Source organism: Eretmochelys imbricata, chromosome 2 (assembly GCF_965152235.1).
Source record: "Eretmochelys imbricata isolate rEreImb1 chromosome 2, rEreImb1.hap1, whole genome shotgun sequence".
Classification (NCBI taxonomy): Eukaryota; Metazoa; Chordata; order Testudines; family Cheloniidae; genus Eretmochelys; species Eretmochelys imbricata.
Window position 1 is genome coordinate 55,438,595 of NC_135573.1, and position 144,179 is coordinate 55,582,773.

Sequence of the window (144,179 nt, forward strand, 5' to 3'; positions counted from 1 at the left end):
AGTGGACATGGAAAACAATTGAATACCATCCTCTTTATAACAGCTCAGAACATATTTGAAGGCTGTTATCAGGTCCCCTCTCAGTCTTCCTTTCTGGAGACTAAATATGCCCAGTTTTTTTAACCTTTCCTCACAGGCCAGGTTTTCAAAACTTTTTATCATTTTTGTTCCTGTCCTCGGGCCTATCTCCAATGTATACACATCTCTCCTAGTTCTGGTGCTCAGAATTAGACACAGAACTCCAGCTGAGGCCTCACCAGGGCGGAGTGGAGCAGGACAATTATCTCCTGTGTCTTACATACAACACTCTTGATAATACACCCCTGAATATTACCTTTTTTTCACCACTGCATCATATAATTGACTCATACTCAATTTGTGATCCACCAAAAACCCCAGGTCCTTTTCAGCTGTATTACCACCTAACCAGTTAGTTCCCATTTTGTAGTTGTGCATTTGATTTTTCCTTCCTAAGTGCAGTATTTTGCACTTGTCTTTATCGAACTTCATGATGTTTGGTAAACAAGAGAAGTATGAGACTGGAAATCAATGAACCAAGATTTGTGTGTTGAAAATTAGGCCTAATTCGTTGTAAAAATAAAGAGGAGATGGGCTATTCCACCTATCGCTCCGCTTTGGGGTCCTCAAGAAGAGGATGTAGAGCAGAGATTCTCAAACTGGTCTGCAGACCACCAGTGGTCTGCAAGGTCCATTCAGGTGGTCCGTGGATAGTTCCCTCTAAGGTGCATGGCTGGGCGGTCGCACATGACAGAATGAAGGGCCACCCACCTAATTAGTGCAGTCGCACAGGGGGTAGGTGGGAGGGGCAGTGGGATGAGAAGACGGGGTGTGGGGAATTTGGGACTTGCAGAGCTGTGGTGGCCAGAGAAAGAGGTGACTTTCCCCAGCTCCAGGGTTGTGGCTGTTGGGGAGAGATGGCCCTCCTTCCCAGCCTCACTCTGTGGCTGCTGTGATGGTGAAGAGACCCTCTTCCTTCCCAGCCCTAGCTCAGGGGCTGCTGCAGTGGGAGAAGACTATTCTCAGTCATAGCAGATGACAGGACAAGGAGTAATGGTCTCAAGCTGCAGTGTGGGAGATTTAGGTTGGATATTAGGAAAAACTTTTTCACTAGGAGGGTGGTGAAACACCGGAATGCGTTACCTAGGGAGGTGGTGGAATCCCCTTCCTTAGAAGTTTTTAAGGTCAGGCTTGACAAAGCGCTGGCTGGGATTATTTAGTTGGGATTGGTCCTGCTCTGGGCAGGGGGATGGACTAGATGACCTCCAGAGGTCCCTTCCAACTCTGATATTCTATGATTCTAAAAGAGAGCACATCCATCGCATTAGAAAGGTAAGACTACTGATATTAAAATATGAGTTGTGTGCTTTTATTTGTAGAACAAAAAATAGTTAATTATTATTACTTTTTTATATATAGCGTTTTTATCCAAAGTGCTTCACAATAGTTAGCTAACGGTACAAACAACATTTGGAAAGATCATTAAGTCGTCCACCGAGACCCTCAGCAATCTTCAAGCGGTCTGTGAAGAAAAAAAGTTTGAGAACCACTACTCAAGAGGGTAAAAATTATCAGACAGAGGGAAACATAAAAGCTGGCTGACTGAAAGATGAAAGAAAGAGAAGAAGCAGGCTTCACCATCATGGCTACCATCCTCACCATCTTTTCGTAACCCAGGATCCAGCCTGCCACCACTGTGCCTTCATCATCCTGATCCTGAGATATGTCTTGACCAGACTGGGTCAGACAGAGGGACCCTGATGACACTGCCATCTTCATTGGCTCCAGCTGAATCCCGAACACCCACCTGGGGTGTGAGACTTTGTCCCCCTCTTCATGTGTCCTTTTCCTTCTCTACCCTATTTCTTTTCTTTCCTATCTCTTCTCTTTTTTCCTTCTGTCTAATAAGAGTCTGGGTTAGCTTACCAAGACTGCACATTTTGCAACTTTTCTTTGAGCCTGTGACCAGAAAGAGGAAGCAAAAAGCAATGCCTTGAATAGCCCAATGTTTGCCAGGACTTGGGTTGCCTGATAAGTCTATGTCCTGTGCCTTAGATTTTCTAGCAGTGAGGTTGCAAGTGAGAGTCAACACCAGAGAGACGCTGCATTTTCTGTATTTGCTGTTCTTTTCTTTCTCTTTTTGTGTGTCTTTGTCTTGTTTCACGGTCTAGGAAACGGGATCAGACTTTAACAACAGTGAAAACAATCATTCCAGCCCATCTCAACTGACTTCTTTTGTCTCCCCCAAAAGACAGCTATTATGATCTTTAATACCATCTAAGAGACTGTCAGTTCAGGCAGTTTCTTTCCAAAAACTCTCTCCAGCTAAAGGGAAAGGGAACAAGGGATGTGGTTAAAATGAAACCCTTATTTAACACTTTACATTTCAAGTGTTTTTACTGTCTTTCCTTATTTTTCTGTATCTTTAATAAAAGGTTAAAAAGAATGTTTATGGTGTGTTTGCCATGGTATTAACAGGATGAGGTCACTGTATACCAAACCCTGAAGTTTGTTTAAATATATGTAGGAAAGTTTCAGGGTCATGTTAACACCTTTGATTCTTTTGGTCCATTTATTCCTTTAAATTAATATAACAGAACCCTACAGGAGCCTGACTGAAAGGCCATTAAAGTCAATGGGATGCTTTTTATTGATGTAACCCAACCCATGTCTGCTTGGGGTGTCACTCTGTCCCCCTCTAGTGGTGGTCAGAATGCTAGTGATCGATGAGCTTGCTACAGCTTTGGCTAAGAGAGATGTGTCTTTTAGTTCATGCAGCAGTGACTCATGCATCCCCGGTTTGATCCTGGCTGCCGGAATCTGTCAGCATTACAAGTGGGGGTTCATCTGGGATATCAACTGGGAAGTCTCTGAATCTCAGGATGTGCCTCCTCAGCTAGAGGAAGTATGTAACCCACGCCTGCTTGGTATGGTGCTCTGTTCCCCTCTAGTGGTGGCTAGACCAGGTAGAGATTGATAAGCCTGCTACAGCCTTAGCTAAGAGAGAAGTGTGTCTTTTAGCTCGTGCAGTAGTGGCTCACGCATTAAGCTCCAGGGATCCCAGGTTTGATCCTGGCTGTGGATGACCAGGGTCTGTTAGCATTACATTAACTTCAGTGGAGTTTGGATCAGGCCTTACTGTAGTGTTTCCAGCTACACAAAAAGGGAGAACATCTCTCTTGTCCAAATTACCCCCTCCTTGCATCCAATTCAGCATTGCAAGTAAAGGGCACAGAGATTCCTAAACTGGAATCATCAATTGCAGACAAAGGTTGCTCAAAAGGCCTAAAAAATCTTCAACATCAACATCAGTCAACACCCACCCACCTTATAAAGAGACAAACAGTTGAACATTTGGCCCAAGGCAGAACAGATGCTGATAATATGATAAAATACATTGCAAGGAATCTTAAGGGGAAAAAAGAAAGAAAGAAAAAAATCTACTTCTAAACATTCAAGTATTACCAAGTTTCAACTAAATTAAACTGTTTAAATAATTTGAAATCTACAGAATTACAAAGGCCATGATTCAGGAAACTATCCCAATCCAAGAACACTAGTTACTTACATGCTTAATATTAAGCACAGACTTAAAGTTAAGCCTGGGTTTAAGTGATTTCCTCAGTAGGGACTGAGCTAAGTGTGTGTTTGAATGATTTTCTGGGTCAGGATCAAAAACTGAAAACTGTTGCTATATAATACTAAAACAATGCTACAGAATGGCAAGTAATGTGTTGCTATCGTACATTTTCCATATGATTTTAATATAGTGAAGATGCAGATTTGTAACTTTTTTGTACTTATTTATATGACAATATAAAATTACATCAGTCTTTTCATGCAATTATGTAAATGGCCAAAAAGTTACCACAGAGCGTATTTGACATACACATAGTTTATATATCTGTTTATTGAGCATTGATAATTATGATGATTGATGGTTATTTCCAGCAACCATTTTTATCTTGAATGCTCGACATACAAACATGACATCACAGTTCAGACATATAGATTTCATTTTAATATAATTTAAGGTTTAACAAAGCGAATCATTTTTGATTTTTGCATAATTAAGTTTACAAAAATAATGTTACATTTATAAAATAAATCAGCATATCCCAATAAATTACAGTAGTGTTTTCCTTATTTGAAAAAAATGCAATGTACTGTATAAAACAGATAACATCCTTTAGCAAGATATCATACTACAGTATATGATTTTATCCAGTACATTCTGGCAGTTTGTGAGAACATTCGGTTGTACATTCTCTGTCTAAAATACAGTGTAAGAACCAAATACAATAAGCTGTGCTCTGCGTCAGTTATAGAGGCATTCATGAAGCGTACCTGGGAAAATTACAGAATGAACCCAAACAGGGTGAGACCTCAGTCATGAAGTATTTGGTGCATTCAAGTCAGTAGGCCCGAACCTGGTCCCACTGAAGTCAATGGAGCTCTGCCATGGACTTCAGTAGGAGTAGGAATAGGTATAGTCACTTAAATGGGAGTTGCATGTGCTCTGCACCTAAAAGCTACATTGTAGTTTCAAAAAAGACTCAGTTCCATACAGAGGTGCTGACTTCGTGATTTCCCCAGGAGTGCTGGACCCCCACTCCACCCCAGATCCTGCCCCTGCTCCTCCTCCTCCTGCATGCTGCTGAACAGTTGATCACTGGCAGGCAGGAGGCACTGAGGGGGAAAAGGTAGGAGCTGATCTGCGGGGCTGTTGGTGGGTGCTGAGCACCCACTATTTTTTTCTGTGGGTGCTCCAGCCCTGGAGCACCCATGGAATCGGCGCCTATGGTCCAATTTGCATACAAGGGATACAACGCTGCTTCCACTGAAATTAATTGCAAACCTCCCCTAGGCATCAAAGAGAGTATGATCAAGATCATCAAAAAGTGAATCATACATATCATAAAGGAGATGAGAAAGGAGACATTATTGCTCCACAGAGTAATGCAATATATGCTTATTCATAAAAAATACAAAATGACCAATAAAAAGGAAAACACTTTTTAAAAAGCAAAAGACGAACATTAAGAGCTATTGTATGCAGATTTAACTACAAATACAACTATTGCAGAATACCCTAAAGGAACACACACACTGCTCGGTGTTATGTGAATTCTCATTAAAGCATTCTGAGTTTACAAGTCAGCACTCAAACTTTTTCTAATTGTTTTACATGGTTTTGTGGCTTTATGTTTGCAAAAAAGGACAAAAAGTTCTTACAGTTGTGTGTATACCACTTTAAGAGTCAGGGAGTTAGCTGCCTGTGATGATTGTAGGAACTTATGATGTTATAATAAACCAAGGTATTTGGGCCAGGTCACATCTCTTTGCTGAATCTCTGACTCCAATGTGTTATTTCATTAAAATAACCCAAGAGACCACATTATTTGGCACTTTTTAACAGCTTTTGGGGAGAAAGTCTCCATTAAAGGAAAAATCATTCCTCTTATGAACAACCAGACTGTGCGAAGTAGAAATTTTCTTGTGATGTCAATAATTCATGAATGAAAGCATAGCATGAAAACCTCTCTCTGAGTCAGTAAATAGATCATCATAACAAATTCCAACTGTGAGCAAACACAGTGTGTGTGCATGATCAAAGTCATTCCCTATACCCATGTTTTCATTTTTAACACACAGCTGCATGTTGCGGGTTCTCTCATTTTACCGTATTCACATAAACTGATAGGTAAACATGACAGCTATCATTCTACACGCTTAACTCTTCTGGTATAGTCATACTTCAAGATCATGGTATCCCCACATTAGGATTCATTTTAATGAAACAGACCCTCCTATCCATTATGTATTTTCACTCTAAATGTAATACGTCTGTTTTATTTAACAACCTCCTCTTTTATTATTTATGAACTCTTGGCTTGTGTTAATCCATGTCTTAAGTTCACCATTCATAGCTAAACAAGCACAATTACTTCCAAGTGACATTTCAATGAAGAAATTACTTACAGATCTAAAATAAACAATATTAAGATGACAACTACAAATGGGAAATAAAAATGAACCTGTTCAATTCAATGATCCAAAGGCATTACCAAAATATACATATGCTGTAAGACTACCAGTATCCCCAAGTGTACGACAAATTCATCATTCATAATAGTGTACCTTGCTTTCTGAGTTTTGAAACAGAAGAATTATAAGAACAGCCCCCTGTACTTCCTTGAGTCAAGGAGTGGCCTTATTTGCTATCCTGAGGTTTCCACCATCCAGGTGTCCTAACAATTTATACAGTGCATGTAAAAGAAAAGAAAACAAAAATAAAAATAAAAAAAATTATCACAATGGTTTTTGTTTTAAAATTGATTGCTGTGTTATGACTGTAGCCTGGTTTGTAGACATTTTGTAGTCTTGTCCAGAGCCTTGCGGAGGGGAAGGTAATGGAGTTTCTGGAGTTGCTGAAAAAGAATTAAGGGGAAACTATGTATTATTATGTTCTTGACCAATCTAAATACATATTGATGATATACATACTACTGTATCCTAAAAAAGTAGCTGCGTTAGCAGCTAAAGGTAAATATTAATTTTTAAATATCAGAAGCCCTGTGTATTGTTCACTTTTAAAAACCCACATTTGTAACCAATGGTAATATCAAAACAGTGTCATGTGTTTTCAATTCATGTCAAACCAGAATGTATTGTTTAGGAGGTTGTTTCTGTGTGTGGTGTTTTTATTTATTTAGTTATTTATTTATTTTAAGTGCATGACTATTTAAATCTCAGAAATTACGATGAAAGAAGTATACACTAACTTTGATAGGTCACCATTTTAATGAATTTGCCAATTAACTAAACATAACAGTCAGATGTTATGATAGAAAGGTAATGTGCAATTGCTTACAGATCTGTTCTGTATGTACAGGAGCAGACATTGAACTTATGAGAATAGTTTGGCCAGTTAATGGATCCTGAGCTAAATGAGGATGTACTGGATGATGAAGATGACTGGCATCATTAGACGTACCTGCAAAAATTACAAGAGCACATATCAATTCAAATGAACATGTTGCTACTAGCAATTTACACAGCAATAATTACATTCCCTTAGAGCAAATATTTTGATTGGCAATTTGAATAATTGCCTTTTGCATATTCATTAAACAATTTAACGAGACTTCAACCATAATAAGTATGACATTTGTTTTCACTGCTCGGGTTGCATTAACAATGGATTTCATCCTTACAATATCTATAAAGGTTCCCCTGTCTGTCTCTTTGGGGAATTCTATGTCCAGGTACTCAGCTATGGCTGTGGACCATACAGTACACATTGGAGGTGGGGGGACAGGACAGTAGCCATGTTATCATGACTTTAACACTCCCCCCAAATTGGCACTGTCCCCTGGTAAGGGGGGGAGGAGAACATTTTTTTCCAAAGTGCTTATCAAGTTGATACGGTGGAAAATCACAGAAAAAGAATGACACTTACCCCCTAGTAACATTTCCTGAAGCAAACTGTCAATTTTAACCATTCCAAACAGTTTGACCAACTGTATTTGCTCAATCATTTGCCAAGTGATGCTCTGAAGCGTAGGCAATAGAAGCAGAAGTTCTCCAAACCTCCCCCTGGAGTCATACTGACGGTCATTAATGTAATCCTCTAAACTGATTTGGACTTGGAACCGCATGTTCTTAATCTTTAATGGGTCACTCAATCCCTTTGCATCTTGAAAAAATGAAAAAATACTTCAAGTCAAAGCATATTCTTTCAGTGAAAAATTCTTTGTTCAAATATGTAGACTGTTAATGAATGCTACATCACAAAAGGTGAATTTCAGTGTATTCATACAGTAAATCTGAAAGACTTTTTGGAAAATGTACCTGGATCAAAAAACACAATTGCTTTCAAGCAAGCATACTCATTGTCATCTATTTGAATTTCCTGGAATGGTCGGACTAGCTCATCTAGAATCCGGTTTGCCACTCGGCTGATCTCGACTTCAGAACTGTTGCGATGGATGATATAATCGTTACCTTGAGGAGAAAAAAAACAGAATATGGACTGATGTTACACAAAGGTTTAAATTTACAGATCCAGGTGAACCAAACCATTTTTAATTTTGCATAATCAGATTTTTGCATGTTGAATTTTTCATACAGTAACATTCCCTCCTGCAAAACTAAGTTTCTTTACAAGGAAAGCATATGTGCAAAACAAAGTTCTGATCCTGAAAGTACTTAGGCATATAAGTATTCCCATATGCATAGTTACTGATTAGTATGGCTGCAGGTTCAAGGCCTTTTGTGTGCACAAACTGGGGAGTTATCCAATTAGCCATCTAACTATATAGTTTGGGCCCACAAGTCCATTTTGACACATTAGATTTGGCATGGGCAATTAATCTTAGGAAAAGTCAGTGTTCTGTTTTAGAGGCTAGAAAGAGGCCACTTTGAAAATGTGGTCCTCATAGTTATTTAAATTGAGTGTAAAAAATATAAGTCCCCACTTCTAATTTATTTGGTTTAGAATTCTAAACCTGTCTAAGAGAAAGAGAGGAACAAAATGTAACTTCCTAACAGACTGCTACTATTTATGGTAGCATAATCTTATGTACTTTATTATATATATATGTACTACCATAAACCCTGGGAATCCTACTCATGGACCATGACGCCAATGTGCAAAGCACTATATAAACACAGGACAAAGATATAGTCTCTGCCCTGAAGAATTTACAATTTTCAACTGGCTCAGTCACTACAGATGCTATTGAGCTTATTCTAGTAAGAAAAAGTTAATAGGTGAAATCATTGCCCCACTGAAGTTAATAGGAATAAATGGTTGAATAGAAACAAAATAAGATGTAGCTTTAGAACGATGAAGTAATGTAATAGCAGATGCTTGTGTTATATTATATGGGGTAGTATGCAGTACACATTGATTTAAAGGAATAACAGATCCATTTTGTTGGCTAAAATATTTTAGGTATTCATATAATTTACACAAAATTAATATTTCTTTCCATCATTTTACCCAAGCAGGGAATTCTTTGGAGGCTTGCCAGGCAGAATATTTGGAGTAAGTAGGGGGATTATGTTTATAAAGAAAATTTATAAGGTATTAAATGGGGTCAACTCCCCAACAAGTGCCATATTCTGGCTAGATTGTCAGAATCATCAGTAGAGGGAAAGTATATCTTCCTTCAGAGAAGGTTGATGGAGGTACTCTTTACTGGGAAGCCAGTGCTTCGGCTACATCTAGTAGTGGCAAAACCCAGAAACTTCCCATCCAAGAAACAACTTCTTCCATGGCTTCCACTTCTGATACATCTTGCCTGACAAGTCCTCAACTCACCAGCTGACGAGAAGCAGAGAAAGCCTCCTCTAAACAAGAGAGAGAAGGGGAAGCTCTCCATCTGCTTTTAGCAGAGACAGAGGAGCTGCCTACACCGGCAATCTACCTTACTTTAACTTCTGGCCAAAAGTTATTTGTATATTAAAATGACCTGTGAGAATAATATACAAGGGTAAGAATTTTGTCATGACAAAAGATGATGATAATTTCCCACTAGGTCAATGAATCATCAGCTATACAGAATTCTTCCTCAGAGAGCTAGAGTAGCTGGTCCTAAATTGGTCCTTTCTGTGGGATATACTTACCTTTGTCATGCTAACCACCACTTTCATTTACACCAGTTCTGCTCATTACATAAGTGTCCCAAGAATACAGCAAATACTTATATCTTTAGTAATTTAATGGGTATGATGAGTCAGTTTTACACTTCACTAGGCAGTTTATTCCAGTAAAATTGCACTCAGGAAAAAAATTGGACCAGAAACAGGAAAGAGCCTCTAATGTGAGTAGCATCTCTAGAGCAAGCGCTCTCCATTCCCTGGATGCTAGGGTTGGTACAATAACATTCAGAATGAATCATATTGGACCACAGATAGCCAGAGCCCAAGTGTGAGCATAGCAGGCCGTGGAAAGTCCCCTAAACATGATGGCACAAAGTTGATAAAGAAAGGCTGATGGACTGCCACTAGACTTTACACACTTTATACCCCTGGCTTGCATTAGGTGCTTCTGTCCAGGGACACCGAGACAGTTCCTTGCAAGAAGGCAAAAGTACCGGCACAGATGGAACCCGCTGGTGGGTTGTGACATGAGTCAATGTTGCCACACAGCGTACCAAAGTATGTAGATCCATTTGGCAAGGACTTCCTATGTGGGTTTAGGTTTATGGTGTCAGTAGAACTGGAGCCATTTTAATTTGCAAGGGACTGTACATCTGCTTTTGCTGAAACCTGGCACGTGACAATAAGGTAGGCATACCATAAGTACAGTGTTAGGTATACCATTAGTGCAGTGTTTAAAAAGACAGTGGAGTGCATTGCACTCATTGTGCTGTGGCAATTGTCCCAGTTAAATGAGGGCACTGTTTATCAGGATGCTGATTATATGGTTGTTAGTGAACTATAACATGGCAATTATTAATTAAAACAAAATAAATGTTTACCTAAAAGTAAAATGTCCTTATACGCCATGGACCGTTTTGCTGCTCCAAGCAAGAGGTGTTCCCCAGCATGCGCTCTTAGCAGGGCAACCTTAAAAAGAGGAACCCCCATAAACTAACAACATGAATTATAACATCAACATAAATATGTGATTATCTGTAGGGGACAAAATGAATCAACGGCAACAGGCATCAGAGTGCTGTTGCTTGCAATTACACCAGTCAGACTACTACAAGTAATTTTTAAGGTACATGGTTCCATTTTATAATAATATCTTACTATTTCAATGTAGTTGAGTTAAACTATGTCACCTTCACGGTTATCACTTAGCAATATGAACAAACTGAATTTTGAACATAATATGATTTCACAAATAGTTTATCATTGAATATATTTATGTGCACTTCATAGTTTCCAATTCCTTTTACATAAAGTTTGTTCTTGGATTTTAAGTCAACATGGAAGGAACCAGTGGCAGGAAGGCTATCATAACTTATTATCATGAATTTTGCAATATCCAGAACAGTATTTTGTTCAGCCTGATCCAGTAAAACACAAAGATATTTGAGATGTCTCTTTCCCCCACAAAGCCAGCCTTCTGGACATTGTTGATTTTTTTTTGGCTTAGAACAAATTTTCCTAGTGCCATACCAGGCCCACCTATTAGCTTTCAGAAGACAGTATTTTACTGAGTAATTCAACCAATTTTTTTAAAAATACCTCTCTTCTAATAAGTGAAATAAAAGAAAAAATACCATGCACAAAATTGAAAATAAAAATAACAGAGAAGTACTCCATTTTGCTGTCAAACAGGCAGTTTCACTATGAAATACAGACAATGATATCCTTGCAAAATATATAGAACAAGGTCTCTTTATGATAGTCAATAAAGAAGAAACCTGATTCATACCAGGAAAGCAGTTAAACAATTTACTCACTAGTTTATCATTTTACATTTTTTATTTACATTCCATTGTTTATAATGCCCTCTTAGAAGCTTGGCAATGAAATCTATTTTCTTGGGGCTTTTGTTTGTTTCCATTGTGCAAACATGAATTTTTCTCTTGTGATTTTTATGCTGGGATTTTCAAAGCCAGCTAAGAGAACTGAGCAACCAAATTAGAAAGCTTTCAGAATCTCAGCCTTAACAGAGCTAACACATTTTTTTGTTTACCTTGTTGTTCATAAACCAGGTTGACTCTGAGGTCAGGAAGAAAGTGTACAAAACGAGGAAGCTTATTTGATAAGTAAATGCTAGTTGCCAATTAGCAAGAGGTTATCATACAAAAGTAGTAGCCATTACTTTTAACTTCTCAGTAACAAAGCCTCGGGTTTTCCTTGGAGTTTGAGGAGTATTTCTCACTTTATGTTCTAAGTACTGTAGGTCAAATTTTCAGCATAAAATTATTGGCTGGTGACCCTCTAAAGTGCACTTATATTCAGAAAAGTGTAAAGTTGGTATGTTCTTAATCAGCAGGTCTGTTCTTTTTCCTGTTCCATCATATCAGCTTAAGTGATGAAAGCAAGTTTTATTGCATCTTACATCTGTGGCCCCTACAGTACCAACACAACTAAAGACCGATTTGATTCCATTCTTCCTTCAATATCGTCAACGGAATTGTTTGCTACATTTGTGCAAACCCAGTGTAAGCACAGGTATCACGGAAGCAATAATTTGAAAGGGCATGCTTTGGCCTGAAACAGCTTTACTACTGGAAAGATGCAGGAGGAGGAAGGTCCCCAGCTTCACTCGCAGATACAAGGCTGGGTTTGCAGTGCTGAGAGAACCCTTCATGTCTTTTTACTACAAACAGAGAATGTTTGACACTGAGGAGACAGTACAGAGGAATTCCACAATGACATTTTTATAGGGTCACTTTCAGAGTAGAACTACAATTTAAAAGACCAAAATCAGGACCCTCTGAGCAGCGAGTTAACCTCCCAATCAGTTGCTTGGTGACAGTAATGTCCAGAGGCATGCACAAGGTGGGGGGGCTTGGGCCAGAGAGAGAGCTCCTCTGGCTCTGAGGCCATGGCAGGAGCTGACAGCTCCTCCAGCCCTGGAGCCATGGTCGGGAGAGAGAGCTCCTCCAGCCCCAGGGCCATGTTGAAATGGTGAGTGTACTGCTGTTTATATCTATGCGTATGATATATGTGCATGTGTTGATATTAATCTGTATAATATATGTGTGTTTAACATGCCCCTCCAAGAGCGGTCACATTTAAATTCCTACCTACTCCCCTGGTAATGTCTATTACAACATGAAGACCTGGCATTTGAATTAGCTTTAGACATCTCACTCAAAGCTAACAGATATCTGGCATGGCACCAAGGTGATGATATTTTGTCCCTAAAGAGAACTCAAGCACCGTTTACATGTCAATTTAGAATAAAATTTACATAAGCACATTATAAATGAAATTTTGGATCTTTTATTATATTATATTCAACAGCAAATTATTTTCTATGGTTTGGGATCAATATAGGTTTGATTTCTTCTCAAGACTGTCATACTTATATTTCTTGCAAGGATAAGAAAACTGGTTCAAATTAAATAACAAGCCACCTCAGTCTTCACAAACAGTTGCAAGTGAACATGAACCAAATGTTCTGAAAGGTTCAAAGGAGTCTGGATGTTTTTTTTAACCGTTATTATTAATTTTGGCATGCCTTTAAAGTTTCTGGTTCCAACAGAACATGAAAGTTGCAAAACATTGTTTCTGAAATTTCCAGTTTGTGAATCTTTACTCTTTTTTTCAACAGCTGAAACACACTTCAACCTCTACTATCTCTTTGTGTGATGTCTCAAGATCTGCTTCAAAGCTGAGATCTAGCATACAGGGCAGACAATGAATTGTTGCACAATATTTCTACATGACTGTAAAAGGAGGAGAATAATCATTATTCTCCAGTTCATTTGCTTTGTACCTGATCGTCCAATGGTAGTTCACAGAAGGCTGGAATATATTTAGCCCACTCTACAAGGACCAAGAGCTGTTGCTTCATAGATTCACAGACATCGCTAATACTGGCAAGTTTCTTTACATTTATGTCAGTACTAGCACCAGGACTGGAGACAGGGATCTAGCCATGTTAAGCAAAAACAAAAAACAAAACAAAAAAAATACAGCCTGTTAGTATTCCATATTTGTTACTGTTTCCACCGGCGAGGAGTATATTTAACCAAAACACATGGAAGTAAGCATGCACATTAGTGCCGAACTCCCCGACAATATATAGATGACCAATATGCATGTAAATGATAATGTTTGTCCCTCATTGTTACTAGTATGGTGTACTTTACCATGATAGTGGGATTTTTATTATTATATTTTTACAAGATCTTCTCATTTCAAGAGATGACTATTATTTGTAACATTTTTAATTTTAATTTTTTTTTGCCTTTAAAATGGATGACATTTACCTCACTTTAGAAAGAAAGGAATGGGAAGGGAATGTAATAAAGTTCTAGGCACACAAAGATAAGAGGGAAATATGTATTTTCAGTGAAAAGATAAGTATCATTAACTCTAGAAGATGAAACAGGATTTTTAAATGCCTAAAGCAGAAAGATATGTAACGATGAGAACCAGTATGGATAGAAGCTGGGGATGTTTCAGAAAATGTACTAATAGGAGTGTATATAAGACCACCTACAGTGCACAGTGTTCTGTGAAACAGAGAGAGAGGAATCTTTCTGGGCCTGGTGCTAGAAAGCTTTTGTATGATTGCTGAGCCAAATTCTTAATGACTTTCTAAGGAAAGGAACAATACTAAACTTGCCATTAAGCAATACAGGCAAGATGACTAAAGACAAAAGTAAGGCTGAACTAGGAAAAATATCTCACTTAGACCTATGGCATCCATCACGCTAGAAAAACCCGCACAAGAACTAGGCAACTGAGTTTCAAAACACAGAGTCTCCCGCTACTCTCCCCCTTTGGAAATTGGGGACAGTGTGGTTTCACTACCAAGGAGGGAGTAAAGGAATTGGGTCTCTAACACTGCAACTACCAAACCCCATCATGAAATCCCACTATGTTGCAGAGCTCACAAGATTTTTATTTGTTAATGTCAGTAAACTTTGATTTCACCACACACACAAAAAATATTTCCATTGATAATAAGTAAAATTTACAGATAGACAAAGTAAGAAAAAAGCTGCTTGAGAACTTACTGTATTAGGGTTTGATTTAAGGATATTTACTTTGAATATTTTGACATGTGGTGTTGACAATTTGTGTTTTAACAGTTATAAAGCTTTAACTTTTTGAATATCAGTAGACACTGAGATTCAATAATTATTGGTGGAACCCTCCCTGCCCCCCAATATCTGACTCCTCCAAAATTTCCTGCAACTGTAAATCAATAAAAATGGAAAGAATGGTGAAAGATAAACATCAATATTCTATTGCATTTTTTTTAAATGAATTCTGTCAAGCCTATAGATAACCAGCTGCATATCAGCTCCCTGTCCAATGCTGTAGCTAAGGGGGTGAATACAATTCTTGGGGGAATATTCTGGGGAATATCAATTAGGAGTAGAACGGTAACCTCTGCATATGGCCTTAGTGAGACCATTGCTGGAATACTGAGTCTAGTTTTGGTGTCCTAACTTCAAAAAGAATGTTGAAAAATTGGAAAGGGTTCAGAAAAGAGCCACAAGAAGGTTGCAAACTCTGGAAAACATACTTTATAGTGAGAGATTTAAGAAGCTCGATCTATTTAGTTTGTCCAAGAGAAGGTTAAGAAGTGTTTTGATAATGGTCTCCAAACAGGTAAATGGGGAAGAGACTTCCAGCAGAAGATGGCTCTTTAATCTAGCAGGAAAAGGCATTAGCAAGACCCAATGGTTGGATGCTGAAGCTAGACTAGAAATTCAGACTAGAAATAAACTGCAGATTTTTAAGTGAGGATAATTAATAGTCAAAATAATTTATTTAGGGACATAGTACATAGTACATTCTCCATCACTCTACATCTTTAAATCAAGACTGGATGTCTGTCTAAATGATATGCTATAGCTCAAAGAGAAGTTATGGGCTTGCTGCAGAAATTATTGGGTCAAGTTCTGAGACCTGTGTTATGCTGGAAGTCAGATCAGATGATCACAATGGTTACTTATGGCCTTAAAGTATATGAATCTTTGCGCTCCCAGAGGTTTTACAGCTCCTGGCTATGCTACCATGACCTTCCCTCTCTCCATTGTCCACTGTCCCACCCTCCCTCTCTTTTAGCATACAGCATGGAAGGGTAAGTAGGGAAAATCATGCTGACAGGGTGAGAATTATCTTGTGGTACTGTGTCCCTGATAGTTAGAGGGAAGGCAGATGCTACTGAGTCTCACTCCTACCTGGCCCTTCCACAATGGTGTAGCTTTAACCCTGCAGATTTGGGGCAGAGGAGCTCTTACAGGATTGGGGCAAAGGAGACCATGCTCTTCTCTGCTCCTCCTGGAATCATTTATTGTATAAATAATGGAATCACTAAAGTTAAAAGGAGAAGGATTAAAACATCTTTGTCCCTTCCTCATTGCTTCTTACATGTGAAAACTCTCCCTGAACCGACCTGTTATCCTACTCTCTTCTCCTTCAAATCTCTCTCTGAAGCCCATATTAAATTTGCCACATGTTTGACTGAGGGTCACATGATGCTATCTGGCACTTTATTTTCACACCTTATGTGTTTCACTTTTTAGCTCTTTGGGGCAGGACTGTGTCTTCAGATGTGCTTAGCACACTATGGAGCTGATTCTTCTTGGGACCTCTAGATGCTATGGAAATTTGGACCCAAACTTTCCAAAGTGAAGGGTATTTGGATTTAGGGCTTTTATTTAGGACATTATGGAGAAAGGAGAAGCCACGAGGTATGGGTTAGATAAAGATGAGAACTTTTCCTTGAGTTTGGGGTTGTTAACATACTTCCTTCAGGCCTGTCTGTAATTATTCATCTTAGCATCTACCAGAGAAAGAGAAGGCATTATCCTTAAATATTTATCTTTGTTTACTTGTTTGTCTGCCTATGTATTTTTAAGGTGTCCATCACTGTGGCTTCTGAGCATGAGCCCGAGGTGAAATATTAGTTTATTTGTTTGTAAACATGAGTTTGAAATATGAAATATGAATTAATTTGTACAATGGATAAACAACAAATCACCAGACCTGGCTAAAAGTTACTTAAAGCCTAACATTCTAAAAAATAATAAGGGAAATTCAAATACCTTTGAAGAGGCTTTTTCATTGACTACTAGAGTCAGATGTAGTACCAAAGTACCAGGTCGCCCATTCGTACCAGCCTAGCAATATTAAATGGCTAATTTAATTATTTTATTTAAGTAAGGAACAAAGAAGGATCCAAGAAATTTTACAGCTTATGGGTATTTCTTAGAGACAGTTCCATCATATGAAAGCTGCTGACAAAGGACAAGATTACAAAACTTTTGGGGATGTATCACTCAGTATAAAACAGTCAGCATGAAATCATGAAGTAAAGATGGCAGCAGTTGCCCTCCGAGTAAGTTATGAAGAGGTAAGGGAGTGTGAAATCAATTATTATGATTTATTTGAGTTACAGGAAAGCAGCAGATACTGTTCTACTCAACAACTGATTAGATAAAAAAGAAATCAGAAGAAAATGTAGTTCAAACCAGACAAAGAGAGTTCAAAACCAGGATGTGAATAGGTTCAGCATTTGGACCCCTTTTGTTAACCTTAATACGGTTTATAAAATCCAAACATTAAAGTTGTGATTTTCAAAGGAGCCTAACTAAGGGAGTTAGGCACCCATTGACATTTACTGGATGTCAGACATTTATCTCTGCTAAGCTCCATTGAAAATCCAGCCTCAAGGACCAGACAGATGCCACTAACTGCTTGAGAAGTACTTAATTTGAAAGTAAGGGGATCATAAAGCAATATTAAGGAAGAAAACTGGGACATATTGTACCTAACACAAGATGAATTTTCTTAAGTGACCTTCTTTACTGGCTTCGCCATCAGAAATAGATGTATGTTCTTTATTATTGAGTCTTACATTAGGAAGAAGCAGCTGGATTTCATTTTTGGAAGCAGATAGAACATTGGTATTCTCAATAATTATGCTTTATATAATGAGAAATAGGGAATATTTAACTATGAAAAAATCTAAAAGGGTGTTAAATAACTTCATGTGGATCACTGTACCTGCCGAGAAAGAGCCTCAGCTTGTGACAATGTGTTAATAGAGGGGATGTTGCTGCCATCAAATGTGCTCCTTCTTGTGCTTATCCTGTCCCGTTCATTTTGTACAGCTAGAAAAGAATAATCATGTCATTTATTTGCTTGTAGGCAGTGCGGTTGAACATAATTTCAGAGGGCTGTTATATAACTATATGAATCACAAGGTATGACATCCAAAGAGGACCTTGAAGTTTCAGCTCTGAGAGAGTCATGAGAAAGAGTGACAAGAAATCTTGTACATTTCTTATTCATATAATATTGTTTGTCACTAAAAATTATTCATTTCTAATTGTTGTTAGACACAGCATTTTTATGATCGGCTTTATTACAGTAGATTTGCATACTTTCTACTTTGAACTCAACAATACTCTGTAATTTGATTGGCTGGCCTCTCTTCCATCCTTAATTAATGAAGCCTAATGATATAGAAATCTCAGTCCTGTTGAGTTAGGTCAAGGGGTGTACAGAACAATCACTGACAGAATGTCTGAGTCACAGAAATTCTGATACCTCTGTTCATGCTTTCCTGTGAGAAACACTGAAACAAGAGTGAATAATGAACTTAATCCATTTGTAAGGTAATTTTGAGCCTGCAATATTGGGCTCCTCCTTAGGGACGTTAATTCCTGCCAGTTTATAGAACATTAACTAAGCAAAAATATTCCAAGCAGGTGGGTTGTGTCTCATGAGGCCCAGGAAAGGTGGTATAAAGGGCTTTGGATAAGGAACCTTAATGAGCACAGACAGGGCTTATTAAGTAAAAAGGCTTACTTTTTAATTCAGGAAAGAAGAGGATAAATAAAACTATCAATCAGATTTCTTAAAATCTCAATCGTATCCAAGGTTAGGCCAAGGAGAAAACAAGCATTGTGTTAATCAACATCTTTCTTTATTGCACTAGGAGTCTCATCATCTTTTAAGAGTACCAGTTTTATTTCCAATCATGTGTTTATTATTTTGAGGGGGAGGATTCTGCGTTACATTGGTTCAGTTGTAGCATGAAAGGCTTCAGTAAAATATTCTTTCGCTACACTGCACAATATCCTTTAGTTTCTATGATGAATGAACACACTTTATTCCAGAGATACACTAGCTTTTTTGCCAAGGACATTTACTGATGTGCCTCTTATTAAGTCATAATAAGAAATGTCTTGCAGTGTTAAACACTAAGTGTTATATGTTCATGTAGAGATGAAATATGATGTGTGTTTTTTTTTTAAATTGGAGAAACAAAATGCCCATTCATTTAGTAGCTCAAAAAGTAGGGTACTAAATACAAAATTAATTAAAATAATGTCAACATTACATGCGACCAGAAGAAGCAAGACACTGATGGTCAAATACTAAAGTTAAATGTTGGCATACCATCTGCTGGCTGAGCATAGAATTGCCAGTACTCCCTGCCTCGGTTTCCTTCCCCAAGATGGGTCTCCTCAGCGTCCCCACACTAGTCTGTGTTGGAGGTGTGACTTACCTCTTCACCCAAGTCACAAATAAATATAACCCCTTCAATGGTAGCAAAAGTGCGAACGAAAAAGTCCTAAACAAACCAAAATGGTTTCTCTGCCCTCCAGGGCTTCACTTCAGCCTGCCCTTTGGGCCCTCTTTTCAGCCCCTTTCTAAGGCCACGTCTACACTACCCGCCGGATTGGCGGGTAGTGATCGATCTATCGGGGATCTATTTATCGTGCCTAGTGTAGATGCGATAAATCAATCCCCGATCGCTCTGCTGTTGACTCTGGAACTCCACCAGGGCTAGAGGCGGAAGCGGAGTCAACGGGGGAGCGACGGCCGTCGATCCCGCGCCGCGAGGACGCGAAGTAAGTGATTTTAATTCGATCTAAGCTATGTCGACTTCAGCTACGCTATTCTCATAGCTGAAGTAGCGTATCTTAGATCGATCCCCCCCAGTGTAGACCAGGCCTAAGCTACTTTTGAATCTTTCCCCACTCCGCTATATAGCACTCACCAGCCCCCAAGGCTGGTTCCCCTGCAGTACCCAGTCTCCTGCAGACGCTGGGTAAGGACCTTCCACAAGAGCCTTCACACTCCCTGTGGTACTAACACCGTGATGGATCTCTCTTTGTCCTTTATAAGGCCCAGGTGTCCATTAAAGTATCACCTGGCTGTCCAGTCCTGCCCCCCCAGGCTGGGAAGCAGCAAATTAATTATAGCACAAGTATGACTGGCCCCATCTCCTCTTACAGGGGCCAGTCACAGGGTGACAGGGCCACTTACAGAATCAAAAGGAAATACCTTTGTACTGCATATGTACAGGATTCAATGGACTGGATTCACCAGTCCAATAGAGTTCTTTGCTTACTTAGGCTAAAGCATCCTTAAGCAGGATGGAGATTCCCAACAGAAAATTCACTCTCTGTAAGGGAAATCTTTAATGGTGTAGGACTGGCATAGCCTCCATCAGCTGATTTTTCCCACCTCTGGCATAATGAGGGGAAGGGGACATGTTGTAGGCAGGCTGGGGATGTGACTAAACTGATCTCTGCTCTGCTCAATCCTCCCATGATGTGCGGGACCATATACCACCAGCACACACAGTGTCATTTAGAATAGGATCCCTCCAATTCTGATTTATGCTGCAGTTGGGCAGCTCTGAATCAGCATAGCTCAGATGTAGTGGAGAACCAGGACAATATGTTTTATAGGAAAAATGGTGTAAAATTGGTAAAAAAAAGTTATGCACATTTTTTATCTATTCATTTTATAAGGTTTGAGTGTCCTTGAAATTCTGCCTTTTGCAAAATGTTGAGGGCCACAACAGATGATTCAACATTTTTCTTACAAGGATCCTGCAGTGTATTCAAATCACTATGGATTTTAATGGTCTGAATGCTAGAGGCCAAGTTCTGCACCATTATACCAGTGTAAATGCAGAGCAACTCCAGAGACTTAATGGAGTTATTTTAGATTTACAAGTCTAAATAAGAGCAGAATTTCACTATGTGACTGCAAGAAGAAAATACATTTAATCCTCTCCTACAAAAATGTTTGCCATTGGCAAAGCCAAACAACATATAAGACTACACAATAAACCATTCTTATCCTAATAAGGTACTTGCAGAAGCACACTGTAAACCCACTTCACTACAGTAAAGTTACAGAGTCGTGCTGTAAACTGGCCTTATGATGGATAAAAAAACATGCCAAAACAGGTTGTAAAACAATAAACATAAGTCTAGAAATGTGGGAACCACAAAAGGCTCCATTTTTAGCTGCTTATTTGAACATACACAGGATGCCAACCAAGCCATATACTCTTTTGTCCCCACACAATGATCCCTCCCCAACGAGGCCTGAGATAGACTCTCCCATGGCACCCCACTTTGATAGAAGGACCGTTCACCTCTCCAGCTTGGAAACTGCCCCATAGGGTCACTGTACCCCATCAGTTCCTTGATGGTCTGTAAGGGACAATCCCACACTCCCACTACATAGGAGAGTAGCCTTGAATTACTCGCTGCTGCTGCTGCCAGAACTTTATTATCTGACTGCCTCAGTAAAAGCACAGAAACTGCAGCCACCCCATCTGAGAAAAGGAGTCACAAAGAGCTTCTGTCAATCCCCTTGACCACATGGGGTAGACTCAGAGCCCATAATCAGTATCACTTAACTTGTGTGAGCAATAACAAGCAACCAACTTTGAAATGTGAAAATCTGGGCAGCAACATTTTTTGCAGTCAGTAAATTGCTTGAATTTCACCAACATTTCACAAATTTAAACAGGTCTATTTTGAGAAAAAAAAAAAAGTCTGTGTAGTGTAGCCATCTGTTGTTAGAGCATATTTGGTATCTTGGATAAACAGATATCATGAACTTTTAATGTATATAATTTTATCTCTCATTGAATAGCCGGAGTGTGTCTTTAATAACTGCAAAAAATTGTTGTCACCTTAATAACCAGAGAACTACACACACACACACCCCACACACACCTTTTTCCGATTTATGCACCTCCAAGTTTTAAATTAAATTAAAGAGTTAACAGATTGACACTGAAAATTATTACTAGAGGTAGTCACTAACCAAAACCCTGGACACAAATTTCATATCTTTATAAACGAGTAGAACCAAAACTCCAAATCTGAACATTCCTAAATTTATGGATTCCAAACTTAGGTCTGATTTCAGATTTTCACAATGTTTGAAGTGTTGGGACTTGAAGCTAGGATTCACATACTACAAAGATATATTCAAGCTGCAAACTCAATTCTGAATCTGTTAATTTGTTATAGGCACAAAATACTATAACTTCAAAACTTAACGAACTTCAAAAATTAAATGAAGTATATAATAGTAAAATCACTCTTCTTTTGTGAAGGCACTCGAGTTACCTATTCATTGAGTCATTCTAATGTGACATTCTTTTAGTTTTATACTAAGTTTTAACACTCATTCAGATTAAGTATTTATTTTTCTTTGTACGTTAAGTAATAAATCAATCTATTACCTTCTTTTTTCATTCCTGCTCGAAAACACTTTTTTAAACGACAGTATCTGCATTGATTCCTCTTGTCCTTGTCAACAATACACTGTCGGTTGAATCTATCAGATATAAGAAAGGGTAAATATATTAGAGCACTAATAAAGCACAGTCCTGATTAGCAAGCAGGACAACAATTAATGTGGCCTGTCAAAACAATGTCTCCAACTATCAGCCTTCACTGATCTTTATCTTTAATTCAGCCTTGAAAAATGTTTTCCATCTGTACATCTGGCAAGACTAACTTCTAATGGGCAAGATATCATTAGTCTTTTCATCATCACAGCTAATATTTTGTATGAATAATAGTATTTAATGTCAATATTTGGTTTAAATAAAAAAAAAACAACATAATTTATGCCAGAAGCCTTAGGACACAAGACGTTGATAAAAAGGGCTTAAACCAAATGATAGCATGAGTAGCAGAGATCTCTATAACCTGGAGAGGGGTTCTAGGCAGCCTTGTTAAGGATAAAGAAAAGAAAAGAAAAGAAAAGAAAAGAAAAGAAAAGAAAAGAAAAGAAAAGAAAGTGCCAGAGGGCAGTCAATAATAAAGATCTGGCAGCCCTTTAAAAATAACAGTGGGGAACTATGACTAAAACGGGGAGCATAAAGTCAATGAGGGGCCTGGAAGCATATATATATATATATTTTTTTTTTAAAGTCTGATGGTCCTCAGGACAGGACAAAATAATTTTGGAAAGCAATATTTGCAGAACAAGAACCAAGCTGCTGTCATTGCAAATGGACACAGAAATTTTTGGTCCCAGAATTTCAAAAGTCCAGGACTGCTGGAAGGTGAAGTTCAACTAAGTACTGTGCAGATGACCGCCCAAGTAAAGGTCAGAGGAGGTCTCCCTATTAGTCTATATACATTATGGCACACCACAAAGGAAAGGTACAGTGTGATTAGAAGAACAGTAGAACAGCACAAAGCTCCTTACAGCACAAAGCTCCGTACAGATAAGTTTCAGAGTAACAGCCGTGTTAGTCTGTATTCGCAAAAAGAAAAGGAGTACTTGTGGCACCTTAGAGACTAACCAATTTATTTGAGCATAAGCTTTCGTGAGCTACAGCTCACTTCATTGGATGCATCCGATGAAGTGAGCTGTAGCTCACGAAAGCTTATGCTCAAATAAATTGGTTAGTCTCTAAGGTGCCACAAGTACTCCTTTTCTCCTTACAGATAAGTTATCTCTTGTATGTTCTTCGGATCAGGGTTTATGGGTCTTAAGCACTTTTTAGAAACTCTCTTTCATCATAGAAAAACAAATGTTTAGTGAGAAATCTCCAAAATTTTGCTTATCAAAAACCCAGCAAAACTTTTTTTTTTTAGGAAATTCTCGATATGTTCACATACAAAAAATGGCGAGCCAGTTCCTTAGCTGGTGTAAATTAATCTAGCACTAACGACTTTAACAGATCTATCCCAATGTCATCCATCTGAGGATCTGTCCTGGTGTATTTCACCTGGTGCTGGTACCTGAAACAATCAATAGCAAAAAGTAATCATGATAAAACCTGCCTCTAGTGGAGAATCAAGGTAGGTCGTTCTAAAAGATACTATCTTAAATGTGATTATCTAGATGCTTATTAAATACTTGTAATATTTATTTGTATTGTTTTTCCTATGTTGGATCATATTAAAGAAGTTCTGTATTAAAATCACAAATAAGTTTGATTCCCCATAGTTTAAATTCCAGGGTATTACTAATTAAGAGGTCTCTTGGTTTTTGGTGCTGTTTCTTTCCCTCTCTGTGGGAAACTTGCAAGCTGTTAATTGTGTTAGTACATTCTAAGACAGAGTCTATTCTCAAAGCAATTCTTTGTAACAACAACTACTCACACAGAGAGAAAGACTCAAAACAATACTCTGTAACAACAGAAATAGCACCCAGAGACTCCCCGCGCTTTTGTTGTATTCATCTTGCTTTGTTAACAATTGTGATTAAAATAGAGATAGAGGATGTATGTAGATGGATGCTTGGTGTGGATAATAACTGAATGATCAGGGAGGTGCCAGCCTAAGAATCCAGTGTCCATCGGCTGAAGAAGGCGTCAAGTGGAAATAACCAGAGGACCCCCGAAGGGCAGACTGGAATCCACCCAACAGCCTCAAGGATGGGAGAACCAACGAACAAGAGAACATCTGGCAGCACAGAGCCATCAGGAATGTGCCATCTGCTGATTGATTCAGCAACAGCATGATGAAGCAATTCCCACAGACTGGCATAGGACGAAATTCCTATAAAAATGGACTCTAGGAAGTGAGAAATTTGGGGTCTGATTCTGCAAACCAAGTTCCAGGAGCATCAGGTGAGCATCTGACAAGGCCCTGCTCCCTCCTCATGTCCAGGCCACCAGGCCAGTGCCTTGGCATGAGCAACTCTAAGGCTGGTAACGATGATAACAACCTTGCAGAACCTCTGTGTGTGTGTGTGTGTATGAATGAATGTGTGAATAAATATGAAATTGAATGGAATGTTATAGCTATAACTAACTGCTTACTATGATCCTTTCTGTATTCACAATAAATGTGGCATTTTGCCTTTTCCCCTTTAATAAGATCCTGCTGGTTTTTATTTTATTGGTATAACACCTACACATCATTTAAATGTAACAAAGAGTTTCGTAGCAATGAGTATGACTTCCCTCATGAGAGACAGGTAAACATTAATTTTAATTTATTATGTTTGGGGGGGTGGTGTTGGGTGTAGACAATTCTTTTCAGTGATTTGTAGGAAAGTGATTTTTTTCCAATTATGTTAACAAACCAGCAATCATACGTTTTGTCCACTGTGTTGTTTATTCTGTTTGAAAAAGAAAGAAAATATCCACTGTATAAATTACATCCGAAAGTGATTTGCCACCAGCTTAATGAATTAAGTTCTTCAAGCTGAACATTTCAAATACCTGCAGGTATAAACATGACTCTTCCGTATGCTGCGTCTAAAGAAGCCCTTGCACCCATCACAACTGGAGGCGCCATAATGTTTGCCAGTTGCTCTATCGCCACATATTGCACAAAGTCCACTGACTCCATTGTCTGCAGTGTTCATGTTGAGTGGTTCTGCTGAAGAACTGTCTGATGAGGGACAAGAACAACATATGTAGTTATGGTTAAAACCTTCAACAAACACACCACCATGACTAATTTACACTCACATGGAGATTTAACTGGCCTTTTCTCTTTTAATTAGCATTTTCCGTTTAGAGATCATACAAAGACAGCATGTCTAATTACATCTGGTTGTTATTCTAATGAATCCTTTCAAACCCATCATGTCTGGTTATCAGAATATATGATGCTCATAACAAGAAATACTTTTTGTCCAAACTATTGCAGATTCAAAGATGTGGTTTGAAAGTTAAAGTGTACATGAAATACCTAACTTTCTATTTGTGTGTAACTATTTAAACATCCTTGCTAACAGAAATCATTAAGAGGGACGTTGGTACAAAACAACATTTTTCGGTCAGCTGGTAAAACATCCATAAATTAGTTCACATGACATAGCAATAGTTGGCTATTATCATTGCTTTCCTGAAAAGAATCTCAGTTATTATTGGCATAGGTATTTTTTAAAAAGTTCTGAATTAAATTTTATGAAAAAATTAGTGAAGAGGGTTGGCGTAGTGTTATTTCCCCCCCACCGTTCCCGGTGGCTTTCATCTGAAATAAAATTCTGGTGAAATCAGCTCAATTTTGTGGTTCTGGTGAAGCTTCTCTGACCAGCTCTGATTAAGATACTTGCTCAAGTTCACAGAGGAAATACATAGCAGAGCTGCAAATTGAAATCAGATCTCCTGAGTCCCCATCAGTGCATTAACCGTAAGACCATCCTTGTAGACTGATTCTTACAGTTACTTAAGATAAGCTCATAAATGAATTGCAACCAGAATAAGATTACATTTAATAAATATATGAATTAAAAGTTGCCAACTCATCATTTTCACTTAATAATTCAACCATCTGCATTACCAATGCAGTTCTCTTGCCTAACTTCCCTTTCCCTGTGTATATATGTGTGTGTGTATACCTTTAACAGATCCGTAAGAGTTATTTTAAGCAAAAATAACTAATTACCAAGGAAATCCCCTTTCTTAAACCAAATAAGTGGAGAAACCATCTAAAGCTCAAATAACGAATGTTTAAAGCCTCAGAATCACTTAAGAAGAGGAAATTTTTCTTTCATGACAAATGTTATTTTTTCTTCTTCTAGGCAGAATCAATAATTAAATCTACATTTCTGTTCACTATTCTGGCTGTAAAGAAATTGAAATCGAAGCATCAGAAATCGAAACAAAAGTTTCAAGACACACCTATACAGGCCCACTTAAGCTCTATATTGTGAGATATGCAGAATGAACACTTTTCAGTTATATGGAACAAAATACAAGTACAAATGAACTTTTCCACAAATGCTGAAATATTTGCTCTGCCTTTTAAAAAACAAACTACAGACAGCAGCAATGGGTCTACAGGTTGAGAGTAGATAAAAATAATTGTTGAGCTAGTGCTAAATATACTTTCTTTATCCTTAATGAATTTCAGTTCTAAACTTTAAAGTAATTCCTTGAAATTAAAACAAAGACTAAAATTTCCTTTATGTCTGTCATAGAATATTCAGTTATGGTAAAGTTAAATACAGCATGCTACATGTTGAGGCAATATTTTTATGAATTGAATGTCACAAAAACCCATAGCATAACAACCCATATCATAAACAATTCTAACCTAAGTTAAAATGTTACACTCATCAAATACCGAACGCCTCTCCCAGCTAAACATTAGCCTGTAGAAGTCAATGTGATTACAAACTCTCTCTGGTTCACATATATATAATTTGGAAAGACTGGATTACATTATACAAATAAAATATGAGCCAATCAATTAGAAACTAGGCAGCAAGAGCAAGGAGATCATTTTCTCCATAATCAGTAAAATTTCCCAAACCTCTGGATAATTTTGTTCTGTCATTTTAAATGTTATGTACAAAATCTACCTTCATGCCCAAACTGTCAATACTAGTTATTCATTTGTTTTACAGTAAATAAAACAACTGCTGAAAGCACTCTTTTCTTCCTTTGATTAATTGACTGATGACAGTGGAGTTCACTTACTTTCTTACACATAACTGGTATTATATTTTCTTTAACATAAAAAAGTTATTTTATTAACTTAGATTTAGTGATGAAGTGTAAAAGAGCAGATTTCTTGCCATAACCCCCCCTGCCCAAATGCTCTATTCATAAAACACTTAACTAGCACCTTACAGCATTACTCAGTTTTACTTTTTCCCGTTAACCCACAGCTTGATTTTGCATCACTGAGCAGATGAGAACTCACCATTGCCATTATACAGAATCTGCATAGTTTCAAACTCCAAAGTAGTATAAGTTGGATCTAAGACTTCACTGTAGTTTGCCATGTCCATGTCCAATACTGGTTCCGACAGCCTCATCATTGAATGGGAAAACAGTAAAAGAAAGCTACTCAAGAGTACAAATGCGGTATGATGAGATCTACTCTGTTTTGCTGGCAATCAGTGATTGATAATCCAAAGTTAACTGTAAACGGTGCCACTTATGTGCAGCGATGGGAGGAGCTGTAAAACTGCTTCTGCATGTCATATTCTGCCTATATCTTTTTTCTTTTATGGCACACCAAAGCAATTCTTGTGATAATCTTAGAATGTTCCATAGACAAGTCTTATCAGGAGTCATATTGGCTTGAATTCTGGAGGAAACTGAAAAGGTTGTCCAGCAGCTGATTCTGCTCATTTTAACAACATAGTGCCAAATGCTGCCCAGTCCCTGGATCCCTGCTACACAGTCTCTGTGAGCATGGAAGGCCTTAAACACATGCAGAACCACAGAGTAGAAAGACTTCATACTCGCATTCCCAATTGCTCTCAAAACCAATGTCCTGCACAAGTGGTAGTGAACTGGCTGCATAGAGTGCTACACCAAGCCACTATGTTAAAGGGAAGATTCCTTCTCCTCAACCCCGATGTAAAGCCACTGTATGCAGGTTTTGCAGTGAGGAAGGAGGGCAGCAGAATTTGGTCCATACACATGCTGCTCTTAAATGCTGTTTTGCAGGATTCCATACATTTATGAAGATCCCAGGAGTTAATTATGAAAACCCACTCTTTGTACAATACAGTTACATTAAAGATTTCCAGCAGAGAACTGTAAAACTAACTTGCAGGTGTTTAATTAGCTACATTCAATGACTGGTTATATACTATCTATCACAGGTTGGCCCTCTAAGGCAAGTCAAGCTCAGTGTAGCCTGTGATCAAAGAATTATCCGCTGCTGAGTGTGATGGAAACCTAATTATAATGATGACCCAGCTATGGGAAATCAGGGAGAGGACTTCTTAAACAAAATTGGGAACTCAGTCTAAGAGAGGAGACCCAGAAAAGAGGAGCAAGGGGAGTTCCCTTCTGGGAAAGGATTGGGGAAGTCAGGCTTGATGAGACCTTGAGAGAGAAGGTTAGGCTCCTATGGCAGAGGGCTCTAAAAAAGGGCCTGTAAGGAACAAGGACGGTCCCTGAGGAAAGCTGCCAGAGTCCCTAACACGGGAAGTACAATAGAACCCCAGGGATATGAACACCAGAGAGTTATGAACTAACTGGTCAACCACACACCTCATTCTGAATTGGAAGTATTCAATCAGGCAGCAGAGACCAAAAAAAAAGTGAATGCAGTACAGTGCTGTGTTAAATGTAAACTACTAAAAAAAAGGTAAAGTTTAAAAAAAAGATTTGCAAAGGTCAAGAAACTGTTTCTGTGCTTGTTTCATTTAAATTAAGATGGTTAAAAGCAGCATTTTTCTTCTGCATAATAAAGTTTCAAAGCTGTCTTAAGTCAATGTCCAGTTGTAAACTTTTGAAAGAACAACCATAATGCTTTGTTCAGAGTTACAAATATTTCAGGGTTACGAACCCATTCCCAAAGTGTTCATAACTCTAAGGTTCTACTGTAGAGGGAAAACCCTGCTGGGAAAAACCAACATAGGGGAACACTCTACAGGGACCAGAAGTGGGGACCAAGAAGCAGATAACTTCAGCGTGGCCCAAGATGGGCAGAAGAATCATTTCTTTAGATGTTTATTTGGAATTTCAGATGGACTTTTTGTTATCCTGGCAGAGGATTGAACCTTAGGTGACCTGGACAGAGGATGAAGCCATGGAAAACTCAAACACACACAGGCCAACAGGGCCATGGAAATGGCTACTTGGGGTACAAGAGGTGAAGTTTCCTGCAACAGCACTACCTGATGCCAGAGACACTACAGCAGTAAGATCTACCATTCACAGTATAATAAAAATGAAAAGCTATTTGGAGGTGGCTGTTCTTGCAAAAATAGCCATCAAACAATTCCTTTAAAAGCCCCTTTAATTACAACAACAAGTCATGCGGGGTGGGGGGAGGGGGAGGGGAGTGGCACTATATGTGAAAGAAAATGCAGAATCAAATGAAATAAAAATCTTAAATGAATCCACATGTTTCATTGAATCTCTATGGATAGTAATTCCATGCTCTAATAAGAATATAACAGTAGGGATCTATTATCGACCACCTGACCAGGACAGTGATAGTGACGATGAAATGCTAAGGGAGATTAGAGAGGCTATCAAAATAAAAAACTCAATAATAGTGGGGGATTTCAATTATCCCCATATTGACTGGATACATGTCACCTCAGGATGAAATGCAGAGACAAAATTTCTCTATACTTTAAATGACTGCTTCTTGGAGCAGCTGGTACAGGAACCCACTAGTCCTGAGTGGAGTGCAGGATCTGGTCCAAGAGGTAACTATAACAGGACCGCTTGGAAATAGTGACCATAACATAATAACATTTAACATTCCTGTGGTGGGAAGAACACCCCAACAGTCCAACACTGTGGCATTTAATTTCAGAAAGGAGAACTATGCAAAAATGAGGAGGTTAGTTAAACAGAAATTAAAAGGTACAGTGACTAGAGTGAAATCCCTGCAAGCTGCATGGACACTTTTCAAAGACACCATAATAGAGGCTCAACTTAAACGTATACCCCAAATTAAAAAACACAGTAAAAGAACTAAAAAAAGACCCACTGTGACTTAACAACCATGTAAAAGAAGCAGTGAGAGATAAAAAGGCATCTTTTAAAAAGTGGAAGTCAAATCCTAATGAGGTAAATAGAAAGGAGCATAAACACTGCCAAATTAAGTGTAAAAATGTAATAAGAAAAGCCAAAAAGGAGTTTGAAGAACAGCTAGCCAAAAACTCAAAAGGTAATAACAAAATGTTTTTAAGTACATCAGAAGCAGGAAGTCTGCTAAACAACCAGTGGGGCCCCTGGACGATCGAGATACAAAAGGAACACTTAAAGACGATAAAGTCATCGTGGAGAAACTAAATGAATTCTTTATTTCAGTCTTCACAGATGAGGATGTTAGGGAGATTCCCAAACCTGAGCCATCTTTTGTAGGTGACAAATCTGAGGAATTGTCACAGACTGAAGTGTCACTAGAGGAGGTTTTGGAATTAATTGAGAAACTTAACAGTAACAAGTCACTGGGACCAGATGGCATTCACCCAAGAGTAAGAACTCAAATGTGAAACTGTGGAACTATTAACTATGGTTTGTAACCTGTCCTTTAAATCAGCTTCTGTACCCAATGACTGGAAGATAGCTAATGTAACGCCAATATTTAAGAAGGGCTCTAGAGGTGATCCTGGCAATTACAGACCGGTAAGTCTGACGTCAATACCGGGCAAATTAGTTGAAACAACAGTAAAGAATAAAATTGTCAGACACATAGAAGAGCATAAATTGTTGCGCAAAAGTCAACAGGGTTTCTGTAATGGGAGATCATGTCTTACTAATCTATTAGAGTTCTTTGAGGGGGTCAACAAACATGTGGACAAGGGGGATCCAGTGGACAAAGTGTACTTAGATTTCCAGAAAGCCTTTGACAAAGTCCCTCACCAAAGGCTCTTATGTAAATTAAGTTGTCGTGGGATAAGAGGGAAGATCCTTTCATGGATTGAGAACAGGTTAAAAGAAAGGGAACAAAGGGTAGGAATAAATGGTAAATTTTCAGAATGGAGAGGGGTAACTAATGGTGTTCCCCAAGGGTCAATCCTAGGACCAATCCTATTCAACTTATTCATAAATGATCTGGAGAAAGGAGTAAACAGTGAGGTGGCAAAGTTTGCAGATGACACTAAACTGCTCAAGATAGTTAAGACCAAAGCAGACTGTGAAGAACTTCAAAAAGATCTCACAAAACTAAGTGATTGGGCAACAAAATGGTGAACGAAATTTAATATGGATAAATGTAAAGTAATGCACACTGGAAAAAATAACCCCAACTATACATACAATACGATGGCTAATTTAGCTACAACTAATCAGGAGAAAGATCTTGGAGTCATCATAGATAGTTCTCTAAAGATGTCCATTCAGTGTGCAGCAGCAGTCAAAAAAGCAAACGGGATGTTAGGAATCATTAAAAAAGGGATAGCGAATAAGATGGAGAATATCTTATTGCTCTTATATAAATCCATGGTACGCCCACATCTTGAATACTGCGTACAGATGTGGTCTCCTCATCTCAATAAAGATATACTGGCATTAGAAAAGGTTCAAAAAAGGGCAACTAAATGACTATGGGTTTGGAATGGGTCCCATATGAGGAGAGATTAAAGAGGCTAGGACTTTTCAGCTTGGAAAAGAGGAGACTAAGGGGGGATATGATAGAGGTATATAAAATCATGAGTGGTGTGGAGAAAGTGAATAAGGAAAAGTTATTTACTTGTTCCCATAATATAAGAACTAGGGGCCACCAAATGAAATTAACGGGTAGTAGATTTAAAACAAAAAAAAGGAAGTTCTTCTTCACTCAGCGCACAGTCAACCTGTGGAACTCCTTGCCTGAGGAGGTTTTGAAGGCGAGGACTATAACAGGGTTTAAAAGAGAACTGGACAAATTCATGGAGGTTAAGTCCATTAATGGCTATTAGCCAGGATGGGTAAGGAATGGTGTCCCTAGCCTCTGTATGTCAGAGGGTGGAGATGGATGGCAGGAGAGAGATCACTAGATTATGACCTGTTAAATTCACTCCCTCTGGGGCACCTGGCATTGGCCACTGTTGGTAGACAGGATACTGGGCTGGATGGACCTTTGGTCTGACCCAGTATAGCTATTCTTATGTTCTTAGGAGGAACCTTTCAAAACATCCTCAAAATTCATCCATCCAACCCCAAAGTCCTATGAATACATCAGAGGCACTGGTCTATTCACTCAGAGTCCTGTGTCTCCTCAGTACATCTGGGACTCCCATCGCAGGCAAAGGTATAACACAAGACAATGCCTGCAAGTTGAAACTAGACAAATTCAGATTGAAAATAAGGCATACATTTTTAACAGTCAGGACAATTAACCACTGGAACAATTTACCAAGGGTTATGGCAGATTCTCCATCAGGAGCAATTTTTAAATCAAGACTGGATATTTTTCTAAAAGATTTGCTATAGTAATTACTTTGGGAAAATTATATGGCTTGTTCTCTACAGGAGCTCAGATTAGATCAGTGGTTCCCACACTTGTTCCGCTGCTTGTGCAGGGATAGCCCCTGGAAGGCCACACCGGTTTGTTTACCTGCCGCATCTGCAGGTTTGGCCGATTGCAGCTCCCAGTGGATGTCATTCGATGCTCCAGGCCAATGGGAGCTGCTGGAAGTGGCGGCCAGTATGTCCCTCAGCCCGTGCTGCTTCTAGCAGCTCCCATTGGCCTAGAGCAGTGAACCGCAGGCACTGGGAGCCGCGATCGGCTGAACCTGCGGACGCGGCAGGTAAACAAATTGGTGCGGCCTGCCAGGGGCTTTCCCTGAACAAGCGGCGGAACAAGTTTGGGAACCAGTGGATTAGAGGATCACAATGGTCCCTTCTGGCCAAGGAATCCATGAATCCTCTTGTCTGGATCCCAGCAAGCATGGCATCACATTGCAGGGTATCCCACAGAGCAGGGTGCCTCTTGAATCCGTCTCCTAGAGATGTTTTCCTACTTATACAGATTCTCTGCATTATTTGGCAGAGGTGCACCATGCATGTCCCCTATTGTCCCACCACTTCTTCCTCTTCATCTTGTTACATGGATCCTGGAGCTTGCTGAGAGATCTGTATTTTCTTAGGAATGGGCAGGGAAAGTGAAACACCATAGTCGAAACAACTGATCCCACTATCATATTAAAAATGTATGCATAGAAACATTCCATATCAAACATCTAAACTATTAGCCTGACTCAGAAGACAGCCAGTGCAGCAGATCTTTAGAAAAAGGCACAAGAACCCCACAGTGGAAAAGTGTGAAATAATTTGCCCAAAGTGGAAAAATCTCCCCACAACCAGCAGTTAGTGGCTGGATTATGCCCTGAAGCAACTTCTCTGTTAGATGAACCATGTGTGGCTCTCTTCAGACCAGTGACCTGCCATGGATGGGACAGCACACACACACACACACACACGGCTGGTCCTTGATCCCCAGAAGCTGATGACATCTATTTTCTAGATATCCTGCTCCTCAACCCAACACCATGCTGCAATGCGTGAGTCCCCTGCACTACATAGTGTCACCAGGCCAATCCAGTTGCATTATGTAGTCTGTTGGGACCTGATCCAAAGCCTATTGAAGTCAGAGAAGCCTATTGACTTCAGTAGTCCTTGAATCAGGCCTTTTAATCACAATCAAAACAAAGCTTCATTACATCTATCCAGAAACCAGAATATTAGGCAAAGTATACAATGTGTTACCTTTTATTTAACTTCTCCACTTTCACTCAAGAATCAATATGACTTTCTGAACACCACAAACCAGAAGAGAAGACTATTATGATATCTGGGAATTCTACCAAATTCTTGGGATTGGGATCCCAGGCATTAAAATGTTTTGTGTCTAGAAACATGAAAGACCTTCTCTCCTAAGGGTCAGATTTTTAAAGGTATTTAGGTGCATATAGACACAGGTAAGTGTTTTTGAAGCACCTAGCTGTCTAACTTCCATTGAAATTTCCTATCTGAATCTCAGGTGCTTAAATACCTTTAAAAATTTGGCCCTAAGAGAACTGTTCTACATTTATGATATGGTACTTGGATTTCTGCTTTTAACCATACTTACTTTTCCAACAAAGCCCAACTTTTTAAAAAGCAGATATAGGATTTTCTTGAAAGATTTAGAGGGAAAAAATCTGTAGCTGAAATACCACATTTGTTTAGCAAAATTCTTTGAAGTGTTTTCATCATGCATTAAAATCATCTGATGTTTTCTAAGCTTTTCAATTTGAAAGTGATTTTCAATAGTTGTACATTTGCAGTGACATAATTGCAAATAATTTAATTATTCACCAAACTGGTAGAATAAACATGCTACTTTAAATAGTACATAAAGGTTTGAATGTTAACTAAAATGATTTTTCAGTTCTGATGCCTAAGCTTTTGAGAAGATTTTGAATGAAGTAATATTTCTAGAAATGGCCACTAGCTTTTTCACACAAAATTTTAAATTGCCCAAGAATCAAAAAAGGATACAACACTAAGCAAGTTTTTGGCCATAAAATAATTGTATACAGCTAGAGTACATGCTCAGAGCCCCAGGCTACAAGGACTTGGGTACTGCTTAACTTTAAAGCGTGGAGGGAAAAGAACTGATATTTTCTGTCTTATTATCTCTTTCCTAATGATTTCCAACATTCTGCTCACTTTTTTGACCACTGCTGCCATTGACTGGATGTTTTCAGAGAACTATCCACAGTGACTCCAAGATCTCTTTCTTAAGCGGTAACAGCTAATTTAGACACCACCATTTTATATGTGTAATTTGGATTATGTTTCCAATGTGCTTTACTTTGCATTGCAAACATGACATTGTCCAACATGACATCTGTTATTGAAGCCTCAGGACTGCACATCCAGCTGGTGCTTTTGCCCTCTTCAAGGAGAATTGTCAGTATTTCTCCGTACCTGAAGATCCTGCTCCTTCTATCCTCACTCTTTCTCCCACAATCCTCCTCATAGGCTGGGGCTCAGGGAACCCTTCCTGAACAGAGCGCTACAAGATGAAAGGTGTATAAAATGACCAAGCCCTGCCTTCCCCAATAGAATCTCATCCATTTTGGTTCATCAGAGTCTTCACTGACTACAGAGGAGCAGGAAGCACTTGGTGCTTTGTAGTGATGATTTAAAACCCCATTAAATAGATTCCTTTTATATAACAAAAAGTACAGCCCAAAGTAGGGCAGTTATTTTTATAATGTCCTTTTTTATGGTTTTGTTACATAAATCACAATAAATTAAGTCATATATTCATGAAATTTTACACAAACGTGGATTTAGACATTTAGTAGAGATATGACCTTTACAGTCAAGATACAATTTGGGCTAAATTATTCTCCCATCCAGGGTTCATATATTCATACATGGGATCAATGCAAGCTAGCATTAATTCTACCTTGTTTCTCGTAATTTGACTAGTTTCATCAGCTAATCTGGATGTGATCCTGGGAGCTCTGCCTGATTAAGGAGAGGAATTTATAATGAATCCTCCATTGTCATTTGCTGGAACTCAGCTGTCCACCTTGGGTTAAGTGATAAAGTGTGGGGGAAAACAGCATAGTATATATGTGGTTGAAATTATGGGGTGAGATTCCATATTCACATTGAGTAGCACCTTAGGCTTCAAAGTTACACAATGAGACTACTTAAATGTCTAAGATTAAGTATGAGCATAAGTCTTTACAGGACAGAGTCCTTAGTATGTAAGTAGCCCTACTGATTTGAAAAAAAAAAAATTAACTCCACTGGGGCTACTTGCAGAGAAAGGCACTACTCATTGTCCAAAACAATGGCAAAATCTGGCCATGATGTCATCCCAAACACTGTATCAGAACAACCAAAATTGACTCAAATTATTCATTCAGAAAGAACTTTCGGTTTTTTCTAATCCAGTCATCAAATTTTCAGCCACAGAAAATGACTAAGTTTTGTCACAGACAATTAATACAATCTAAAATTATGATTACAAAAATGTGAAAAGGTAATCACTCTGTTTTGGGCTGGATTCAAATATGGACCTGGAACCAGAGGTGCTGAGGATAGATGCATAGCTCCAGAAAGACTGCAAGCTTCAACTCACTGTCAGTCCAAGCTTAATAAAGTTTAACACCATTCAGACCCAGCCACAGTGATATTCTTTTCACATTATTAGACACCTGTATTGTTTTTCAAATTCTTTATGACCTTGCAACTTGTAGCCTGAGATGTTCTTTCACATTCTGCGCTAAGCCATGTACCCCTGACAGCAGGGAAGTACTAACCTCAGATAAGCAGAAGTTTAAAAATGGCATGACTAGTCCAGCTAAAAAATGTTGCTTTGAGAGAAGTGATTCTGTAAACCAGGGTAAGAAATGTGATTAAAAAAAACATTCTGCATAATTCTGAAGGAAGAAAAAAAGAAGTACATTTTTTTAAAAAAAATCTGAACTCATTATCAACTGACACAGGCACTAGGAAAAAACAATCCTATCTTATCTGTAGGACTATTAAGCCTCTTAATTGTCCTTCTGCCTATATTAGATTTAATCGTTCTTTCTGATCATGGTGTAAAATAGAACACAAGCTAATAAAATCAAAGTTTTTTAAAATCAAACCACAATGGACACTGAAAGCATGTCTTTAAAAGCTGCAGATGGAAAAGTGTATGCACTATTATATCCTCTTTTAGGCATATTCCAGATTGACGAAGTTAGGTCCCTAAAATAGTGTCATTTCTGGGGCTAGCTTGTGATTTATCCATTTGCCCTTAGTCAGAGGCAGTGAGACACAATCTCCCCTCCCCTGGACCCCGCTGCTATGGAGAGAGAATAAACTGCACCAGGTCTACACACAATGTATCACATCCGCCAATGCTGCAGCACACCTCTGTTGCCCGGTGTGATGGTGGTGACGGATGCTTCACTCTGCCCCTTTCCATTCACGTGTGTGAGGGGTGGGACACAGTGATTCTGCACAGCCTGCTTTCTCCCCAGTGCTGTGAGCAGCTTTATGCACGTCTTGTGCAGCCATGTCAGTGGGGCCACAAACTTGTTCTAAAAGGATATATTAATTCAGTGAAAGATGCCAGATCACAGTGCCGCTATTTATCTGCCTAACAGTTACTGTACGGAAAGCAGTGCAAATTTCCTCGCCCCACCAGTATGTTTCAACCCTGTCTTGGAGGGACAGCCCAATCAGCAGTAGGAGAGAGAAGTCCAGTGTTTTGCCAGTGCAATTACTTGCCTCTCACCTGAAAGACAACAGGATCCTAGTTAAGGACAATCAAACAGCATGGTTGGTAATGAGGACACTTCCCACTAGGAACGGGATTCAAATCACCAGCTCATTTTGCCTAGGGAAACAGCCAAGGAGATAATGTCTTTTGGCCACAACTAACCTGGGCTATATTAAGAGAGGTGACATAGCTACGCAAAAGAATAAATGGACACAAATCTGACATCAGGAATCATAACATTCAAAAACTGGCAGAAGAACACGTCAACCTCTCTGGCCACTCAGTAAAAGATTTAAAGGTGGCAATTTTGCAACAGAAAAGCTTCAAGAACAGACTCCAACGAGAAACTGCTGAGTTTGAATTAATATGCAAACTAGATACCATTAACTTGGGTTTGAATAGAGACTGGGAGTGGCTGGGTCATTACACATACTGAACCTATTTCCCTATGGTAACTATCCTCACACCTTCTTGTCAACTGTCTAAATGGGCCATCTTGATTATCACTACAAAAGTTTTTTTCTCCTGCTGATAATAGCTCATCTTAACTAATTAGCCTCTCACAGTTTGTATGGTAACTTCCAACTTATCTGTATGTAATATCTATCTATATCTGTATGTTCCATTCTATGCATCCGATGAAGTGGGCTGTAGCCCATGAAAGCTTATGCTCTAATAAATTTGTTAGTCTCTAAGGTGCCACAAGTACTCCTGTTCTTATAGCAGTAAAAGACTCTACATCCCATGACCCATCCTCCCATGGACCACTCAGCTTCCTTATTGCTGCGTGTTTTGCAATAAACGGATACAGCACAGGACCTTCCTCATGGATGTCACAGTGCCACTTTGCCAGCATTTAAGTTCCGATTACAATGTTTAGGGAGGGTGTTTCCATCAAGGTTAATCATCTTGCATGTGCCAACAAACACATTCAACAGGCATAAAAACTAACAATGTGTGAAATTCCACACCAGTAGGGCCACCTACTTAAAAGAAAAATAGGCATTTGTGCCTCATTTTAAGCCCATTTTAGAATGGAACTGTAAATATGGGGTTGTTACCACCCATTATTAACTTTACATCTGGCCTCAGGACTTGTACCCCAAACATAGTCATCACAACATGATACTGTTTTATAAATAAAATAGGGAGAAAATCAATTAGCCACTTCAGAACCCAATGAGGAGTAACAGTTCATGTTTACGACAAGGAGAGTGATACCTCTAGATACCAACATCCGCCAGCACTGAAGGCACGGGAAGGCTGCAACTCCCAATTCCCAGCCACGTTTTGTAATGGGGCCCTATATTTAGCATGTATTGAACCACGACCACGGGTGCTATTTCTGAACTTTGGTGACTGAAATCCAGATTTGTGGCTCAGGTTCATCCCTAATTATTATATAATTAATCAAAGGGAAAAAGATTAGGTGGAAAATTGTTAATTTGTACCACATATTAGGGTTGGCTGTAGTAGCACAGTGAGTTGATGCAGAATTACAACCTGTTTTGTAATTAATAATTCAAATTTCAAAATTTGACTCTTAGGTCTTAAAAGAGCTGTACATCCAAGACATTACAGTATTAAATGTATTAGATTTGTGCAAAATAATTTTTTTTCTTGTGCATGAAACTACTGTAAGGACTTCTCTTTTATGGCAGGAAAATGTCCACAGGCTTCTCTCAGTTCTGAAACATTACAGAAAATCTGCAACGTTATAATGCAAAAATAAATGTTCCAGAGCCAAACAAGGACAAGGCTGGCTTCTGAGCTGGTTAATGTTAAAGGAATTTGCAAAACAATTTGACTCATGGGATTAAATACAGAACAACTGCTCCTACTAAACTGATCAAAGGTAGTAAAAACAATGCAAACCTCTCTATATAATACCACCACTAGCTTAGTTTAGAGAGCATACAAGGATGTTGTATCTTCATTCTGAGTTTGTCCTAAAAGTTGGTGGGGGGAGGGGGAGAGTTAAAAGAAAAAAACCACCACAAATCAGAGCTAGTCACTGAATTTAATGAAATATTTTCACAGCTCACCTATTAAGCTAGGCAGTAAGATTAGCTGTAACAACCATGCCAGGTAAAACATAAGGACAAATCTTTCTGGGAAATAAATCTACGCTGAGCCTGTTTCCATTACATACATTTTTAGACACTTAGACCACCCTCATGCATTCTGCAAATGCTAGACTCTTGCAGGTGTTGAACTTACTCCTACTTTCATCAGAACTGGTGATTCATTACATAAAGCTCTATTGTATCACATGACAAAAATAAATAATTTTTAGTGCAGAATGATGAGCTTTTTCATTTTGGAGTAACTGGGAACAGACTAATGTTGCATGTTTCTGAACTAGACACCGAAATTGTCTTCACATTTCTACCTTTGGCTTAATAATAAATCAATTTTTGAGATCTTTCCACTGTAACCTCCAGAGTCACGAATAGAAATATATGGAAACCAAAGAATCTGTATTACCTGTGCTAAGTCACATTTTGTTAACCCTTTGGAGACTGCAGACATGCCCTACTGAGCACTAATTTGGCTGGCAGTCTGAAAAATGTTGCCAGCTAAATTCAGGGGATGGCAAAATATGTAGGTTCCATGAGATTTTTCAAAATTGACTATGAGATTTGGCCACACAATGCCCATTAATTTCAATTTACAATTTTCAACTGATGCCAGCTGAGGGCCTAGTCCTATGTGTAGTTGAGAGGCTGTATTAAAGGAATATGATCCAGGTTTTTATGCTCCACAGGGTTTTCCGGCCAGATCTGGGTAGATACAACATATTCTTAGTGTAAAAGTTTTATAAATTTTATATCAAACTATTGATTACCTTGTTACTGTTTGTGACTGACCTAGAGTTTTGGCAACAACAGTATATAATAGTAACATTATATATGTTACTATTATGTATATATATAATATATTGGAAAATGTTACACCTGCTAGGTAAGGTCAAGATAAACAAAGCTATCTGTTTTACCTGATTTTATTGATCACTTACACACACAAAGCAGTACATAGAATGTCTGTTAAGCAACAACTTGGAAAGTACAAGTCATGTTTTGGACTGCATGACCTTTTTTGCTGCTATCTTGCTGGGTTTTTTAAATGTATGAATCATTTGTGATTATGGACTGTTTTGGTTTTCATTATAAGGTATCCACCCAAAGTTCTATAGAAGCCAAAGCTGTGAAAATAAACCCTTTTGCTGCTGATCATTCACTGACCCATACGCTCTCCTACCTTCATCAGCCCTTCACTGAAATCAGTGGACTGTTAAGAGTGAACCAGCTACATTCTATAGTCTAGCAGTTTCCTGAACCACTCTAGAACACTTGGCATTGTAACACTGACTGCTGCTGGACAATATACTTGTGTGGGTTTTTTTAATTCCCCAGAAACTTCTTTTCCACAGTACCAAGATGTGTAGTATTATAACAATCTGTATTTAAGATGAAATGGTAGGAGTGATGTCTCTACTATCTCCATGGTAAGGAGTGGTCAGAGGCATCCCCGACTACCTACCATAGTCTTGAAGATTTTCTGGGGTGGGGGGAAGAGGGAAGGAAGGTATTATTTCTTTCCTTTATCACCCTCATGTTTCAGTGACTCTCTTCAGTCAAAAAGATTCAGTCAACTTCCACCAGAGCCTATTACAGCACACCTTGCTTTAGCAAGAGGGGAACAGTCAGAGAGGGGTGCAAAGTGCTCTCTCTTTACCAGGGCTAAGAGAAACTGCTAGTGAGGGACCGAGCTCAGCATTCAAGCCCTTTATATTACCACTTGACCACAAGGTAAGCTCCGGTGTCATACTCTCTTCAAATTTTAACCCAAATAATCACTAAGCACATTACCATTACTTCAGTATGCACAGAACACCAGATATTTCCTTTGGAAATTTATGTAAAGTATTTACTACAACATTAGCACATCCTTTTGTGTTTCACTTAGCAGCTAGATTATATACTATGAACCAAATTATCCCTTAAATGTTTATATCACCATAAAGATAGGAGTAGTTTTTCTTGAATATAATGGAAGGTGGATCCTTATTGCATTGACTACACCAGAATCTGATGAGCTCAGCAACCAGCACTCAATGAGATATTAACATTTTAAGTTTGTGACAAGAAGGGAATTTGAAGGATTGGGGGAGAGATAATTGCACGTCAGCGGTTAAGACTGAGAAACTTTTACCTGAGAATACTCATCTCCATCGCAGTAGAGGGGGAGGTACAATATTTGACAAGACAAGCTTGACAATGCCCACCCCTGGGGTCTTTCTGTGAAGGGAGGAGGGCATAGCCATCTGATGACAGCCTCCCATCCATCCCACTCACACGGTCAATACGGGGAGTGGGGAGAAGCAAGGGGAAGCAGGACAGAAGTCTTCTCCTCCTGCAGCTGCTCACAGGCCAGTGTGGTGGCGGTGACTCAGATAATTGGCTCCCTCTTCCCCTTCTCCCTATGCGTAAGGCCATCTCAGGCATGTGGCTGCCATTGCAGGCATTTCCAATAAGTTCTAATAGATTTTAGGGCTGGGTTTCCAGATGGCCAGATCACTTTTTATGGGGATCAGTAAGAAATTTTCCCCTGTGGACGAGATTGTGTGTGTGTGTGTGTGTGTTTCCTGTGTCACAAGTTCACTGAGGCCAGGTTTGTTAGGACAAAAAGGATACCAACATTTGGGAACTGAATGGTACTAAAAACAAAACAAAAAATAAACACCTGACCGGAGGAGGTAAGCATCAGGATAAACGAAGATATTATTGAGGTCACAATTTGTAGCCTGTCTCCACAGCAGCTAAGAGTGGTTTTAGGTGGTCAGCTCCTTGGGTAATCCCAAAAGGCAGCTGGCGTAGCTGCCTCTGAACTGGGAGGCAGTAGGAGGTCTTAACTCTCACATAGATTGACCACATACCCCTCGATTATATCTACATTTTTCTTTGTGCATGCTGTGAAAGGCCATTGGATTCAGCAGTGGGGCTTAACCCTGTGTATGCGTATGGGTAGATTAGACTGAATGAGCTGATCTGTCCTGTCCTGGTGGCCATCTCACCTTAAGCAGATTAATCTTGCCCTAGATCCAAATGATTTCCCCACCCTCCACCCCATTAGTGGTTAATGTTAGTAAAGCTGCACCCTGCCACTTCATTGTATCTTGTGTCTTCATTCTCATGTGTATCCTGATCAATCATAAATTTGCTAACCCCATCTATTGAGCCAGGCACAGGTAGATAATTATAGATTGGAGGGGAGGGGCACTTAGAGGAACTCAGTTATATTTCCCTGTACATATGGTAATAGACAACAGTTATGTATGCCTTGGTATCTAATATTAAAATACCTGCCCTTTAACATCTCTATTTTTATGTAATCCATGAAGTATTTTCTGTCTGGAAACAGCCAAGGAGTTTTTGTGTGATATAATTTTGCAGTGAGCCTAGGATAGATTTGCTGAGTTATAGTTAAATGACATGTGATTGGTGAGTTTGTTAATTATTTGCTTAGATCAAGTAACTTATTCTTTTCTGATACACATTGAAAAAATTAATCAGAGACTCACTCTGGAGAGTAGACTGAAAAGAGGAGAGAGTTCAAAAGCAAGATTAAGAACAACTACATCATGGTATTGATAAGCAAGATAAAAAATCCTAGTTTACGAATATCTAGGTAATTAGTAGTTTGAAAATAATCCTTCTCAGCAGGCTTTTACTCATATCAGCTCATAAACAATGTTTTATATACATGGCTAGATAATGTTTACATGCATCTTATCCACATTTACCTTGAGAAAAACAATGTAAGAATGTAATATCATAATGCGACACATTTTCCTTTTTCCCCCATAGATAAGTAAAATAACTTGCTTTTGCTCTACAAAACAACACAGATCTAAAAAGGTGAAAGCAGGGGAAGGTGATTTTATTAGCCTCTCTAGAAGCTCTCTTTCCTGTGTAATAAATTAATCATATCAAGTTGTATGAGTTCTGTAATTCATCCTTTGCAAAATGCGTTAAAATCTGTTTAAAGTAATGTTCCAAAACAAATTCAATAGAATTCTATTCAATGTTAGTAACTATATAACTCTGGGTCTTATAGAACAGTCAGCTTGAGTCACTGAGTAGTCAACTGAATCCATTAGTTCCAGTTACTATGCTTAAAATTTTTAAATTTTAACTACTGCCTGAGCTGACTCATCACATTCTTGCTTAAAGAATTTAATCTCACCACTGACCACTTAACTCCTACAAAGACCAACTGAAGTGCAGTTGTCAATAATTTCAGAGCTTGTCCTTAGCTCGATAACTTCTCTTAGTTTTTTATTATCAAGAAGATTAATAATGAGAAGTTACAGTATTACTGAGACTATAAGTTTAAGTGAAAGTACCGTAAAGGAATAGAAAATTCAAAAGTTTGTCACTTAAACAAAGGAACATGAAAGCAGGCATAATCCAAGCATAAATTTAATAAATGTTTAGGACCAGATTTTCAAAACCACCCAGTAGTTTCCATGTAAGCACCCTAAATAAGTGCCCAGATTTTCAAAAGAGCTCATTTCTCAAGTTATGCAGGTATATACAGTGGCCTGATTTTCAAAAGAGTGCAAAACCAAGCAGCTTCTGGTGCAATGAGAGCTCAGCATTTTTGAAAATCTAGCTCTTAAAATGCTGCAGTGCTCCCTAAGAAGCAAATGCACTATTACCAACCTCAAATGTTCAAAAATCATAAATCAGGCTCCCAAAATACCATGAGATCAAAACCCATTAATTTTCATAGAAAATGGACATTATTTACCCATAGCTAATAAATATGTAACAAAGTAATTTTCGTTTTTATCGGACGTGTAACCTCAGCAAATCTATATCCTCTTGAATGTTCAGAGAAATCCTATTAACTTTAATGGATGTTATGCATGCACTTAGAAAGAACAAAACCCATAATGCTCAACTTTACAATGTAAATATTTAGAAATCTCAATGTGCATTTAATTTAGCTGATCCCAATAAACAACATTAATGTTCATTTTAGTTAGTTCAAAATCAGCAAAAGTTTCTCTTTAAATGTTGGTAGGGATGTGTTAGAAATTAAGATGACTTACATCACAGATTAATAAACCACAGGCTGAGAAATCTCAGACTAAGCTGCAAGCCTGGGAACTTCACTGATGTGGAAACTGTGGTGTGAACAACGGAGCAGAGAAATTAACCAAAATCTACTCAGGGGAAACTTGTCAAAGCTTCAATGTGGCAATAAAAGGGTCGAACATAGCATTAATCACTGAGTAACTATCTGTGTTCATGCTTAAATAGCCTATGGTGAAGGCAAACAGGTCAATTCTCCCCTACATGGGACATGTCACCCTTCTGTCTGGTATGATGTTTTGGACAACAGAAAGGGACACATCCAGATGTTGACATCAATATCCCCTTGGTCATACTCCATCTAAGATACTCATGTGGCCCCCATTACCATAGTATTTGAGGACCTCACCATCTTTATTCTAATACCCATGTGTGGTAGGGAAGAATAATGATCCTTATATTAGGGATTGAGAACTAAGGCACAGAGAGATTAAGTGTCTTGCCCAAAGTCACACAAGATGTCTATGGTAGAGCATGGACTTGAAGCTTTGTCTCCTGAGTCCCAGGCTAGTGAACATCCTGCCTCAGTTTTCCTTGCGTACTTCATAACTGCTGACAATATACACTCTGCCTAAAGACACTTGCTCAAAAAAACCTGAGCTTTGGGAAGAGTTTGCCTAACAAACATGGTTCTTCAGTTCAACCAATAGTGGACACTGTGTCAAGCGATTTGTAATAAAAATCAGAGCGTAATGTCTCTCAGAATAAGTTTAATAAAAACCCAAGAGAAGCAAGGTGACGTGCATCAGTAGTTACAATAAGTGACAGGATATACACAGATTGAAATGTGAACACAGTGATGTATGTATTTAACAGGATCAGTTTTCATCTAGAAAATAAAGCTATCCTGTTAAAGGTACCTTCCACCAGTAGCAAAGGGGGGGCGGGGGGAATCACACCTAGCTAGTTTAAAGTGCCTCTGGTTGGACATTCAAAAACTGTAGCACCCTACATTTTGGCAACTTTTGAAACTGTGCTATAAAGACGTATGAGTAATCTTTGCTGTATAGAGGCCACACAGTTAAAGAGAAGGGGCTGTTGTAAGCTGTATTCTCAGTCCACTAGCTGCCTTCTTAACTATTTCTAACTACAAATTATGATTTCCTCTGAATAACAAAACCCAGCTTCAACCTGACATTTGAGCAAGTACCCATTGTAACATAACACATCAAGGGCATTTACTTCTGTGAACGCACAGGCATTTAAATACTCCAGATCTGTTTTGGGGGGATTGTAAAATATCCTACTTTGAAAAAAAAATTGTGTGTTTGAACTTCCAAAAATAAGAAAAGGGGCACAGGCAAATAACAGTCTCATCAGCAAGAACAGCAAAACTAATTTGTTTGCTTAGCAATCAGGAAGAGTTGAGTGAGTAGGCCTGAGTGCAAGAAAACTGAGATCACTGAGCCTAGTTAGGTGAAAGGAGGGTCACTACTGGGCAGGGCCGGCTCTAGGCACCAGCTAAGGAAGCAGGTGCCTGGAGTGGCAAATCTGAAAGGGGGGCGGTGCTCCGGCCGCTCATGGGGTGGCGCTCAGATTCTTGGCAGCCCTTCAGCTGCAGCTTCTTCATTTTTTCCTTCTTCAGAGGCCACTTTTTTTTTTTTCTTTGCTTCACCGCTTGGGGTGGCACAAAAGGTAGAGCCGGCCCTGCTACTGGGTGGGTTAGTTCACGCTGATGTTTTATTACAAAACCAGCATACTAGTCATTCAGATAGTCTTAGAAGCTGGAGCTAGACAGAGAGACAGAGAAAGTAGGGGAAATAGGATTTTCTTCTTTTCTTATAGGAGGGTTTTTTTGGACATCGTACGGACAATTTGGAGGGGGCACCACAATATGTGTTTTATAAACTAAGAAATACTGAAGCTATCTCCAGTCTAGATTTGGCTTATCTAATTGGTTCTGTAGTGCATCATTCAAAGGCAGGTTTTGCTCTCAGCAAGCTGTGACATGACTGCTGGTTTTGGTGATCCTTTCACCATCACAGAAAAGTAGTCTACAGAAAAAATGAAATAAAAATACACAACTTTGGTTGTTATTGAGAAGCTGACTGCAGAAAAAATAAGTTAAAAATAATCTAAGGGCAATTTCTAAATTATTCTTATGAAATATTTACATTACATTCGGCTCCAATCCGGAACAAAGCAGATCTTGGACTAGAAGTTGTAAGAAGACATGCAGATACAATCCCTACCATGTAGAGCTTAAAGTCTAATGAAGTGTTTAAAGTCTGAGAAATATTTTTGTTTGTTACTAAAGAAAGCAGTAAAGAGATTGTGGGGTGGCACTGAGGAATGCCCAGGCTCCTCCCATTTGTTGGCTTGTTGCTGAATAGAAGGAGAAAATGGCAGCCTTTAAAGTAACTGTAAAAGTCAGCAAAAACAACGAGGAGTACTTGTGGCACCTTAGAGACTAACAAATTTATTTTGAAATAAGCTTTTGTGGGCTAAAACCCCTTCATCAGATGCATGGAGTGGAAAATACAGTAGGAAGATATATATACAGAGTACATGAAAAGATGGGGGTTGCCTTATCAATTTTAACGAGACAATTCAATTAAAGTGGGCTACTATCAGCAGGAGGAAAAATCATTTTTGAAGTGGTAATCAGGGCGGCCCATTTCAAACAGTTGACAAGAAGGTGTGAGTAACAGTAGGGGGAAAAATTAGCATGGGGAAATAGTTTTTAATTTGTGTAATGACCCGTCCATTCCCAGTCTTTATTCAGGCCTAATTTAATGGTGTCCAATTTGCAAATTAATTTCAGTTCTACAGTTTCTCGTTGGAGTCTGTTTTTGAAGGTTTTTTGTTGAAGAATTGCCACTTTTAAGTCTGTAACTGAGTGTCCAGGGAGGTTAAAGTGTTCTCCGACCGGTTTTTGAATGTTATAATGCTTGACGTCTGATTTGTGTCCATTTATTCTTTTGCGTAGAGACTGTCCAGTTTGGCCAGTGTACATGGCAGAGGGGCATTGCTGGCACATGATGGCATATAATTATTTTACAAACAGGACACCATCAAATTAGGCCTGAATAAAGACTGAATATGCTCAAATAAATTTGTCAGTCTCTAAGGTGCCACAAGTACTCGTTTTTGCTGATACAGATTAACATAGCTTCCACTCTGAAACCTGTAAAAGTCAGGTTGGCATGCGGTATTATGTCACAGGGGTATAAAATAAGTTATTCATTTGACAAGGCATGTGGCGTATACATTTTCCTCAGGATCCCAAAGTCAAACTCAATCAAAAAGAAAAGATCTGAAACTGCATTTTAGTTTTTAGAGACTGAAGGTAGTATTCAAGCAGTCTCTTTTGTCGTTCCAGGCACCTATCATCACTCCTACATCTTGGATGGACCCAAAAGTTGGTGGTCACCCACCTGGAATCCACAAACCTAAGGTTTCTGTGTCCAGCTGGATCAAGCTGGCAAAAAAATAGGTGGCTAATAACATGTTGGATTTGTATTAAACAGTGCTAAAGCATGTAGAATTTTTCTGCTTAGATATGGCACTGTGGGTGTGGATGATGCATTACATATGTGTTTCTTAACTCTGTCCTAGCCTCCTATTTTGTCTCTAAAAATCATGCCACTCAAACCCACTCCGAATGGACTATGGCTCCATTGGCTATTTGTGAAACTTTCCAAGCATATGCACATAAGCTATGTAAGTTATCAGGATGGTCCTGATTTGGACAGACTGTCCTGGGTCTCAGATAGTTTTCATCTTTCACTAATCCTTCTGTGTGTGCTTCACACAGCCACTACAACTTACCCACCAACTCGCGCCTGTCAGCTGTCTCTCGCCTAATCAGCTGGAAGTGGAAGTTATGTCTACTTCCAGCTCAGCAGAGAGCTGCAAAGACTGCACCTGTAGCAGGAACTCAAGAGTAGAAATGGCTCCCAGCTCAGTGAGAGGATGTTCTTCAGACCTGTGTGCAGGCCTTGATCAGAGGAATCAGAATGAGAGGAGACATGGATCAAGCTAAGGATGGGGAGGGGAGGCCTATAGGAGAATAAGAGTGGGGATGGAACAAAAACACAATACGGGATGGGAAAAAGGAGTGCAGAGAGGGGGAGGGTCTGGAGGGACCTCACAGAAGGAAGGAAGGGGGAAAAAAACCAAAAACAAACCAAACCAACAAAATACAACAAAAGACACAGGAAGAGGATAGAGAAGAATAATACACACATGGAAGAGGATACAGACCAAAAGTAGCAAGAAATAAGGCCAGACTTGGAAGTTAATAGATATGTGGGGGGAGGAGGCGATGGAGGGAAAGGAAGTTAAATTTGTAAAATGACCAGGACTTACAGGAGACAGGGTCAGAAACATCACAATAATGGAGTGATGGAGAAATTAACAGGGATGTAAGGATAGATACATGAAACATCAACAAAGGGTAGCAAAGAGGCAGGGATAAATATTTTGTCCAGTTAGAAATATGATGATGTTAGTAGTTACCCAAAATTATTCATTGAGGAGGACTGAATGGTTGTGCACTCACAAGATTTGCATGTTTGTAAGATGTTGCATGTTTTTATCATGAAAGGGATTACTTTAATGTCACAGCCATGATTTTACCTTTAAACATCCCAGTGATAGTTTCCATTTTTGTGTAATATAGGTTGAAAGCTGATTTTTAAAAAATAGTCAGTGAACAAAATCTTTTGTGAATATTCCCATTGACAATTAATCTGGAATGACTCACAAAATGGCAGCATTGTGACCTCAGTTTGATTTGCAATTAACCAAAATTATGCTGTTATTGTAGCTGATATGTAATTAACTGGCGTAGCAAGATATGCTATCTAATGAGCCTAGATAGGGGCAGCATTATTCTTATGCATATTTAGCAGATTCTGCAGTTAAGCAATGTGCACTTCAGTGGAGTACACTCTCCTTCTAAATTCAACTTCAGAAAAACACTTATTAGAAATGCAAATAAAATATATACCACCAACACGTCCTACTTTAATCATTTCTTCCTCTTCAGAGCCACCTTCAAAAGAAAAATCAAACTGCAACAAGTCCAAAGAATGTTGTACAAACAGAGTTAAAGGATAATAGACAGTAGTTACACAAAGTTACATGCTTATTTGGACAGAAGCTGGCATATTTCAAACTAAATACTTAAGAGACACATATACAGCCAGCATAACTGAGTGTAGCTCTGCTGATGTCAATAAATGGATATTTAAGGCCCTGTACCTTCAAGATTCTGATCACTCAACTCCTATTAATATCAGGCACTCAGCACCTCTCAGGATTGGTCCTTAAAGAAAACAAGAGCAAATGCAATGCAATTCATGGTTTCAAAGCCCTTAGCAACTGAAAAGCAACAAGTTAAATAAAGCTAGATACATAGTGAGACTGAATTTTGGAGAAGCTAATCACTTCTGGGTTGAAATTTCTCTGAGGAGTGGAGGAGGATTTTGGCAGCAGGAGGAGGAAAGGACTAATGCTCAATGGGAACCCTTGTGTGGCAAAGGGTTGTTGGGAGACAGTAATTGAGTTCATATTCCTTCAGCCAGTCTGTTGCCAATCTCACCAGCTGAGATCACCAGCAGCTCCTTCACATGTCTTGTCCAAGAGCTTTCAAAAAATATGGGAGAAAACACCATTGCTGTCAAACTGAGACAATGGAAGAGGACTTTAAATGGGGATATTCATGGTTTTCAGGAACACATGGTGAACCTAACTGCATCCTGACTTTAGCCTTCACACTAAATGCTCATTATCTTCAGGGGGAGAGCCACATGTGGGTCCATGGCAGGATTGACAGTAAATTGTCTAGCTTCTAGGAACCAAGTAGGTTATTGAAGCTATACAGCAAATAATCAGGGTTCATATATTCAAGAAAAAAATGACAGAGGGCACTAGATTCAGTTCAATATGCACTGATTATGGAGGGCTGGTATAGTTTTCTAAGGCCCACCTTGAAAGATAATACTGGTAGCCAATTATAGTAACAAATGCTAAACTACAATTTTTCCATGCTAGACAGACCAACTATGCTGCTAATGTAAAATCCTGCTATTTCATTTGGATTACAGAAGCTAAGAATGCAGCATTTCCACTCTGGTATCAGGTTATAAAGGCAGTGCAGAAGATTAATAGAGAAATTTAAAGAAAATGGTTAAGTCATCACACAATGTCAGATTTTCTTCCACTTGGGGAAAAAATGGTACAGAATTTTTGCCATGCCTTGAAATACTATCTGGAAGGATTATATGTAGTGAAGAAGAGGCAAAATATTTTTTAAACCGCAGAACAGTTGACACAAAAGAGAATATGAAAAAAAGAACCCTTGCTCTTTTGAAGACTGTAATGCTTAGATGCTAGGTAATCTACATTCTCAAGCAGGATTTGCAGTAGTAAACACTCAACGAAAAAACACGTTTAATTTATATTGTGTACAGGAAGTTTTGAAATTTATAAAGTTATCAAGGTAGATCATAAAACCATTTCCCTTCTTTTCAAAGATGAAGGGGCAGTTTGTGATACCTCTGAGTAATACTTTACAGCTTGTGCAGTCCCACTGGCTTCAATGGGACTGCTTCTGGTGTAAATTAATATTCAGCATGAGCAAGGGCATCACAACTTGGCCCTATGTGGAGAAAACATTTTGAAGCAGTCGTACTGTGTATTTATCTGCATTTTTTTAACAGAGACAAAGGACACACAGATTACTTCTAAATTTCTGAATAATCAATCCTCTTTTACATACTAAAACAACCATCATACTTTCTACTAATAACCAAATCAGAATAAGTCAGTTTGGGGCTTCCCTAGTAATAACAATCCTCTAGGTTCAACTAATACAATATCCTTCCTTAAGTATTTAAAAACTTCTTATTTCACTAGAAATCTTATGCATCATTCATCATTCTCTCCCCCTGGGAAGTCAATGACACCAGAGAAAATCACAGCTGGATGTCAGGGACAAAAATAACTCCTGTTACTTAGGTAGAACAGGACTTCAGTCAGGAACAGATATTTTTATGTCTGAATTGTAGGGCCGCTGAGAAACTATATTCTTTATTGATCTGCTAAATTTTACTGCATGCGAAGTAGAAAGCAGTAAAATTATCAGCCCCATCAGTGCTCTCTGTCCTCAGAAGTAAAGCTACTACACCAACGTCCCAGATTGATTTGAGCAATATCAGAGATGAGAGGGGTTTTATTTAAGAGTTAAGATATAAAGTTAATTCTTTGCTGCATATTTTCATACACAGAGCATGTACCGTCTGGGTAATTGTGGGGGGAAATGCAGTAGTTGTAATAACACAGTCTCTCCCACTGGAGCCACTATAAAGTCGCATAAAAATCATCAGCTGTACCAAAACGAAGATAAAACCCAGAAATGGACTTGCTCTTTAAGTCCCTCTGGGCCTCCTTCCTGCACCCCCTCTTATCAATGCAAGGTAAATTAGTCTCTCCATCATCCATGGTTAGGAGAAGTCAGAATCTCTGTGGGAAGCATGCACTTTTTACATGCCTATTTGGTTTGTACATTTTGAGAACTCTCTTACACACCTAATCCTATAGCCATTAGTAGGGCAATAAAAGGACATAAAATGAATGAACAGCAATAAAGTGATCATATCTCAGCATGTTTATTTAGTTGTGGTTCTTAATGACAGAGACCTTCGTACCTGGTGATACCTGGAGCTCAGCATCACTGCTAATAATTCTCCCCTGCCTCAGATTCCAATATTTTTGCTAGGACTTCCAATGTCATTAGAAGCCCAATACTTCAAACCCTTACTCACGCAAATCAGATGACTCACATATAGGAAGATATTATATTAATGATAGATTCTGGAATAATATCACAGTGAACACAACAAACAGTACCTACTATTTTTGTTTAAAACTTGAAATTCAACTGTCCTTAAAATACCTTGAGAAGGGAAAAACAAATTGTTCATCTGATTCATAACTGTGATGTGAAGTATTCCACTTACCAGTAAGAGACCAGAAAAAGAGAGAGAGAGAGAGGGAGAAAGAGAGAGAGTTACATAGCTCTATATGGAAAATCCATATTGCCTGAACTTGTGTGAGGAAGGGCTTGCAAGTTCGGGCAGTACGGATTTTCTGAAGAGCTATGTCTCTCTCTCTTTTTTTTTTTTCTTCTGGTCTTTTACTGGTAAGTGGAGTACTTCAAACCACAAGGTGTAGTTCTGAATCAGATGAACAATTTGTTTTTCCCTTCTCAAAATATTTTAAGGAAAGTCGAATTCAAGTTTTAAACAAAAATAGTCGGTACTGTTATGTTCACTGCGATGTTGTCCCAAAAGCTATCATTAACATAAAATCCATTGCTCTCTGATTTAAAGGGCCACATTTACCTATTAACTATTTAGGTTCAATTTTGCTACCTTCATTTCACTGTTTATAATATCCACCAAGACACTTTAAATTAAAGTTCTTTTCTTCCCAATTCTTTCTTAACAATTTGTCAGACATTGATATCCTAGATTAATACATTTTAAAACCAGAAGGGACCATTATGATAATCTAGTCTGACCTCCTGTGTAAAATAGGCCATATAATTTTACCCAGTAATTCCTCTGTTGAGACCATTACTTGTGGTGGTACTACAGGATATCTTTTAGAAAGATCTCCAGTCTTGATTTAAAGACAAGTGACAGAGAATCTACCAAAAATCTATATCCCTTGGTGAGCTGCTCCAATAGTTATTACCCTCACAACTTAAAACTTGCACCTTATTCCAGTTTGAATACTTCTAGCTTCAGTTTTTGGCCTTCATCTCTTTTCCCATATCAGTTAAAATTAACTTAGTTCATCTTTGTCTGGAATCTGTCTTTCTTCACCAATATTACTCATGATATAATATTCCTGCAAAATCATTTCACTTCAACCTCATTCCACCTTCCCTTAATGATCCCTTCTTTCCTTTCCTATCTCCTTCTCCCTTTCTTTCCTGCCCTATCCCCTCTTCTTCCTTTTGTCTTTCTATTTACACTTTACAAAACCCCATTAAAAATAATCACGGAGCTAACATGAAATTCAAACCATCACTCGTTCACTCTACTTGTATGTTATATCCCTTTTGTCGATCTTGTCTCTTTAGAGGTTGTAAGCTCTTTGGAGCAGAGAACGTGTTAGAATATGTTTGTACAGCACCAAGCACAGTTGGGGCCTCTAGGTACCACTGTAATAATACAAAGTAGTAGCAACAACAACACATATAACAATATTTGGGAATTAGGTAGAATTCAGGCCTTCTCTTGCATGTGTTTCTGAAAAGGAGTGACCAGGCACAGAACTTTTGTACCACTTTTCCCACACCTCCTCACACAATGGAATTTACCCTCCACAGGTTCTCTGTGGCCAAACCTTCCAAGGATATGTTCCAAAGTAGGTTCTGTGGTCAAGAGGTATGGTCCACATTTTTTAGCACACACATATGCTAGCTTCTTTATGCAATCTCCGCTGCTGAGAGTACCCAGGCTTCTAGCATGACTATATTTCCCTGAGATCTGTGCCTCGGCTGTATGTACACTCCCAAGATGGCCAGAAGCTGCTCTTTCTAACATACTTCAGCAGCTTTAATTGTCAATATTTATATAAAACCTGTTATCATACACACAAACCTTTTCAAAGTCCCATAGATAGGCCAGAGGATCTGGATAAAGCCTGGAGAGGATGCTTGTGGATATGCAGATGTTTTAAGAGCCTGCTTCTGCTGCCCTTACTCGTGCTGAATAGCATGTTACTCTGTAGTGGTGGGAGTCTGCTATAGACCACCGGACCAGGGGGATGAGGTGGATGAGGCTTTCTTCCGGCAACTCGCGGAAGCTACTAGATCGCACGCCCTGGTTCTCATGGGTGACTTTAATTTTCCTGATATCTGCTGGGAGAGCAATACAGCGGTGCATAGACAATCCAGGAAGTTTTTGGAAAGCGTAGGGGACAATTTCCTGGTGCAAGTGCTAGAGGAGCCAACTGGGAGGGAGCTTTTCTTGACCTGCTGCTCACAAACCAGGAAGAATTAGTAGGGGAAGCAAAAGTGGATGGGAATCTGGGAGGCAGTGACCATGAGTTGGTTGAGTTCAGGATCCTGACACAGGGAAGAAAGGTAAGCAGCAGGATACGGACCCTGGACTTCAGGAAAGCAGACTTCGACTCCCTCAGGGAACAGATGGGTAGGGTCCCCTGGGGGACTAACATGAAGGGGAAAGGAGTCCAGGAGAGCTGGCTGTATTTCAAGGAATCCCTGTTGAGGTTACAGGGACAAACCATCCTGATGTGTCGAAAGAATAGTAAATATGGCAGGCGACCAGCTTGGCTTAATGGTGAAATCCAAGCGGATCTTAAACATAAAAAAGAAGCTTACAAGAAGTGGAAGGTTGGACATATGACCAGGGAAGAGTATAAAAATATTGCTCGGGCATGTAGGAATGAAATCAGGAGGGCAAAATCGCACCTGGAGCTGCAGCTAGCGAGAGATGTCAAGAGTAACAAGAAGGGTTTCTTCAGGTATGCTGGCAACAAGAAGAAAGCCAAGGAAAGTGTGGGCCCCTTACTGAATGAGGGAGGCAACCTAGTGACAGAGGATGTGGAAAAAGCTAATGTACTCAATGCTTTTTTTGCCTCTGTCTTCACTAACAAGGTCAGCTCCCAGACTGCTGCGCTGGGCATCACAATATGGGGAATAGATGGCCAGCCCTCTGTGGAGAAAGAGGTGGTTAGGGACTATTTAGAAAAGCTGGACGTGCACAAGTCCATGGGGCCGGACGAGTTGCATCCGAGAGTGCTAAAGGAACTGGCGGCTGTGATTGCAGAACCATTGGCCATTGTCTTTGAAAACTCGTGGCGAACGGGGGAAGTCCCGGATGACTGCAAAAAAGGCTAATGTAGTGCCAATCTTTAAAAAAGGGAAGAAGGAGGATCCTGGGAACTACAGGCCAGTCAGCCTCACTTCAGTCCCCGGAAAAATCATGGAGCAGGTCCTCAAAGAATCAATTCTGAAGCACTTAGAGGAGAGGAAAGTGATCAGGAACAGTCAGCATGGATTCACCAAGGGAAGGTCATGCCTGACTAATCTAATCGCCTTCTGTGATGAGATTACTGGTTCTGTGGATGAAGGGAAAGCAGTGGATCTATTGTTTCTTGACTTTAGCAAAGCTTTTGACACGGTCTCCCACAGTATTCTTGTCAGCAAGTTAAAGAAGTACAGGCTGGATGAATGCACTATAAGGTGGGTAGAAAGTTGGCTAGATTGTCGGGCTCAACGGGTAGTGATCAATGGCTCCATGTCTAGTTGGCAGCCGGTGTCAAGTGGAGTGCCCCAGGGGTCGATCCTGGGGCCGGTTTTGTTCAATATCTTCATAAATGATCTGGAGGATGGTGTGGATTGCACTCTCAGCAAATTTGCGGATGATACTAAACTGGGAGGAGTGGGAGATACGCTGGAGGGCAGGGATAGGATACAGAGGGACCTAGACAAATTGGAGGATTGGGCCAAAAGAAATCTGATGAGGTTCAATAAGGATAAGTGCAGGGTCCTGCACTTAGGATGGAAGAACCCAATGCACAGCTACAGACTAGGGACCGAATGGCTAGGCAGCAGTTCTGCGGAAAAGGACCTAGGGTGACAATGGACGAGAAGCTGGATATGAGTCAGCAGTGTGCCCTTGTTGCCAAGAAGGCCAATGGCATTTTGGGATGTATAAGGAGGGGCATAGCGAGCAGATTGAGGGACGTGATCGTCCCCCTCTATTCGACATTGGTGAGGCCTCATCTGGAGTACTGTGTCCAGTTTTGGGCCCCACACTACAAGAAGGATGTGGATAAATTGGAGAGAGTCCAGCGAAGGGCAACAAAAATGATTAGGGGTCTGGAACACATGACTTATGAGGAGAGGCTGAGGGAACTGGGATTGTTTAGTCTGCAGAAGAGAAGAATGAGGGGGGATTTGATAGCTACTTTCAACTACCTGAGACGTGGTTCCAGAGAGGATGGTTCTAGACTATTCTCAGTGGTAGAAGAGGACAGGACAAGGAGTAATGGTCTCAAGTTGTAGTGGGGGAGGTTTAGGTTGGATATTAGGAAAAACTTTTTCACTAGGAGGGTGGTGAAACACTGGAATACGTTGCCTAGGGAGGTGGTGGAATCTCCTTCCTTAGAAGTTTTTAAGGTGAGGCTTCACAAAGCCCTGGCTGGGATGATTTAATTGGAGATTGGTCCTGCTTTTGAGCAGGGGGTTGGACTAGATGACCTCCTGAGGTCCCTTCCAACCCTGATATTCTATGATTCTATGATTCTGTCAATATATACTACTCTTATTCTTGAATGGATCTTGACCAGTTCTAGAGCTGGGCAAATACTAAACTAAAAAGAAATGTTGAATATGTTACTCAATATATAAGAGTTTCAAAGAAATCAAATAATATATTCACTACACACAATTCACCCAGACCTGGATTGTTTTAAAGTTAGATGGTTTCTTGATTGGAACCAACTTTCAGGCTTATAATTTCATACTATCCCTGTGCTAGAAGAGACTAAATCTTCTGAATCATCTAAATCCATCCTGGAGCACGTGACAAGATTTTATTTAATCGTTCCCAAAGCATTCCTGATAAATGTTTATTCTAAAGGTGCTTGAATATTTCTTCTGATACACTGGCTTTGGAGTTTACCATTGTTAACCTTCTTCTGATTTTTAACTTACATTTTTCCCCACTATATTTTAAATAAATTATTACTGGTTCTTCCCTTATTGATTAATAAGCATAATTAAACCCAGTTCTCATCATAACAACCTTTCACATCTCTCTTCCTTTTTTTCTGGAGTAAATTTGTCCTGTTCCCTTATCATTTCCTGAAAGGTCATTCTTAGGACCTTCCAAGGGTTTTTTGTTCCTTTTCTGAGAACTCTCTAAACATGCCTGTCTCTTTCAAAATGTGGCAATCTGTACTGAGTGCAGTAAACCAACTGGTACCTAACGAGTATTCAGAACAGATTAATTATCTTACTTGGTGAACATGTATTTATCCTTTTAATAGGTAAGCAATGACACACTACAGGCTGAGCATTAATCAGCAAATATACTTACACCTTGGGAAATCATGTGGTTCCGTTATACAGCCAACGTGTTGCAAAGCTGGTCAAAAAATATTTTGCAAAAAATCAAGTAAATTTTTCATCCAAATATTCAACTTTTCAAAGTTTTCCAACTAGCCCTACCCTGGAGTATGTTATTGTGCATATAACATGGTTTGTTGAAATAATAATTAATACTAAATAAATAATCATAATAAACCTACCCCCACTTCTCCCTGTGAGCTGAATATGTCATTCATGCAGAGCCCAGAGTAAAGTGTTATGCATAATTTGGCACACCACCCAAGGAGGCACTGTGCTTCAAAGGAGGAGAGAATGAAAGATGGAATATGAGAATTGAAGGGGCACCGTGTGATTGGTTTTTATTTTACCGAAACGCAGTTTTCAAAGGTTTGGGAAACACTGGGCTGGTCAAAATCAATGTTCTTTTTGTCAATATTCCTTGTGTAGACACAGTTGACTTACTCTCTAACTTGCACTCTTTTGTAGTAAAAATAACAATCAAGCAGGTGTTCGATCCAAAATATGGATCTAGTTTTCTTTCATAAAGAAAGAAATCTGTGACAATAGGCCAGATTCTGTGCTATGTCTTTCAGGAGATACAGACACAATGTGCCACATAGGCTGAAGTGGGATCATGTGTGTAATTCTGTCATCTTTGTCCCTCTCTAATTCTAGACTGCTCAGAAGAATCAGGTTAAAGTGGCTAAGGAGCAATCAGGAGAACCAGGACAAAGTGTATGGATAATGGAGTTGAAACATTTGATCAAAACCTAATTAAAAGCAGTCTTAAACTTAAATATAGTATTCATAACGTTAATAATGTGAATGAAATTTGACTGGCAACAAAAAAATGAAATGATTTTGTTTTGCAGCTCACTACCATAAAGGAATTCTTTTTAAAAAGACAGTGTGCATACATACAGTAGCTTTATGTTTGCCTACATATTTGCCCTATTAAAACCATTCACAGTTAAAATGAAATGCTGGCAACATATACCGCAGCTAATCTTAACAGCAAATATTGGCACTGGATTCTTGGGTAGGCAGATTTATTCACATAAATACTATGTAATTTTGTGAATAATAATTTGAAGTTATGTATTTACATGTGCTGCAATTTACATGGATGTTAAAACAATAGTACTGAAGTATATATAAGAATGAGTGCTTAAAAGTTTATAGTAGGACTATTTATTTTTAACAATCTATGTGGTTGTACAATTTGGATTTGTGAATATTTTATGAAGGAATCATACTGTAAATTTTTTGCATAATGCTTTTTTAAAAGAACACAGTTTTTATCAGCATAAATGGAAAAGAGTGATATCCAGAATGTTATATAAAGTTAATATATGTACTTCTGGGCTTTCTATTCATACAAGTCTGCAGGTAAGCAGGGAAGTTCTCTAGTGTTCTGTGAATTTTTAAAACACTAATTTCATTGGTCAGCAAAGTATTATTGCCATGAATATAGGGAACTATGCCTAGATTGAAGAAAGAAATAACTGGCAATAATTTTATGTTCTGAGTTATTTCAGTCAAGATAGAAATAGACCATAAACTGTTGGAAGCCACCGTGCAAAGCACTGACTAGTCTTTAGAAAATTAATATGAAATGGAAAGAGTACTCTTTATGTCTGAAATGCAGGCCTGGTAAGGAGCATGTTATACAGGACATTCTCTCACTACAGCCATAGATACTGAAATATGAAATATAATAAAAAATAAAAATAGTGAAATTTGACATAAATTTGACTCAAGTTCTACCCAAAATTTGAGAAGAAATGTCTATGAACTGGAAGTCACTAACACATTTGTAAAAGCTGGTGTGGACAATCCTTACGGCTCAGTCTAGGATAAAGAATAAATATCTGCATCCTGGAACAAACATTTGGGAAGCCTCCACCCTAGTCTTTACAACATTACTCAATTAACTGGATGTAAAAATATCTAATGTAGATATACCCTATGGAAAGAGCCAGTCATCTTTTTCTGGACAAGCGTGGATGTTTCCTTCAAGGATAATGTATCCAGTTAATAAATTTACAATAAATATAGGAAAGGGAATTCAAAAGATTTACTGTTGGTCCAAGGCTGGTTCAGACCTATTTGAATTAAACAGGAAAGATTTTATTTTCTTACTGGGCTACAGCTCATATGTCTTTTAAACTGAGTTATTGTACAACATATCAAGTAGCAATGGAAATACCACATTGTAAAAGGCCATTTGTTCACCATGGAATTCCAGATGAGTTAACGATAGATAATGGCCCACAATTCATTTGTGACTTATTTTAGCAATTCTCTTTTATATAGAAATTCAAGCATACCACATCAAGCTCTTGCTATGCATGAACAAATGAGTTAATTGAAAAGAATCAGTACAAATAGAAAAGCACTTGATAAAAAAGGAACTAGCATGCTTAAGATAACTCTTATATAGCACTGATTATTGCAACATATCAGTTTTATTAGGCTCTCCACTTCACAGACGTACAGGCAGATGAACCAAAACCTTAGTGCTAAAATTTAACAAGCTTCTTGAACCAAAGACAATTAACCTTGAAGTAGTTACAAAAGAATTCTATATAATTATGATGTCAGCCATTTTAGCCAATGCCAAGGACTGAACCAGTGACCTCCAGAACTAAAAGCATAAGCAGAGACTGCTTGAGCTAGAGAGACAGTCTAGCTACTGCAGCAGACTTACATCCTCTATGGATTGGGCACAGAGGGATACACATAAACGTACAGACCAGTGGGTTATACCAGGAACTTAAAACAGAACTAGAGTGAGAAAACTGACCAAATACCCTCATAACATTTTTCCTGCTTGCACACGGAGTAGCTGGCAAAGTACTAAACAACAAGCGATATCCTCTTTACCGAGGCTGCATGTCACAACCTCCTAAGGGACAGTCTGACAGGGGGGTCAGGGAGAACACTGGCTCTCTGATTCTTGAATGCGGGCAGAATATTCCTGCAATGACAGAAGTAACACACACCCAACACTCATAATGGAGAGCATGAAGAGCAGCAACCTTGGCTCCTGGTGATGGATCCATCTCAGCAGCCAAACAAACCATGGCACAACAAACTTTGAAACAGAAAGTGGGTATGTGACCAAAAAGCCATTGTTACAGATGTCCAGTAAAATAAGCAGAAACAATCCTCTTATCTGGATGTTTGGGTCACAAACCTTGGTCTACTTCCTAGGTATCTCTCCTTCTGTGTTTTACTAATTGCCTGCATTTGTTTGTAGCTGCTATGTTGAGATGTGTAATTTTAGTTTGCTATTTTTGCATAGAAAGAAAGGCAATTGAAAGGACTTCAGTCTTGTGCTAAGAAAACTTGAAATTATTTCATACGTCACTAGCTTAAAAATTGCCTAACTTCACACTGAAGACATTTTTGTTCTCTGTGCAAACCAGTTAGATGTATGTGATGATAGCAAAACAGAAACTCTGCTGAAAATGACCTTTCTAGCTCTTTGCAAAAGCCATTAAATTTTAAATGTTTTTCTTTTCTTTTTTGTTGGCAGCAGCAGTGCAGGCTTCTCTTCACTACGCACCATCAATTGCATTAACTCACTTCCTGTAAGTGCAAGAGGATAAAATTAGGCTGTGAGCAAGGATGCCAGTTGTAAAGGTGGTTTCTCCACTAGGAACTAGATTGAGACAACAAATTAATTTCACATACTCCAAGAAGCAGCCATCAGATGGTAACAAATTTATGTGTGTCGATTATGCAAAAATTAGATAGGTGAGAAAACTAAACAGTAAAAAAGTAAATGCTTTAGATCAGTGGTTCCCAAACTTGTTCCGCCACTTGTGCAGGGAAAGCCCCTGGTGGGCCGGGCTGGTTTACTTGTCACGTCCGCAGGTTCAGCCAATCGCGGCTCCCAGTGGCTGCGGTTCGCTGCTCCAGGCCAATGGGAGCTGCTGGAAGCGGCGCGGGCTGAGGGACGTACTGGCCGCCACGGCCCTCCAGGGGCTTTCCCTGCACAAGCAGCGGAACAAGTTTGGGAACTTCTTTAGATTATGTTTTGATGTGTAAACAGGCTACCAGCTTTCTGGAGAGCATCTCAGTCTTATGACCTTTAGGCATCATCTTGTGTCTCCTGGATTGAATATCTGTGTTTTTCTGAGCAAAATATGTTTCAAGTTCTGTATTTTCTATGTAGGTCTCCAGTGGGTATTTTTCCTTTTTACTGTCAAAATACAGAAATTTTGAATTTCTTGTCTTTTTGTTTTCAAGCAAGAGTGCATAGCAGACCAACATTAGCACAAACTAAACATTTGTTTCAGCAACGTATAAGTCATAAAAATATGCAAGACAGAGAAGTGTTGGTTGGTTCTGAGAACTGGTAATGGAGTATGGGGATCACTTGTTTGATTTCAACCCATGTCAGTAGTGACTAAAGTTCGGTGGTGGACAAACTGCATCCCAACAGGGTATTCTACTGGCTGACTACAAGGCAGTTTGTTTACATTGACCAGCCGCAGGCACGGCTGCCCACAGCTCCCAGTGACACGGTTCACTATTCCTGGCCAATGGGAGATGTGGGAAACAGTGGCCAACACGTCCCTGCAGCCTGCGCCACTTCCCGCAGCTCTCATTAGCTGGGAACGGCGAACCGCGGCCACTAGGAGCTGCGGGCGGCCATGCCTGCGGCTGGTCAATATAAACAAATTGTCTCGCGGCCCGCCAGCGGATTACCCTGATGGGCCGCATATGGCCCATGGGCCACAGGTTGCCCACCACTGGGTTAGACAAACACCAGTTAGGAATAGTCGAGGTACACATGGTCCTGCCTCAGTATTGGAGGGACATACTAGAACGTCCCTTTCAGCCCAACAGTTCTATGATTCTAGACCCTTTGCTGAGCTGCAGCAATTTCATGGTTTTCAGGCTGGTTTCCTGTTAGAGGAGAAATTAATTACATGGAATCTGGGTATTTTCTTAGTATAATTTTATTTATTTATATATACACACAGCAGTCTTGGAACAGAGATGGTCCCTCTCAGCCCCAACAGCAAAGGCCAATTCTCAGGAACTGTCCCTAAAATTGACTTTATCTAGAGATATTAAGGCAGAGTTTCAACTACCTCGTTGTTTGCAACAGCTTCCCTTAATGTAATATGCATCACAAATCTAACAACAATACAGCATTTCTTCAAAGACTGAACACTGCTTGCACCCCAAGAAAAATAACTTGTAAGATGTTATGTAACAGTGCCATCTGGTGACTCCACACCAGAACAATATCACAGGTGGTTTCAATATTAAGGTAGGGTGCACAGGTAGATTTTGTGTCAGCGCTTGTAAGTGTCATAACAATCTTGAAGACTGAATTATAATTTTATTTTAAAAACTGGTATAGGGAAAGTGATTTATTTTGAGATTAAAACTATTTTATGTAATAAATTCATGCAGTATTTTTATATTCAAGATTGCATGAGGAAGAGACAGTAGCCTTGACTGGCTGAAGATTTATGAGTGCTATAGACAGCATAGCTACTTTTATGGCTGAGAATGTAATAGATCCTAAGCAAACACTGATAAGTCCTCTATTCTTCTGAGAAGTTTCCACCCACACAAGTATCCTGTCATTGGAAAGCCCCACTGTTCTGATAAGAATGAAGACAAGCTAACTGTGGAAAACAGTTTTGCTTCTAAAGTCAGTTGAAAAGAGAGAAACATTCATCATATTAAAGGCTCTTTGGGATAAAGCCTTTGTCTTCCTGTATTTTTGAATAATGGCCAGCATAGTGAGTGCCACCACAATACAAAAAAATACATTTTTAAGATAAAGTTGTAAAGAAAATTATCAAACCATAGAGTAAAATCCTGCTTTCAAAATGTTTATTCATATCTAATAAAACCAGTGCACTTTCATAAAGAAAACCTAAGTTTATAGTAAATTGTTATGGTCAATTGACCAGTTGCTAACAAAATACTGAGAAAATACTGGATGACCCAACCTAAACTATAGCAGTTTGTGTTTGACAGCACAACCTAATAACAGTAGAAAGACTCACAGAAATTATCAGGGCTGTTTGTGTCTCTGACGTTTGTACAGGATACCAATAACAAAGTGTTTCACTAGCCGCTTAATAAAAATACTGCCGTAATCAAGTTATAAATCTCCTATAATGATCACTACTTTCACTCATCCCGGAAGTTGATGCAGGTGAAAGTGTTCTAGGGAGAGACTTGGATGGATGCATGGTGGTTGTTGAAGTTATGGTGGAAATCTATGAGGGAGTTTAGGTCATCTGTTCAGAGGATGAAAATATCACCGATGTTTCAGATATATATAATCTATTGCTTAACTATATAACAGATAAATAAGTGTCCATTGTGGACTCAAAACAGTCATTTCCCGTCAGATACATAGTGGGCAGATATCAAAATCAGAAAAACAGATCATCGTGTGGTACCTGTCACAGCAAAGAGCAAGGATTCAGTAAGAAGTCACCAGAGATCCCGAAATCTGCAACGCCCAGTAAATTATTATGGACATTGTGGTGGCCACATTGGACCAGGCCGATATCAGAAGATCTGGAGTATACAGACCTCCAAAAATATGTATAAGCCTCATCTAATATATTTAAAAAACATCTAAGCACCAGCTTTTCCTGAGGAGAGGCACTTGTCCTTGTCATGGCCAACAGATTAACTCCCAATTTTGAGTGTTCATATCCAACCATATGATTTGCTATGTGACCAAATGAGTTAGAACAATTTTCAAAATCTCTCATTTCCCAAACTGTCATTAGTTAACTCGGATTTTGAAAAATCCAATCCCACTCTGGCATAAGAACACAAATGTGAAATGTGAGGCAGATTCTATTTTTTTTTTTTTTTTTGGTAAATAAAGCGGGGGAGGGGCTGTGAAAGTCAGGCTTGCAATGGAAATCTTAATTTTGCAAATAGTACCATCACTCACTAAAGTTCTTTGAGGCAGAAACTGCCTTTTCATTCGGTGTATACACCGATTCTTGACTGGAGTCTCGAGACACTAGTGTAAAACAAATAAAGAAAGAATAACAACAGCCCCATTCTGTGCTGCTCCAAGTTCTGTTTGGTGTATGGTGGAAGGAGAAAGCAGCAGTCAAGTTGAGTCAAATTACCCAGTGTAAGTGGTGCTTAATTTGTAATGAAAGAGGTGCCGGGGCTCAAGCAATTTTTTTGCTTTCATAACTAAGGCTATGATTTAGTCACAGAGGTCATGGCAGTCATGGATTCCGTGACTTCACCAGACTTCCGTGACTTCTTTGGCTTCAGCTGTGTGCCCCCCTTGCAGCTTCACAGGGCCATCCCTCCTCACCCCTCTACCGCCGTTCCCACCGGTTGCTGACGGGGCTTGGTGGGAGCTGCAGTCAGGGTTGAGCACCCGTGTCCCGCAGCTGCAGCCAGCTCCAGAGCTGGGGCTATGCACCGTCCATGGAGCAGGGCTCGGCCTTTTAGTCCCCCTCCGCCCCATGGGACTCCAGCTTTCATTCCGCCCCCCACCCCCACCTAAACATGGTTACATAGACATGGTTACATAGGGAACTGAAGAAGGAAATACAAGTGAATTTAAAAATTAAACAGAACAAAACCAAAAAGTACATCTCTTTTGGGGTATAAACCATTGGAATAACTTAGTAGAAAAACAGTTGCCATCAACAAAGTCTTTTTCCTCAAAAATTAAACTTTATGGGTCTGATCCTAAGCCCAAAGTCAATGAGAATCTTTCCATGGACTTCAGTAGGCTTTGGATCAAGCCTTGAAACAAGACTCCCCATTTTAGGATTCAGGCCAATCTTGGGAGCCTGAGGTGAAGCCCAACATTCCCAAAGGTATTCTCCCTCTGTCCCCAAGCCATCACACTTACAGCTTCTCCCTGAGTACTTGAGCAAGAGGAGGAGGAAGTTGGACTGAAGTTAATCCCTTGCTAACTGACAACTAAGTAGCTCCCCTGCTCCCAGTCACACTGGAGTGGGGATAGATAGCTAACTTTGAGACGTGCAAGCTCTGTCAGCCTTTCTGGCTATTTTAGCTCAATATGGTATGTCGGTGTCAGTACTGGAGCACAGCAATGTTTACTCCAAGCTGACTTTATTCTTCTAGTCACAAATAGGTACTTGAAATTGCTAAGATCAGTCACAATTTGCCTCAGTGATTCCAAAGGGTAAAGGAAGAAAAATAAATACATTATTATTCTCATTAAAAAACTAGCAAGAGACATTGATTTCTCAGTGTATTCCTGATTTTTATGTGCATTCCAACATCAAAAACTGTTCTGATGGCAAAGTCCCATAGTAAATAAAGGAAATATATATATTTAAAATATATATATAAATATATATACACACACACACAATTTAAGGAAGCAAACATATATATATATATATATACACACACACATTTGTCTGTACACACATTGAATACTAGTTTTATTTTCATTGGGCTGAGGATCACAAAACTGCAGATTCTTAAGCACAAATAATGAAAGAAAGGGTGACAAATATTTATTTCTATTTTCATCCAGTTTTATAATGTTTATGCTTTCTACATCAGCTATTGCAGTTCAAGCTAAAGCTAGTTCAGAAAAAAAATATCCCTACCTCATTTCCCTGAGAACCTAGTTATTTTATCTACCTCAACAACCAAGCCACTCTACCTTGCCATTTCAATTTTCACATATTTTCTGTTTGTGTATTAGTTTGATGATTCAGTGAAATCTCATCTCTTCAGCCCACTGCCATAAGTTGCTGTCCAGAACAAAGCTCTCTCTCAAATTCAATCTCAAACAAAATGAAAAAGAAAAAATCACAAATGAGACAGTGGACCACAACCAATCCTGGGATCTAGAGGAGGATTATGCCATCTTTGCCATTGCTGAGTGGGAAAGTGTTCATCAAAACCAGACATTCTGAGGAACAGTGAGGCATCAATGCTAGTTGCAACTTGGCGTAGTTGAACAATGCTGCTTGCCATGAAATCTGCAAAGAGCAATTTCCAGCTGAGATAGACTTAGGACGGGTCCTTTTAACTTGATCAGGTGAGGAAGCATCCTTTTGCTCACCTGGCAAAACTGTTGCCATTGGACCATGATTATCACTAGTGGTAATTGTTTGTATTATGGTAACATTGAGAGTCCAGAGCCCTGTTGTGCTAGCCTGAGTTTTGTTTGTTATAAAGTGCATCAGCTACAAAACAACTCCAGTAACCAGAAAGGGGACTGCCAGTAAAAAGCATTCACTCTTAGGACTTGCTCATGTGGGTTTCCCTTAAAGAAGAATCTTATGGTTAGCTGTAAACCACTAAAAATAAAACACTTATGTGCCAAAAACTTTTATGTACTGGATGTGTGCCACTGCATGTGTACATGCTTAAGAAGTTTTGCGCAAAGGATCCATTAAAGCCCACATTACAATTAGTAAATATTTTATCTGACAGTGGTGCCTGCCATGAAGTATAGTAAAGGTCAAGTTGCTGACTCTACACCAGTGTTTCTCAACAACTGCTCCATGGACCTCCTTGCCAGTCCCTGATATTTCCCTGACACAGAATATTAATATTTAAAATATTTTTGTATGTACCCCTTCAGCCAGGTGGAGCCGGCAGCAACCAGGGCTAGGTTCAATATCTAGGGGTTCTTTTTCAACAATACAACACAGAACTGGCTCGAGCCCCCACCCAGTACCCTGGGAAAATTACACACCACCCCGGGCGCTTCTGAGAGGCAATACATCCCCACTCACAAGAACAGAGTCTGAGTGTAGAAAAGAAACTTTTAATGAAAGAAGGGAAGGCATCTGACATTAATTAGGGAAAATGCCACAAGAAGGATTCATAATCATAAAACTGTGAGCAGGACACTCACCCCAAAGTGTGGGGAGCAGTGCCTTCTGCCCCATGTTCTTGAGTTCTACCACCAAAAATTCCTTATCTGTGCTCCCCCTGCTCCCTCACTACACCCCACTCACAGTGGTTGTCCTTGGGCAGTGAGGACCCAGGGTTCAGAGGTACATCTGTGTGAGTTCACTTCCCACCTGGGGAAGAAGGCACATTGCTGCTCCACCATCTGAGCACTTGCTCTGGCTGGCCACCCTGCCAGCTGTGGTTCCTCTCATTTGGGACAGGTTACACATAGTTCTGTTCCCCTTTTATTCATACAATAAAGACAACAACATTGATAACATTTCACTACCACGGCATTTAGTACTTAAGTGATTTGTAACCCAACACCAGCCAAAGTTGATCACTTTGAGCAACACCACTCTATCTTCCGGATATCATGGCAGAGTAGGTGTGTTCATGTAAATATAGTTTGCTCCTGAAGTCTCTCCCCCTCCCAGCTAGCTATCAAGGTTCATTCAGACCATCCTTACATGTACTTATATTTTTCATCACAGTATTGATTCAATTATTTCTGAACATTAAAAAATAATAAATAAGTAAATGAACAAACCAACTGGGTTGACATCAGTTGCCATGGTGCTGATATGCAAAGCATGTGCACCATGCTTGGAAGGAAGTAGTCAACAGAAAGTGACATTTAAGTTCTAGTAAAACTTTTACCTCAGCTAAACCAAATAATGTCATTGTCAAAGCAGTTAACTCTGGATTGATTTTTTGGAACTAACAAAAGTTCAGAAAACATAATAGAGATGCGAGTGACTCCAAACATGGTAAGGAAGAAGGGTTAGAAAAGAAAAGGAAACGTTCGGCCTTCAGTCAATGATATGATTCATCTTAAGTATGGGTTTGTTGCAAGTGAGGATGGAGAATGCGTAAAAACCCTCTGTGTTGTATGTGGCATGACTCTGAGCAACAGTGCTATGAAACTTTCAAAAATGATTCGACACCTTGAAAAAAAGCATCTAAATTTAAAAGAAAAGCCAGTGGAATTCTTCCAATGGAAGTGGGATGAAGTGAAGGGGCAAAAGAAACTACTACACACTGCCGTAACATCAAATGAAGGAATGTTAAAAGCATCATATCTGCTGTCCCTACACACAGCTAAATGTGAACTGCCATTTAGAGTTGGTGAAGAACTAATTGTGCCTTCAGTAATAGATGCCCATCACCAAGTCTTGGGTGATTCAGCTGCCAAAAACGTGAGTTGAATTCCACTGTCAAATTATACTGTCTCATGTCAAATCACTGATATTGCAGAAGACATCGAAGCTCACTTGATAGAAAGGGTGAGAATGTCAAGCTCATTCGCAATTTAGTTAGAAAAGTCCATTGACTTATCCAACACAGCGTTTCTTGTTGCCTATGAATGCACATTTCACAAAGATCTACTCTGTTGTGAAAAACTGCTAGAAAACACAACAGGTGCTGAAATCTTCTGGATCCTAAACAAGTAGGTGACAGGACCTGGATTTCAGTGGGACTGCTGCACTGGAATTTGCACTGACAGAGCGGCCGCAATGACACGTAGACATTCAGGTTTAGTGGCGAGAGTGATGGAACACTGCTTCATTCCTCAAAAGATCTTGGCAGCCAAGAAATTGTCTTAAGAGCTTAATGACATCCTCTGTATGGTTGTTAAAATTGTGAATTTTGTGAAAGCGAATTGACTCAATTCTCACATCTTTGCTACAATGTGTGAAGAGATGGGGTCCAAATACCATTACTTACTCTTACACGTTGAAGTGCAGTGGTTATCCCATGGCAAAATATTAAATCGAGTGTATGAACTGCAATGTGAACTGGAAGCCTTTCTGTCTCAAAAGAAGTCTCCTCCGGCAGCATACTTTCAGGACTTACAACGGCTCGCCAAGCTTGCATATTTGGCAGATATATTTGATCACTTCAATCAGCTCAATCTCTCTATACAGGAAAGTATGTCAAGTGTCTTTGTATTGGCTGACAAGATCACGGCCTCTAAAAAAAAAAAAAGCTCAAAGTCTGGAAAGAGAGAGTGGGGTGCAACTGTTATGACACGTTCCCATCTTTTGCATTTCTGGCTATTGATGACAGTAAAGATGTGGATCTGCCTCTCCTACATGAAATAATTGCATCCCATCTAAAATCAATGCTTCAAAAGTTCAAGGACTATTTCCCATCAGACTCTGATCCATGGAAAGGAAAGCAATGGGCTTGTGATCCACCCCCCTCTCTAGAAACTGAGACCTCTCTGTCGCCATCATTGGAGGACAAGTTACTGGAACTGTGAAGGGATGAGGGTCTGAAGTTACAGTTTCACGAAGTGACTATCTATTTTCTGGCTCAAAGTCAGAAGTGAATACCCGCAACTCAGTGAACTCACTGTCAAAACTTTGCTCCTGTTCCGCTCCACATATCTCTCTGAAATTGGATTTTCAGTGATGACTGCAACAAAAACAAAATATCGCAAATGGTTGAGCATTAGAAAGACGCTCCAAGTATCCTTCTGAAACATTCATCCCAAGATTGAAAGACTTGTGTCTATAAGACAGGCACAAATATCTCATTAACAGAATGGTGAGTGACCCCATCTGATTTTTTATTATTTTTTAAAATTAAATCAACTGAATTATCTCTGATGTACAAAATGAGATATACAGTTCTGAGATATACAAAATTATTGGTACCCTTCATTTGAAACAATGTTTAAAAATCAGGTTAACAATTTCATATCACAAAACTGGTTGAACTGGACTTTATTTTAACAAATAAACAGAACTGGAATAGTGGTCCTGTGTTGGTAAGCAAGTAAGAAATGCCTTACATACAGATAGTACCAAAAAATAAATGCCTGCCCCCTCCACCTGCCACTCCAGTTGGGGAGTGGGGGGAAGTCCCCGCACCCCAAACCCACTCCCCAGCAGGACCGCTGGGTGGGCGGGGGAAGCCCCCGCACCCCAAACCAGCTCTCTGGAAGGAGTGTTGGGGGGACTTCAGGCAGAAGCAGTGGGGAGGGACCCCCCACTTGCTCTTGCCCAGGGCCCCACAAATCCGTAATCTGCCTTTGCCTATGTACCTTGTTTCTTCTGATCATTATCTTACTAACTTCTCTTGGGCATTTCAACTGCAGCCATCAATGCTCTCCCTATAATTTTAACCATTGCTTTTGCTCTATCAACTGTACAAATATTTAACACCCTTTAGGACTTCTCTCTTTCTCTCTTCTCCCTCTTCCTGTCCAGTTCAAATAAATGTATGGCTTCCTTTCAGCTTCCTGTGACAAAGTGTATCAGGTTTGTGTCCCAAAACAGTTTCATCTCCTTTATTTCTCTTCTCTTCTTTTTGATTTGCTTCCACTCTCAGTAATGTTAGTGTCATGTTTGACCTTTTCTTCTCTTCCCACATCCCTCTGCTTGCAAATCTGCCTTCTCCATTCCTGGAACACTGCACTTGAACACCAATTGCCTTGACTCCATCTCTGCCTTCGTCTCCATTCACCCTGACTATTGTAATTCTGTGGCCTCCAAATGCAAGCTTCCCAACTTCAGCATGAACAGACTGCTGTTAGTCACCCTCTTACATGAACAAAGAATCACAACCACATCACTGCCATCCTGAAATGACTCCACTTGCTCCCCATTCATTTCAAGATCCAGGTTAAAAGGGTCTTCCTGACTTTTAAAACTCTCAGTAGGCTCGCTCCAGACTCTGATCTGATTTCTCTCTAATTCCTCTCTGTTTCCTATACTTGTCTACCACTGGTCTCCTTGGATCCCCTCTCACTATCCCAGACACATTGTGGCCCCTGCTACACCCTGGGAAAAGATACAATGCATGCACTTTTGCTTAGCCAGCTCACTTCTGTACTGTTGGTGCCACAGACCCACCAGTTATGGACAGGCTACAACAAATGTTGGCAGTAGCCTTGAACAGACCTTGCATTCAAAGGGTAGGGAATGAGGTTGTGACTGGAACTAGGAGACAAAACATGGAAAGAATTCTCCTCCAGCATTCCTCCTGGATCCCTTCCCTTCCTTTTCTAAAGGGAGCACTTAGCAGCAGTTCTAGTGCAGCTGACAGCAGCACAGTTCTGCCAGAATAGGAACAACATGGCATCCTGCAGTTTCGCATGCTGCTGCTAACACATAAACAAGTTGCTACTTTCTCCATCTTTCCTGCAAAGGCTGGCTGACTGCTCCAAAACAGTCAGGTATCTATGACCAGCTTATGCCACACAAAAAATATCCTAGAAGTAACTGTACCTCTTACCTATTTCTTAATATCAATTTCTAAAGTGACTGTCACACACATACAGCTTGAGTCAACTATGACAAGACTATTCAGGTATGACTGTAGCTACGTCAGTCAATGGAAAAATATTTGTAGAAAAATCAAGAGTTATCATCACATTAATTAAGGGGATTTTTTTAATTATAACCCTGTAGATTTGGGAGGTGCATGTGAACTGTGGAAAGCTCAACACTGCTTGGTACACTCAAGTGTACAAGGGCCAAATGTGGGATGCAATGTGTGACAAAATAAGGAAACACAAAAACAGGCAGGAAATTTAAAATGCTGTAGGATTTGTTCCTTCAATAATTCTATTATCTCAGCTTTATGATTCTTTATTCTCGATGTAAACAAAAAACTGTCAACAATGAAAGTCATGGGATATCTCATTTATGTAGAACATAGATAATTTTGGGATTAAAATAAATGATAAGATGAGGTAAATTTGAGAGGTATGTTACCAAGTACCAGATTATCCAACCAGCTCAACCAATTTACTTATTTTAAACCCCGATTTAAGAAGTCCCAAAATATGAGATTTTTATTGTCTCCATTGTCATTTTAGTAGAGACTCATTCTTAAAAATAAAAATCAATTGAGTAAACACAAATAGGGTTTTAATGAATTAAATGAAATTCCTAAAGATAAAACAAGGCATTTTACTGACTGACTCTAGTAAAGCATAGACATGCATATAATTTAAAAATGTATCAGTTTTAAGTAAGTTTGTGGTAATAATCAAACATTTACTAAAAATAATACTGTATTTTTTTCTTACAAGCATAACTAGATATTCATGTATATGGTTGGGTATTTCTGCAAATCTCAAGACACTGGAAAAATAGACATCACCATATTTATAAAACATACTTAAGCCCCTTTGTTTTCTGTTTAAATTCTGGGTTTTAAGAAAAAGTATTATTTGTTTTTCTTCCAATTTTCATCCTACTTTTCTATCATTCAAATATATAAAAAATAACTTGTTTTATTAGGAAAATACAATACATTGCATGAGATAAATGTATCACAATAATACATTAGCCCGTGTATATATGCAAATCTGCTTGTTGAAGTAAGGCTATGTATTAGTCTAGATCAGTGGTTCCCAAACTTGTTCCGCTGCTTGTGCAGGGAAAGCCCCTGGCGGACCGGGCTGGTTTGTTTACCTGCCGCATCCGCAGGTTCGGCTGATCGCAGCTCCCAGTGTCCGTGGTTCGCTGCTCCAGGCCAATGGGAGGTGCTGGAAGCAGCGCAGGCCTAGGGACGTACTGGCCGCCGCTTCCAGCAGCTCCCATTGGCCTGGAGCAGCGAACCGTGTCCACTGGGACCTGCAATCGGCCGAACCTGCGGACGCGGCAGGTAAACTAACCAGCCCGGCCCGCCAGGGGCTTTCCCTGCACAAGCGGCGGAACAAGTTTGGGAACCACTGGTCTAGAAGATACACAGAATAAACAAACAGGATGCATGCAAGCTCTGAACATACTGATGAATCTCACACCCACCACATACACATTTCAAGCTGCTAACAGATAACTACAGTTTTTAAAAATCTGACACACTAAAATGGAAACAAAAAGAAAATTAGTATCAGAATAGATTTCAAAACACAAGGAAGTATTCGGGAGTTTTAAAAAAACAAATACAGGAGAGAGGATGAAGTTGTTGAGTGTATGCTCTGCAAATGGCACGGCCCAATTACTAAATATAAATGTTTACAGGGTAATAGTTCTAAAAGTCTACAACAGTAAACTGTTTATTCAAATGAAAAGTTTTATTTGGGGATTACAGATATATTGTTTTATTAAACTCAGAGGTGGCACTGCATTTTGAGTTCTGTTTTAGTTCTGCAGCACTGAATACCATTCATCAAAGCATTAAACTACTGAATACTTTTCCCCCTGTCCCTCTGTCCAGCAAAATAAACCCCAATATTTACCCAGAAAATTATTTAATATTTTTTCCACCCATATTCACCTGTTTTTGTTGTTGTAGTCATAAACACCGATAAATTCTGTGGGGAAATAAATAAAATAAAAACCGAAAACAGGGGACCTTAAGCACACTAAACCTTATTTCTTAACACACTTATTACATGTGACACTCAAGACTTTTCTAACTCAGATAATGCCTATCTTCAGCTTTCTTGAAAGTCAAAATCAAACCTTTCCCATTTATTTTATTTAGTGTAGTTCCCCAGGATTACGGAATTTCAAAGATTTTCCACCACTACAAATTGAAAGTATGAATAAAAGTAGACACTTTATCCTACCATTGCTGTGCGCATAGAACTTGCAATGAACTGACTGGAAGTTTTGCACAAAAATCAATGGCACTTTATCATGTCAATTGGTAAACTTTGGGGGTTCTAAATTTTTCATAGTGTGAACTATGTTTTAATAAAGAGATTGTCTGGTGAATGACTTTCCCACCCATTTATAGTTTATTCACACATACAGACCACCTACCTTCTCATGTACAATTGTGTAACATCCCTTTGACAACTATAGTAGCTGCTTACATGGAAAATAAAATAATTATTTTTACCTTCTGCTAATACAACTTAGTTCTTGCTGCTAAGGAAGAGGAGGCAGTACGTTACCCACCAGCACACTGCAGACCACCACCATGAGCTCCATGGACCTCAATTTGAGAACCTTTGCTGTATTTAATATGTAAACGCAAATGTTTTTAGACTACCAGGTGCAAGTAGTGTTATCAACATCTCTTATGGCTGGAAAATAAAAATAAATAAACTGAATACACTAACAGTAGATTGTTGAGAGGGTTCCCTTCCTTAAATTACATGACTAATGTGGCATATAAAATGGTTCTAAATGGGTTTAGGTCAAGATGTAAGGTTCCTGCTGTAAGCAGGTTATTGATTTTCAACAGGGATCTATGTCAGATACCAATATCAGAATTAAATGTTTTGTATCAGTGTGAGAAGGCAAGCAACTAGCAATCTCATATTACCCACCAATTTTACCCCCAGCTATGGATAATGCAGGATTCAGACAAACACTGACTCTCAGACATTATCTACACTAGGAAAATTTGTCATTGTTTTTCAGCACCAGTGGAATTACATTACGCTATAAACTATGTAATTGTAACCTATGTGCAGGAACGGTAACATGCTGGTAAAAATGCCTGTGGCTAGTCTACACCAGTGCACCAACACTAGTGCCAAAAAAATACTCACATATTTTCCTCGTGAAAATGCATTCTCACTGGCAGGCATTGATGGTCCCTTTAGTGTTTTCACATACACATAGGTCCTTTGGTCTTCTCAAAATCTACATACATGCAACTTCTTTCTTAATATGGCCCATTAGCCTGGATTGTCTCTTAAAATTCCTCATTCCCTCACAAAACTGAAGGATGAGCCTGCATATACAGCCAGTTTCTCTGACAATGCTTGTTCTCTGCAAACTACAGTCCCTTTATAGTCACTGCGACTACAAAAGACTTGCACTGGGCATGTGTCCATCTTAGGGGCCAATCCTGTTCCCACTGAAGTCACTTAGAGTTTGGACTTCAATGGCAATAGGATCAGACCATAGGTAAGTTGTGAAGCAAGAGAATTTAGTCCCTTAAAGACACCATTATCCTCATTCAATGGGGAGGAAATCATAATTGAAAACTAAGAAATCCTGAATAGTTACTGTGGAAAGTAAGTCATTATCAAGTAAGACAGCTTCCCCAATGCCAGAGAAAATGCCCTCTCTCTCACTGAAGGACTACAGGGTAAGTCAGGTTCTTCGGCTAGGTGATGATACTAGGGCTAGTTTGCTCATCCACAGTTAAATGAACTGTAGTTATGGGACAAGGCTTAATCCTACAGATATAGTCTGTATATGGAAGTGTACAACATAACCCTCCTTCGGGGAATTTTGTTATTGGACTGTTTGGTCGGACATAGAGATGATTAGGGCTTTTCCCCTCAACCACATTGACCTGAGTTGGAGAAGACTTTTTCCATAGACTGATGATAAAATATAAAAACTACTACTTTGATTACCCACAGAGATCACAGCTATTGAATAAGAAAATGCTATTTTTATAGTCACTCTTCAGAGCAGAGCCACTCTTCCAGGCCTTCTCCAGCCTGTTAGTACCAAATGGTCAACAGCCTTTGCATGTCCATTTACCTACATGGTCTTGACTGATTGCTCAATCACCTTAATGTCATGAGGGTTTTAACAATTCGGCACATACTTGGCGACAGCTGTTATATGATGCACCCTGATCAGCCACTACCTTGGTGGGAAATAATGGGTCCAGCCTAAAATGTGAAGCAACTAAAGGTGTAGAGTGCCAAGGGTTAAACTATTTGCTGCAGTAGGCTGTTATTATTCTCCGAACCAGTCTGAGCTGTGCTCATTTTCTTCCTGCCAAGGATTTTGCTACATTATATAACTTAATTTTAAAACATTCATTTGACTCTGTGTGATACCATACATACTTAGAGTGATCTTTGCCAGGGTACTGGCAGCGTATTTCATTTTCGAGCTTATTTTTTTTCAACTTCAAATACATCTCAGGAAATAAATTACTTGACCTATTAGAGTAAAAGGAGATAAAAACTCTTATTAAATTTTATACGTACAAAACTCATGGTGAAATTTTTGTTAAAATTTGAATTCCTTTTTCAGCTGCTTCCTGCTTTTAGTAACCCACTTAGTACCTCCTTGTCCTTGGGCTATAAATTTACTGATTTAAAGTTTCCCATGTTTCTTCAATTTTTTAAAGGGGCCTTTATTGCCTTCCTATTGAAAAAGACATTACTAGAGTAGAATTGCTTGTTCTCAAATTTTGCCATTAGCCAACATATTGTTCAAAATTTAAATTGAGTTGCTGATCTCAGTCAAGTTTCTCGTGGACAAGTGTCCAAATCATAAAATGCACTGTTACATTTTCCTTTGTTGGCAGATACAGCAGGGTGAAGAAGGACTGACAGCATGAAGATTGAATTACCTTCTTGGCCCTTCCAGCTGAGGACTGAGGCATAGTTTGGAGCAGTATGAAGAAACTTGCACTGTTCCTGCCTATGCTGTATTACCTTACAAACAGAGGTTCTCATTCTCCAAGGCTGCCAGTTTGCCATTTCCCCACAAATACTAGGATTTACCAAAGAAACCAGCAACAACAAACAAAAAACAAAACAAAAAAAAACCCTGTAGTTCTCTGGGGTGCTCATCCTCTCAATAAGGTCTGATCCTGTGAAGTGCTGAGTGCCCTCAACTCCTGTTTCTAATCTAGATTGGATTATTCCTCAGTGGTTTTATAATCTATGTTGCTATATTCAATGTTAAATAATATTAATAAATTGATAAAAGATAGCAGAATATCAAGTCAGTTTGTTTTAAATATGTTCTGAATAATTTAAGAGTAGGGCCTAATTCTACCACACTAAAAATAAAAATAAAAAAAGTTCACTCCAAAGTATCATTTTTAGTCCAGAAGCTAGGTAGAGTAAACAAATGGCATTCCACGTTTTCACATCAATAAATCCTTTACCCCATCCTTAACCCTCACCCCCCTGTTTTTCCAGTCATCTCTCATCTGTATCATCTTCTATGCAAATTCTAATACAGGACCTTCTGTTCCATTTTTATGTATATTCCTTTTCCTTTTGATATAATGACTAGTCATTCCTTGTATTGATTTAAGTCTTATAGTACACCTTTGTGATGGGGTTATTTATTTATCTACAGGATTCTAAAACAATAAGCAGAATCTGATGCTGAAGCTGATTGTATCTCTTGTCTTTGTTCTTATTATTTCTTTTGTCAACAGCATTGTCATGGCCAAAATTATTCCTGTTATGATATTCTAGTGCTGTGGTTTGAATTTATGTTAGAACAAGTTCTGGCAGTTCAAATCTGTTTGAGACTCAAAAAATGTGTCTCCAAGTTCACCTAAACCACATGTTACAGTTATATGTTTAATATTAATATAGAAACTCACTGAAACTCAAAGCAAGGAGCAAGAATAATAGAAAAATATATGAAAGTCAAAAGCAACAACAGAAGAGTAAGAAAAATGTTAAAAGTGAACTGTGACAAGACACTCGGAAGATAGTGAACGCTTCTTAAAAATATAGTTCTTTATGAAAGAGTGCAATGCATTTTGGGATCTAAACATCCAAAACAGAAACCAGTAACTGATATCCTAAATAGTGACAGAGAAAACATATATACATACATATTACGTAGGCACCAGCTATCAGCAATGTCTGGTCAACAATTAAAAACAACCATTGTATTTGCATAGTTCAAAAGTAAAAAGATTATTAATTCAGTTTTCCTGGTGACATTCTCAAAAGTGCAGACTGAAGAGCAACTGAACAAACATTGTAAAAAATTACTGAACTGGTAGCCAACCCAAAAGATCTCAAATCAATCTAACAGAATCATTGTATGTCTGTCTGACCAAAGCCTCCAAAAAGGAAGACCATTTCCATTAAGAGATTTTAGCACTCAGTACGATGGCCAATACTGAAATGGGATAGTAAATGATTTATGTGATTCTAAGGAATTATGGAGGCTTTCCTCTAGGCTACCAGTTCAAATCTAGCCCAGAGTTTGGAGCCAAATTTTGCCCCAGCAGGAATAGATAGTAGGAGCAAAGTTATTTGCAGGTGTCCTCTGCTGCTGGGATCCTGTTGGCCAGGGCAACCATGGAGTAGGGAATACATGGTTGAATATTCAGAAAGCACCCCTGGCTAGTGGATGCTGTTGCCTGTGTTAGCTGTCTGGAAAGCTCTGGTAAATTACCAAATATGAGTGCCAGCCCCCTTTTTAGAATTGCTGTCAATACTAGACAGAGATCCTTCCCTGTTACTTCATGGGAGATATGGGGCAGAGGATCTGGACTAAGGCTCTCTAGATCTTCCCAATGGTGTGCCACAGAGGGAAGGCTCTAGACCTGAGAATTTTAAAATCTCGTGGGATGCCATGTCATATTGTGAACTAAATTTCATACAATTCATCACCCGAGTTGCAGAAAAATAGTTCAGGACCTCAAAATAATGAATTCTGTCATTTCCAATAGAACAGTGAAGGGAGAATTATGAATGAACCTTTTAAAAATACCTATGTGGCGGGAGATTGCCCTTCTACAAAATGAAAGCAGCATGCTTGTGTTTCAATGGCCCAATCCTGAAACCAAGACCTTTCATTTTCAATTTACTTAAATTGACAATTGAAAAAGGTTTGAAAACGTAGCCTGGGCCTTTCAGTTTGATAGATTTCAGCTGTGACATTATATACGCTATCCAACCCAATTTTTTGTTGTTGCTTTTTTAATTGAAATTTTGAAATGAAAAATAATTGATTGAAACAAAGCGGTTGAAGGAAGCATTAAAACATCTCTCATGTGTCAAAAATGCTGCTCATTAAGCACACTCTCTGGTCGTGATACAAATCATCCCAAAACTTTACATGATACAGGATACTTTAAAATAGTAAAACATGTAGGCATGATTCAGAATGATGCGCACACCAAACAAGTTCTGTGTAATGTGTATACCGTTGTTAAGTGTAACATATAGTATGTTACAAATACAATTTGCTTATGGAATGCTTTCTTATAACAGATATAAAAAAATCACCATCTATGATAAGAAGTGACAATTTATCACAAAATAATATCAACCTTTACCTTCTAATAAAGTCTATATAAACAGTGGAACAATGTAGCCATCAAACATTATGTATCAGACAGCAACAAGAAGCAGTGCTGTGTAAGATACAACTCTGCCTACATTTTCCTCCTTAACGTCACTGTAAACAGGATTTCTTTACCTGCTTTTAAACTTACTTAGGAAGCAAAAGATGGCCTTCCATACAGCTGAGTTGCTCAATTAAATAACAGGTGAAAAGAAATTAATCAAAGGATCTTTAAAACCTTATAAGCTGTAAAACTAGCTAGCAAAGGGCCCTTACTACTATTGAAAATTAAGAATGTGTGATCCCTAAATAGCCTAACCAGTAAGCTATCAAATAGCCAATCCACAGGCTATATTGCTGTATGGTATTATGGGAAGAGGGAGTGAAAGAGGGGGAAAAGGGTATGGAATATACCATCTAGAGCACAGGTGCAGAAATTAACAAATGGAGTTCAGCTTGTCCATTTTACTTTAAAGAGGTCCAAACCAAAATCTATTTGGCTCAGAATGAATTTAATTGGGGATGGGTCCTGCTTTTGAGCAGGGGGTTGGACTAGATGACCTCCTGAGGTCCCTTCCAACCCTGATATTCTATGATTCTATGACAGCATCATACCAGTGATTGATTCTTAACTCAACTATCTGCATATCATACTTATTCTTATTCTTGATATAACAGATTTTTTTCATATAAGCAGAAATCACAATGTTTTACTGACTACTCAGAAATTCCCCAGATGGAACCACCTTTTTTGCAGCAGGTGTTATTAATAAAAATGCCAGTTACTGTGTTACTAATTTTGGATGCCTTAAAGAAAAGTTTGATTTTACTGGTGATCTCACATGTTATAAAAGAATTAATAAAAGCTTAAGAAATATTTTTGGTTTTCTCCATATCTACAAAAAAAAAAAAAACAATGTAGAAGGACATATAATACTGGATATATAAATATGTAACATCAAAAATATGTATTGGTCCTCTTTTTCAGGCCCAACATTGAAAAATCTAAGTGTCTGCTGAGAGACGCAATGGGAGCTGAGTGTACTCAAACCATTACAGGATCAGGCTCTTATACAGCAAGTCAGTAGAAGATTAAAGTAGATACTGGTTTTGTAGCTAAACAAATATATTCACCAAAATTCCGAATAAGTCACTTCAAGCAAATTGACATTCAAATTCTCATTTACATTGGTGCAAGTGCACAGCGACTCAACTGAAATCAAGTAGGATATGCCACCCCCTTTCTTAGGCATAGGACCTGAAGAAGCACAGGGGCAAAGATGTCTTTACATCACCTTTAGACACCCTCACCCGGGTCAGGATCCAGATCAACCCCCAGTAGAGATTAGAGCAGCCTCAGGGCTGATAATAATTTATGTCTGACTGTGCACATCCATAAGGGACTGATCAGGTAATTCGGGATTGCCAGGTCACACCCCCCCCCCCAATCATGCTTCCTTTTCTCCAGCCATGCCTTCTATACTGGGGGTTACCTTTTGAGGGTGGCATAGAGCTACTATGTTGGCTCCCATTTCCTGGAGATTCCTCCTATGCTGAAAAGTATAGTTAGGAAGATGGCTTTGTGGCACAAAAGAGCTGTAGCAAAACAGTGAATTAAGTCTATTAGTTACTCTGGATTTACACTAGTGTAACAGATCGGAATTTGGCCCAGAATCTCCCCTTTCTTATAAAGAATAGGTTTTAGGTAAAGTTATGCTTTGTGCTAGGAGCCAATGGAGGAAACTATATGCTCCATATGTGTGAGTTGCTAAAATGAAGGATAACATTCTGAACAAGATAACTGCATTACAATCTTGTCCAACACCTTAATATTTTTTATGTGTATGAGGTGAGCCGCTGGTATGCATCAGTGAGAGAGGAGGAGAGGGACAGGGAACTGAGTACCAGACAACGAATAGCCCTTTTAAATGCTTTTTTCCTGTCAAACCTTCAGAGACAGAGAAATGATGGGAAGTGTAGACTGTTACAAAAGACCATTTTAAAGGTTTTCTATCATTTCTCTCACAATAAAAAAGGAAAAATCAACAATATCTTGTTCATGATATTCTATCAACACCTGGATATAATTGAATGTTTCAGATTTCTCTTGGGCATGTTGCAAAAGCTCCAAAATAGTACTTTTAAGGGACATGGGAATTATTTAGTGCTTTATATTTTTCTCCAATGACTCTTAAGTGAATCCTAAAATCAAGAGATTCAGGAACCTGGAAAACTGTTTAATACAATCAATCTGGCTCACACAATGAGTTTTCAGAAACTCAATTAATAATATGGATGACACTTTAAAATACTTTATTAGCTTCATAATACAGATGGAAATGACAGTAACTCTAAAATACATATTATACACTCAACAGTACAAAAAAAGACAGTGTTTGATAGCTATATAACGAAATTTCCCACATTAGCATGGAGATGGGGTATTATTGACCATAGCAAATGTGAACACTAACTTGAAGAATTATGTTATTTTTGCTGCACAGTATATGTTGAATAAAATATGTGAACCTATTTCTCATGCCAACTACCAGGAATGGAAGCCAGTATCATAGACTGCACCATTAATTGTTCTTCTGTTATTTAGGTTGCAAGCACCGGTAGGCCCCAAAACTTGACCTGGTATCTGTGTGTGAAATCTAGATCATTCTTTGCTCTTCCCCCCACCTATGCGACAATGTTTTTACCTTTGAAAAAGAATCGGTGCGCTTTAGCATGCCCTGATAAGGCCCTCCATAATTCCCAAGTGTCATTGTGATCACCAACCCTACAATAACAAACCAGCCCACTTCACGTGTGGTCACGAGGTTCAGGCCCGGAACTCAACAAGGTAACACATTTCCTGTGCAAAGCTTCCCCTCTCTTGTTACCAGAGCAAGTATAGTTTAGAGTCGTGGGAATGCGTTGGCCGTTCTCTCGATATGCCAGTGCCCTGCTTTCTCCCTGCCCTCCACGTTAAACGCCTCGTGGGCCGCCTGCGGCCCAGCCCCCCCGCAACCTGCAGCGGCACCCTCCCAAAATGGATTTCTGCAGCTCGCCCAGAGGCGCGTGACCCGCCCCCTCAGGAAACCATTGTTCTCCCTCGCGCAGCCAGAGCCACTTTTTGCGTTTGCACTTGGCGCCGCTTCCAAGAAGCCCGAGCCAAGCCGGCGGCGGCGGCTCCTGGGGCGCTGGGCCGGGAAGCCGACTGCCCCTGTGCTAAGCAAGGGCAGCGGCGTGGCGGGGGAGGGGCGCTCAGTTACTCCCGGCTCACAAGTGAAACTTACCTGCTGCTGGGCACAGCGGCGGCTCCGTTGCCTCTCGCGTCGCAGCTCGGCAAGTCAGGGCGGCGGCGGCATCCCCCGGGAACGGCTCCCGCCAAGCCCCAGGGGGCCCCTCGTCCTGCTCGGGCCGCGGGAGCTGGGTTGGTTTCGCTGGCAAAGCTTTTACCATATGCTCGAGCGGGGGATATTAACTTTGCTCAATGGCGACAGGGCACCAGGCTGAGCCCGAGCATCAGATCGATTTACTAAACAAACTGAAACGTGGGTGGGGATGTTAAACAGTAACCAGCCGCCTCAAGGAAAACTGAAAGCGGCTCCTGCTGGCTCGGCTGCTCCCACGGCCCGGGCCCTTTCCGCGGGCGGGGCAGCCCCAGCGCCTCGGGGGAAGCGGCTTTCTCGGCCCCAGGGGGTGCTCTTGGCCGGGAGGCCGAGGCGAGAAGCGCTGCACGAAAACCCCATGCTGGGCCCGTTCCCTGGCTCACGTGGCGGGCGTGCACCTGCCAAGCGCCTGCTTGCCCCGCCGCACCGAGGGGTAGCCCGGCAGGCTTGGTGGGGAGTCAGTGGCGCCATTGTTCTGAGAGGGCACCCACCCCCCCAGCTGAGCCATTCGCCCCACTGGCAACAGGGCACATAGCCATGCAGTGGGGCTAGAAAGCGATTGGATTTAAAGGCCAGCCTCGAACCTGGCACGCGTGCACTTTTCCCGCCCTCCTGGCTGGGGACTATCCCACTGCCCCCGCCAACACCTAGTCAATAAGATCCCCTTTACAAATTCAAGACAGCAGTACTGAAGGTACTTTCAGCTTTTCCTGCTGAGCTAGCAGGGCAAAGGCAGAGCAGCACTCCCCATCATGGCAGCATGATCACTCTAAACTGGAGACCCAGGGCAGGCTGAGTGGCATCCTGCCTAGCATATAGAAAAGGGATGGATCCTAGTTGCTACTTTCATCATCCCTATATGGATAATGGAAGTTTGACACACAAAGGTGCTCGACTTCAGTGAAGAGAAAGATGTTTGTTTTCCCCAGCCCAACACACAAATAACTCGTCAGTCATTTCGAGATATTTTCTCCCTTGACTGTTTATTTGCACTGAAATAAATACTTTTATTCCGCCTAGCAACCCTGGCGTGTGAGGGGAACATTCCTACTATCACAAGTGTTTAGCACTGGGACCCAAGACATCTAGGTGAAGTTTCTCTCTACAATGCTCTCTGATCTCTTTCAAGCCACCGATGTGATTTTTATAGATAAGACACAAAAACACGCAAGCACAAACTCCTAAATAACAGTGTGATCCTCGGAATTAATCGGAACAAGTCAAACATGTTACTAACCCCGTGCAGTCATTTAATCTCCTTAAATGTTTCCCCTCCCCGATTGTTCTGCAGTAACAATGTCCTTGTACATCAAAGGGCTGAATCTTTCTCTCTTGGATCAGAAGTTTACTCAGCTTACTTCCCGTTTCATTGAATCTCTTTTTGAATGCATCGTTTTTAGAACAAATTGAGTTGTTTTTCTTAAAGAACCCTGGACAACAGTAAAGTATCATAACTAAAACATCTCAATTCTCTTTATCAAGGATACTAGTTAGATGGAACTTCAGCTGCTTACCCAGAGCACCTCGGAGAGACTGTGGCACAAGGAAGTAGCCATTAAATAACAACAGACGTTGTTCTGGGAAATTGCAGATTTATTTCAAATAATAATTAACGGCTAGCCTATCATGGAACCAAATTCTCCCTTCAGTCACACCCGTTACGGCCGCTTTGACATCAAGAAGATACACATAATCATCTCGATGCAAAATATCGAAGGTTTTCTATAGCATCGTTCATTGTGGGGTCGTACGGGTGTGACTGAAAACAGGATATGGCAAGCTGTTACCAGGCAAGAAAGAGGTCTTCTTATTGAGTTCCTGGGGGAAAAGGTCTTCCTAGGAAAGGAAGATTCGGGGCTTTCCTTTAGCTTGTCTTTGTTAGCACTTCTGTATCCCATCACAATAAATATGAATGGACCAGTGATTTTTTTATTGGCACTGTCACAACAGAGAAAACAACCAGTTTCAAGTAAAAGCGTGAAAATATGGTCATTGTTTCACCCTTTCTCTAGTATTTGAATGCGATCAAGGATTATTGGTTTACACAGTGAGGAAGTCGGCAAGGTTGCTCCATGTTCCTACCGTTCGGATCGTGCCAAGCCTTTTTTCTCGTTGTGATACGAATTCATTAATAGCGTTCTGCATGAAAATCCTGAATCAAAATATTAGAGGCATTCGACTTTTACTTTGAATGCATTGGACGTTATATGGCTATTTAACCATTTAGTAAACTTCATTAATAACCAGATATAATTATCCAGTTATGCAGCAAGGAAGATGTAAATAGCTCCCAAGAACTCGAGTGTCATTTTAAAGGGTATTTTTAAAAGGCCAGTAAAACTCACTCTGGAAGATTTTAGGCTGGTGTATGCTGTCTCTATCCTGCCGCAGACAAAATGCTAGGGATTCTGCATGCCAGGGTAATATTAACAATGAAATAAATGCAAGTGCTGCTGGTTTAAATGCAGTTTGTGGTAATTTGCAGAAGCAAGTGGCCAGTTTGAAAAGTATCTGCTACTGACTGAAAGCTGCAAACCACATCTGATAATCTAAACCAGTAGTGTGATGCCAGTTATTAATGGTCATTTATGGTATATGAATAAAAGGAGCGGACATGATTTGTTTTCTCTCCAAATTAGCACGGAATTTGTACAGTGAAGCCACTTGGTCACCAGAGGCAAATCTTTATCACAAGATAGAGATGCAAATTGACTTAATAATTGTTACGAAGTTGTAAATGAATCGAACAATTTCAGGGGATACAAACTTCCAGGGTAATCACTCTGTTGGAAAAAACAATGGGAATGGCTGCTACTTTGTATCAAAACTAAATGTCTTGTAGAAGATGAGATGGAATGTCTTTGATAAGCTGTGAATATTTGTGCACAGTGAATATTTCTCGACACACAAGGCCACATTTGATTTCAACTTAATGTCACTCACGGTTTTCATTTCTACTTTAGTTTCTTGTCAGAGTAGTTTTACGATCTGCTGCCTATTTTCGTTGCCATTTCGTTAAGAAGCTGTAGGGGGGAGGTGGCATCTTGATGGTAGCCTCCCTGGCCATTCTACCTTTACTAAGTTATTTTCACGTGTCACTTTCAAAATAAAATCATTGTGATCGCAAAAGAGCCACCGTGCCAAGAAACCGGAGCAGATCGCGTCACTGTGCGGCCTTTTTGGTTTGCCTCATAGGCCAGGCACCTGCGTCTTGTACTTATGTCGATCGTGGGGAAATTTGTGGGGAGTGGAGGCTATCGTGAGTGCAGTAGGAGAGTAAAAGTGATGATGGCACGATATGGCCCTATAGACTTGTCATCTCCTCAAGTGGAATCCATGATCCCTCTCCCCTCCCCACTATCTCTAACTACATCACCCAGCCAGGTACGGAAAGCTTGGGAGGTTGGACTGAACGTCGGAAGCCAAGCCGCAGTAGCCCTTTGCGGTGTTATACACGCTGATGAGGGTTTTCCAGGTTCGCAGCACAGCCCCCTGGGTTAGACCCTTTCCTAGCGAATCCCCCAAACGCCCTGCTGCCAGGGGATCTGGGTGGAGGCACTTGTAGGCGAGCCGAGAATGAATGTGCAGCTCCCCGGCATCCCCTGTCCAGCAACTCACTCCATCATCGCCCCTTAATAGGGCGGCTGCCATCCACTTTTTAAAACGATCGTTTATTTTCGGAGGTCTGCCGCGAGAAGTGGCTGTTTTCCTGCCCGGACAAGCGCTCGCATTTTGCTTGTGACCTCAACCGGGGGAGCTTACTGAGCTCCTCAGAAAGGGGGCAGGAGTCCTGCTCACCTATAGGACTAGCCTTTGCATGGGTGCTTAGCTGCTTCTTGTGTTTTAACTCCAGGATCATTAACCTCCAGGTGAAGCTGTAAATGAATCGAACAATTTCAGGGGATACAAACTTCCAAGGTAATCACTCTGTTGGAAAAAAACAATGGGAATGGCTGCTGTCGGTGCACTGATCCTCCCGCTTCCCTGGGCTGTTTTTTCCTGTTACCGATCCATCCCTGGGAAATCATTCATCGGGGCTGGGCACTGTTTATCTCAGCGTAGGCGATTCTCTTACAAAACCTTGAGTTCTTCACAGGAGCCTCTACTATTTGTTAACACACAGAGCTGTGGAAGGAGCCCCAAGTGCCATCTAAACGGCTGACAGGAACCGCGGCTACCTAGGGTCACGGATTGCTGCTGGTTTGAAAAGTGCAATACAGGAAATGATCAGGACCAAACCGGTTCAAAGAGACAATTATTTTTGTTTAGTTAGTTGAAACCATAAATAGAAACCCTTGTTTAACCTAGTAGGTTCTTTGGGAGCGTTCAGTTTTGGTGATTCCAGAGCACTTGAGAGCCTGATACAAGCCCTTCTGTGTTTTCTTACCCAGAAAAAAAAAATTAAGTCTGGGCTATTTGTACAATGCTGTAAACCTTTTTAGAATATAAACCGTAAGATTATGCAGCCCCTAAACCACTTTGAGCTGTTTTCAAGTACTACATTAGAAACGCTGTTTTCTGTAAAGGTCCCTTACTAAAGTATTAATTGCCAGGATCCATGAAAGATTTGCAGATTTTATGATCATTTATGGTACGTGCAATAAAAACCAGGTGATAGGAGCAGACTGGTTCAAGGTGTAATGCAAAGATGTACTAGGTGCCCTTGGCAACTATCTGTGGGTGCTGTTTGTATTTGCAGAACACACCCTTCTCTGCAATGAACACTTCTGCAACCTTACCTGGGGTTTGGGTTGTTCATTTCCAGAGCCCTAGACAGCCACACAATGGAGCCATAGATTTCAGGCAAAGGGAATCAAATGATTCGAAACCAGTTCCAGTCCCCAGAATATTTCAAATTCAAGTTAGATCATTAAATTTGAAGAAAAGGAAACTTCAGCGTGAATTATATGATTCCCCCTTCTTTAATAAACAAGCTGTGTGTAGTAACTTTCAGTATTAAAATCTTAAGTGCTCCTTCACCCCACTTTAATACAGAAATTGCATTATTGCACTTCTACCAAAAACAACAACAACAACAACAACAAAACCCCCACCCCGATTATGAACCCCTCAAAGCCTAAAGACAGACTCCCCAAAGGATAGGACAATACTACAAGGATCTTGTTCTCACAAGAAAGGACGCTGGTGATCTTAAATGCATATTTTGAAGATTATGCTAATGCCTGCAGATTACAAGAGTTTATTGTACCAACACCGAAACAAAACAGTCTCAGGTCTTATGGTAATTGGTATTCGTATTTTTTAAGATTAATTTAGAATCTCTATTTTCCAGCATTAGCAGCAGCTATGGAGGGGAAACCAGCCATTCCCTTCTCACCCTCCCCATTTTCTAACGTTATGAACTTTGAAAGTTGTAATTGTCACAAGACAGTTAATTGACTCCACTTCAACGCAGTGCAGTTAGTTAAAGTGTGACAAAGAACCAAATGTGCCAGAGCACGCAAACTTCAAGGTATTCGGAAACCTATACATGCCACCTAGTGGGCACAACAGAAAACGATATGCCAGCTTTCTCAAGCTCCCCAGATACTGCTTTATAGCTTCTCTTCCAGGCACACACATCAATAGCGTTCTGTCTAAGGTAAGTTAAATACCTGCTTAAAAGGGCACATCTTTATCATACCTTGCCATTGATTTCATTCTAGGATCAAAAACAAAGAGGAAGAAGCCCCAGTTCATAGTTTTCTCCATGGGAGAGTGAGGGGAGCAGAAAGGAAGAAGGGAGGGGTCTCTATCTCTAGAGATAGATACAGATAGAAATATAGATAGAAATGTACAAAGTCACACTCTATATCTATCTATGGATAAATTTACAGTCACAGTGTGTAGGAAGGCTATACAATATGACCTACAATGTAATAGAACCACGGAATCCTGTAATTTCCTGTAATAGCAGTTATAACGGTTAAAAAAGAAAGCAAAATCCTGGAGTAGTGTAACAAAGTTACACCATTCTCCAGGGGCTGCAGAAGGAAACAGATTATTGGTCATTTAGATACACTCTCATAAATAGACTATAAAACAGACTGAGGCCTCAGACCTGAAAGCATTTAAGTGTATGCCTAACTGCACCCATGTCAGTACTTCTGTTCATTTCTTCCCCAGGAAAAAAGTGTGGCTTCAGATGATGGAAATAATGGGGTCAAATTCTCATCTAGCATAACTATCATTAATATTAATAGCAGTGAAGTACTTGCATGGAGAATAGATCCATCACTTTTTTTACTAGATGCCCCACAATGCCAAATACTGTCCCTTGGAGTAGTATTAATGAAGTAACATACCCATATAGTTTTATATAGAGAAGGACTATGGTGGAAGCAATTTTTCAAATAAAAGCAACTACAAATAATATTTAGATATAATCTGTTGATACTGTGGCTTCATCCAAGGAAGTCAATACAAACCAAATGGTATGGAGTATTTTATATAGCTGTGTGAACAATAAAATCCACAACATTAATTCAAAACATTTAGCAAAATGTATATATATATATTAATTAAAATATTTGAATAGGTTTTTTTTTTCAAATTGCAAAATTGCATACAATTTTGTACAATTATCTTTATTTTAAATGCTTCAATATTTGATTTCTGAAAACACTGGCAATGCCATCTGCCAGAGATTATGTATTGTTTAGCCAGTCTAAGGACTTGTAGCTTTGTGTACACTTGAGCAAGCTGTAGAACACCTCATACTCACACACAAAAGCGATCCAAAGAGCGTGCCAAATATCTTTTGGATTAGACTTATTTTCAGTATAGATAAATACCTAGTTTATCCAGCGTGGATTGCACTGAAATTAGTCAGACTGAAATGGCTCAGGTAATTCCCCCACTACTGTCCTACTCTGCACTGGTTGCCTTTCAAAACTCCCATGATCTCCAGCTCATAGGAGTGGTGCTGGTAACTCTGGAATACCAACCCAGAGATCACTGCAACTGAACCAGAATAAAAACTGCACCAGCACAGAAGCATGGCAAAACTGCAACAGTCTGGAACAAATATTGTCAGGGATAGTGTTCACACACTGAACTATTTGTGCTTAAACTGGTTCCATCTCACTGGCTCAATTAGGAATGGTTCCTTATGTAGCATAGACATGCCTTAGAAAATTACTCTTTACTGACAGTCAAGTCCAGCATTGTCTACACTAGAGAAGTTAAACTGGTGAAAGACCCTAGAATTTTTGTAGAAGATTTTGGGTCAACATACAAAAATTGCCCAAATGGTCTAGTAACCAGTTAAAACAGACTGCCATTCAGTTTAAGCTTCACTGGTTCATGTGAACCATTTTGCTGCCAATAGGAATGCTGCAAGTTGAAACAGTTCAATTTGTCTTCCCTAGCATTGTCTCGCAGCACATTATGAAGTCTCCCAGAATGCATTGCTTCTGGGAGCTGATCTGGGAATTGTGGGATTGGCTTTACAAGTGAAACAGTTTAGAACAATACTGGTTGGACATGGTACAAAACAGACTAATTCAGCATGACTGGCATAGATGCTGTCAAAAATATAAAGGGAAGGGTAAACACCTTTAAAATCCCTCCTGGCCAGAGGAAAAACCCTTTCCCCTGTAAAGGGTTAAGAAGCTAGGATAACCTCACTGGCACCTGACCAAAATGACCAATGAGGAGACAAGATATTTTGAAAGCTGGAGGGGGGAGAAACAAAGGCTCTCTCTGTCTGTGTGATGCTTTTGCTGGGAACGGAAAAGGAATGGAGTCTTAGAACTTAGTAAATAATCTAGCTAGATATGCGTTAGATTCTGTTTTGTTTAAATGGCTGATAAAATAGCTGTGCTGAATGGAATGGATATTCCTGATTTTGTGTCTTTTTGTAACTTAAGGTTTTGCCTAGAGGGATTCTCTATGTTTTGAATCTGATTACCCTGTAAGGTATTTACCATCCTGATTTTACAGAGCTTATTCTTTTACTTTTTCTTCTATTAAAATTCTTCTTTTAAGAACCTGATTGCTTTTTCATTGTTCTTAAGATCCAAGAGTTTGGGTCTGTGTTCACCTATGCAAATTGGTGAGGATTTTTATCAAGCCTTCCCCAGGAAAGGGGGTGTAGGGTTTGGGGAGGATTTTGGGGGGAAAGACGTTTCCAAGCGGGCTCTTTCCTGGTTATATATCTGTTAGACGCTTGGTGGTGGCAGCAAATAAAGTACCAAGGGCAAAAGGTAAAATAGTTTGTACCTTGGGGAAGTTTTAACCTAAGATGGTAAAAATAAGCTTAGGGGGTTTTCATGCAGGTCCCCACATCTGTACCCTAGAGCTTAGAGTGGGGAAGGAACCTTGACAGATGCACTAAGCTGTTTGTAATTAAACTGGTTCAATACAACCTGTTTCATTACAAAGGGTTCCGTTCTTTGGTACAGATCAGGCCTGAGTGTCAGCGATGGGCTTCAGTGGTGCTGAATGTGAATTAACTGCAGACATAGACCAGGAAAATTGTTGTGCATAGTAACTGAGTAGTTTCCTTTTAAATAGTTTTGGAGCCTTCTAGTGGACCTCCCATTCTATTCTCATTGCAGAAGCCACCAAATCCTAACAGAACAACTGTATATAATGACTATGTCTACATTGCACATTTATTTCTGCCCTTCGTAGAGCAAATACTTGTGTAGCCCCCCTAGCATTCGTATGAACAGCTGTACAGACAGTGAGGCTTAATTTAGGTGAGTAGAGTGAAGACACGCCTGACAGGTATGGGGATGTACATGAGTGTATACCCTTCAAGGCTCTCTAGTTGCCAAAGCCACGTCTCCCTATTTACACTGCTACTTTTAGTTGTGTAGTGTTCCACTGCCTACCCACTACTGGACCCTTTTCCCGCCTCAGGAAAAGACTCTGACAGCAGGGAAAGGCTCTAGCATGGGGCAGTCAGCAAGGGAAGCAGTGTGAAAAGGCTTAATCTTTCCCTGCTGCTTCCTCCACCAGAGCCTGTCCTCACCACAGTACAAGGCTCTGCCAGCTCCCCATATCTAGAGGTAAGGACTCTGGCAGTGGGGAAAGGCCCTGGTAGAGAGTAGGCAGCAGGGAAGCAGTAGGGAAAGACTCAATCTTTCACTGCTGCTGCTCCCTGGCAGAGCCTTTCCTTGCCACCGTGAAGCCTTTCCCTGCTGCTTCCCACCCACCAGAGCACTTCAATGACATGTGCAGATGTGGTGTGTTTTTTACTGCCACATGTAACTACACGTACCCTGTAAGTGCTGCGTAGTGTAAACATAGCCTATATGTAGCTAGGCCTTGTATGTTTGTATAGTTAGCAAACAATTACTTGGAACTCAATTTTGTCCCTGGGGTTTCCTCATATTCTTAATGTTGTGTAGAAAGCAAAGACACACCACACCTGTTCATCAACATTTCACAACCCACAGTTAAGCTCTGTAGTATTATAATCTTCTGCTACCATTAGTAGTATAAAACTGTTTTAATTACTAGTGTGGATGGGAAAACACAGTACTATATAGGGGAAAGAACAGTATTTTCACAGCAGCATCTTGGTTTAATATTATTCTTTAACACAGATTGATGGGGAGCACACTCCCAGGTATATGGTCTGCTCCTCAGGTCTAACCCAGGAACGTAGGTAAGCACTTGGGTCTGAGGTTGGGGTCTGTGTGCGGAAATAAATCCTGACATATCTTTTCAGGGTCCTGAAATGGAGACCTTTTGAGACCTATTATTTGTGCAACCTGTATGTATACAGCTGACCCACTGGAATAGAATGCAATCCCAGATTCTTCATCTGTTATCCTGCCTGACTCTAATGACAGAAGGTTGCAGTAAGAAATGAATTCCATTCTTCCCTTCCCCTGCTTCCCCTTTGAAAAGCTGAATATCACAGCATCATCTCCTGGCTCCCCACTTCATGTAGCCTTGCATAACGTAGGGAATGGAAAAGTGCAGCATGTGACCCATTAACTGTAGCTGCCTTGCGTGCTACTGAAGCTAAACCTTAGATGTGATCCAGTGAAATGGACTTTTGATTAAGCTTTTCAAGGAATTTTCTATTTTTAGAAGGTCTGATGTCCTAAATACTAAACAAAAGAGACATACAAGTTACTGATCATATTGAAATGGGAAGAAAAAATATGAGGGAAAGACAAATTGTATTCATGGTTTCGTAAGAGTGTCACTTATGATGCAAATAAGTACCTTTTGACTAGTATTGCTATATCATTCATGCATCTTCTGCTGCCTGAGATAACTGATTACTTTTCAATAATAGAGAATGTGTGGAACAAATTTTGAAATAAATATATAGGACCTTGTGTGTGTCTAAACTAAAATGGTGACCATAGTCACAGAGTTAGGACACTTCAGAAAGCCATTGACTATTGGTGGGAATTGATCAATGAAGCAGATAAGACACTCTTCATCTCTCTGCCCAAAAAAGGTAAAATTAAATATAGGTTCATTTGGTGGACTTAAGTAGAAGAAACTACAGGAAGAAAAAATACACATTTTCCTAACACCATCCCTTTATATGCAGTAGCTTTGATAATGAAAAGTGACTTACTGTGCAATAATTTTCACATCTTATATTTTGCTATAGAGTATGCATAATATAAACTCTATTTTATTTCTCTGTAAATGTCAGGAGAGCATAAATCAATAATAGAGTGGTAACTATGCAATTAACTCACGTCTCTCCTGTACCTTCACATTAGCATCACTGAGAGCGGTATCACCTTTTCAGTGACCTCAGTGTAAGCAATAACATCCTTTTCTGTTAAAATTATTTTTTTTAAGTGAACGTAATGCTCCTGAAAGGGGATGGACTGACAGCCCTGGAAACTGAAGTTTGGGCAGTAGTAGTACACAATTCTCCAAGCTGTCCACCCAACTCTGTCTCAGAGGGCTGCAAATGAAGTTTACCATCCATTTTCCTTCAGTAAGACATAGAAGCATCACTGGCATCTTTGTTATGATATATCTATAGTCAATTAGTAACTAAAGTAAGAACTTTTAGATAGGCTCCCACATTCCTTTAATTAGTAGTGACATAAGTGATATTTGAACCATAGTCCTAGAGGTGAAAGAGTCTTTATCCCATTTCCAATCCCCTGAGCCACAATTTGTAAGAAAGGGTTGTTTAACTAATACCAGTTCACAAGGACCTTGAATACGCAAAAGAATTAAGGAAGTTGTATGGTAAATATGATATAATGAGAGGCCTCTAACAGAGTAGTGAGATCCTAGAAGAGTTATGATTTCTATGGAAAGTGGAGGAAAAACTATTCAGTGAATAGTTCAAATAGAGTTTCTTAAAAAATAATATTATTAATATTACAAGTACGTTTTCATGTGTGTGTTTTTCAACATGGTACAGTACTAATGGAGTCACCATGGGTCTAGTGAGGGAAGGATGGTCCAGGGATAGCCTATGTTTCGGAGATTTGGGTTTAAATCCCTCACAGATTTGCCATCTGTCCTTGGGCAAGAGTCTCTGTACCTCAATCCCCCTCTGCAAGTGGGAGATAACAGTACTTCTTTTTGTCACAAGGGTGTTCTGAAGATAAAGACTGTGAGGTGCTTGGACACAATGGTAACAGGGGAGCTGTACAAATACCTAAAATACGGTTGTTCCTGGATATTCCCCTAAGCATAAGTGTTTATAGGGTGCTTCCTTCTTCAAATATGGCTGCAGGAAAATGTTGGGCAATTTCTTAGAGGGGGGCTCCTATTCCGACTGTGATTTTTGATGTAGATGATCTACTACTGTAGCTACTGTAGGTCCTGATCCTACTTCCACTGAAGCAATGGCAAGAGCAAGTGGGGAGCAGTGATACATTTCCCCTTCTCCCTCTGCTTTGGGTAGAGTGCTCCCCTACACGTCCTCCTTTGCATTGACTGGTACGAGGAAGGCGCCCCCTTCCATTTCAGTGTACTCTAAAACCAGACAAAACTGTTGCAGACTTGAATAGGAGCAGGGTTAAGTCCATAGGCATTTTGTAATGCTCCCCTCGCAATCATTTTAAAAAAGATAGACCTTGTGATCTGCAAATAGATTGTTAACTCCCATTCTCCCATGGCTGATACAGGATATTTTGTAATGTGCTGGCAGTACATAGTTAAATGACAGGAACAGGGATTAACATTTGCAATGCTGTTTAGGGGATTTAGACAGATATCCTTCATTAAAGCAATTGGAAGATGTGAGCTAAAGCCCCTGAATGGTTTTGGAAATCTCAGTTTTACTTTGTTTTGATGCAACCTCCTTGTGACAGGGTGACACTCCTGTCTTCTTCTCTGTCTACACAGACTCAAAGACCTTCAGTTGTTAGACACCCCAGTGCAGTTTTTTTTAAGCTGGCTCCTCCCACCACCTTATTGAACCATACACCATAATTATTGACAGTTTCAGTTTTACCGTGGTTCTCTGCCGAGAGAAGAAGAGGAAAGGAAAGAGCTATCTCTACCTAGAGATCTGTGCCGGCTCTGGCTCTACAAGCCTGCCTGCCTCTCCCCTGCACTTCCTTCCTTTGTAGGGTGGGGCAATCCCCTTTTTAACCTCTGTCCCAGGAGGCCAATTTTTTTTGGCAATGCCCAGTTTTGCCAAAAAAGTGGGGCATGCCCCCTTAGTGGGGCACAGAGAACCATTCGGGAGCGGGGGGAGTTGACAGCACCAGCTCTGCATGATGGGGTTCGGGCAAACCATGACACCAGGCAGCTTGGGCCAGCCCTTGTGGTGTGTGGGTGGGTCCCCTAAGGTCAGCCTCACATGTTGGAGGGGGCTCAGGCAAACAGCTTGTGCTAGCCCCATGCATGGGAGGGTGGGAGGATTGGGCAAGCAGCTTGAGCTGAGGAGGGCAGGGACTTGTGTGAGCCTCAAGTGGTTTTCCCTTTTTCCCTTTGGGAAATATGGTCACCCTATTCCTGGGTCTTCTTATACCTCCTTTGTTAATGGGACAATTTGCTCATTAGTCCTGCCCCAGCCCATTCTAATTCTCTAGTCAGGCCCTGTCAGGTTCACCCTGTGCAGAATTAATTGGTGTTTAAGTGACCAGAGTGGTGGCTCAGCTATTGGTTCCCAGCACTTTGCCATACACCTCTATTTTGGAGAGGGAGAAAGTCTCTGTAAAGAAAGTCCTCTCTAAAATATACACGTTTCTTATACCCACTTTTCCATCCAAGATAAGAACAGCCTGCCACATGAAGACCAAACCATTGTTATGTCTCCAGGTCTGCCTCAAATCACCTTTCTATACACCCAGATAATTGATCACATCCTGAAAAGCTCACTAGCACCATAGTCTAAAGTCACTATCCCATTAGCTATTAGTACTCCAGGCATCAAGTACATCCAGTTAGGTCAATCTTCTGAAATACCTTTTGCTATGCCACCTGTATTTCCTCATTGTGGTCCAGCAAGGACACCACTCTGAGGCTTTCAGTTCCCCAGCCATTACCTCTCCTGAATGGAGACATATAGCTCTCCCTTCTGATCGTGTTATTTCTAGGCTGCACAGTTCCCCTCCAACACTGTGATATTCCCCAGCAAGACAGACTTTCTAAGCTGAACTGCTTTGCCTTCTCTTCAGAGGCACCATACAGCATAATTACTACAGTTATAAGTTAGCACACAGCCCTTTCTAAGCAAGCACATTTATTTTTAAGGTAAAGCATTTCAGAGACATCATATTAAAACAATGAAGAGCCATAGACATACTAATAAGCTTACCAGAGATCAGCCCAACCCTGAAAAGGGCTCTGGCAGGTGAACGGTCCTTTAAATCCCGCCAAGGGATTTTTATGTGGTTACAAGTACATAACTGCTTTGGCTCAGAACAAGCACCCTCCTTCCAGAGAATCTGTGAGTTCCTTCTTTATACAGTGGTGGTGAGGGGCGTTGATCTGTCCTCATGTAACAAGTGATCAGCAGAGAAAAGGTCCCCTCCTCATCCCCACTTTACTTTAAAAAGTTCACTTTGCTTAAATTAGTCTTTTAAAGATGATAACACTTCCCAGGGTTTACATTAGTCAGGTCTCTTCCCTAGAGTGGTTACATATAATTCCACAATAATACATACACATTTTCATTCTTAATACAGTGAATTCCTAAGATATTTAAACTTAATTAAATAAGGTTTAATTTAATTCAATAAGGTTTGTTCAGGATATTGCAGGAAATTGCCATATCTGTCACACAGATTTCCTCCAAGGTATTCTAATGAGTTGCTATCTCCTCTTTCTTTTAAGTCTAACCACTGCTGAGTGTGTCATCTAACTAACAACATACAGGAAAACATAGGGTATATCTACACAGCAACTCGACATCGATGGCTGGCCCGTGCCAGCTGACTCAGGCTTGGTTTGTGGGGTTGTTTCATTGCTATGTAGACCTCTGGGCTCAGGTTGGAGCCTGAGCTCTGGGATCCTCCCACCTCACAGGGTCCAAGAGCCTGGGCTCCAGCCTGAGCCTGGAAGTCTACACAGCAGTGAAACAGCTCCGCAGCCGGAGCCCTGTGTGCCCAAGTTAGCTGGCATGGGCCAGCTGCAGGCGTTTAGTTGCTGGGTAGACATATCCAGAGAAGTGACAGCATAGTGATCTTTGTATTTTTTTGCACTATTTAGTGATGACCTGGGAGATGACTCAATGAGCTAAAGCTCCTCAGATGTTTCTACTACCTTTTGAATAGTCCTCTGGATTCCACATCCTGCTACAGCTGCTGGGTTTGTCTGGGTTTTCATTTAATTTCATTTAACTTCATTCATCCCTATGTTAGAAACACTCCCCCTCAAACTTTGAGTTCATAAACATTCTGATACCATAACTAACAAATGTGGCAGATGTAGGTCAGGTAGGAGCACAAAGTGGGTCCATAGCAATGGCAGACAACATAATATCTTATTAAAAGACAGCAAGTTAGTGAACTCATTGGCAAAATCTCCTATAGGGACACATGTAATGCTGGCTAAACCTCAATAAGTTTAGAGGTTCAAATTCTGACAAGCACCCACAACTTCTCTGAGGCTCTTGGGGTCATCAAATGTTTTAAAAACATGCTCTCTTGTGAAATTTCTGCTCTTTTTGCTTCGAGTCAGTCCAGAAATGCCACAAGAGGTGCTGTCTCTCTCATCAGAACATCTGCTTCTGTCTGTAACCTGGAAGTGGAGAGGGGAATAGAAACACAATAATGAAAATAATAACGGGGGGATTTAACTATACATTTTTGAATCTGCAGAAAAGATCTGTTTCATGTTTCAGGTGAGGATGTAGACTGACTCTTACTATATTTAAACACATTTGCACCTACCTAATTAAAATCTTAGTATTCCAAAACATTAATAAGTATTGTAGCTAATCTGGGCCCAGTTCCTACTCCCACTAAAGTCAACGACAAAACTCTTATTGGTTGTATGGGGGGCAGGATAAATTCCTTTTTTCTGTGTGGAGGAACCTGAACTTGTCACATTGAATGCACTTACAAATTGTTTGCAGGCATATATTTCAACACATCAGCTATTGGTTTTTATAACCCAATCCTGAGGAGTACAGATTGCCCTCAATCTTCACTAATTCTAGGGAGCTGTAGTGAATGGAAGATGAAAGCTAACAGAACCTTGGAGAATTATGCTTGCTATAGTCCAACTCCAGTACATTTTACTTAGGCGAAAAGTTCTTATTGGCTTCAGTGGGAATTTACATGTGAATAAATCAAGGCGATTTGGGGCCTAATAAAAAATATTGGAGAATATGAGAATGTAGGATGTGATTTTTAATGTAGCCAAAGGGGGTTAGGCACCCAACTCCCATTGCAATTCAATGTACTCACCTAACTTCCTTAAATCTCTGCTGTAAGGTATCAATATCCATATTTCAAAAGCCTTCGGAGACCATAATGGTGAGTGTGGTCTGAAAGTCTAGACAGAGAGAGACGCAGTTAATAGGAATAGAAATAACTGAAGCTATTAAATAAACCTGTTTTCTAGGAATTTCAGTGTTACAGTCAGGATGGTAGAAATATAAGGCACCATTAAAATATGTTCACAGTTACAGAAAAGCTATGAAAACACTATCAAATGGTAAATAATGTTAGTGAAAAGAAATTGCTGAGCTGTATTTCTCACAATAAGCACTAGATGGCCATATGGGCTTTTTCTTGCCTTTGTCATCTTTTAGAAGATAATGATTAGCAAGTCTTCAGGACGACCATAAATAATATTGTATTAGGAAATTCCTCTCAGGAAATGTAATGCCTGTTGTGCTGATTGGCGATATAGCAGGAATTATACAATTGTATACTGGAGCTGAGTATTACATACTGTGTCCCACATGAAATCGAGCAGAAATCATTCTTACGAATATCCTAATATGGAGGACAAAAAAAAGTTTAAAGAAATATCTATAATTAACCTTCCAAGGTACATCTTGTGCTGAGACATGACTGAGAGATAGTTTTATGGCATGAACAAATGTCCATAGCATATTGGTAATCTCTCTCCTGAAAGGCATCTTAGAACATTAACTCCATATCAGGAGCATGGATGCACTATGGTCATTGTAGTTCAAAATTAAGGGCATTCTTAACTGGTTTCATTATGCTTTATCACATTAAGCAGCCTGTATAATAAAACCAGCTTGCCCAACAACTGACAATACAAATTGGTTTTATTTTGAACGTCTCTTTTTTCTTTTGTTTTTTCACAAAGACCGAATTCAATTATTTTAAATATTTCAAATGTCTCGCGTGATTATGTACTATGATCTTAAATATAGTTTTTAAAGTTAATTATTTTAAGATTAATTTAACATAACAAGCTGAAATCAAACAATGTCCTACTACTGTATCTAGAATTTCTCATAATGTTCAGTAAAAAGAAAACTGTTCCCTTGAGCACAAGGAAAAAGGTATCTAATCTGACATTTGACCTACTGTTATTTAACTCATAAAAACCAAATGCAAATAAACACCAAATAAAAACTGATTTAAAAATAAGGATGTATATCTATGAGAAGAGGAAATTAATGAAACGTGTTTTTTAAAATTTCTAACACACTGAGGGATAACAGGGAGAAAACCACCATGAGCTAACCTCCTGCTCCACAGAGTTTAAACAAGTCCTCAAGACATTAAGAAAGCACACTCGGTGTTACAGTTGATGGTTTATTTTTTCATGGGGTAACTGAGCTGTAGGGAATACTCAGGGGATGAAATTGGTTCTGCTGCAGTTTTTTGTTTCTTTTATAATCAGGAAAAGAAGCATCATAAAATGCCATAACTTTGACCTTAGACTGGTCAGAAGCCTGGCTGCTCTAATTAAAAAGTGAATGTTCCCAATGTTTTACCGAATAAAGCCCTTTTATAACAAATAACCTTTTGATGGGGAAACCACACTGTTTGTACACCAAAAAGTAATTTCAAGGCTTATGTTGAGTCAGGGCCATGGTAAACACATGCTGGAGCTTCTTGCCCTTCCCCTCTCTTTACCAAAGAATCAAAACAGATGTATTTCAACAGCTTGTACAAATATTCTACTGTACATTTAACTATCGTTTGGAGAGACAACATCTCTTCTAATGATACATTTTTAGAAGTACTACACATGCTTACATTCTGGTGCAGTAGTTAAGAACTCCATAAGTAAGGTTGTGACACATTTACCACTATTAACCCAATTTTTTACCCCTTTGTGTTTAAATTTCACAGAAAACCTCCCTTAGGCCTAAAATGTCTCATACTTATTCTTAAATCAGAGAGAAGCAATTTTTTAAAAGTTTGAGGTTCCTCAGTGGAGTTATTTTTGAGTTAAGAAACTCAAAAAATACATGGCTATAATCTTTTTTGAAGAAACAAACACACAAACAACTAATGCTAGTAATGGCTCCGGTCCTGCTCCAAAAGAAGCTAATGGAAATATCCAAACAGTATCAGTTCCTAGGTGCTGCTGTATTTATCCCAGTAACCAGGACAGTGCCAGTGCATTGTAACAAAGATTTCAATCCTCTGTACCATAGAAACTGCAGCATAGCAACTTGCAAGCCTTAGTCATGTAATATATATTATATTGCATATATTAATATAATGAACAAGCAAACCTCTTTGAAATGGCTAGCCATGACTCTAGGTATTTTATACCATTAAAACATATTAAATTTTTTTTAAATATATAAAGTTCTGTCTATAGTTTATTGTAATGGATATGTAACCCACACCCCTTCTGGGTGTGGTGTTCTGTCCCATCTAGTGGCACCAAGACCACTTAGAGATTAATGAGTGTGCTCTATACTACAGCCTTAGCTAAAGGCAATATAGCATTTAGCTCATGCAGTAGACAATAGAGGCACATGTATTTAACTGAAAAGTTCCCAGGGTTGATGCCGACAACTGGGGGTCTGTTGGTGTTACAAGTGCGGGCTGGTCCTTGTTATATTCAGCCCTGGGTTACACCAGAAAGAGCAAATACATCTTTCCATACCAGCACAGCTCCATCAGCTGATTTGGAAGAGCTCTATTCCTTTGTCCCACATTTGAGGAGATGCTGGGATCTCCTGGAACTTGTGCTCTGGGAGGGCAATAACCAAGGACTGGGATTATAGTTAACCTCTGTGCAGAGGTGCCAGGGAACTAAAGGGTAATGCTGCATGTGTTCTTTCTCTACTCATGCTCCTTTGCAGTGCATGGCAAAGTATGACATTTCAAGCCCCGTTCCACAGACATTCACCCATTTGAATTGAATGAGACTACACTTGTGTGTAAAGTTATGGACAACTTATAGGTAAGCATTTGCAGAACAGGACTTACAGGCAAGGAACTATCACTATACATGGAATGTTATCTGTGCTCCTAAACTCCACTCAGTGGTGGGACGTCAGCCTTTCAGCCTGTAGTCCTCATTCATTGTAGATGTTGATATAATACATTGGGGATGCATGCAGACTTGTACTTTCACTGGGATCAGAAAGACCCAGAAAAAAATGATCCAGAAAATAACTAAAGAACAAGAAGGATTGTCACTGAAATTAATTTTTTTTTCTTTTACGATAAAGTTCTCATCCCCTAGCAAAGGAAATTGAACACAAACTAAATGTATTAAAATAACAGTAAGGACCTTACTTAAACATACACACATATGCATAAAAATCAGAGTTAAGAAATTTGAGACCCTGTTGTTTGACCTTACATGCTATGTTATATGTAATCTTATTTTAATACTTGGAACAATAGTGTTAATTAGGGGCAGCTTGGGAAAATGTAACTACATTTCCTGGCTTATGGGAGACTTAAAATCAAATTCAATATACTTTCAGCTTTGTTTGCCTCTGCATATACTTGAGCTTAATTGATAGAAATGGTACTTTATGAGTTTTGTATATGAAAAGTTTGTACAAAGTAATGTAGTGGATCGCTGAAATACAAATATTTTAGTTACAGGCATTTACTAATGAGTATAGACATACTGTATAAACAGACACACAGATTGCAACTACAGAGACTTAACATAAGTAATTATTCACTAAATAGACTTTTATTATAATTTTAGGGCTCAATTCTGCTCACTTTATGTACACTGAATAGTCTCATTGGCCAGATTTCTAAAGGTATTTAGGCACCTAAATATGGAGATAAGAGCCTAGTGGGGTTTTCAGGTGTTAGAGACTAACTCCCACTGAAATTAATGTTGCACCAATGCCCTTCTAGGCGGTTTTCAAAAGCCTAATAGGCACCTATCTACACCACTAGGTGCCTAAGTACCTTTCAAAATCTGGCCCTTAAACTTCAATAATTTCAATGAAACTTGTGCTCATAAGTATTTTGGGCCAATTTTTTAGACGTATTTAGGTGGATAGGAACCTAGTGGAATTTTCAAAAGTGCATCGGCACCTAACTCCCAGCAAAATTGATAGAACTTATATGCTTAGGTGTTTTGTTTTTTTTAAAATCTATTTAGGTCTAGCCGCATCATTAGGTACCTAAACACTTTTAAAAATCTAGCCCTTCGGAACTTATGATAATTTCACCTGTAGACACCTAAATATGGATTTAGGAGCCTAAATTTATGCTCCTATTTTTGAAAAATTTGGCCAGTATCAGGAAATACCTCCTGAGAGTGAGATCAATAAGACAGTGGAATAGTTTCCCAGCTGAAGTTATGCAATATTTAAAATTATATTGGGCAAAGCACTGTTTTGTAAGGAACAAACCTTTATCGTTAGGGGAATGGACTAACTCTAGAATTTAGAGATGGAAAAGACTGATGAGAGTGGGATAGGAAGATGTCATGGCCAACATTTCTCTTGAATGTTTACATTTGATATCTTCAATATTCTATGTCTCAGTTAGCTGGATACTATATTCTTTGTCCTTACAAGTTAGCAAAAGTCTAAGGGTCCAGTCAAGGTACTGACAGCCTCCTTGAGGTCCATGGAAGTCATCATCTTTTAAGAGGCACTCCGCACCTTGCAATATTGAACTCTAGGTTAATTAAGGAGAGCAATGGTCATACCACTAAAACAGACTATTGCTAAGGTCAAGTGTACATCATTTCTAATTTGGTATGTTGGGGATACACTGCGAAGGTTTGGGTAAACCCAGACTTAGAGGTAGCCCACAACTCATAATATTTATATACTTCTCACCTTTCTGAAGAAGAGGTCCATTTCTCTTTCAGAGCTGTAATGTAATTCCCAGAAACAAAAATGCAGTAGGCAATAGCGCCAGTGATGTTGATTTGGCAGCCTGGTGAGTACATGGGTATAAGGGAAGAGGTTGCAGCAGCAAGTATTTTAATATCCACACATCTTTATATGCTATTGGATTTCACAGGCTATACTGCACATTAAACTTCTGATGTCTTATTATCATGACAAGACAAAAATTGAAAATAGCACAGAACTGCAGGTAATCCATTTTCATGACAAGTTTGCAATGTGAATGAGGAATAGCAAACATGAGCCATTCTCATTACTGTCCCAAGTCTGTAATCTCGTTGTCCTCCATAGATGTCATACCTGGGGCAATCAGCTTAGTTATTTTTTTAAAAGGATCATATTTCATATTTCTAGATGTTCTTGAGCAGTCCAGTTATCAGTTCCAGCTACTTCAAAAGTGAATGTAAACTATTCTTGCCCAGACTGTTCAAGAAATGCTTGTCAAAGTGAATAACAGTTGTGAATATTTATGATACATCTAAATACACCAGAAAAATTAAAGCTATTCTGTAAAAGTTAGATTATTCAGATCACATTTTGATGTACATGCAAATAAGTATATATCGATGCTATTGTAAAGCATGGTTTTTTTAATGAATTGCAGAATATACATATAAGCCATAATTAGAACTCTTGGGAGCTTCAATACCTAAATCTAATTTGCTGACATGCCAACCATAAGGTCAAATGAGTCTTTAAAAAAAATCCTCAAGTAACTTGAGGTCAGAGACTTGAATATTTTTTTTCAATTTTATACAATTACATATTCAATGAGGCTTTGAGAAAGAAACCTATCACTTTTTTAAAATGACAAAGGTGGCTGCAAACACAAGTAAAACCACTGGCTGATGAGGGGTTTCTCATAAATTAATAGATATTTTAAATGTGGTCTTGGAGTTATTTTTGTCAAAACCCTAAAGAAAAATCAATTTCAGGATAAGAGAGAGAAACCTATAAATTGCTAGCTAGGCCCTGCTTCCGATCACTCTTCTGCACTGACAGTTATGAAGTAAATAATTCTCAAGGACATTTCTCATGCAGCTCTATTCAGTTCATAAAAAATTACTCATTTCCTTCTCCTTGTGGTTGCTGTTTATACAGGTTTGTGTTGATAGTGATAACAACTATGGCTATTGAGTATGTAGATGCCTATGGCTATACTGTACAGTGACCACTTTTTGGCAGAGTTGCTTTTTCTTCTGATTGTGGGATCTCTTACTTCAGAAAACAAAACTTTGCAATGTAATTTTCCTTGATTTCCTGTGTGTTTTGCCTAACAAGTCTCTAGGTAAAGTCTGGAAAATTCTCTTTAGGAAAACATTAAGGAATCTAGGTCAAAAGTCTTTAAAAAAATGGTATTTTCCACAAACAATACCACAGAGGGTTGTAGTTCAATTTAGCAGCTGAAAAGGGAGCTCTGAGGTAAAGCATAGAATGCAATTACACAGAAATACTGCATGTTAACATTCCAATTGCACAACCAATAATTATGCTGAGAAATGCTGAGCTGGCTAAAGTCTAAAAAGATGTCAATAATACAAGTTTAAGATTTGGGATTAACAATAGTTCCAGATAGTGGTAGTGAATAAAAATAATGGACCCTTATGTTCTGTTGTTGAGGTATTCACAGCAGAAGACGTTCTTGATAACACATGGAATCAATTGGGTTTACCATTAATTTATTTATCTGGAATATACCGTGTAAATATCTGACATTCAGAATTCATTCACAGCCCTTTTGAATTTGGCAATTGTCACCAGTTTAGAACTTTAGTTTAATAGTTTTCTTTTTAGCATTTTATTTGTTTTACAAGAGTGCCTGTAGGGTCCAGCCAAGATCAAGTTCCCATTATGTAGGGACTGTACAAACACATAGTAAGAGAGAATCCCTGTCTCAAAGAGCTTACAATTTAAATTGGCAAGACAGACAATAGGTGGAAGGAAGGAAGATAGTACTACCCCATTTTACAGGTGGGTAACTGAAGCCCAGAGAGATTAGGTGACTTACCTAAGACCACATAAGAAACTTGTGGCAGAGGGGGAGGCTGAAATGTGGAGACTAGCTCAGAGGTTCGAGCAGCCAGCAAAGCACCCCACAGAGAACACAAACAGTCTGGTAAGTTCTGTAAGGGATGTCTATTGTTTATATTTTAAGTTTCATGGCTGAACATGTTAGCCAGTTGGGATAAAGACATTGCGAGCACTGTGATCTTCCCCATGTGGTCTTGCAAAATCCATGTATTATTTCATCTTTATTTAAAGGATTTTCTGTACTGTGAATGGTTTTTATTATGAATAAACCACAATAAAAAGCCAATGATAATGTTTTAATGAAACCAATTAAAAATAATTATCTTTATATTTGGAAATACATTTAACTAACCAATTGTGGTGGATAATCCTGCCCCACACTAGGCTGGAAAGGGTTAACCCCATACTAAGGACTGAGCAGGTCACACCCTTCTCCCCTGTGGGCATGCTCCAAATGGAATCCAGTATAAAAGGGAGCAGCTCAGCCCGCCGACTGGAGAGGAGAGAGAATGTATGTTGCAGGCTCCTGTCCAGGAGCTGTCAGAGCCCTAGACCACAGAGACCAGACACGCTGAGACCCAGGTGAATACCCAACTGTCCATGGAAACCCATGAAGGGAAGGAGTCATCAGGAACTTTGCCTTGCAACTACCCCAGAGAACTAGAGGACCTGCAGACTACAGAGCAGGAAAGTAGGGTAGGAAGTTGCCCAGGGGAACCAGACATTGATCCAGTTGTGGTTCTGCGTACAGAGTCAGTGCGTTTCGGAGGGATCCCCACTGACCCAGTGGCAGCCCACCCCCTTTTTGGCCACTAGGCCATACTGCCCAGGGCTGAAGGGCTGGCCTACTGAATCTGGCCAGTAGGCCATACTGCCCGATGCTAAAGGGCCACCATACAGATGTAGGCCATTAAGCCTTGTTGCCCTGACTCTAAGGACAGACCCTCTGTCTCTGACCATTAGCTCATACCACGCTGAGGAGAAGAGCAGTTATTTGGAGTTGGCCGCAGAGCAATAATGACCCACAGGGGTGTTGGGGTATACCTAGCGCACAACACCAATCTATAAAATAACCAACTATATACAAACTTTTAATGAACACAGCAGTGCAAACAGAACTCCAAGTACAACAGTAAGAACATTTCAAATACACCATTTTGGGTGCGGGGAGAGTGGGGCATAAAGTTACAGGTGAGTTTACACCCTGCCTTTTCTTGTCCACATGGGTTCTGGGATAGAGTGCCATGGCTCAAAATTGTCAGGCGCACTGCAGAGCTCAAAGGAGCTGGACTCCCACATGCAAGTGTCCTCAGTGCCCAGAGGTTGGATCTGAGAGGTGAATGGGAGCCATGATAGCACTGCTGGGTGTATGTGGCAGTTAGGGGTTGTTGCTGGTTCCAGTAGCTAGCATTGTCCAGGGGCTGAAAGACAAGTCTGGGCCCCAAATTACAGGGCCTGCTGGCCTTGCAGGAGCATGTTTTGCGGGACGGCATTCTGACTGAGGGTGGCATCCATGAGCTGCCTCAGCATCTCTCTCCTTTTCCATGCGCTCCTTCACCATGATGATGTTCTTAGTCACTGCCATGCTTTCCCTGTCCATCTAAAATTTTGGATACAGACCAATAAAGGATCACTGTAATAAACAGAGCATGCTGAAGAATTCTCTACCCTCCCTAAAATTAATCACATTACAATATCACTCAATCATTTCACATTTTGCAAGCTTGGCTGACTTTTACTTTGCTACCCCTGTAGCTATAGATCTAAGGGCAAAGTATTTCAATGGTTAAGGCCCTGACCCAAAGCAGACTGGAATGAATGGGAGACTTTCCATTGCCATCAGTGAGCTTCAGGAAGGCCCATGTTATAACTGTCCTGCCTACTATTTCAGTGTTTCATTTAACACGCTCGCAACTTCTTGAGTGAAGCGCAGTTCCTTACTCTAATGTGTAGAAATATCTTTTCAAATCATGGAAATATATATAAGATGAGACACAACTTAGCAGTCTAAAAAGTTTTGACGATCAAGAAGAAATAGTTTTTAGATGGAAATGCTATCCCAAAAACAGTGTGGCTGCCTAATGAGTTCCTTAAGAGTAATTTTGACGGATTCAATTTGATTAAAACCAGCATTGTGAAACTAGCCGCATTGCTGAGATAATCACAGTGGTTGAAAGCTGCAGGCTTCCTGTTAAATTACTGTTCATTATTGTTACATAAAATATTTAGAAAAGGAATGCTGCTGAGCCACAGCATGGACCTGGGAATTCTCTGCAAAGCAAAGGTAAAATTCACCTCACCAACCCACAAATCTCCACCACGGTACTCCTCATTTCTTTATTCCAAAAGTATTTACATTAGCTGCACTGTATTTACTGGACTTGGGTACAATTAGGTATTTTAAAAATGGGCAGGCTGATGTGCTGTTTCGTTGAGCTGGTGTGTGCTGTCAGTATGTGGCTCCAAATAGTACCGAGGCTATTCAGCTAAAGGAAAAACTGACAAAACTCCCAGCAAGACAATTGGGACACTTTTCCATTTCTCTCCTCCTCCCACTGCCATCAGCATAACCGCTTTTTACACATGGTTTCAGGAGCACTGGAAAATTCTCCTCGCATAACTCCTGGCAATTGGATTCTCTGGTTGGTAGCATGGATAATTCTATTTGGATTGTGAACTCTGAGGCACTCAAGAAGATTCTTGTGAGGTGCTGTCAGAAGAATCTAAGGGAGATCTTGTTCTCAAAGAGAAAGTGGGGCAAATGCGACGTAGTACCTGTGATAGGACTGATATAGAAATCTATGTCTCTCAACAAAATATGGTGGGAGGAATAGTTCTCTGGGTGTATTTCAGAAAGTCCTTGTAGCATTGCTATAAATTTGGTTTATGCTTTACAGCAAGGGTGGTGGAGGTGGGAAATAAACTTTCTGGAGTTCTTTTTTTGTAAAAACTTACTGAAAAGAGAATTAGTGGGGGGCAAGTAGAACTTTGAAACGTTACTATGGACCATAAAATAAAGCACCATTCTAGGCCCCAATCCTGTGAATACTTACATATGTACTTGCCTACTGCGAACAGTCCCTTTACCCATGTAATCTGTGGGAGTAGAGAGCGTGCATTAAGAGGGAAGAATCTGACCTTTAGTTAGTATTATTTTAATGACATAATTGAAAAATGGCTATATCTTTAACACCGACATCTCTGGCTTTTGTTTATGTCATTTTTTTTTATGGCCCAATCCCATCTCAAGGTTGCAGCAGCAACCCATGCATGACTTTCCTGGAAAACAGAACAAAAGTCCCAGATTTGCAGTCCTGTAGGCCAGCTATCTGAGGTGACAGTCAGGTTAAGTGTATTGTTTTAACAGCTTTAGTCGGAGAGAGAATTGTTTTATTAATAAACACAAAAATAGAAGTTTTTAGCAATTTAAAATGAGAATATTTCTGAAAAACAATCCTTATTCAGGGGGAAAAAAGTACACTATCTGTTATACATGGCATATAACCTTAGAAAGGATGCTGTCAGATCAGGCCTGATAAAATATAGTTTATTATTCTTATTTGTTAGATGCCAACACTGTGCTTTTGATAGAACAAACGAAAAGGACACATAAAGATCTTACAGTTTAAACATGCAGACAAGATCAATCAATCCCAAAATGCACTCGGATATCCACCACAAAGATCTATCAAAGTATGCTAGTTATTATTTGAGTGGATGACAGGATTTTTACTGACATGGATTAGCATTAATGGACTTCCTGACGTGAGTTTTAAGGAGGTCACTGAATGAAGAGAAGCAAAATGGCACACAGGGCTAGTTCTAACGGCAGATGGCTGCATGGAGGGTGCAAAGAAGATTATACAAGCCACTGCCTTGCACAGAGATATTAAGTCAAGTCTTCAATTGTACCCTTGCATGCAAAATGGCACCCTCTGTACAGTGTGACTTTGCGTGCACCATATATGCAAGAACATGCTGTGTGGAGAACACCATTTTATTTGTGCAGTTAGGGACCAAACAGCATCATTGCATGTGCACAGCTAGTCCTGGGGCATGAATGCATGCCTTGCATATGATGACAGCATGCCACTGATGCAAGGGTGGTGAGGATTCACAGGTGAAACAAAGGAGCTGATATGAGTTACAAGGGAACAACAATGGAGAATAGGGTTGATGTTGAGGCTGAGAAGGTTGAGCTTGATGTGAAAGGCAAGAGGAAGCCAGTGAAGGGAATCCAAGGGGAGAGTGACAAGGACCTAGATTCACAAAGGTACTTAGGATTGTGACACTCAGGAACATACTGCGATTCACAAAGCCTGAGTTGGACACCTAAAATGAATGTGGAGAGATAGACATCTTAAATTGTGATTCATAAATACCAACATGCTTAGGGAGCCACCTAAGCTGGCTAGTGGGAAGAATATTACCTAAGCCCCACTCCTGTCAGAGCTAGGTGTCTAAATCTGGGCTGCAGAGAGGCATCTATCTCTGCTAGCAATTCTCAACTGCAAACCCTCTTTGGAATGGGCACTGAAAGTATATTTTGCAAGAAGTCAGTGGGGAGGAGGAACTCCATCATCACTTTTATCCCAGTGGCCAAGGTACTCACCTGGGAGGTGGGAGCCCCTCCGGTTCAAGTCACCCCTCCACCTGATGAGAAGGGTGCTCTGCCACCTCTCAGGTAAGAGCCCTCGCCATCAGGCTATGGGATATTCTGATGTGGGATTTCCTCAGTCTCTCCTGCTGAAACTGTTCCACTGTGGATAAATCATTGTAATGTTATTGGGGCAGGGAGACTGGATCCTGGTCCCAGGTGAGTGCTCAAACCATCAGGCTACAGAGTCATTCTCATACTTGTTCTCTCTCTGGCCCAAAGGGCCAGTGTTTGTCCACAGAGGAACAGCTTCAACACGAGAGAGTGATGGGAGCCCCACATCAAAATATCCCATAGCTCAGTAGCTAGTGCACTCAATAGCGAGGTGGCAGAACTCTGTTCAAATCCCTTCTATCCCCTCAAGAGGAGGGGGGAGTTGAGCCAGAGGCCTCGCACATCCCCAGTGAGTACCCAAATGTTTGGGATAAAAGTTCTGATGGAGGGCCTTCCCACTCCCCTCAGCTGTTTCGTGTGACCCGAGGGGCCTGATACGGTGGATGGTCTCTGAGCACACCTTCTGGATTTCTCCCCTCTCCCGCCACCAGTTAGGTATCCAAACACCTATCCTTCTCTGGTTCCTCTGGTTTGTGTTAGGCAGGTGTTAGGTGTTTAGATACCTGGAGTGAGGCAGCAGTGCACATGTCCAGAGGCAGAAACATAAGCACCTACAAAAATTTAGGTGCAAGTTTAGGCACCTACAGTGTTCAGCAGAGAGGAGCAGTGGCTCTGTTTGGGGTTCTTGCTCTGTGTTCCCTGATTTTCAACCTTTGACCTCACTCTCATTCCTATTTTTCTCCTCTGTTGTGCCCACTAATCAATAGTAGCCTGGGATTAGTGGTTACTTTCTTTTAACTGAGGGGGCAGGTCTTTAGTCTTGGGTAGGCCTCGATCCACCTGACCCAGGGCTTCAAATAGTAGAGAGTGCAGCAGGAGTTCTGTGAATCACAGGGTAACCTAAAACTGGGGCTTAGCCACCCAAGTCTGGGGTTTAAATGAATCCAGGCCATAGTCTTTGTGCTGGATGAGAGATCTGATTTTAGCCACTGGATTCTGGATAGACTCGAGGGGAAGTTTATGGGGGAAAGAGAAGAAAGAAAGAGTAATCCTTGTAGATATTACCAAAATTCTCTGTAGATTTTGATAGTCTCTGGTAACGATCAAGTTATTTGAAGAATCGTGACAGTATAATATAGTTATAGGATGGTTAGCAGATGGTTTCTGTGTCAACAAGGAAGTAAAGTATTTGTTTTGTGTACCCTGTAAAATAAAATAATGCCAAGACATCTAACCTACGGCCACAACATTACTTAGGTAATGTTAGAAAAATGGCAGGGGGTTGTTTTTATTGGCTGCCATCATGGAGTGGTTCATGAAGTTATAATAAATTCTATCCCCAAATGCCTTGAAAAACTGAACTGTGGCTTAATCTAGTTTAAGGCCATTTTTCACTCCTGGTACATGAATTAAAACATTCTTCCAATTAGATAAATCTATTCCTTTTACTTTTCTTATGGAACCATAAGTTATAAACCTCCACTGGTTTTAATAATTAATATCATCTTTGAAAAGCTGCAGGTGAGCAGTCAAATAAAGCCAGTTTTATTAAGAAGAGAATTAATGATCAGTGATTACCACTGTTATAAACTATATGCCTGGGTCTATGCCATAACAACTATCATGTATTAAGTTTCTGTGGTATGACTAAGGCACCTAGTTTAGAAAACAGATTGTTCCCTAGCTATTAATAAACCTGGGGCCACTCTAATTGTTTTTGACTGTCATTACTGTAGTACTGAATGCCTGCTGTGTTACAGTCAATTTCATTTTAAGAACAAAACTACAATTGCTTAACTGAAACCCCAAAAGAAAACAGCAGTTTCAGGCTGAATCTTTGTTCTTAAAAAGTGGATTAAAAGGAAATAGCATGACATTGTACCACAATGGTGTAACAACATGGTGGGTTTACATCTATGTTGTCATGACAGATGAAGAGGATTTTCCCTGTCCAAATTAATGGGGCCAAACGAACTAACCCTTGCTCAGCTGAGTAGTCTAACTGAAGTCAATAAAGCTCCCTGTGTAAAGATTAAATCATGTGAATAACTGTTGGATTAGGTTCTAAATTTGGGATTTAACAGTTTGCAAGCTTCAGTCTAGGAGAGTGAAGACAGACCAAAGTGTTGTAGCAGGCACTCAGTAGTGCCTGTTATATTTCAGGTTTCAGAGTAACAGCCGTGTTAGTCTGTATCCGCAAAAAGAAAAGGAGTACTTGTGGCACCTTAGAGACTAACCAATTTATCTGAGCATAAGCTTTCGTGAGCTACAGCTCACTTCATCGGATGCATACTGTGGAAAGTTTAGAAGATCTTATTATGTTATCATACACAATGTAAGGAGAGTGGTCACTTTGGATAACCTATTACCAGCAGGAGAGTGAGTTTGTGTGTGTGGTGGGGGGTGGGTGAGAAAACCTGGATTTGTGCTGGAAATGGCCCAACTTGATTATCATACACATTGTAAGGAGAGTGATCACTTTAGATAAGCTATTACCAGCAGGAGAGTGGGGTGGGAGGAGGTATTTTTTCATGCTTTGTGTGTATATAATAAGATCTCCTAAACTTTCCACAGTATGCATCCGATGAAGTGAGCTGTAGCTCATGAAAGCTTATGCTCAAATAAATTGGTTAGTCTCTAAGGTGCCACAAGTACTCCTTTTCTTTTTGTTATATTTCAGATTACAGAACAGTTTTTCATTGTAGTTCCCTATATGAAACTTTCATATTAGGGGCCAAATTCTGATTTCACTTACACGGGTGTAAATCTGGGATGACTCAAATCAACACAGCTGCTTCAGATTTGTGGTCATGTAACTGAGATCACAATCTAGCTTTGCTCTCTGGTGGAAGGGAACATCTATAGAGATGTTTAAGTTTCAGGAGGCCAGACTATCTGAACTATTTTTGAATGAATATTTGTATAGTGTTTATCATTGATTTCATTGCTGTCTTCTCTAGATTGTCAAATAAGATTTGGTTTATTAAGGTGCTTTTGGACCATTCCCCCTCCCTGGAGTGGAAGACACACTTTTGAGGAAGCCACCAGCAGCCTACTTCTCCACTTCCTGTGGTGTGGGATGTCAGTGGCAAACATCTTTCCTGCTGGGAACCAGGTTTCTTCCTGCAAGATGCTCCCTGTAAATATTCCAATTAGAATGCTGCATTTGATTTCATTTTGTAACAGGACATTTTTAGTGTGATTTAATATTTATTAATTTTATCATCCTACATTGCAACTGCTGGTATTGGTTTAATTAGTTCTCTGAATGTCTGTATGTGAAATATACTTAAGCAAATCATCAAGTCCTGTGTATATTCTGGATTCAAAGGGGAGGATACTCAATATATGAGTTTTTTGATAGAATGTAAGTCCTGAACTTATATCAAAGTATAAAATAATAAATTATAGAGTCAAAAAAGACTACTCGGATCAACTGTGTTCATCACTTGCATTTAGAAGGATTAAGTCCCTTTATAATTCCTTCTAATGTCTTCTAGATCATGTATACTAAGGCAAAATATCTCTTATGTCTTTGAAGTCCAGGGAGGACTTTTATGCTAGTTTGACTATCAAACTTCATTTTGTATTTGTTGCTATAGCTATATTTTCAACTAACGCTAAAAGCTTGCTTTGTCCACCTGATGCTTAAGGGTTGTGTTACCCTTAAGTGTGTGACCATTGCCCTACATAGTTTCTTTAAAAGGGTTTTTACATATGGTGCACATCTGAATCATCTGTTTACAGAGGTTTCACAGTTTAACCTGCTTAAACCCAAGAGAAACAGAGAGGCATTGTGGTGATGTGTGGCACAGTGTTATCAACTGAAATTTTAATCAAATCAAAGGTCATAGAGTTTCATTCCCTTATACATATTAATTTATTTGGAAAGGGTGATGTCAGTGCTACGGAGCATGACTGCAGTGTTGAAAAGAAATGTAGATTGAGTGAAATATAATAAACCAACTATGTAACTTAAATATTTACAAATTAAGGGTGAATTTTCAAAGGCATATGATGTTGACTTAACTCTGGTCTCATTGATGGCAATGGTCAAACTCTGCTTGATTTCGATGAGAGCACAGTTAGGATCAATGCTGAGTACTTTTGAAATCCCTATGCTTAGGAATAATTACTACAGTTACTTTATAAATTCAAGCTTTCTGCTTTCCTAATTATTACATTTTTAGTTATTTAGTGCCTCGTTGCCCACAATGTAGTTGGTTACTCATTTTCCATCTTCACTCTCATTTAACTAAGGGATAAGTCTGCAAATAGCAATCCATTATTTTCAGTTTTTTAATCTGGGGCTGAAATTTCTCATGCTTGAACTCAACCCAAAGGTGATATTTTGTCAAAAAAATGGTAGTATATTTTGAGGAAATATTAAATCATGCTGTTAAAGATCACACTGTAATGCACACATGCAGGGGGCAAGTGTAAAGACTGAACAAATGTTCATCCTGAAATCTGTGTTTGACTTTTGTACGTTCAACTGTACAACCTTAATTTTATGTTGTCATTGGGCTCTGATCTTGCTGCTGTTAAAGCCAATGGAAACCTTATAATTGATTTCCATGAGAGTCGGTGGATTTAACTGAAGGCAAGATTTGGCCTAATGGGTTAGGAGTGGAATAAGTGTTGGCAACAGTAATCAAATGAATTAGTACTATGCAAAGTGCAAGTAGATAGAATCAGCATGCCTAGCATTTTCAGTGCTGTGTATAGACGGTATTAGACAGCAAAAGTGTGTTTATATTTCAAAACCCAAATATTAAACATGCATAAAAAGATTGCTGCTTTTCTTAGAAGATGACATGTCATTTATTTTCAAAGTTGGTGCATACACATTTTTATGAGGCTCTATTTGGGACAATTCACATTTTATTTTTTAGCTATACTCATTTAGTAGAACCATTCTTGGTGTCCAATAGAACACAGAATTATAGGGTTTCCAAACTAATATTTACTTTTCTCCAACATAGATTTAAAAAAACATCCTCACAATATTATTGTACAACCTATGATTTAGTTGGGGATTGGTCCTGCTTTGAGCAGGGGGTTGGACTAGATGACCTCTTGAGGTCCCTTCCAACCCTGATATTCTACGATTCTATGATTCTATCTCATGTAAAATAAATATTAGGTAATGAGCTACACTGTGGGGTACACCTAACCAAGTTTTATACTAAGAATATATATCTTGGGTCAAGAACTTCATTATAAGGACACCATATGTCAGTAGAGGTGTCATAAATATAAAGGGAAGGGTAAACCCCTTTGAAATCCCTCCTGGCCAGGGGAAAGCTCCTCTCACCTGTAAAGGGTTAAGAAGCTAAAGGTAACCTCGCTGGCACCTGACCAAAATGACCAATGAGGAGACAAGATACTTTCAAAAGCTGGGAGGAGGGAGAGAAACAAAGGGTCTGTGTCTGTCTGCATGCTGCTTTTGCCAGGGACAGAACAGGAATGGAGTCTTAGAACTTTTAGTAAGTAATCTAGCTAGGTATGTGTTAGATTATGATTTCTTTAAATGGCTGAGAAAAGAATTGTGCTGAATAGAATAACTATTTCTGTCTGTGTATCTTTTTTGTAACTTAAGGTTTTGCCTAGAGGGGTTCTCTATGTTTTTGAATCTAATTACCCTGTAAGATATCTACCATCCTGATTTTACAGGGGGGATTTCTTTATTTCTATTTACTTCTATTTTCTATTAAAAGTCTTCTTGTAAAAAACTGAATGCTTTTTCATTGTTCTCAGATCCAAGGGTTTGGGTCTGTGGTCACCTATGCAAATTGGTGAGGCTTTTTACCAAACCTTGTCCAGGAAGTGGGGTGCAGGGTTTTGGGAAGTATTTTGGGGGGAAAGACGCGTCCAAACAGCTCTTCCCCAGTAACCAGTATTAGTTTGGTGGTGGTAGCGGCCATTCCAAGGACCACGGGTGGAATACTTTGTACCTTGGGGAAGTTTTGACCTAAGCTGGTAAAGATAAGCTTAGGAGATTTTTCATGCAGGTCCCCACATCTGTACCCTAGAGTTCAGAGTGGGGGAGGAACCTTGACAGGAGGATTTATTATCGCTTTCATGTTAGGAAAGGTTACAAATCAAGGTCCATCCCCAAAATTTGTTCTCACTTGCTCATAATTTTCTTCAAAATTTTCCTTTTAGAAAAAAGTTTCCATGGTTGATGTAAGCCCAAAGATGAACATTATTTGAAAGTTTGAGCAAAACTGAGTTAGTTTTAGTTAGCTGGAAGAGTACATTTTTCCAAATACATTTTTTCCTCCCACAAGACTTAAAATTAGTCCACATAAATAACACTAAAACAGCTGAATTTAACATCTCAAACTTTGTATGTGGCCTGCCATCAGTGAAGAATAATCATATGCAAACTTTGAAAAAAATCCATCCATTGATTCCCATAGGGCCTGATCCTGCATCACCCAGTGGAAGATGATGGGATTTTTGCCATTGTTTTCAGGTGAAGCAGGTACTCTGTTGTATGTCATTACTTCCAGATAAGGCCTGATCCTGATCCTGCTAAATTTTAAACAAGCGCTTAACTTTAAGCATGTGTATTCTCACTGAAGTCAACTTTAAGTATTCTAAAAGTCCTATTGACTTCAGTGGGACAACTCATGTGCTTAAAGTTAAGTACCTATGTAAGTGCTCACAGTATTGGAGCCTACATTTGCACATAAGAGCTCTCTTTGTTGTCAAAAAGGAGGCTATGACACACAATAAAGTGGAATGAATGTTTTGAAATGCTTCAATGCCAGAGTCTCTAAATACCACAGACCTTGTAAGTGCAGGTATATCTGGGGGATGTGGTTCAAGTACTTTGTTCCCAACATTGTGCTGCCAGCAGATATCAACATTTTTTTGTCCTTTAGCTTATATAAAAATTCATGTACCATCTTCACATTAACAGAAAAGTGGAGTACTAGACTAGTCAGTCAATCTATCAATTTGCTTTCCTATTAAACGAAAAGCACTCTCATAACTCTGATCCAGAAAGAAGGTTCCTTAAAAATATAGAGTTTATTGATAGGACAGCACAACGGTCAGCTTGTATAATTTGAAATGGGGAGTGGAAGTGTAGATCTTTTAGGGGATCAGACTGTACTCTCCCCCAAGTTATTTTTGATAATATCATTCAGTACAATCTGGTGCATTCCAAAGGCAAAAACAAAAAATTTTTTTAGAAGAGTTTTTATGAGTATAAGGGACCAACTGCTGGTAAGAATAGTTTTTACTATCAAGGGAGTATAAATTCTACTGAAGCCAATAAAATTGTTCCTATTTTTCTCTTCAATTTAGTGGCAGAATTTTAACAAGTTGCTTCCAGGAACCCCTGCGAGCTCCCTTCAGTCCACCATTCTGTTAAAGCCTTGGATGTATCCAAGCATGGACCACTGAATTTAAAAGAAAGTTATAAGCAATTTAAAATTATCCTTGGTGCATCCTCAATGTAAAATTTCTATTAGTTTTTGAGTTATGTAATTGCCCTATAGCACCATGGAGTTGCTTAATAATAAATTTGCCATTCTACAGTGCTCAGGGAGGGGATAAGGCTGAGAATAGTAATATATGGTAAAACTATATTCAATTGCTTGTTACTTTCTTAGAAAGTTTCCTTTTTGGCCTGTGTTGTTTTTCACATTAAGAGCAAACAGTGCTTGTAATCAATAGTCTTTTTAGTCAAACATCATATAACTTTAACCCCATGGAAACCAGAGCTACCTGGGAGTTGCAGCTCTCTACTCTGCCTCTGCTGCATGCAGCTCCCTCTTCTAATATGGAGGGTGACCTTTCTGTCTTCATGTTCAAGGCCCTTCATGGCTATCCCATGCTACCTGTTATCTCTCACTGTGGAGATGATGACATGTGCCTCTGATTTGTCAATTATGCCAGCTTTCATTCTCCACTTATTACATTTTCCCACAAGCACCTTTGTGCTTTCTCTCATGCATGGGAGAAGTTCCAGTAAATGTACAAAGGGCCACCTCACTGTCCTCGTATAAATCCCTCCTTAAAACTTTCCACTGCTGTGATGCCTATAAAAGGGTTTGACAATGGTTAGGCAATTGATATCCTGAGACCACTGCAGATCATTCTGACCAACATTGTCTCATTGTGCTCTGCTACCTGTCTGTATCCTCCTGGTGTCTTGTCCCAAACTTAGATTGTAAACAGAGCTGTGCAGAAAAAGGGAACGTTGTTTCAGATTTTGATATTTTTGAAATTTGGTTTTGTTCAGCATCTGAATGAAAACCAAAAATTTCAAGTTTTCCAGGAAACAGAATGGAGCCCTGGCTCCAGAATGGTCCACTTACTGAGCTACCCGCAGTCACAGCCCTTGGAAGCTCTGGAATTCCTAACTCTGGGGCAATCCAAATACTGGACTGTGTAAGAGCTATGGATCCTGGAAGCCCTGGTGTCTCTGAATCCAAGGCAGTATGAGGGCTTCCGTGAGCTGGCAGGAAATGAGGCAGGTTTCCAATGATAATCTGGGTTCCAGAGGAACTTTGTTGAAAATGAATCATCTCGGCAAAAACCTTCGATTTTAAACAGATCAGCACGTTTTGACAATGTTTAGTCAGAATTTCTCAGACCAGCTCTTGCAGTAGGAACTGTGTTTTATGTTTGTGCAGTGTGTTGCAAAGTAGAGTGGTTCTTGGTTCATGACTGAGGCTTACAGCGATTACCTGTCATATCTCAAATAAATAATTTTAACCTCTGCAGCCATGCCCCACATCCTTACATAATAATAGCTGCTCCCAACACAACCTAAAAGTGACATTTCCTGGGAAGGTTGAGAAGAATTTGTTGTATACTTTTTGCATGTTGCAGTGATACATCATGTGTGCACATGCACAAGTAAGAGAAAACACAAGGGAGTAACTGGCAGGTATTGAATGGGAGCTGACGTTATGCTGCCCAGCTCTGAGGCACTTTAAATTATGAATCTTAATGTCTGCCTTATTTATAAGCAGCGGATAAGAGGTATCTCATAGGCATATTGAGGAACTTGACTTATTAATGTCTAAGATGCTTTGAAGCCTTTGGAGGAAAGTTGCTAGAGAGGACAGATGACTATCATCATGCCTAGCTATGTAGATAAAATGTTCTCTTTGCTAAGATAAGAAGGATTACTTATAAAGGGAAATACCTCTTACCTACCAAGTAAAATATAAAAGAAAACATTGGGAGCAGATTGGCAGTTGGGAAGGAGGCATATACTGACTCTGTAACGGGATTCCTCTAGGCTGGGGAACCCCCAGCAGGGGCTTGTGGATGGCTTTCATTTCAAGTGGAGAGAAATGAGGCAGAGAATCTTCCTCATCAGCTATTCCCACTGGACAGTCATGAAGACATTATGAATACCTAGGGTATATAGCCCTTCAGATGTATTGTAGTGGTCTAACGTTCTCGTGTTGTGGACGTCTTACTGTTTCTTAATCTTTCACTGGTCTGAGTAATAGTAAGAGCACACATAACTTTTTAGTTTAAGAGTCGAATTAGTGTCAGGATCAGAACTGCATTCCTTGTGCAGTTAAAACTTACATTTAATTTGTGGTACTTCGGTGCTGAAGGAATACCATATTAGCTCCAATGATGATAAAATTTGGACAGCTGGCAGATAAGGTTGAGGGCATAGAATTATATACTGATAGGTTAGAGAAATGAACTGAGGGAGGGGCAAGGAGAGGAATTACAGGCCAAGGAGGCAAAAATTGAGAAGGCCTTTACAAATGTTAAATGCATACTAAAAGAAAAGAAAAATCCTCAAGTCAGACTGGAATTCCTGGAAAAAAATCAGATTCAGCCTTATGTGTTGGTAGAGTGGTCCTTCTGCAGGGTGAAGAAGTTGCAAATCCATACAATTGGTGAGGTCAAGGCAAGAAAGAATGGCTTCCAAAGCTGGTGCATTCCAGTGTTATTATAGATACACAATTTGTAGAGTAGATAAAGAATTGGTTATTTGAAAGGATCAAAAAGAAGCTAGCAGAGCTATTATGTTTTGACTGTCAGATCTGAAGGGTACAGACAGTTCTTTCTAAAGCTCAGAAGAAAAAAGGAAGTCAAGTGTAAGAGGAAATCAGATATTTTTTTCCTGCAGTCTGGCCAAACATCCAGTTGAAGGGGCAGACCTTTATTCCAGTAAAGATTTTTTTCCTGCCAAAACTGGAGGTGGCTACCTAGCTCCCAGCCAAACTGAGGATGAATTATGAAAATAAAAAGACAGTATATCTACTGGGACTCTATGAGTCATTTGAAGATCTGTTGCAACATGTTGAAAGCAACTGAATTCAGGAAGATCTGGTTTCTAGCTCATGCTTAGAAGGAATCTGAGGACTTTATGGTTTCCTTTTCCCTGACTCCCAATCAAGTTTTATAGCCCCTATTCCTAGTAAAACAATGTTTTTTTAAGTTTGTATGTTTCATGGGAGTGTTGCCTTTAAGAAGCTATTTTAGTTAAATGGCAGCAGACAGAGTGTTCAGTTTGTGACAGGACTCCATTGTTTAGTTTGAAATTATGTTCTTCATTTGATGGCTTCATGGTATCAACAACTATTCAGCAGGCATATCTTCTTGTGCTCCCCCTCAAAAAAAAAAAAAAGAAAAAGAAAAAAAGCAGGCAAAATGCATCTTGAATTGATTTTACAATTTACTAATATTAGATATCAACAGGAAGAATTTCTTCAACCTGATGTTTATTATTATAGACAAGAGTATGACTTTGGCCCCTAACTGTGCTGGCTGGCTGGGTCCTTTTGACTATGTCACAGCCATGCACAAACTTCAAAGATGCAGGAGTAGAACCTCATCACAAAAAAGGCTACATTTTATGAAATACTTAGTGTAACAGTTTGGGACACCTTTTAGTTTATGAATTCTTTTGTGTTTTATGAAATATAATTTATGATTATAACCTTTGTTTTTATTAATATTTCCATTATGTAGCAGAAGCAGACTATGGCTGAAGATGACATGGGGCCATCTTCATTGAATAGTTCTACCTTGGAGAGACAGCCGGGGTTCTATCAGCAGAACTATTGACTTAACAACTCTCTGCTCAACAGCTGATGGGGGGTTGGAGCATGGAAAATCTGTTATGGAAGAAGAGAAACAGAAAAAGGTGTTAGACTGCTTTTAAAAGTAATATGCTCTAAAAGGAAGAGGCAATCAATCATCAGAAGTATAAGACACAGCTGAAGGAGTTTGTTTTGTATATTTTTGTAACTTGCTTGTGCTCTCGAAAAATAAAGTATGTGTTTAAGAAGTTCCTTTGCAAAGTCGTGTGACATAAGGGTGACCATACTGGGTCAGACCAACGGTCCATTTAGTCCAGGATCTTGCTTTGACAGTGGCCAATGCCAGACGCTTTAGAGGGAATAAACAGAACAGGACAATTATCTAATAATCTACTCCTTGTCAACCAGTCCCAGCAACTGGCAGAGAGAGGCTTAGGGATGCCCAGAGCATGGGGCTACCTTCCTTACCATTTTGGCTAATAGTCATTGATGGGCCTAACCTCCATGAACATATCAAGTTATTTTTTGAACACAGTTATCATTTTGGGTTTCACAACATCCCCTGACAATTTGTTCCACAGGTTGACTTTATCACATGAAGAAGTACTTCCTTGTTTGTTTAATTTCATTAGGTGACCCGTGGTTCTTGTGGTATATAAAGGGGTAAATTACACTTCCTTATTCACTTTCTCCACACTATTCATTATTTTATAGACTTCTATCATATTTCCTTTAGTCTTCTCTTTTCTAAAATGAACATTATCGATTTAATCTCTTCTCATATGGAAGATGTCCTAGATCCCTAATCATTTTTGTTGCCCTTCAATATGCCCTTTTGAAGTCTGATATATCTTTTTTGAGGTGAGGCAACCAGAACTGCACGCAGTATTCCAAGTGTGGGAATACCATGGATTTATATAGTGGCATTATAATATTTTCTCTTATTTTCTACCCATCTCCTCATGGTTCCTAGTATTCAGATATTAATTTTGACTGCAGCTGCACATGGAGCAGATGTTTTCAGAGAACTATCCACGATGACTCTAAGATCTTTCTTGAGTGGTAATGGGTAGTTTAGGTCCCACCATTTTGTATGTATAGTTGGGATTATGCTTTCCAATGTGCACTAATCAACATTGAATGTTATCTGCCATTTTGTTGCCCAGTCACCCATTTTTCTAATTTTTCACAGTCTGCTTTAGAAAGACAGCTAAAGCAAGGCACATAGGTCCCTGAGGCGCTAAACTGATTAATTAGAGAAGCTATCATCAGGTGTGACTTGGGGAGGGTGCACAAAAGCAGCTGGAGAGGCTTGGGAGGTCTCAGCATTAGCTTTGGGGCCTACAACAGATAGAATGGCAAATCTTTCATTCCAGAAGGAGTGCTAGACAAGACCCTAGGACAGTGCCTTAGGAGTCCCACAACTGGAAGCAGTATCTGGACTCTGTCAAGACCGAGCTGGCTTGGATACATGTGGGAACACAGAGCTTGGGTCTGTTCAACACAGTATGATGACTGTCCACTAGGGGGACTCAGGCAGGGCTTTGACACCTTTACTTCAGACTAGAGCCCTGCAGCAGGACTGAGATCCCATGGCTCCTGCAGGAGTCCCAGCCATAATAACGGGAGCGGGTAAAATGTACTTTGTTGTGGGCAGGATTGGGTGGGCAAAAAAAACAGACTGGTAATTTGTGACTAAATCTTTGTGACTAAAGACTAGATTTTTTTTTTAAATAAAGGTATTCATATTTAAATTTAAGTGAGAGATAGAAAGATCTGATGTCTATTATAATAGGAGTTAAAGTATTTTTACGTGGTTTAAGCAAGATTTGTTTTATTATTTTAGTGGTAAAAATTGTGTCTGATTTCCGTTACTATATATAATATATTAACCGACTGGTTTTTTTTGTTTGTTTGTTTTTGTAGCATGGGGGAATCTGTCTCTCTTGTGGGATTTGTGCGATCTAAGGTTTTTGCGAGTGGGAGCAGGATACAAATGCAAGCAAAAATGGAGGACTGGTGGGAGCGGGTATTGCAGGGTGGGATGGGAGCAGAGGGCTCTATGTCAGAATGCTTTTCCAATATAAAGCAATCCTCACAACTCCCACTCTGCTGTACAGAACTATTATTAACCCTATTTTACAGACAGAGAAGATGAAGAATAATGGTTAAGTTATTTACATGTCCAAAGTCACAGAGACAAGATTGGAATTTAGGAGACCTTGTCTTCCAGTTCCAGAAGTGCTTCACTTAAACAAATGAGGTTGAAAAGCTAATAGATTCTCCCCCACCCACCCTCATTGATTTCAGTAGGAGTTAGACACTTAAATATCCTTGATGATCTGGGTCTTTTACCTTGCAATGTTGAGCAGAGCAATGCCTAAATGCCTTTAAAAAATCTGGGCCTAAGCCCTTTACGTCAATTTGAAAGTTCTACCTTGAAGCATTTGGGGCTTTTTTGAACAAAAACTAAAATTTTGTTTTGCAAGCAGAAACAAATTTGGCACAAGAAGCACTCTGAACCAAGTAAGCCACTGCATTCTGCAATAGTTTAGCTCAAGTTTCCAAGTCGTTTTCAAATGTGGCCCAATGTAGAGAGCAGTATTTATATGAATGTGTGACCGAGTTGCAGAAGTAGTTAACTTGTTTCTCCTCAGCTGTCTCCTTCTTGTCTCCAGGACCCTGTTTACATGTAAATTGAGGTAAACACACATTCCTTTGTTAGAGAGACCTGCCTAATCAGGGCTAAGTGTGTTTGAGCACGTGCTAGCAACATGATAAGGGGGAATTCATAACTTTACATATAATGTTGCTACATACATCTTACTATGATATTATTGGCCGAGTTATTAGTTGTCAAATGATACTTCATAAGGCATGTTTTGCTCAAAGATAGTTACAATAGTGTGTAGGGTGTAAATACACAAGTTCATTGGGTCACAATATCCTGTCTTTTTACAGGCATCCCTTAGCAAACCTACAAGAATCCTTACTGCAATGAAACATCATGGGAAGGATCTCCATGGGAAAACTGCACAGTCTGCATAATATTCTAGACCAGTAATTCTCAAAAGTTCTCTGGGTGGAGCACATTTTTATTGTGAGATTGTGCAGTCATGAATGGGAGAGGGAGGCTTGCCCTGTCATTCACTCTCATGTAGTATCCCTGTGATAACTACAGCAACTGCTCACAGGAGCATTGGAAAGTAGGTTTCGGAAAGTATTTAGAATATTTTAAACTATGGTTAAATGCAATATAATGGCTGGAAAAAAAGAAGGAGCCACGACCATGTGACAACCTGCTATGACCACAAGGAAGTGCTCCATGAATCACCAGTGGTCCAGAGACCACAGTTTGAAAACCATTGTATTAAATCAAGTCAAAGTTTTTCCAGCTATCTTTCAGGTAGCCCTTTCTGTTCAGATAGGAACATCAACTTATTAGTGATTTATTTTTCAAGTTTTGGAATTTTTTAACCAATCTTTATTACTCCTGTTTGCTTTATTCTCGGCCATTCACCCGCATTGCATTCTGTCGTCTTCTGGTCCTGGAACTATGCACTGATCCTGTACTGCTTTCAACATTTTCTGGGGTAGGTCCTGACAGCCTTCCTTGGCTATCAGATTCTGGGAGTGTCTTTTCACCATGAGGTGGTACTGAGCCTTTCTAAGATGTTCTTTAAAGTCAGGCCCATTATAGTGTTACATCAGCATCTACATGATAGCCATATACTGTACTATTTAGGTAAATGAAAACAGTGGAACTAGAACAAATAGCACTGCTTATTTTATGTATTTATTGTTTACCATTTCCTCTTTTAATATCTCAGCTGTTTTTCCTCTTTCTTGCAACATAAGTAATCACCTTTCCCCATCTGAAACAAATTAACTCCTGGGGAGGAGATGTTCTGAGAGCTTTCTTATGGTCCCTGTTACCAGGGAAACTACTTCTTTTGTCAGTATGTGTTCTGTAACTCACAGACAATGTAGATTGCTTTGTAACATCAGATGACAAGAGACAGCAAGGGCCAAATAGTTTGCATGTGGTTTTTGAGTGAAAAAAATAATTAAAGGATCCCACAACACAGGATATTACATATCCCAGATAGCTCTTCAAAACAAAGAGGTGTACAAAACAGTGTGATTTGTCTATGTATTCTGCTTACTGTAGGTTGGGGATATAAATGTTTTCCTAATAGTATGGTGTGCAAAACATTGCCCAGTGCTGTGGGACCTCAGCTGGAGGATCATGTGTCATGAAAGTCCTGGGCACAACAGGGTGGAACTAAGGGTAATTTGGCAGCCCTCCTTTCCGCCCCAACAGGAGTATTATGAAAGCAGCATGCCCAGATCCTGGGGGAAGATGGAGTGCCTCATCTCATTCATTTGAGCATAAGCTTTCGTGAGCTACAGCTCACTTCATCGGATGCATACTGTGGAAAGTGTAGAAGATCTTATTATATACACACAAAAAGCATGAAAAAATACCTCCTCCCACCTCACTCTCCTGCTGGTAATAGCTTATCTAAAGTGATCACTCTCCTTACAATGTGTATGATAATCAAGTTGGGCCTTTCCAGCACAAATGGCCCACCTTGATTATCATACACATTGTAAGGAGAGTGGTCACCTTAGATAAGCTATTACCAGCAGGAGAGTGAGTTTGTGTGTGTGGGGCGGGGGGGTGAGAAAACCTGGATTTGTGCTGGAAATGGCCCAACTTGATTATCATACACATTGTAAGGAGAGTGATCACTTTAGATAAGCTATTACCAGCAGGAGAGTGGGGTGGGAGGAGGTATTTTTTCATGCTTTGTGTGTATATAATAAGATCTTCTACACTTTCCACAGTATGCATCCGATGAAGTGAGCTGTAGCTCACGAAAGCTTATGCTCAAATAAATTGGTTAGTCTCTAAGGTGCCACAAGTACTCCTTTATTTTTGCGAATACAGACTAACACGGCTGTTACTCTGAAACCTGTCATCTCATTCAGTAGCAGCTTCCCTTGTCAGTTAAGGGATATCATTTACTGCTAGATAGGAGAGTTCTGTCAAGCCCTGGCAGTAAGGTGTCTTAAGGGTGGTGCAGATTAAAAAGATTGGGCAGTGGGGGAGGTGTGTGAAGAAAAAAAGACAGATGTTAGTGTATGAACTTGATGTATTGATTCACTCAAGAACTTCTGCCTTGATGTGTTTAATTTCAGAATTCTTTGCTGTTGTCATCACGATTAAACCCCACTCTTATTCATCTGTACACCAGTTTTCATAAAGAAAAAGTTGCCATATTGGGCTGGTAGAACCAGCCAGATTTTCTGATCTGAGCTTCAGTTTAAATCCAAGAAGACCATTAGATCATCTAGTCTGACCTCCTGTGTAACACAGGCCATTATATAGGGGTATCTAGATGAAATATTAGTCTAACAAAAGTCTTTGATCTTAAGGCATTTCAGTCCTCATGAGACTGAACTATGTGCCGCAGGCAGAGAACAGGAGAGAGCAAGGTGTAACAATGGCCATTGAGTGGCAAGGAATTAGATGTCTTGTTTATATGAAATATACAAAATATTGCTTTTTAAAGTTCTGAACTATCCAGCAGAAACTACATAGTCAAGATCAGGTTGTTGAAGCCCAGTACTAGAGATTAGGAAATCTGGATTTTGTTTCCATGACACAGACAGCAGTGTTGCTATTGACTTGAATGCAGTCAGGATTTTTCCCTTGCTGTGCAACTTGGGGCTAGTCATAGAATCATAGAATATCAGGGTTGGAAGGGACCCCTGAAGGTCATCTAGTCCAACCCCCTGCTCGAAGCAGGACCAATTCCCAGTTAAATCATCCCAGCCAGGGCTTTGTCAAGCCTGACCTTAAAAACCTCTAAGGAAGGAGATTCTACCACCTCCCTAGGTAACGCATTCCAGTGTTTCACCACCCTCTTAGTGAAAAAGTTTTTCCTAATAGCCAATCTAAACCTCCCCCACTGCAACTTGAGACCATTACTCCTCGTTCTGTCATCTGCTACCATTGAGAACAGTCTAGAGCCATCCTCTTTGGAACCCCCTTTCAGGTAGTTGAAAGCAGCTATCAAATCCCCCCTCATTCTTCTCTTCTGCAGGCTAAACAATCCCAGCTCCCTCAGCCTCTCCTCATAAGTCATGTGTTCTAGACCCCTAATCATTTTTGTTGCCCTTCGCTGGACTCTCTCCAATTTATCCACATCCTTCTTGTAGTGTGGGGCCCAAAACTGGACACAGTACTCCAGATGAGGCCTCACCAATGTCGAATAGAGGGGAACGATCACGTCCCTCGATCCACTCGCTATGCCCCTAGTCACTTTCACTTCACAGGGCCCTGGTGTACACTACAGAATTAAGTCAATGCAAGGCAGCTTATGTCGCTCTTACTCTGTAAGTGACTACACTAAAATGTTGCTCCTGACGATGTAACTGGCCTGCTTCGCTGACTTAATAACTCCATCTCCATGAGAGGCCTTAGCACTTAGGTCAATGTAGTTAGGTTACCGCAGTATCAGTGTAGACACTGCGTTGATTACATCGGCTGTTGCTGGCTTTCAGGAGCCTTCCCACAATGCCCCACACTGACAGTTAAATTGCTGCAAGTGCTCCTGGGGAGGACACGCACTGCTGACACAAGAAGTGTAGTGTGGACATGCAAAAGCAATTTAACTACTGCAGTGGCTGTATGTTGATGTAACTTAGCTCAACATAATTTTGTAATGTAGACATATCCTGAGTGTTGCATTAGGCCAGATGTCTCCAGAATCATTCCACTCATGTGGTGGAACAAGAGAGTCAACAACAAAAAATAGGTTAAAAAAAGAAATAAAAATCAGTCAAAGCAGACCTAGCAAAGTAGGAAGTGGATAGCCATGCTGCATGGTACAAAGCTATCCTACTAATAGCAATATTCCTATGTTTTGCTGCTGCTGAGGCTTTTGAAGCATAAGGGCAGCAAGATGGCTCCTGAATGTCCGGGAGGCATTAAATTGAGAAGAGGGAAGCTGTTAGAGACAGTCAGCTTTCCTAATCTGTGCCCGCCACCCCAGTTAATGGGAAGCAGAGAAGTCCTTTGCCCAGGCACATTCCCATGTGGTTTTTGAGACACAAATAGGGTCTAGCATGTCTGAGCATGAACTCTCCCCTCCCCCCACCCGAGAGCTGACCCACTCCCTGCTGGTCGGGCTAAACTTCTCCCCACACTGAAGTAGGGAGAGACATTTAGAGGGCTTCGTATCTGGATTTACACCACATGAAATTAGCTAGGTGAAAATGTCAATGAATTTGCAATGCAAGCTTCAGACTCTCTATTTTACTTCCTAACCAAAAGATGGTGCCTCCACTAGCAAAATAACCCCTAACATCATACCAGGGTATTGGGTCAGAACTGAGTGAATGCAGAGTGCCTTCCAGTCAGTTATCAAAGTCACTGCCTGAAGTAACTATAGGTTCTTTAGAACACCTGCCCAATGCCCTTGTAACAGCAAGAGGGTCCCATCCCTCCTTAGCTTGTGAGAGCTGTGGGGAATCATCAGAGCACAGGGTGGCATGACCTATCTGTGCACAAGTCTATGAAATAGCCATGCCAGGTGGGTCTGCTTTGGTGATTTCTCACTGAAAATTCAATAGGAGCCATTCCACTGCCATTCAGTAGGTGCTGGATCAATATTGTATATAAAAGAACATAACCTATTTTACTCTTTTGGCCTTCTAAATGTTTTCTCCAAAGAGTTACTTAAAGAAAATGGAAGAAAAAAGTAAGTGCCAACATCATATGAGAATTAATTCAAAAGAGAATCAAAAAGTTGTTAACAGTGACTAATTGTGCACTATTACCTCTTCATCAAAATATGGCATGGAAATCAGTGCAGAGAAAACCAAGCTGATGATAAACAAACGTGATGGCATCAGCTCACATATCACTGTCAGTGGACAAGAGCTGGAACTGGTGAAACAGTTCAATTATTTGGGAGCAATCATCACTGATGAAGGATCCAAGGCAGAAATTCGGGCAAGAACTACACAAACAACAGCAGCGGTGGCAAAACTAAAGCCAATTTGGAGGAATAAGAATATCCCCCTGGAATCCAAACTGAAACTGCTGCACGCATTGGTCATCTCCATTTTTCTGTAGGCGTGCAAGACATGGACCATTATGGCAGAACTTGAAAGGAAAATACAGATAGTAGAGACGAGATGCTTCTGTAAAATCCTGGGCATCTCCTACTTCAACCACGTCACTAATGAAGAGGTCCACAACATCATCACGCAATGCGCTGGGTCATATGAAGACCTCCTGACGACCGTGAAAAGGTGCAAGCTGAAGTGGTATGGCCATGTAACAAGATCATCGTCCAAGGGACAGTACAGGGGAAGAGAAGAAGAGGCTGAGAGAAGAAGAGATGGATTGACAACATAAAAGAGAGGACAGGAATGGACATCATGGAGACTCAAGCACTGATACACAATCATCAGAGGTGGAGACAACTGGTTGATTGCTCATCACTGATTGTGCCCCAACAACCAGTGTGGTTGTGGGAGTGATGATGATGATGACTTCTTCATCAACATTAACTTTGTCTTGAAAGAAACAGGAAAAAAAAGCAAACATGTTGCTCCAAGCCATACTTTAACAAATAAAGTGACACTGAACTAAATAAAATTAATTCTAAGAAGTCTTCTGAATCCCCGCCCCCCACATACTTTACCTTTTTGGTTTTTGAAAGTATGAACATGTAAAATTTTAACCTTCTCAAGACAGAAAAAAAAGATATTTTTCCCCTATACTTTTTGTTTTGCAACTGGATGACAATTGTGCATCAAACTCATGTATAATATAAGGGGGATGTATGTTTTACTTCCTGATATAATTTAGAAATGGTTCTTACATTTCATTAAAGTCTTCCATTTTATCCCCTATGTAATTGTGAAAGTGAGCCACCAACCAGGGTCTCCCCTGGTGGCTGGGCTTGGCATTGAGGGTCTTCTTGTCTGGCATCCTCTGCCTACAACTGCTCAAGCACAGAAGTGGTCGGCTACTTCTCATGACTCGGCCCTCCAGCCAGGTCATGTGCAGTCCCACTGCTTCCGTGGTAACAGAGTCCCACAAAACAATAGCCCAGTGATCCAATGCCATGTCCACAGCCCAGTTCTGGGATAAATGGTCCTTATGCTCATACTTTCATGGCACCTTCCTTGGTGGCAGTTAAGGGAACCCATGGCCTCCCTCTACCACAAGGGACCCCTATAACAAGTAATTAAGGTCTGCTCCCTCATACTCCTTGCTATCTCCCTGGACTACTTCCTATCTCAGCCTGTCTCAAGGCCCTTTTCTCCAGATGCTTCCTAGGCTTACTCCTTCTCAGACTCTTTAACCCTTCCTAGACTCTACAGAGTTTCTTTCTGCTCTTAAACTGAGCAACACCTCCCAGGGCTTTCTCCCTGGAAACCCAGTTCCTACCTGCCTCTCCCCAGGCTCTCTGCATGTCTCTTTCCTCCAGAAACCCAACCCTGAGCTGCCTCACTGGGGTCTTACCCTGTTATCAAGGGTGCTTAATCCACTCCTTTGCTCAGTCAATCACAGGTACTCAATCCACTACTGTGGCTTCCCAGTGTCTCTCCAAGGCCTCTGCCAATACTCCCTTTGTGAGAGAAGACCCTCCCACGTCATACAATTCTCCTGAGCATCCTTCCTCCCTTCCAAACCCCTGAAGTCACCCCTCTTCTCTCATGTGAAATCCATCCTTCACTCAAACATTCGTCTCCTCCTCAACTGGGTCTAATCCAGTCTCAACTGGGCCTGGCACACCCTCCAAAAGTAACTGGATGAACTAATTGTTCTCCAGCTCCAGGTAATTCTTTCTCTGCCTGTGTGGAGTACACACGCCATCACAGCTATGTATTATTTTTTGCGTGATGCAACATTTGTTAGATCGGAAATGTACTCATTCTCTGTTATTTCGTTTATGTCCTTCCAGCATTCAAGGAAAATTCTTTTTGCCATCTTTAATGCTAGAAGTGATTCTTTTTTCTAACAAGGCTCTGCAATTTTCTGTTTAACAAGAAAAAGTAACACCCTGTAAGCCCTTACTAAAAATACAAACTTGCCTTATTTCTAAAATATTTCCTCTTCATAGCACTGTACTTTTGTCACTTTAAACTGCAAACATTCTCGCACATTTGAACAATTTTCAGAGGCTGTATCTGCAACAAAGAATAACTTCAGTGAATTAATGTAAATGCCCATTTATTGTATAAGCTATTTCACCACTGGTTCTTATACACCTTGCTAAATATTTTCAAATGCTTTCAAGAGCCCTGTTTAAGGGCTTGATCCTGCATTGTAAATATGGGAGTTTAAAATTAATTTCAGTGGGAGTAGGACATGCCCTTTAATGCTTCCATACAACCTTAAGCCCCTTTTCTGCCTTGTGACCCATACAAATTGACAGCTTCATCCCCCCACAGATCCATGGACTGCAGGGAGGCTCTATTCTGGTGCAACAGTACACCTATATGGACCACAGTACTGATCAAGACCTTATTTTTGGAGTCCCAAAAATCTGACTCCTTTGTTACAAGCAATCAAAAAAAATCCCCCCCAAAACAGCACAATCTCCATGCCATATAAAGATGTTGCTAAAGGAGGACAACTCAATATTTTCCCTTATTTCAGCCTGGATGGTAACGACACAATGAGTATATGTAGTATTTCTGAATAGCACATACGGGTTACAGGAAATAAACCTATTCTAATTGTACAGTAGCTTATCCAAAGATATACCTCTATAGTTATGTGATAAGCAAAAAATGATCTACTTCTGATCTGGTCTTCGATTTTCTTTCTCACAAATCAGTTAGCTTCAAGTGACTCTCTTGCAAATAAAACAGTGGTCCTGACTTTTATCTCACTCCCACCAGTGTAAATCAGTGGATTTAGACTTACAAAAAGAAGAACAGAATCCAGCACTTAAAAAAATTTAGTGGGAAATCTTGGCTCCATTGAAGTCCATGGCAAAACTCCATACAATGGGGCCTGGATTTCACCCAGGATCTAGATGTGTAGATCTCATTAAACTCCACTATGTTTTATCAGCATTTGGTAAAAAAATGGCAAGTACTATCTGTGACATTCTGTACCTTGGGGGAGCACCCTGTAACCCCCACATTCCTCATTTATATACAATTGTGATATTGCATATAAAGCATGCCATGTGAGGTATCAGGGGAAAGGTCATGATCTGCTGAAAGTCACTGTTCTATCTAAATATGTATATCATTAATGTATATGAAGTTATGAGAATGTGTTGTGTGGTTGCCACTAAAATATGTTGTGAGTTTGGGAAGCGCCCAGATACTAGCTCTCCAGAGAAAATGACAAGGGAGGGCACCAATGCCTGGGTGGGTGCTGAACAGACATCACCAGCTGTTATCCAGGAGAGGAGTTACAATTCAGTGACTCACTCACAGGAGACACGCTGAAGTATTGTATCAGGGGATAGCTGTGTTAGTCTGTATCCACAAAAACAACAAGGAGTCTGGTGGCACCTTAAAGACTAACAGATTTATTTGGGCATAAGCTTTCGTGGGTAAAAAAACACTTCTTCAGATGCAACTGGAGTATTGCTTCACCTTGTGACTCAGCAATGCCCACCAGACATGCCTGGACTTGTGTTCTCCGAGCACATTGACTAAGGGTATAAAACAGAACACTGTGGCCCCACGCTTGGCCTTTCACCCTTCCCCACCTTTGCTGCAAGCAACAAGGATGCTCAGAAGACTGAAGACTCCAACAGAGGAGACTGGCCCAGGTTTCAAGGGTGAAACCTGTGTACTCTGAACTGCAATATACAGTGGGATGAGAAAAGCCGCTTAATCTAGATGTTGCCCAGTCTAATAGGGTTGAGAGTTTAGACTGAGTACTTATATTTTATTTTGGTAACTAACTCTAACTTTTTGCCTATCACTTACAATCACTTTAAAATCTTTTGTAGTCAACAAACTTGTCTTACTGTTTATCTTTACCAGTGAGTTTGCCTGAAGTGTTTGGTAAATCTTCTCAGGTTTACAAAGGCTGGTGTATATCCACTTTCCATTGATGAAGTGGTGAACCAATTAATAAACTTGCATTGCTCGCCTTGAGCAGTGAAAGATGGTATATTCCTGAGGTACAGTGCTGGGAGTTGGGGGAATTCAGCTGGTGCCTTTCTCTGTGTAATTCATGAGTGGCTCTGATAGCATTCATGCAATCTAGCTGGGTGTGGCGCTCCATTTGCTATTGTGCTGAGTGTAGGGGTTTGCTGCTGTCACTAGCAAAGCATTGTGAGAGACAACTCAGGCTGGAGAGTTAAGGTAGCACAGTGGTCCCAAGGTCCAGGCTGCACCCTCGGGATCCCGTCACACTGTCATAAGGAATGAGTACCTACTCTTTGTATTTTTGGTGCTCTAGGAAAGACTTATTGGAAAGAGAAAAAAGGGTATTTTTTAAAATATTCAACGCTGGACCTATCCTTGCAACAAAGCCCGTTGCCAACTGTGTCCACATATCTATTCAGAGGACACCATCATAGGGCCTAATCACATCAGCCACACTATCAGAGACTTGTTCACCTGCTCATCTACCAATGTGATATATGCCATCATGTGCCAGCAATGTCCCTCTGCCATGTACATTGGTCAAACTGGACAGTCTCTACATAAAAGAATAAATGGACACAAATCAGAAGTCAAGAATTATAACATTCAAAAACCAGTTGGAGAACACTTCAATCTCTTTGGTCACTCGATTACAGACCTAAAAGTGGCAATTCTTCAACAAAAAAACTTCAAAAACAGACTCCAACGAGAGACTGCTGAATTGGAATTAACTTGCAAACAATTAACTTAGGCTTGAATAGAGACTGGGAGTGGATGGGTCATTACACAAAGTAAACTATTTCCCCATGTTTATTTCCCCACTCCACTCCCGACTGTTCCTCAGACGTTCTTTCAACTGCTGGAAATGGCCCACCTTGATTATCACTACAAAAGGTCCCCCCCACCCCCGCTCTCCTGCTGGTAATAGCTCACCTTAAGTGATCACTCTCGTTACAGTATGTATGCTAACACCCATTGTTTCATGTTCTCTATGTATATAAATCTCCCCACCGCATTTTCCACTGAATGTATCCGATGAAGTGAGCTGTAGCTCACGAAAGCTTATACTCAAATAAATTTGTTAGTCTCTAAGGTGCCACAAGTACTCCTTTTCTTTTTGCGAATACAGACTAACATGGCTGCTACTCTGAAACCTCGTTTAAGATTGACATTGTCAAACTTCTTCTGTATTGAAAAACAAATTGCAATCCAGTTATGAGCTAAAGGAGTTTGGATACCTTTAAATGCTTACTGTACTGAAGAGAGGCTGATCACCAATAGTTACCACATAGTGGTATATGAGATATTTCAGTATTCCCCTAATTTAAAAAATGATATAACTGTGGTGTCTCAGCGTTTTGCTGTTGATTTCATTGGGTGCAGGATCAGGCTTCTGTGTAGTAACTATGGGTAAATGTTGACTTCTTTATGGTGACTACTCTAGGTTGAGTCAGATTATGTTCTGCATGAGAGAGAGAGTGAAAGCGAGAGAGGGAGAGCACATGCTTTGCTGAATTTTAAACAGGTTCCTAGCCTATTTGTACAGTCCATACTATATTTACAATTTTTGTGAGCTTTGTCATTCTACCTCCCAGCCCTTTGTGAACTTTCCACAATATGACCGTTGGTTTCACTTACTCACTGTGGGTCAGACATCCCAAAGATATTTTGTTGATGTTTTCTTAGGTATGTGGTCTAAAATTTCACTACCTGCCCATCTTTACTGTACCACTGCAGTCTAACCACTAACACTAGGTGTCAGTATAGGGCCATGCATCGCAATTATATCCAGTGTGATAATGCAGTAATTAGGCAAATGTTTTTTAAATTGTTTTTCTTTTCCTTTTTAATGCCTTTGCACCATTTTCTTATTGTTCTCCTGCCAACCCCAGTCTTCTTTATTTTCAGTATTCAGTACTGATGCAAAGTGGCACCCATTGTGTTTTTCTATGTCCCCATATGTTGTCAGAGGCAAAAGCCAAGTTGACAGTGATCAGACTTTCCTTTCACTTGAACTGTATTTTATTACATAAAAACTTTCAGCAGTAGGGCATGAAAAGTAGATGAGTTAAGTAGACACAAAGAATCCCACTGAAACATATTTCCTGGAAAATATAGGTATACATTCTTCTTTTTTGATTTGGTGTAATAATCTGTTATCTTTTGCCATTCATGTTAAAATGATTTTATGCATGAAAGACTAGATGATTTATTAGGGGAGCTCAATTCATCTTGCAGAGTAGGCTTTGGTTTGAAATTGACATGTTTTTTAAAGAAATACAAATATTTTAGATCACAGTTGTGAAAATATCTGCCAGGTTGCAGCTTTATTAATGGTACTCTTTTAAGAAAACTACAAAAGACCACTTAGTGCTGCTTTATTCACATACTACATAAAAGATTACACTAATGAATGATTCAACCAGGATCATTTTCTGTAGCTCCTGTTCCAGCCTTTGTATTGATTTCCATTATTCAACTGTAATTATGGTACAGAGCATTATAAAACAGGATTTGATTTTGAAACATTGCCTGAAACTGTCTACCCTTCAAAGTTTGAAAAAGTGAGAGTCAATTTAACTACATCAACCTGTCATCAAACTTTTATGTAGATATTTTTGTAGAATTTTTAAACTCATTAAAATATTACTATATTGTGACACCTATGGTTCTGCTCTAATTAACTCCCTTTGCAGTAATGATAAATCACCATTCAGTGCAGTGGTGAGGATATTTCTAAATTGTTAGCCCTGAGTAATTTGAATGCTGCTGCCAAGATACAGCCACACATATTAATGGAAAGCTGATTAATGATGCTTGCTCTGAATAGAAATGGTGAGAGTAGTGGCACAAACCTCTGTGAGTTAATGAGATGGCCTATCTTATTTCATAAAAGTCTTACAATGCCAAAGTCAGAGGTTTTCTCAAGGAACTAGTTAAGCTGAAAATAGTGTGTTCCTCTTAAAGAATAGGTCACTGTAAGACGCTAAAACTTAATCCAGCTGCTTTTCTTTTCCTTTTTTAATATTGGGTAGATTTCAGAACAACATGAGTATGAATTGGAAGCTCAAGTGGAAAGGTTGGGTAGTTGTTATGACTCACCCAACCTATACACTTAATTTGTCTCCGTGGGTGGCTGGAAATCCTCAGTCCTCACCTCTACTGCGGTGAAATACAACAGCTGAACTGAGGAAAAGAAACTGCTTTTCATTATTCTATATATTGGACATAGGATGATATTATTTCAAACCCATTTTTGCAAAAAACCAAAACAAAAACTGTTTTTTCCCTTTCAGTGCATCTAAATTAATCCACAAAGATTTCAACATTTTAAAAATGGCAGGTTTTTGAAAAAAGGACATTTAAGCCAAAGGGAAAAAAAAACAAAAATTCTAGGGTTCTAGAGTATGAACTTTCTAGGATTCCAAAACCCACCCATGAGAGCTCTGAGTGAACAAAGTGGAATAACTGTAAATAACAATAATGGTAATGAATGTAGTGTCTAATCAAGTTTTATGAAAGATCACTTTATATAACTGAATTCTTTTTCTAACTTGACTGTTCAGATGTAAGAAATGTTTAATTTATATTTATTCACTGGATAACTGGAATCTGATGAAAATCCAGCTGTCTGGAGTCCATCCCAGCAGGCCAAATTCATCCTTGGTGTAGGCCCATACAAGCTTTAATTTACTTGCACCAGAGATAAATTTTATGGCACCAACATGACTTTTACAGCATCAGCATGCCTTTCATTATTAAATATAATCAGTTCTAAAATAGAAAAATATAAGCCTTTAATCTTAAAGGCTTTATAACTCCACCTCATCTTATACACACACAGACCTATTATCCTACCAATTAAATTGATCTACAAGACATTCAAAAGCCTTTCCAAGGAAATACACCTGGAGCATGCCAAGTGTGAGTCCTGGAAGACTGCTGGAGGGAGCAGAGACATGGGTCCTGTTCCACTGAGAATATCATGCCATCAGCCCTAGAGAAGTCCACTGGCAGCGAGAGTGATCCAGTGGTTCCTAACTCCTGAAATGGGACAGAGTCAGAGATGAACTTTTACATAACTGGCAATCAGGCAACTGGGGTTTTTAATAACCAGCATCTTGAATTGCGGTTGGACATGAACAGGTGCCAAGAGTACACCACAGAACATTTGTGTTTTACACTTATAGTGAATTGCCCCAGTGAAGAGAAGGGTCACTACATTCTGCGCTAGTGGAAGCTTTAAGATACTTTTCATGAGTAGTCTGCAAATAGGGTGTTTGCAGTCCTCTGGCCTTGAGGATGTAAAATCCTGGATCCAAGTGAGGTTAGCATCGGAAAGGTATGGTTGAAGTCCCTACACCAATGATATATTAAAAACGAGACACTGTGCCACGAGCTGATACTTGAAGTTTCACTCTGACCTCAAGGTGGGACGCTGAACTGACAAAGGCTGAATATACACTATAACACAAGGTGTATGCACCACTGAATGCAGGTATAAAGGGTGTAGCTGCTCCCAACCACCTTCAGTTCCTTCTTATTGGATAGACTCCAGCAGAGAGGGGAAGGAGGGAGGGCCATGGAATGGACATGTGCAACACTCCTCGAAGAACAACAGTTACAGAAAGGTCGGTAAGCATTTCTTCTTCCTCAAGAGATCATACATGTCCATGCCATTGTAGGTGACTCAGAAGCAGATTGATCTGGCGGTGGTCCCTTTGTCTATTTGAACAACACGCCCGAATCTGGCATCATCCCTCGATTAATGGGCTATAGTTTAAAGAGAAGCAAACATGTGCACTGACAACCCAAATGGGTGCTTTGTAAATGTCCAGAACAGGAATTTGAGCCAGGAAAGCTGCAGGTGATGAATGTATACTATCTGAATGGGTTTCAGAGTAACAGCCATTTACATTGGTCAAACTGGACAGTCTCTACGTAAAAGAATAAATGGACACAAATCAGATGTCAAGAATTATAACATTCATAAACCAGTCGGAGAACACTTCAATCTCTCTGGTCACGCAATCACAGACATGAAGGTCGCTATCTTAAAACAAAAAAACTTCAAATCTAGACTCCAGCGAGAAACTGCTGAATTGGAATTCATTTGCAAATTGTATACTATTAATTTAGGCTTAAATAGAGACTGGGAGTGGCTAAGTCATTATGCAAGGTAGCCTATTTCCCCTTGTTTTTTCCTCTCCCCCCCCCCCCCAGACGTTCTGGTTAAACTTGGATTTAAACTTGGAGAGTGGTCAGTTTGGATGAGCTATTGCCAGCAGGAGAGTGAGTTTGTATGTGTGTGTGTGTCCCCGAAAAAAAAAAAGGGGGTGGTGAGAAAGCCTGGATTGGTGCTGGAAATGGCCCAACTTGATGATCACTTTTGATAAGCTATTACCAGCAGGAGAGTGAGTTTGTGTGTGTATGGGGGTGGGGGGGGGGGTGAGAAAACCTGGATTTGTGCTGGAAATGGCCCACCTTGATTACCATGCACATTGTAGGGAGAGTGATCACTTTGGATGGGCTATTACCAGTAGGAGAGTGAGTTTGTGTGTGGGGGGGCGGAGGGTGAGAAAACCTGGATTTGTGCTGGAAATGGCCCAACTTGATGATCACTTTAGATAAGCTATTACCAGCAGGACAGTGGGGTGTGAGGAGGTATTATTTCATGGTCTCTGTGTGTATATAATGTCTCCTGCAGTTTCCACGGTATGCATCCGATGAAGTGAGCTGTAGCTCACGAAAACTCATGCTCAAATAAATTGGTTAGTCTCTAAGGTGCCACAAGTACTCCTTTTGTTATTTGAATGGGCTAGCCCTCTAGCTGATGGAGTGATATTACCCAAATGGTAACACAAACTAATACACGAAGAAATCCAGGAGGTATACCAGGTGACCTTTCATTCTCTCTGCCACCACAATGAACAATTATGATGATGACCTAAATTATTTAGTCTCGTTCAGATAAAAGGCTAAACCTCTTCTGACATCTAAAGAGTGGAGCTTTTCTTCATGTCTTTGAGCATGAGGTTTCGTGATGAAAGTCAGCAAATAGATTGTCTGATTGATATGAAAGTTGGAAACCACTTTTCTCATGAACTTTGGCTGAGGGCAAACGTAAACCTTGTCCTCATAGAAAACCATATATGGAGCCTCTCTTACCAGAGTTCTCAACTCACCCATTCTCCTCACCAGAGTAATTGTGATAAAAAGTGCCACCTTCGCAGAGAGGTGGAGTAAAGAACAAGTAATGAGTGGTTTGGAGGGTGGCCCCATTAACTTTGCTAATACCAAGTTGAGATCCCACAGGTTCTTGTACTTCTGAGTATATTCTGTCCAGCCCCTTCAAAAACCTGACAGCGATGAGGTTGCAAAAAGGAGATCTGTTATTCACTGATGAATGGAAAACTGAGAGAGCTGCCAAATGACTCACTGCTATACCTTCATGCTTTTTCAGTACAGGAGATAGTCCAACATGTGAAGGATGGGGGCTTGCTCTGGATGAGCACCTTTCTGGCAGAACCAGGTGGGGAAAAGCTTCCATTTAGCCAGGTATATACTTCTAGTTGAAAAGGCTTCCGTTTAGCCAGGTATATACTCTCTACTATTTAGAAATACTTCTTGCTTGTCCTATTAGCCAGGATGGGCAGGGATGGTGTCCGTAGCCTTGGTTTTGCCAGAAGCTGGGAATGAGCAACAAAGAATGGATCACTTGATGATTACCTGTTCTGTTCATTCCCTCTGAAGCACGTGGCATTTGCCACTGTTGGAAGATAGGATACTGGGCTAGATGGACCTTTCGTATGACCCAGTATGGCCATTATAATATCATTATGTTCCTATGTTCCTTGAAGCAAGCCTTTTCTAATAGTGTTAGCCAAGAGGCATCCATGCTGTCAATGGTGGGACTACAGGCTCAGGTGGAGGAGGCGGCCATGGTCCTGGGATGGACCCATCTGGATCCAGTGGGAGAGAGTGGAGATCTTACTGACAGGTGAGGAGGGTTGAGATCCAGTGCTGCTTAGGTCACACAGATATTATAAGTATAAGGTGAGCATGGTTTTGATTGATCTTAGATAAGACTCTGGGGAGCAACAGGATCAGAAGGAAAGCTTAGAGTAGGGTGTTCTTCCAGGGAAGCAGGAATGCTTTTTTCAGTGAACCTGGGCTGACTTTCTGTTCATCCTTGTTGTAAACAGGTCCACTTGGGGAATCCCCCACAGTCGGAAAATGAATCTGGTCATATCCGGATGTAGTGACCATTCATGGTGATTGGTGAAGGACCTGCTCAACTGAGATTCTGCATACTTTGTGCCCCTGAAAGGTAAGCAGCTCTGAGGTGAATGGAGTTGACTATGCAGAACTCCCACAGGAGAACTGTCTCCTGGCACAACTGAGTGGAACACACTCCTCCGTGTCTGTTTACATAAAACATAGTTGCTGTGATGTCTGTTAACACTAGCAGATTTTTTTTTACTCGATATGCAGAAGGAAGGCTGAACACACAAGATGGACAGTTCTCAGTTCGCCGACATTTATATGAGCCTTCAGATACTGGGAAGACCAAAGACCCGGAGTCTGCAGTGACCTCATGTCTGCACCCAACCAAGGGAAGGAGGATACACCTGTGACTAAAATGAGCATTTGTTGCAGGGGAATGAAATGAACCCCCATACAATCTTTCAGAGGGTCTGTTCACCAGTCAAGGGAGGACAATACTAGCATTGGTAATTGAACCACTATGTCTAGGCGATGTCAGCATGGGGAATACACCTAAATTAACCATCCTAGTAGCCTTTTGAGGTGCAGTCTGGCATGCTGCATTACATAGGAGCATGTTCCCATGTGCCCTAGGTGCTTGAGGCAGCTACATTCTGTGATGACAGGATGTGTTTTTTGTTCCCAAATTAAGCCCCACAGCATTTTGAACCTTGATTGTGGCAGAAATGCTATAACTTTTGTAGATGCCAGGACTGCTCCAATAAATTATATTCTCTGTACTGGTTTCAGAATTGATTTGTACACATTCACTACGACAGGGGCAGTCAATAGGCAGACCAGGGCCAAATCCAGACCACCAGACACTTTTGAATGGACCATGAAATCTTTTTATTTACATATTATTAATTATTATTATTATTATTACTGTTATTGTGGTGTGAAAAATGTTTCTCTGGATTCTGGACCTTTACTATACCTTGACAAAGAAATCATGACTTGAGAAAAAATAATTGACTACACCTAGAATAGAAGCCCCAGATTGTAGAAGGTAGACTGGATCATGGCTACACTGGACAGTATCTGAGACTTGGACCAGCCTCTCACCAGCAAGTCTTCAGGTAAGGAAACACTTCAGGTAAGGGCCTGTCAGCAGCTCCTTATATTTTCACCAAGTGCAGGGATGCTGGACATTTGAAGGAACACTGTGACTAGCACCATACACTTGATGAAAATATAAGGAGCTGCTGACAGGCCCAAAGGAAGCACTGTAAATTGGTTGCAGATCCCCATTGACCATGAACCTGAGAAACTTCCAGTGGTTCTGGTGGATTGCCATGTGAAAGTAAGCATCTTTTAAGCTGAGGGCAGCATACCATTCCTCTTGCTCCGGGAAATGAATAATAGAATCTAGGATAACCATAAGGAGTTCTATTTTCTTCAGGAATTTGTTTCACTCTTTTAGATTGAAGATAGACTTGAGATTGCCTTTTGCTTTCAGAATAAGGATTCCCCTCCCCTAGAGGAACTTCCTCTATGTCCCCCACTTGAAGGAGAGATTGGCTCTCCCAAAGATGGATGGTCTTATGAGATTGGTCCCTGAGGAGGGATGGGAAAGAGGAAAAGAAACAAACGACTCCGTATCCCAAATCCACCATACTTAAGACCCACTAATCTGACGTGATGTGGGACCAAGCACTTAGAAACTGGGATGAAATAGGGGGGTAGGAGCAGATAGTAATCTGTGGACTGGTAGATTGGATTTGACCTATGCATCAAAACTCTTGTTTGGATGAAGTCACTGGATGGGAGGAATCTGCGGTTACAGAAGAGGAGGGAGGTGGTGGTGACCTCCTATAATTTCTGCCCCTTTTCTCAACAGATCTTAGGATCGAGGTCTAAAACCAGATATCAGTGGGTCTGCTGTGGCTGGAGCTTCTTGCATTTTGTCAATGGTGTATAGATTCCAAGCATTTCAGCATTTCCATGGAATCCTTTAGACTATGGTGACTATCAATTGTCTTGTCTGAAATAAGAGAAACATCTTCAAATGGGAGGTCTTGGACGATCTGCAGGCGTTTGGAGGTAGGCTGGACAACTGCAGCTGTGAACTTCTTCTCATAGTTATGGCTTGAGCTGCTGACTCAGCTGCATCCAAGCTGGCTGGAAGAGCTGTTCTGGCCACTAGCTTGCCCTCTTCCACCATCGTAGTGAATTCCGGTCTGCAGTCATCCAGTAATCTGTCCCTGAACTTCAATACGTTATTGCACAAAGGGAAGTCATAGTGACCAACGAATTCCTACTAATTTGCAATCGGAAAATGCAATCCCCATGTAGAACGAAGTTTTCTACCAAAAAGGTCCAGATTCTTTGAGTCCTGTTCTCTTGGTGCCAATGCCTGGTGCCCCTGCCTTTCCTGCTTATTAGCTGTGGCAACTGCTCAAGAGCCCGGAGGGGGATGTGTATATATGTGCTCAAATCCCTTAGAGGAGACATAGTATCTCCTCTCGCCCTTTTTGCTGTGGTGGGGAGGGAAGATGGGGTCCCAGTACTGAATCTTATAACTACTATTACCTTAACTATAGACTATCTAAAACTCTACCTATGAGACTACTCTAAGTAAAACTGGGTATATTTTACAAGAAATGAGGAAAGACCTTGCAGTAACAAGGCTGCAATTGCTCCAACAACTGTTCCAGGCTGTAAGAATGAACTGAGGGAGAGCAGCAGGGAGTGGCTCCACCCTTTATACCTGCACACAATGGGACATGGAAGCAGATGGCACTCAAACCATCCTGATGGGTACCTCTGAGGGAAAAAATCTCTGACAACCATCCACTGGACATGCACTCACTTGCAGTGGAATGGACATGTGCAATCACTCAACGAAGAATTTGATATTCACTGGAAAGCCATGGCAGTGTGTGGAGCACTGTGCTGATGTGCTCACCTAGACAGGTGTTGCTTTCAAGGAAGACCACAATCCTGTCTGAAACCTCTTCAGGGACATCATATTCATTCCAAGATACACATTAAGCCTGAAGATCACAGAAGTGTTAGACTCTGTGACCAGGTCAGAGTCTGTTAGGATGAGGTGCTGTCTTATAGCTAGCCTTAAGTAGAAGGCAGCATTTTTGACAGCTTTTGCCAGATGGGTACAGTGAAGAGTTCAGAAGAACCCTAACTGCACCCTATCTTGAAAATTGAGGGAGTCTGTCCCTTAATCAAGGTTGACATCATAGTGTTTTCCTTTGCCTACCAACATCACCTTCGTTCTCACCATGTT

General features: G+C 39.9%; 1 protein-coding gene across 3 annotated transcripts; it reads right to left on the reverse strand.

The window, feature by feature from the left end:
- Nucleotides 1-6,330: 6,330 nt before the first annotated feature.
- Nucleotides 6,331-83,119, reverse strand: HNF4G (hepatocyte nuclear factor 4 gamma). Of its 3 annotated transcripts, none has more exons than XM_077808955.1 (10): nt 82,954-83,119; nt 25,139-25,310; nt 22,193-22,287; nt 17,689-17,795; nt 13,436-13,591; nt 10,509-10,596; nt 7,873-8,025; nt 7,481-7,717; nt 6,893-7,015; nt 6,331-6,449 (listed from the first exon to the last, which is right to left on the reverse strand). In XM_077808955.1, exons 1-10 carry the CDS (start codon nt 83,117-83,119, stop codon nt 6,331-6,333), a joined length of 1,416 nt encoding a protein of 471 aa, XP_077665081.1. The 3 variants fall into 3 exon arrangements, with proteins under 3 accessions (XP_077665081.1, XP_077665082.1, XP_077665083.1); XM_077808956.1 differs by lacking the exon at nt 82,954-83,119 and adding an exon at nt 27,576-27,693; XM_077808957.1 differs by lacking the exon at nt 82,954-83,119 and adding an exon at nt 27,572-27,690 and having other exon boundaries at nt 25,139-25,306.
- Between the last annotated feature and the right edge of the window lie 61,060 nt (nt 83,120-144,179).

What these genes read in the sequence shown, in the direction of transcription:
- HNF4G (XM_077808955.1), bottom strand. Translation starts at nt 83,119, where the DNA reads ATGGTAAAAGCTTTGCCAGCGAAACCAACCCAGCTCCCGCGGCCCGAG. An exon ending in GCCGCTGTGCCCAGCAGCAG is followed by an intron (nt 25,311 to 82,953) that starts GTAAGTTTCACT and finishes GTCCCTCATCAG; the next exon opens with ACAGTTCTTCAGCAGAACCA. An exon ending in TCAGGAAATGTTACTAGGGG is followed by an intron (nt 7,016 to 7,480) that starts GTAAGTGTCATT and finishes TAATTTTTGCAG; the next exon opens with GTACGTCTAATGATGCCAGT.